This window comes from Cavia porcellus, unplaced genomic scaffold (assembly GCF_034190915.1).
Source record: "Cavia porcellus strain 051 isolate PalLab524CR breed Dunkin Hartley unplaced genomic scaffold, mCavPor4.1 scaffold_36, whole genome shotgun sequence".
Classification (NCBI taxonomy): domain Eukaryota; kingdom Metazoa; phylum Chordata; class Mammalia; order Rodentia; family Caviidae; genus Cavia; species Cavia porcellus.
In genome coordinates, this window is record NW_026947519.1 from 3,289,394 (window position 1) to 3,433,572 (window position 144,179).

The following is a 144,179-nucleotide window of genomic DNA, read 5'->3' on the forward strand; positions in this document are numbered from 1 at the left end:
AGCTCTGGAATCCCTAGACTCACAATCTCAGGGACTGTCAAAACAATATTACAAAGAACCTGGCAAGTAACGTTCTGATTTGTGGATCCATGACACAATAGAAATGCTCTAGGCTTGATACGTGTTACAATCCCCAAAAGTGCTGTTTTTGGGTGGCTTAATTCTGTCCTATTGTGTCTTCCAATAGGGTCACTTGATGATCTCCTGCCTTGTGAACCACTGACCAAGGAAGGATACTGCACTTGTGGCAACGAACATGAGAATTTCACTTCAATATCCTGATCAAATCATCATGAAAGTTTAGCTCCTCTTTCATTCTCATATACTTTTCCATCAGCTTGACTGGCTTTCCCTCTTACTATATTCTCTCCTTGGTATTTCCTGTATTCTATGCTGATTTGTTCTGTTCAGGGTACTGATATCCAATCTCCTGCATATGCCCATACAGATTCACATATTCAACATGATGAAAACATGCTCAGGTGTAAGTTTCATTGTTTTTGGATGGCTGCCCTTAAATTCAGCTTCATCCACAGTCACTGACTTCAAATATCATTTGATTGTAGCAATTTTGTTGCTGAGAAATTTCACAGCCAGTTGTTCTACTGGGTGAAGATGAGGCCAGCAAGTCTTCACTGAATTAGATTATGGAAGAGGACTGAATCAAATGACAGAAATCTAAAGTGCCAAACACATCCTCAAGGAAAGGGTCATTGCAGTGATCCCCTGCCAGGTCCTGGGATTTCTCAAGTCCCATCAGCACTGTATCAATGGGTAGTTTTGCGGGCATTCCCATCTAAAAACTTTCAGCAATGAAGCCATCTCTCTTTGGAAAAACTGTTCTCTACTATTTGGTATGCATTTTTTTTATTTGTGAGGTCAACCTGCACATGGTATCAGGGAAATGTCTACTTTCTTCACCGTGTTTGAAAACTCACCTTGTATCAGTTGGCTTGCCTTCCCAGTAGAACACTGAGAAGGGCACACTAACATATTCTCCCTGCTTGAACTTCAGAAAATTAACCTTGCAATAACACTGACAAACTATGAGGGAAGTTTGCTGTCTCTTGACAACAGAAAAACTAGGCAAACCCCTAGTTACTCAAAACCTTAGAAAAGGTTAAAGTGAGAAAATGGCAATGGGTCTATCCACAATGGAATTGGGGCACTTCCAAATCGGTGCTTTGGAGAAACAGGAATTACCATGGAGGGTAGAACACCCCCAATGGAGTTGAAATTTCCATTGTCCAGCTCAGAAAGACATTGGCTGCAGGCCTTAACATATGATTAAAGAGCAAAAATTAGCATAGATAACAGGGAACCAAAATTTTCTATTTAGAAAGATATTTGCCAAGGAGCTCAGAGTAGTGGTAAACAGTATTAGGTATCAAGGTGTTCAAAACTTCCCTTCAGGAGAAAACGCTATTCTGCAGGATCATTGACTGGAAAAGATAAAAAAATAAAACATTCCAAAAGTTTGATAAAAGTTGTTTAGTTCCACACCGTGCTCAGATTAAAAATGTTGACATTTGGGAGCCTTTCAGGTTTTAATGGGAGAAAAATTATTATCATAAATTATATCACCTAGAGTGATTCCTTCGGAGCTGTAGGAAAATACCACCATAAATGGTGGTATGGACTTGCCTGCCTCACAAAGTTAAAATGAGAAAACCATAAACATTTAGAACAACAAACAACCACAAAGCAAAATGTGAAAGTCAAAAAGGTTTACTGTTTCTAAATCACTTTGACTTTCCGCTTCATTCTTAATTTTTTTTTTTTAACAGAAGATTGACTGTCTCACCATGTTTCCTATGTTCTTTACTTGTTCTTTCCAATTTTTTCTTGTTGTTTAGTTCTGTTGTTCATCCTGAAATCCAACCTCCTGCATATTCCCACAAATATTCACCTGTTAAACATGCTGGAAACATGCTATGGCTAGTTTCATTGTTTTTTGGACGGCTGCTCTTCAAATTCAGCTTCAACCATAGTCTCAGATTCCAAATACCATTTGCTTATAGCAGTTATACTGCTGTGAAATTTCACAGCCAGTTCATCTACTGAGTGATTGTGAGGTAAACAAGCCTTCATTGAAGAGGTTATGGAAGAGGATTCAGCCAAATGACAGACATATCAAGTGGAAAACACATCCTCAAGTGAGGGTCATTGTAAGAATACCCTGCCAGGTCCTGGGATATCTCATGTCCCATTGGCACTGTATATAAGGGTAGATTTACAGGCGTTTCCATCTACAAACTTTTAGAAAAGAAGATTTCAGAGAAAATCATGTTGTATAGTGAGAAATCTCAAGTTCACTTCAAACACAATCGGCTCTTGAGGAATTATTTCCTACTTACCGATAAAGGGGATCACCAATCACCTAGTTAAAACACTCCTGCCACTGAAAAATATTGTAATGTTCTCTCCTCAGTGATAAAAGGAAAGCAGAAATTCAGTGTCCAATACAGAGCACATAGTTGCCCAGCAGTTCACCTTCATAACTGTTCATGTGGGTGAAGGTGCAGATGATGAATTCTGCAGTGAGAGACTGATACTTTGTGTCCCCCATAGTCACTCAACTCCCATCTTTGTACCCATAAACTCAGGCCTTTGCACTCATTAATCATCCTTTCAGAATGACTCAGTGTACTTGGGACATTGTTCACCTGTGGCATACTCATCCCATGACACACTCTAGGAAGCCAAGCCACATGCTGGCCTGTGGGCCTTTTATCTCACCCCAAGAGAAATGGAGAGCCCTGTTTAAGGGCAGGTGGATAAAACAGGGGCATATGACTAAACCTGATGCCCAAACATTGCTGAATGAGCAGTTGTGGCTTTTCACATGTCTTGAAGTATATCTGGGCATAGGCCATTGGGATAACTTCATGAGTTGTGGACACAAATATTGCATACCTCCAAGACATATCTGCAGCATTGAGACTAAGGGGTATTGGATCTGATTTCTAAGGATTTCACTTGTACCTGGATACATTTGTAGTATGAGAAAATTTGATAGTCAGGTACTCTCTGGGATGTTGCTGGTTTGTGTATTGAGTCAAGTCCTCATGGCTAGTGTGTGCAGTGTTCTGCTGACACACCTGCAGGCCTCCTCTAAATTGGGGGGTCCAAATTGTGAATAACAAGAAACCAGGGAAGATGAATATGTGATTCCAAATATTCATGCAACTCCTTGGATATTTTTGCCTAGAGAATTCTTCAGAAGTTGGTGGCTTTCAGGGACATCTGACACTACCATGGAGGCAATAGTCCAAAACAGAATATGTATAGGGCTTTCAGGCTTACAATCCAAGCCATCAATAACAGAGCCAAAGCCGAGTTACTGTGGGATTTCCATTCTTCCTTATGAAATTTTTGTTCTTCATAGGTCAGAAAAAAATGAGTGTAATTGTGGGAGTCAATTTTGGGCCATTTAAACATCAAGACAGGGCAAGAAGTCTCAACTATTTTCCTCTACTTCACAAAATATGTAAAGTTCTTTTGATCAGGACAAGTGGAAAGAAAATTCAGACACAACATAGGGAGATTAGGGAAAATATTGCAATACAGGAATTCCTGTGGTTGTATGAGTTGGAAAGCAGCAGATTTTGGTCCCAAATATGAAGACAAATCAGGAGGCTGTAGTTTCCTGGAAACCACACTGGGTGGTGATTGGCTGAGCAGCATTGTGAGCTAGAACCCATGTAATTAAGTACATGTTTGCAGGAGGAGCCCTGAGTCAGAATGCTGAGAATTGCCATGGAGATCTTAGTTGCACAGCGGAACATGCAGTGCAAGTTTTCAGAAGGCTGGGTTTTTCAGAGGCCTGGTATCCAATAGAGTTTTCTCTGAAAGCTTCCTTGCTGAAAGTTTGATGACTTTCAGCCTGCAAATCTGCCCATGCATACAGTGTGATTGGGACATAGGATATCTCAGAAACTGGCACGGGATCTCTGCAATGACTTTCCCTTGAGGATCTGTTTTCCAATTGAGTTGTGTGTCATTTGGCTGAGTCCTCTTCCAGGACCACTTCAGTAAAATCTTGTTGGGCTAATGACTACAAAATAGAAGAACTGTCCATTAAATATCCCAGCAGCAAGCAAATGGTATTTGAAATCAGAGACTGTGGATGAAGCTGAATTTCAAGAGCAGGAATGAGAAAAAAAAAAAAAAAAAAAAAAAAAAAAGAACCTAACCCGATCACGTTTTCAGCATGTTTAAAAGGTGAATATGTTCGGGAACATGAAACTTGTGGGGTAGCAGAACTCTAACTGGAACCAATCAACATGGAAGAGAGGAAAGGCCAAGGAAAATAACATAGGAAACAGGGAGAGCAAGACAGTCTGATGAAAAAATCTTTGAGGATAAAAGGGAAATTAAAATATGATGATTTGATCAGGTTATTGAAGTAAATTCTCATGTTTTTGTCACATGAGTAGTCACCTGCCTTAGCCAGTGGAGCACAAGGCAGGATATCATCATGTAATTCTATTGGAAGACACAATACCACTGGATAAAACCACCCAAATATTAGTGTATTGAAATCTTTAGACAGCACTTTTGGGGACTGCACCATGTATCAAACCTAGAGCATTTGTATTATGTCATGGTACCACAAATCAGAATGTTACTTGACAGTTCTTTGGAATATTGTTTTTGCAGTCCCTGACATAGACAGTCTTGGGATGGCAGAGTTCAGAATAAAAATCTTTTCTTGATATTATTTTCAGGTGTTTTTTGGAAAGGGTCAAACATTTTAGTTTTCACTTTTGGACTTGGTTGGTTTGCTTTTATAATTGCTTCTAATATTCTAAACTAACTTTGTGAGACAAACAAATCCACACTCCTATTTACTGGGTATTCTCCTACAGTTCTGAAGGAATCAATCTTGGTGATATAATACATTATAACAGTTTTTTTTACCATTAAAACCGGAAAGGTGTCCAGATGGTGATACATTTAGCTTAGCATGATTTTGAGCTAATCATCATTTTTTCTAACTTTTGTGATGTTTTCTCTTTTATCTTTCCAGTCAATGAACATGCAGGATGGTATTTTCTTATGAAGGGAAGATTTGACCAGCTTTAAACCAAATACTGTATGACTACTCTGATTAACTGGGAAGTTACCTTTGTCCCTACAAAACTTTTGGTTTACTGTGATCTGTGTTCACCTATTACACATTTAATCACATCTTCAGCCTACAGTACATGTCTCTATGTGCTGGAAAATGAAATATCAACTTCATGGGAGGTGTTCAATTCTTTCATGTAATTCTTTTTTTTCCCCAAAGCTCTGATTCAGAAGTGACACAATTCCATTGTGGAGAGACACATTGGCATTTATTCACTTTCAGGTTTTCTAAAGTCTTGTGAAACTAGAGGTTTTAACATCCTTGATATTGTCAAGAGATAGCACAGTTCCCTTGGAGTTTCTCATTGTTACTCCAGCATGGGTGCTCTGAATTTTAAGCAGTGAGAAAATGTTTCTGTGGACTTCTTAATGTTGTACTGGGAAGGCAAGCCAACTGACACAGGGTGCAATTTCAAGCAAGTTGAGGAATGTAGAGATTTCCATGATGACATGTCCAGGTTAACATCACACAGTAACAGAAATTCCTACCAAATAGTAGAGAAAAGCTTTCCCAAAGAGAGATGGATTTGAAAAATCTCAAAATCTTATCAGTTTGCTTGAAATTCCATGGGTTTTTGAGAATTTTTGTCTTACAATCTATCAAAGAGCCACCTATCTCCTATGGAAGACACTCCTGCAACTGAAAAAGGTTGTAATGTTTTATCTTCTATGAGATAAGGAAAGCTGAAACATAGATTTGTGCGATGCAGAGAAGACTGTTTGCAAGCAGACCAATGTCAAAAGTGTTCCAGTGGGTGTAGGTGCAGATGCTGCATTCTCCAGCCTTGACCCTGATACTTTTTGTCAACCATAGGCACTCAGCTACATTCTATGTCTCCATGAACTCAGGCTCCTGAACGCCTAAATTGCACTGTGACCCAGTGTCTTTGGATATATTTCACCTGGAGCATAGTCATCCCTTGACAAACCCTTGGGAGCCTAGACACACCCTTGGCTCTGGGACTTGTATTTCATCCCAAGAGATATAAAGAGCCCTGGGAAAAGCCAGCCTAGACAAAATATTGGAATATGAGTAAACCTGATGCCCACACACTGATGAGTGATGAGTTTTGTCATTTCACATGTCTTCTAGAAATATTTGGGCATAGGCCACTGGCATCCCTTCATGAGGTGTGGGGAAAAATATTGCATACTTGAAAGACATATCAGAGACATTGAGAGAAAGAGGTATTTGGATTGAATTTCTAAGAATTTCTCTTCAACCCAGATACATTTCATGATGATGGCTTATATACTGAGCCAGGATCTCATGGATTGTGTGTGTCATACCTGCAAATCTCCTTTAAATTGGGCTCTGTGAAATGAGAACCACAAGAAACCAGGAAAGATGAAGCAGGCACTCCAAATATTCATGCAGTGCCGGGGTTCCCCTTCACTTGGGGACTTCTCCCACGGTTGCTGGATTTCAGGGCCAATTGAGACTACCATGAAGTCAATTCTCCAGGACAGCCTGTGTGAAGGGCTTTCAGCTTTACAGTGTAAGCCCTCAAAATCAAGTCCAAACCAAGTCTCTTTGGGAGTTCCATTCTTCCTCATGAAAGTTTTTCTCTCCATCAGTTGAAAGATATCAGTAGACTGAGGGGGTCACTATTTTGCCACTTACATGTCTGAATAGAGAAATAATTTTCCTCCACTTCACAAAATACGTCAAGTTCTCTTGATCAGGACAACTGGAAAGAAAATGCGGACACTAGCTATGGAGATTTAAAAAAGTATTGCATGGAATAAATGGCTGTGGTTTTTTGAGGTAAAAAGCTGCACAATTAGGTCTCAAATCTGGACATAAATAAAGAGGCATGTGGTTGCCTGGCAACTACACTGGACAGTGATTAGCTGAGCAGCATTGTGAGCTAGACCCTATGTTCTGGGCTACATATTTTCAGTGGGAGACTGGAGTAAGAAAGCTGGGCTTTGCCATGGACATCTTAATGCACAGAGAAATATGCAGGGAAAGATTTCTAAATGATGGATTTTCACAGTCCTGTTTTCTAACAGGATTTTCTCTCCAGATTTAATGGCTGAAAATTTGTAGATGGAAATGCCTGCAAATCTGCCCGTGAATACAGTGCCAACGGGACATGAGATATCCCAGGACCTTGCAGGGTATCTCGGCAGTGAATTTCCTTGAGGATCTGTTTTTCACTTAAGATGTCTATCATTTGACTGAGTACTCCTCTATAGCCTCTTCCATGAATCCTTCTTGCCCTCATCACCACACAGTAGAACAACTGGCTGTGAAATTTCTCTGCAGCAACACTGTTGCAAGCAAATAGTATTTGAAACCAGAGAAAGTGGGTGAAGCTGAATTTCAAGGGCAGCCATAAAACAATTAAACTAACCCCTTAGCATGTTTTCAGCCTGTTTACAAGATGAATATGTGTGGGAATATGGAGGAGGTTTGATATCAGTACTCAGATCAGAATTAATCAACATGGAACAAAGGAAAGACCAAGAAAAAAACAGAGGAAAGGAGGAGAGCCAGTCTATTTAATGTAAATATCTTTGAGGATGAAAGGGAAATTAAAATTTCCTAATTATTTGATTGTGGTATTGAAGTGAAATTTTCATACTTGTTGTGACAGGTGTAGGCCCCTGCCTTGGTGAGTGGAGCACAAGGCAAAGTGAACATCAAGTAACCATATTGGAAGACAAAATAACAAAAGAAGAAAAGCAACCCAAATCAAGTGTATCTAAATCCTTACACAGCATTTTTTGGGATTGTAATAGGTATCAAGCCTATAGCATCTCTATTGTGTCATGTTTCCAGGAATCACAAGGTTATTGGACAGGTTCTTTGGAATATTTGACAGTCCCTGAGATAGAGGGTCTGAGGATGTCAGAGCTGAGAATCAAAATCTTTCCTAGATATTAATACCAAGTGTTTTTAGAATATTAGTGAAATAATTTAGTTTTCACTTTTTGGACTTTGTTGGTTTCTTTTTGTAATTTCTTCTGATTTTCTAACTTTAACATTGTGAGACAGACAAGTCCACACTCCAATTTATTGGGCATTCTCCTACAGCTCTGAAGAAATCAATCAAGCTGATATAATATATGACAGTAGTTTTTCTCTCGTAAAAAATTAAAAGTCTACCAGATATTGACACGTTTAATCTGGGCAAGGTGTGGAGCTAAGATCTTTTTTTCAAATCTGTGAAATATTTTATCTTTCCAGTCGAACTTGCTGAAAGTTGCTTTCTTGTGAGGGAAAGTTTTGACCACCCTGACTGTGAATACTCTTTGTGACTACTCTGAGCTCCTGGGAAAATACCTTTTCCCTATAAAATATTTGGTTCCCTGTGATCTGTGGTAACCTCCTGCAAATTAATCACATCTTCAAGCTTGCAGGAAATGTCTCTCTGGGCTGGACAATGGAAATTTCAACTTCATTGGGAGTGTTCAATCCTCCCTTACCATTCGTTTATCTCTAAAGCTCTTCTTCAGAGGTGACCCAATTCCATTGTGGATAGACCTATTGCCTTTGTCACAATTTCAGCTTTTGAAAGGTTTGGGTAACTAGAGGTTTGCCCAGCCTTCTTGTTGTCAAGGGATAGCACACTTCATTGGAGCTTTTCATTGTTACACCAATATGTGTCCTCTAAATTTTAGCGGTGAGAAAATATTGATTTCTCTTCTTGTGGCTCTACTGGGGAAGGCAAGACAACTCACACAGGGTGTGGTTTCAAGCAGGGTGACGAAAATGGGGATTTCTCTCCTCCCCTGTGCAGCTTGGCCTCACAAATGACAGAAATTCTTATCAAATACTAGAAAAAGCTTTCCCAACAAGAGATGGATGTAAAGAATCTCAAGATCTCAAGGTCATGTCCTTTTGCTTCAAACTCCATGAGGAATTTTTGGGTTCTAACCTTCAAGGGTACAACCTACCTGCTAGGAAAGACACCTCTGCCACAGAAAAATGTTGTAATGTTTTCTCCTCCATTACAAAAGGAAAGCAGAAACACAGAGCTGAGTCCAATTCACAGCACACAATTGCCCAGTAGGCAACTGGCAAAACTGTTCAAGTGGATGCAGATGAAGATTCTGTATTCTGCAGCCTACAGCCTGATGCTTTGTGTCCCCCATAGCCACTCATTTATCTTCTATGTCCTTATTAGTTCAGGCTCCTGAACACTTTCCTCATCCTGTCTATCAGACCCAGTGTCCTTGGACATTTTTCACCTAAGTCATAATCATCCCAGTACACCACCTAGGAATCCAAGCCACATGCTTTCCTCTCAGACTTGTATCTCATTCCAAGAGAAATGGAGAACCCTGGGCAAAGGCAACCAAGATAAAACATGAGCATATGACTTAACCTGATGCACAAACATTTCTGGATGATCAGTTGTGTCATTTGGCTAGTCTTCTGAGAACATCTGGACATAGGCTTTTGAGATACCTTCATCAGTTGTGGTGACAAAACATTGCATACCTCAAAGATGTATCTGGCCCACTGAGAGGAATGGGGATTTGAATCCCATTTCTAAGGCTTTCTTTTCCCCAAGAATACATTTGAAGTTTGAGAAAACCTGATGATCATGGGCTCTCTGGCATACTACCGGATTATGTATTGAGCCAGGACCTCATGGCTAGTGTGTGTGGTATTCTGCAGGCATAATTTCAGTCCTCCTCTTAATTGGGCTCTGCAAAATGTGAACCACAAGAAACCAGGAAAGATAAAGCTGGTACTCCAAATATTCATGCAATGCACGCTTCTCAGTCACTTAGGGACCTCTCCAGGGGTTGTTGGCTTTCAGGGCTAACTGATACTGCAATGGTCACAATAGTCCACTATAGATTGTTTGGAGGGTTTCCCAGCTTACAGTCCAGGCCCTCAAAAAACTGATCCAAAACCCAGTAACTGTGAGATTTCCTTTATTCCTCATGAAAGTTTCACTCTCTATCAGTTTAAAGGAGATCAGTGGGAGTAAACCTTAGGCCCCGTGGGCATCGAGATACAGCAAGAAAGCCTCCAGTAATTTTCATTCACTTCACAAAATATGTCTAATTCATCTTTTAATCAGGACAACTGGAAAGAAAATTTGGACCCAAGTTAGGAAGATTAAAAAAAATTGTTTCAATGGAATGTCTTTGTTTGTGTGAAGTGGAAAGCTGCAGATTTCAGTCCCAACTTTGGACACAAAACAGGATGCTTGCATTGCCTGACAATTGTACTTGGCCATGATTAGCTGAGCAACATTGTGAGATAGAACCATGATACTAGGATACATGTTTCAAAGAGGAGACCTGAGTCAGGATGCTGGGCATTACCAAGGAGATCTAAGTTGCAAAGAGAAACTTTCAGGACAAGATTTCAAAAGGTGAATTTTCAGAGGCCTGGTACCCAACAAGATTTTCTCTTAAAGCTTTATTGCTGAAAGTTTGTAAATGGAAGTTTCTGCAAATCTGCCCATGGATACAGTGCCAAAGGGACATGAAATATCCCAGGACCTGGCAGGAGGTCTCAGCAATACTTCCCTTGAGGATCTGTTGTCCACTTGAGATGTCTGTCATTTGACTGAGTCCTCTTCCATAACCTCTTCAGTGAAGACTTGTTGGCCTCATATGCATGCAGTAGAAGAACTGACTTTGAAATTTCTTAGCAGCAAAACCATGCAAGCAAATCATATCTGAAATCAGAGACTGTTAAGGAAGCTGCATTTCAAGGACAACCATCTGAAAGCAATGAAACTACCACTGAGCTTGTTTTCAGCATGTTTACCAGGTGAAAATGTATATTCAGGAGGTTGAATATCAGCTCTCAGAATATAATTACTCAACACCAAGAGAGAAAAGTCCAAGGAAATAATGTTGGAAAGGAGGAGAGCAAGTCAAACTGATGTAAAATATTTGAAGATGAAAGGGAAATTAAAATTTCAGGAAGATTTGATCAAGGTATTAAAGAGAACTTTTCATGTTTTTTTGTCATATGTTTAGTCTCCTGCTTTGGCCAGTGTAGCCCAAGGCAGGAGATCATCAATTAACCCTACTTAAGACATGATACAATTAACCCTACATAGCACATGATATAACTACTGGAAAACTAATATGTCCAAATACTTGGAATTTTGGGGGTTTGTACCAAGTATCAATCCTAGAGCATTTCTATTGTGCCATGGTTCCACAAATCGCAATGTTAATTGACCAGTTCTTAGGAATACTTTTTTGACAGTCCCTGAGATAGAGGCTTTGGGGATGGTAGAGCTCAGAATAAAAATGTTTCCAAATATTAATTCTAGGAGTCTTCAGAAAGGCAGTAAAACCTTTTGGTTTTCATATTTTGGACTTTGAAGTTTGGTTTGTTTTTTAATTGCTTCTGGTTTACTAACTTTAACAAACACGTCCATACTCCCATTTTTGCATGTAATTTCCTACAGTTCTGAAAAAATGAATCCAGATGATATAATACATGATAATAGATTTTTTTCATTTTTAAAAATTTTATTGCAGTAGAAAGTGAAAAAAAACAGAAAATGTCTCAAGTTATAAAGAAAATCAAAAAAATTAAACAGTAGGAAGTCACAAGTTAATAGATTACATATTGTCAGATTAGAAAATGTTGTTCATGTTACAAAATTAAAGCATGTAAAGTGGATATTCAAACTCTGAGACTGCAAGCATTTCTGTTCAATGAGCAAGCAAAAACTCTGTAATGTATTTATGTATCTTACACACTTAAATATATATGCAGTTATAGCCTCAGCCCTATTTTTCTTCTCTTTTTTCAATGACAAATACACATTTTGCATTTTAGTTCTCTGACAGTTCTTATTACTTTTTAAAGAGAATAAAACCAAATGTGACATAACAAAACAGAGTGAGTCAAATCAAAAGAATGGACATAGTGAATGACAGAAAAACAGAATACAGGGTGATCAACTATGGTTACCATTATGCCTCTTGCTATTTTAAAAAGAATTGCCTATATCATCAGTTATATCAAAACTGAACAAAACTGTAAAGAATAAAACCAATAAAAGCAAAACATTGGAGACATTACAGGACTTCAAACAAGACTGTTTAGAAGTGACTATTAAGTCTAACCAGAAAGGGAATCATAGTGAATCTTATTTTCTTCACACTTATTGCCTATACAATCAAACTTGGTACTATCAAACAAAACAGAATACAGTAAAATGAGTCAAAATAAGATGGTGAACACAATACAGGGATTCAAATCAAGTGAATAGGCAATCAAAGTGGGTTACTGTAATATATCCTGCTATTTTTAAATTTATATATCCCTTAATTAGAAAGATAAAAAATGAAAAATAAAATAGGAGATTGAGATAAAAGAGGACATAACAGAGCAGCACAGGTCAGAACATAACCACTTAAGCAAAATAGTATTTCACCACAATATATCCTGATGTAACAGTATATACCATGGTGTTACTTTCCTTGAAATTTTGAGTATATCTTTATATACTGTAGCATCAAACATATCACGACAATGTAAAACCATTCAAGAGAATGACAATTTTACAGGGTATTAGGAACCAACCCCCAGAAAAAGAACAATTGTTTCTCTTTTATCTCCTTATCTATAAATTTATTATTTGTGTTATCAAATATAATAAAATCCAATAAGATACAACATGTTAAGACTGGTGGAGACAGAAGAAAAAAAGCTTGAATGGACTTCAAAGAAGATGCTATTAAATCAGAACTAGATATTATGATGTCTTGTTTTCTTCAAAGTAGCCATTTATACCATCCAACCTTCTCTGCCACATTTCTGTTGAGCTCTTTTTCTGTCATTAGTTATCAGTTTGTCTTCTTCATTTCCCTTTCTGCTCTATTCATTGTGGCCTCTCTGCCACAGTTTCTGTAATCTTGGTATTTTTATTTTTTCAAATGTCTGCAGTGTTCTCTGTAGAGTTGAATTGGTGGTTGCAAATTCCCCTAGTTGCTCTTTATCCTGGAAACACCATTTTTCTTCAATAATTACTAGGCAGAATTGTGCAGGATATATCAACCTTGGCTGGAGGTTATTGCCTTTCTAACCTTGAATTATTTTGTCACATGTTCTTTGTGATTTGATGATTTGTGCTGAGAGAGTGTTCCCTTTAAAGTGATCTGTTTTTTGTCTCTGATAGCTTTTAACATTCTGTTCTTATATTGGATTTCTAGAATTATGATTATTATATGCCTGGGTGTAGTTCTGTTTGGGTTGAAGTGGCTGGGTTCCTGTATGCCTAATTGATCTGAGTATCTTTAACTTTTCCCATATTAGGGAAGTTCTCCTTGATTATTTCTGTGAATAGCCTTAGCAATTCATTTGTTTGTATCCCTGCTTCTTCCTTTACATCTCAATTCTTAAGTTATAGATCATTTTATCATCTTCTAGCCTTTGTATTGTGACTGCTTGTTTCCTTGTTATTTTAATGAAGTTTCTTCTTTCATGCTCCCACATTACAAACCTGTCCTCCAGTTCAGATAATCTATCTTTGGCTTCTTTCCAACTGATATGCCAGCTTTCTATAGAGTTTTTATTTTCCTATTTATCTCTTAGTATCTGCCTTATGTATTCTACATTTTCTCTAATTTCACCATCAAACAACTTTCCTCATTTTTCTGTTCCTCCATTCCAAATCTGTTTTCTCTTGGGAGGTGCTTAGCATTTCTTATCTGTTCTACTTATATCTTTATGCTTCAATTTTGAATGTATCTATGAGTTCCCAGAGATATCACTTTATATCTATTGGTGCCATACCTAATATTGCATGTTTTCTTTTTGCATTGTCCTTTGCATTTACTTTTCCTTTATCTGTGTTCTCAGGATTGAAGGCTGAGGACCGTTTCTTTTTTCTTTTTTTTTTATTGGTACCGGGGATCCAACTCACAATGCCTGCATGCAAAGCAGGTGCTTATGCTGCTGCACTAAAGCCCCAGCCCTTAGAGGACCCTTTCTTGTTTCTTCCTCTTCCTATACTTTTCATTCCTTCCATACAAGCATATATAGGAGGCCCAGTTTCTTTCTTTGCCAGTTACATTTTGTTCAAACCATGACTGCTAGGTGTTAACACCCACCACAGTTTACTAGGGAGACACACCTGGGCAGCCTATGGTAGGCCTGCCCCTCCTGGTCAGTCAACCTGCTGAATTTACTGCATTAGGGTACACTGTGAGGTGCAGGGACCCGGTTTGGGCTAGCCTACTGGGTCTTCGTCAGCAGCATCACTCAGAGCAAGCACTCCCCACCAATCTTCCTTGAGAGGGCAATATGTGACTGAAATCACTGCAGAGTCCTGTTCTTACTAGTTTGCCCATTGCTAGAATGCCCTCTGTTGGAGTATCCTACTCTATGGAACTCCTAGTCCCTGTTCCTCTCACTCACCCCAGGTCGATGGAGGGCTCCCTTCCAGCTCTGCTCTCAATTCAGAAATCCAGCTCATAGAGCATTCTCATCTCTATCCCTAGTGTGTCCATGCAGATGCAGCAGCAGCAGCAGGAAATTCAAACTGCAGTTTCCAGAGCCACGAGTTCTAGCTTTGGCACTGAAAATTTCACTGCTCAAGATGAAGCACTGGGATTTTATTTCAAGTTTGTTTCTCTCAGCTTTTGTTCCCAGGTCAGCAGGGTATATCTTCTCCTGCTTAGGACTCAACACAATGCACCAATCCTGGAATCTAAGCAGGTAATCTTAGAGAGACTCCCTTGTGGCTGTTTATCTATCACACATATTCTCTCACCATGATAATAGATTTTCTCCAATGAAAACCTGAAAAGCTGCCAGATGTTGACACTCACAAAGTAACACAAATCCTAGATAATTGTAGAGAAAGTTTCCTCAAGAGAGATGGACACGAAAAATCTCCAGGTCAGAGTCACTTTGCTGCAAACTCCATGAGTTGTTGAGGAATTTTTGGTTTCTAACCTATCAAGGGGACAACCTATCTCCAAGTCCAGATGCTCCTGCCCTGAAAAGCATTTTAATATTCACTCCTCCATGAGAAAAGAAATCAGTATTGTCTCCTATATAAAACCTATCATAAGTCTCTGGGAGACAAGAGAAAAATCAAAGGTAACTCTAAGAGCAGAACTGGATGTCTTCCTTGGCTAATCATTCTTGTTTGTGGGATAAATCTCTTGTTTGCTTGATAAATCTCTTGCTTGCTGGGTAACTTGTTGATTGCAGGATGTGCCTTCCCCAGAGAATGTTTGCCTAATCTGAATTTGCTTGTTAGTGCCTTTTTTACCTGAAATTGCTCTCCCTGAGAAATGTAACCTCTGAGTTACTGTTCTGTAGTGTGCCATAAAAAATCCCCCTGAATCGTGAGCCCAGGAGATGTTTACAGTTTTACACAATAAAATCACTATCCTTTAGCTGTTAGGCATGCAGTCTTCCATATTGGCTACTGAAAGTTGCATGAGCAGTCCAGTGCTTTAATAAATATTTTTTTCTCTCCAAATGATTTTCTCTGGCTACTCCATATCTCTGGAAGTGGACCACCTCTTTTGGGGGCTAATCCAGGAGGCAATAACAGCCCACAGCCTCAATTCCTGAGGACTGATTCAATAAGAGTAAGTCCTAGAAGCTTTAATTTGATTAAAAGTGGCCCCACAAAGTCTTAGTTTTGTTTAGAAGGGGAAGCCATCCTTCTTGGGAGGTCAGATCCTTGGTAGGAATTCTAGATCATTCATTTTGGAGTCTATTGACTCATTTGGGTCTTGGATACCAGCAGGACTGCCCTCCAATTTGAGATCAGAATTTCAAGGGATGTCTCCAACCTAAATTCATTTATTTTGCCAGAGAAAGGTTGTTTTAATTTTTACCAGTACTGGTGGTTTTATTTTTGTGTTATGTCTTTGGGTAGTCCTGGCTTGTCTCTTGTTATTTGTTCTAACTTTTTCCTTCCTGGACTCTTGGACCTGAGAGGTCACATATTCCCTTGGACCAATTGCCATCCATTTGGTTACTCTGGGGGTGCAGATGGTTTTCTTTTAAACCCCAGAAGACCCTCGTACCAACAAATAAAATCCTGGGTTTTGTGATTATTTTCATAATGTTCTGTTTCTTCTTGTATTTGCTGCCCTTTTCTCTTTATTTCTTCCTCTCACAGAGAACCACAGCAGGCAACAATGGGTCACTCTGATGTGAAAACTTGTCCCACACCCCTTAGTCTTGTCATGGATCCTTTTAAAGAATTTAAGAAATGAGATGAGAGTTACAGGGAGCCTGTTTTCAGAGGAATGCTAATGGTTTTTGCTTCACAGGTGTGGCCAATAAGGACAAATGGCCTCTGGTAACCCAACTGGATCCTTTGATATGGGCAATGTGTAGCCTTTCCACCACTATGTGTTTGGGCCCTCTTCTCAACCAGATCAAATGGTTTACATTCAGATGTGGATAGGTCTCATGTATAATTTTCCATCCTGGATTAACCATTTCCCATGGGCTGAGATGGTGGCAACATGGAAAAGGAAACCAAAATTGCCTGCGCCCAACTCCCAATCCTTTTTGCCAGTTTTACATCAGTGGAGGGCCCCTTGGGAGATGTCCTCTTTCCTCCCCCGTATTCCCCTTACCCAACAGCTCACCCACCCTCCCAGTCTGATCTGGACCTGAAGCAGACCATGGCCAAATTCTCATGATTCCACCATGGTGGAGTCAGCACTCTGCATCTTTCAGGAGGTTCCTGACTCCCAGGAGCCAGGGGGCTTGATTTTTGTCTGTACTCCTTTTGCCATTTCTGACCTATATACTTGAAAGGGCCAAAACCCCTCATTTTCCAAGGATCCCAAAACCTTATTAGTCTAATTAAATCTATTTTTTCCTCCCATCATCCCTATTGCTACAAAGGTCAGCAGATATTAAAAGTCCTGTTCACCTCTGAAGAATGACTTTGCATCCATGCTTTAGTTCAAAAATGCATCTTGGCCCTGGTACCGATAAAAATGAAAAAGACAAAAAAAATGCATCTTGGACCTGGGCAGGAACCCCATGGCTTATGCAGAATGACTAGAGTGCTCCCTTCTTTTATCCCACCCTGATTGGAAGCTCAACACATCTAGAGGTACGGAGGCTATGACCCAAAATCGCCAACTGTTTTTGGGGGCAAAGCACAAGGCAGCTAAGAATCCCACGAACATGTCCAAAGTATCAGAGGTACGGCAATTGGCTGTTGAGTCCCGTTCTGCATTCTTGGAGTGCCTCCTAGAGGTCTATAGACACTATACTTGAATTGATCTGCTCACGAGTGAGAATGCAAAGGCTATTAATATTGCCTTTGTATCTCAGTAAGCACCAGATATAAGAAAAAATGACAGAAATTAGAGGGATTCAAGGGGATGCCTCTATTTCAGTTAATAGAAAGAGCATATATGGTGTTAAGCAATACAGAGAGCTGGAAAAAGGCAAACAATAAGAAGGTCACAAAGGCATTAGAGCTGTTGTGTGAAAAAGAAACTAAGCAGAAACAGAAACAAAAGAGAGATGAGAAAGTAAAAAGTATCACTGTCTCGAATACAACCAATGCACTTATTGTAAAGAAATGGGGCACTGGTAAAGGACTGCCCCAAATTAAGGGCGAAAATGGAAAAGGATGTCAAAATTTTGTGGAGCAAACAATGAGAGCATCAGGGCTAAAATGAACACCCTGAACCCCCAATAGCCTTTCAAGTGAGGGTAAAACCAGTAAATTTCCTGGTAAACATGACCCCAACTTATTCTTTTCTAACTCAAACATTGAGAACTCTGACTGATAACAAAGTAAAAGTAGTCAGCTCCACTGAAAGGTGGAAATGATACCCAAATTTGGGTCCCAGTTAGTCTCCTGGGGCAAAAGATCACTAAGCATAAATTTCTATGGGTTCTGGAATACCCAATTCCACTGCTAGGAAGAGACCTTTTTCATAAGTTAAAAGGCCAATTGAGTTTTCAAGCAGAGACCCCACAACTGATTCTGGGAACAACATCTTGGGAACAAATCAAGGTACTTGCCTTTCATTCTGAAGCGGACAATCATCTCCTGCTGGGAGATGATTCCACTTCAGAGACTGACATAGATCTCCTGAAGGCTTGGCAACCAAGATACTAGGAATCTTGGCTAAAAATAATCCCACTGGTCTGGCAATAAATGAAGTTCCTCTGTTAATAGTGTTTTTGCCCCAGGTATCTGCCATCCACCTTAGAAAATATCCAATAAGTTTAGAGGCCCTTCAAAAAGTTGAAAAACATATCACTATATTAAAAGATAATAAGAATCTTGAACCTTGTATCTCTCCCTGGAACACACCATTGATCACAGTCCAAAAGCAGGGGACTCAAGATTCCTGGCCAGTGCACAACCTTCAGTAAGTCAACAGTCATGGGTCTGCTTCCTACGCCTCCTTATCCCTACACCTAGCTGACCATTTTGAACCTAGAGTACATGTGATACTCAGTCTTGGACTAACAGATGATTTCTTCACCATCCCATAGGCTCCAGTAAGCCAATCCCTTTTTTGCTTTTGAATGGAATGCTGCAGGAATGGGCATAAGTGAACTCTTGACTTGGGCATGTTTATCACAAGGTTTTAAAAATCCTCACACTTTATTTGATGAGGGTTTAGCTAGGGACCCAATGGGGTACTGAGAAAATCACCCACAGGTCATACTTTTGTAATATTTTTATGATCTATTAGTGGCTGCTAAACATTTTGAGGATGGCAAGAATGCAACCAAGACCCTGTTAATGACTTTAAATGATTTGGGCTATGGGGTTTCAGCAAAGAAGACACAGATATGCCAGCAGACAGTTACTTACCTGGGATATCAATTACAAGGCAGAAGGAGGACACTTTCAAATAAAAGAATTCAAGCCATCCTACATATACAGGCACCAAAAACCAAAAAGCAAGTTCCTGAATGTATTGGTGCAGTTGGATATTGTAGGCTCTGCATATTAAACTTTGCTAAGGTAGACCATGCACTATATGACTCTTTGAAAGGGCAAACACAGGACCCACTGGAATAGACAGACATGCAAGAGACAGCCTTCCAAAAATCAGGAAGGCCCTAATGGATGCCCTCACACTAGGAGTCCCTAATATAAACATGCCATTGTTCTTGTATGTGGATGAACTGAAAAGAATTACAGAGGGTGTAATAATCCAGGAACTGTGGCCCTGGCAGAGACTAATAGCCTATATCTCCAAGAGGCTGGACATGTTGGCCAACAATCGGCCTCTATGTTTAAGGATCATTACTGCTGTGGGTGTGTAAAGGAAATTAAAATGTTCACGTTTGGTCAGAAGCTCACTGTAGTAAACTCTTACTGCCTTGAGACTTCTATCTTGACCCCTCCAGATCGATGGCTATTGAATGCAAGGGTTATGCATTACCTAGCACTGCTTTTAGATACTGACCCTGTTGTTTTCAGTTCCTTGGCAACCATGAGTCCAGCAACACTTCTGCCCGATGAGGATCCATGAGCCCCATAACATGAATGCTCCACCTTGATTCACAGCTACCAAAGACTTTGATCTGACCTGACCCACAAACCTCTGGAATGGGAACAATCATTCTTCTCAGGTGTTACAAGCTACCAAGGTAAATGTCTTGCAGGTGCATCCTTGACCTCTGAGATCCAGATTTTGTGAGCACACAGGCTGTACTCAAGCACTTCTGCTCAGCCAGGTGAAGTCATCTCTTTGACAGAATCTTTAAAACTGGCTGAAGTAAGCAGGTTAACATCTACATTGATGGCAGATATACTTATGCTACCACTCAGGTACATGAGGAAGTTTACGAGGAGAGAGGATTACTGACTTAAGCAGGAGATAAAATAAAAAATGCACCCCAAATATTAGATCTGCTGGCAAGTGATTTGGTGATCTGAGAAATTGGCCATCATACATTGCAAGAAACACCACAAAGGAGGTGATCCCATGACCAGGGAAATAATTTGGATGATATGGCAGGCAAAGAAACTGCCATAAAATCAGTGGGGTCTAAAGAAAGGAATATAGAGGAAAGCACTCCTACTCTCTTGATGATGCTTCCAACGTTATCAGAACCTTGTACACTCAAAAGGGCCTCCACTTGGCCGCCCAGCTCCAGATGAAGCCTGACATTCAAATTACTGGATAAGAGAATCTTGTTTGCTGAAGGCCTTGCTCATTGAGCAAGCATAAGAGGATGAAAACTAGCCGAGCTCTTTTTGGACCAATCCTTTATACCCAGCTGTCCAAACTGACAGTAGCTGCAAGGTCAAGATTAGCTCAATGTCAATTTTTTAATCAAAAATGAGAGCTCCACATAAAAATTCCTTGTTTTTGGGAATTTCCCCAGGAGAAACTTGGGAAATAGGCTTTACTGAAATGAAGAAGCCTGGTCTCCAGGGACACACATACCTGCTAGTGATGGTGGATATCTTCATTGGGTGGGTAGGGGCTTTTCCCACCATGTCAGAATCGGCTCTCACAGTGGATAAAAATTTGTTATATGAGATCATTCCTCGTTTTGGCCTACCCGTATATATGGGGTCTGTCAATGGCCCAGGTTTCATACCCCAGATAACTCAAAAACTACTCCAGGCCTTACAGATTGATTGGAAACTTCATTGTGTGTGAAGATCTCAAAGCCCAAGGCAAGTATAGAGGATGAATCAGATACTAAAAAATATGATTGCAAAGCTGTCTCTGGAAACTGGCAATAATTGGGTAAACCTCCTTCCTTTTGCCCTCCTGCAGACCCAATGTACTCTTATGTTTCTGGCATATCCACTTTTGAAGCAATGTACAGGAGATGCCCTCCTCTCATTCCAAAATCTCTGTGAATAAATTGGCAAAATTGACTAACCAAGATCTCATTACATACCTGCAGGCTCGTTAGTCCATCTTGAGCTCCATATCTTGGTTTTACAGGCTGAGGCATCCTCCCGTTGACTCTCACTCTGAGTCCAGTGTGTTGGTGGAACCTGGTACTCTGATCCCAGTCAAGCACCACCAAGGAAACACCCATGAGCCTCACTGGGAGGATCTTGCACTGTGGTTCTCATTACTCCAGCTGTAATAAATGTGGCTGGCAAGACTCCATGTATTCACCACTCCCACATTAAAGTCCTGGACACCCATTAAAAGTAATTTCTCGAAACTATTGGACACTGCAACCAACTGGTAACCCTCTAAAGTTAAAGTTCTCTAGCTGCTCTTGAGTGTAATAGACATATATCCCTTCACTGCACTTCTTTTATGTAACTTGATAGTTTCTGCTCCTTCTAAGCCTGTGCATGGACACAATTGGGGAACGGACTATATATGATAAAATTTCTCCATAATATGGTAGAAAATTTTGAAACTAATCTGGCTACAATTGCCTTAGATTTATGCAAATTTCTCGTATATCCAGCTGAGAGACAGAATGTTATACTTTCATGGGACACCCCTATAACAATTGTTGACTAGGTATCTACTCGGCTAAATGACTCAAGGGCATTTAGATATACTTATGCCATTAGGACCAATCTGATATTTCCAACTTGGCCTGCTGTAGGTATAATTACTATAAGGGAATGTATTGTTATGCTTGATCCTTTGTAACATGGGAAGTAGGATACCAATCTATGAAATAACACAAAATAATCAAAGGGTATAACCCCTACTGCTCTACGAGTAATGCTTGTAACCCAGGCCCCTTAGTTTTCCAAAATACCATGAGTCTTAAATGGAAATCAGGATTAAATTATAGGATCTGCCTATATGTATCATGTACAGACCAAGGAAACCCCTTTAAAACCCAATTCTCACCCACACCCATCCTAAGGTCACCCCACCACATAAGACAATACAGGAAAGTCTAGCAAAAAAAGAGGCAACAGAGACAAATCCAACCTCCTGTCTTGAAATACCTCTTCCTCCCACTCTGTCTTAACTGAAGTCAGACCTGTTTTCACCACTCGAGATAGCCTACCAACTCCTAATGAAACCCATAAGATTGGGAACCTCATCCCTTGCTGGCTTTGCTTATCCCCAGGTCTTCCCTACCTAGAAGAACATGTTAAGACCAATGGAACTGTAAAGGAGTCAAACTCTTCTGACTGCAACTGCTAGGGGACTCAACCAATGTTTTGTTGAGGGGCCTTTTCCTCACAGGAGAAAATGGAACTCACACATATAATGAATCCTCTTTGTAACTCATCAACATTAATCTCCATCAATAGCAGCCACCATAACCAAATCAATTGGCACGTGAGCACCCCTGAGAGCCACTGGTGTGCCTGTACTTCTGGATTAACTTCCTGTGCCTATAAAGCTGTCTTCAAGGAACACTTTCAAGAAATAGGTGTTCTTGTCCAAGATTCCCTCTAGTTCATTAGTACCCAGAAACTGAATTTATCACCATCCTTTCTCATGAGCATGAAATAGCCAAAAGGAGCCCCCTTCTTCCAGTAGTGTCAGAAGTTAGCATAATAACTGCCATTGGACTAGGGACAGCCTCACTAGTATTGAGCCTATCACACACTGACCTTCTTGCTAGACAATGGACTCGGGTCTACAACAGCTTCACAATGCGTTGCTTCACTAGAAATGTCCATTGATTTTCTCAAAGAGGTGGACTTACAAAACTGCAGAGAATTAGACCTGTTGCTGGCTAATCAAGGGGGACTCTGCATGGCTTTGGGAGAACAATGTTGTCTCTATGATAATAAGCCTGGGATTGTTAGGCAGAATTTAGAAGAATTACAACAAAGGTTCTTACAGTGAGAAAAATCTAGAAAAGGAGCTCCACCATCACTAGGTGGAGCAAATTTTCAATTTCTCACCATTGCTAACTAGCTTAGTTGCAACCCTGGCAGGACCCCTTATGCAGATTTTATTAATAGTAACTAAAAGTCCCTGCATAGTCAATATATTAACATCCTTATGCATCAGAAAGTACAGGCATTAAACTGATGATGCCACGCCAACAGGAATTAGAAATAGTACTGACCCACTATGCAGAACAAATTTAAGAAATTCCCCCCAAAATTGGGTAATGGCATAAACTCAGTGGTGAATTTTGTAACCTATATAAACCACCCCATAGTCTCCCTGGAGGTAAGAGAAAAATCAAAGTTCACTCTAAGAGCCAAAACAGGATGTCTTCTTTATCTAAATATGATTATTTGAAGGATAAGTTGCTTATTTGCAGGATAACTTGCTCGTTTGCAAATGTGCATTCCTCAGAGGATGTTATCTAATCCTAACTTGCTTGTTAACTCAAAACTTGCTGAATGTTGCTCTATCCAAGAAAAGTAACCGCCATGTCCCTATTCTACAAAAACTTCTCCTGCATTGTGAGACCAGCCACAAAAACTTCTCCTGCATTGTGAGACCAGCAGATGGTTGGAGGTTTAAAGGATAAAACCGTGTCATTTAGCAGTTAGGCACCCAGTCTCGCATACTGGCTACTGAAGGCTGCGTTGGCAGGCCTGTGCTTTAATAAATAATATTTTTATTTCCAAATTTCTTTGCAAATCATTTCCAAATTATTTTGGCTGTGTGATGTGGAAAGCTGCAGATTGGGCTACCAACTGTGGACAAAAATCTGGAGGTTTTTTGTTGCCTGGCAACCACACGTGGCTGTGATTGCCTGAGCAGCATTGTGAACAAGACCCCAAGTTCTAGGAAAAAATATTTGCAGGAGGAGACCTGGGTCAGAATTCTGGGCATTGCCAAAGAGATCTTAGTTGCATAGAGGAACTTGAAATACAAGAATACAAAAGAGTGGTTTTCAGAGGCCTGGTATTAAACGGGATTTTCTCTGAAGGTTTCCCTACTGAGAGTTTGTGGACGTAAATGCCAGCAAATATGCCTATGGATTCAGTGCCAATGGGACGTGAGTTATCCCAGGACCAGCAGGGGATCTCAGCAATGACTTTCCATTGAGTATTTGTTTGCCATTTGATATGTCTGTTTTTTGGCTCAGTCTTCTTCCATAACCTCTTCAGTGAAGCCATTTTTGCCTCATGACTATGCAGGAGAATAACTGGCTGTGAAATTTTTCATCAGCAAAACCACTGCAAGAAAATAGTATTTGATCTCATAGATGGTAGATGAAGCTGAATTTCAAGGGTAGCCTTCTGAAAATAAAGAAACTACCTCTGAAAATGTTTTCAGCATCTTTAACAGGTGGGTATGCGAATATGTAGGATCTTGGATATCAGTACTCAGAACAGAACTAATTAACATGAAAGAGAGGAGAGACCAAGGAAAGAACAGAAGAAAGAGGGAATGCCAATTAATTTGATGTAAAAATGTTTGAGGATGAAAGGCAGATGAAAATTTCATGATGATTTGACCATGTTATTGAAGTGAAATTTTCATGATTGTGGTCACATGTGTAGTCTCTTGCCTTGGCCAGTGGAGTACAAGCCAGGAGATCATCAAATATTGCAATTGGAAGACAAAATACTACAGACTAAAAGCACACACACACACACACAAAAACAACTAGTGTATCCATTGACTTAGACAGCACTTTTGGGGATTGTATCAGGGATCAAGCATAGAATATTTGTATTGTATCATGGTTCCACAACTCAGAATATTACTTGACAGGTTACTTTGAATATTCTTTTGATAGTCCCTGAGATAGAGGGTCTGCAAATGGCAGAGCTCAGAATAAAAGTCTTTGCTAGATATTAATACCAAGTATTTTTAGAGAACAATGAAATTTTTTGGTTTTCAATTTTCGAATTTGTTGGTTGGTTTTTCCAATTGCTCTGATTTTGTAACTTTAATTTGTGAAACAGACAAGTCCACACTCCCATTTTTAGGGTTATTGTCCTTTACCTCTGAAGGAAACCTTCAAGGTTGTATAATATATGACAATAGTTTTTCTCCCATTAAATCCTGAAAGGCTACCAGATGGTGACACATGTAATGTCAGAATGGTTTGAGGCTAAACAATGTTTAATCAAAATTTTACACTGGTTTATCTCTTTCCTGCCAATGATCCTACAGGAAGGTGCATTCTTGTGTGGAGAAGCATTGACCACCATGACAGAAATTGGTTTGTGACTACTGTAAGTTCCTGGGCAAATAACTTTGTCCCTACCAAAGTTTTGGTTCCCCGAAATCTGTACTAACCAATTGCTCATTTAATCATATTTTCCAGCCTGCAGAAAATGTCTTTTTGCACTGGAAAATGGAAATTTCAACTCCATTTGGGTTGTCCCAACCTCCTTTGTCATTACTGTTTCTCCAAACTCTGCTACAGTGCTGACCCAATGCCATTGTGGACACACCAACTGCGTTTTCCTCACTTTCAGCTTTTCCAAAGTTTTAAATAACTAGGGTTTTGCCCAGCTTTACCATTTTCAAGAGAAAGCACACTTACCTTGGAGTTTTTCTGTGTTACCGCTACTTGGGTCCTCTGAATTTCAAGCAGTGAGAACATGTTTCTGTCCCCTTTTCAGGGTTCTATTGAGCAATGCCAGCCAACTTACACAGTGTGTGGTTTCAAGGGTGAGGAAAGTAGAAATTTACCTGATGCCACGTGTAGCTTGACCTCACAATGTAACACAAATTGAAGACAAAAGCTTTTCCAAGGAGAGATGGACATAAAAATCTCAAGGTCCTGTTAGTTTGCTTCAAACTCCATGGTCTCTTGAGGCATTCTTGGCTTCTAACTTATCAAGGGGACAATCAATCTCCTTGGTAAGACACAGCTGCCCCTGAAAAAAGTTGCTATGTACTCTCCTCTATGAAAAAAAGAAAGCAGAAACTCACAGCTGATTCCAAATCAGAGCACACAATTGCTCAGAAGGCCATTATCAAAACTATTCAATGGGTGCAGGTGCCAAAGATGCATTTAGCAGCCTAAAGCGTAATACTTTATGTCCTCCTTAGCCACTCAGCTTATGTCCCCATTAACTCAGGTCCCTGCACTCATTCCTCATCCTGTCCATATATCCTAGTATCACTGGGCATTTTACAATTTTGGCATAGTAATCACATGACACACATTAGGAAGCATGCCACATTCCTGTCTTTGGGCCTTGTATCTCAGCCCAAGAGAAATGGAGATCCATAGGGAAAGGCTGCAACATAAAAAGGTGCATATGACTAAATCTGATGCTCACACACTGCTGATGGATCAGTTATGTAATTTCACATGTCTTCTAAGTATATCTGAGCACAGGCCATTGGGATAGATTCAAGAGTTGTGGAGTCAAAATATTGCAATCCACAAAGATATATATGGGGGACTGAGAGGAAGCGGGATTAGGATGTCATTTCTAACGATTTCTATTTTATATGGATACATTTACATTTTGAGAAAACCTGCCGATCATGGGCTCTCAGGAATGTTGGCTGTTGGTCTGTTATAAATGGGCTTTATTATATCAAGGTAAAGAGCATCTATTCAGATTTTCTATAAAGTTGTTACCATCAAATAATTTTGGACCTTATCAAAAGCTTTTTCTGCCTCTATAGAAATGGTCATGTGATTCTTACTTTTGGCTCTATAGATATGTTGGATTACATTTAGTAATTTAGGTATGTTGAACCATCCGTGCATGCCTGGGATGAAACCCACTTGGTCATGGTATAAAATCTTCTTGATGATTTGCTGCATCCTATTTGCCAATATTTTATTGAGGATTTTAGCCTCTGGGTTCATTAGGGAGATTGGCCTATAGTTCTATTTTAGTTGGGTCTCTTTCAGGTTTTGGTACTAGAGTAATATTTGCTTTCAGGAATGACTTAGGAGGGACTGCTTCCCTTTCAATTTCATTGAAGTGTTTGAGGAGGTGCGCATTAGGTCTTCTTTGTATTTTTTGTAGAATTCTGCAGTGAATCCGTCTTGGTCTGAGCTCACCTTTGTATGTAAGGATTTAATTATGTTTTCAATTTCATTAATAGAAATTGGGTTATTCAGCAGTTTTGCATCTTCTTGATCTAGCTTGCTACTTCATATGTTTCTAAAAATCTACCTATTTTTTCTGTGTTGTCAAAATTTTGAGAGTAGAGGTTTTCAAAATAGGTGTTGATGATCTACTGTATTTATATAGGGTCTGTAATGTTTTCTTCTTTTTCATCCATTATTGAATGAATCTGAGATTTTTCTTCCCTTTTTAAAATAAGGTTGACTAGGGGCTTATCAATTTTATTTGTTCTTTCAAAGAACAAACTCTTTGATTCATTGATTCTTTGGATTGTTTTCTTAGTCTCTATTGCATTGATTTCTCCTGTGATTTTTATAAAATTGTCTCTTCTTTTGGCTTTGTTCTTGACTTGCTCTTCTTTTTCTACACTTTCGTGGTGTAGCATTAGGTTTTTTTATTTGTATATGTTCAGTTTTCCTGATGTGGGAACTAAGTGCAACAAATTTTCCTCTGAGAACTGCTTTCATGGCATTCCACACTTCCCAGTATGTTGTGTTCATTTAAATTTGTTTGTAGGTATTGTTTAATTTCTTCTTTAATTTCCTCTGTGACCCCCTGATTACTCAAGAGTGTGTTATTCAGGTTCAATGTTTTTGTGGGATTTTTGAAGAATTTTTATCATTAATTTCTAATTTCATAGTGCTTTGATCTGATAATATGCAAAGGATAATTTCAACTCTTTTGCATTTATTTAAATATGTTCTGTGAGCTAATATATGGTCTATTTAACCAAATGATCCATATTATTGCTGAGAAGTATGTGTATTCTGATATTATTGGATGGAACACTCTGTATATGTCTATCACGTGCATTTGTTTACATGTGTGATTTAGTTCCATTATTTTTTGCTGAATTTCTGTCTGTTTGATCTGTCCCTTGGTGTCAGTGGTATGTTAAGGTCTCCTGTTACAATTGTGTTAATGATAAATTGATTTTTCATTTCTGTTAGTACTTGTTTTATATAACTGGGTGCTCTGGAATTTCGGGCATACATATTTAAGATAGTTATTTCTTCCTCTTGAAGTTTTCCCCTAACAAGTATATAGTGGCCAGCTTTGTCTCTTCTGATAATTATTGGTTTAAAGTTCACATTTTCTGCAAACAGAATGGCTCCTCCTGCTTTTTTGGGGTTTCCTGTTGCGTGAAGTATTGTTTCCCATAGTTTGACTTTCAGTCTGTGAGCATTCTTTTGAGTTAGAAGGGTTTCTTCTAGACAGCATATGGTTTGATTTTGATTCTTGATCCATTCTGCCAGTCAGTATCTTTTAATACTTGCATTGAGACCATTTACCTTAATCATTATAACTGTTATATTTTGGTTTATTTTTACATGTTATTTTCTGCTGCTGCATCTTTATCTTTCTGTTCTGTTTAATTATCTGCTTTGCTTACTTGTTTTTTCCTAACTGTATCTAAACTGTCTTTCAGTATTTTTTACTGGGCTGGCTTGGTGATCATGAAATTCTTCAACTGTTCTTTGTCATGGAAGTATCTAATTTCACCATTGATTCTGAAGGACAGTTTTGTAGGGTACATCATTCTAGATTGGAAATTATATTCCTTTAGATTTGGAATACTTTGCTCCATGCTCTTCTTGACTTTATTGTTTGTGCTGAGAAGTCTCCTGTGATGCTGATAGGTTTTCCATTAGAAGTGATCCGTCTTTTCATCCTGATGACTTTTAATAATCTATTCTTGTGTTAGATTTCTGAGAGGGTGATTATATGTCTAGATGTAGTTTTATTTTGGTTATGACTATTTGGAGTTTTATTTTGGTTATAACTATTTGGAGTTCTATATGCTTCACTGATCCTGATGTCAGTTTCTGATCTCATGTTTGGAAAATTTTCAGGTGCTACTTTTTTAAATATACTCTTGATATCTTTTATGTCATCCCATTCTTTTTCCTTAATCCCTATCAATCTTATGTTGTTTTCCTTTGCATCATTTTTCAGTCATTGTGCTGATTCTGTTATTTTTAAAAATTCTTTTCTTTCCTGTTCACAAGCTGCAATCATTCCTTCAAGGTCTGAAATTCTATCTTCATTTTCATTGAAGCATTTTTTACATTTCTCAGTGTAATTTTTAAATTCCTGATTATCTCTGTGCATATGCTTTAAGTATTCTATTTGTTTCTTATGTTGCTCATCTAAGGATTCTATCTTTTTGTTCAGTTCCTCCAATTGTAATGGTGTTTTCTTTAGATATATTCAGCATCTCTTTCATTTCTTTTAGAATTTCTTCTTTTACCTGGGAGATTATTTCTAGTTTGAATTCCTTTAAAGTTTCCTGGAGTTGCTGGTTTACTTCAATTGATATTATGTTCAATATTTGACATGTATGACATATATTTTCTTCTAAATATGTTACTTCTAAGATTTCTTTGGATGGGATGGAGGTCTGAGATTGTAATTTGGTCTTTAATTTTGTCATCTTCTTAAATTTCTGTGTTTCAAATGTTTCAAGTTTTATTCTAGGGCTTTCTCAGTGTCTGTTGGAAAACCTTTTCTGTGTCCTCAGCTCCTGGGACTCTGGCACCCAGATCACCCAAGCTGCTAGGCCTTGGAACTGGTGGCACTCACCTGCTTGCTTAGAATTCCACAGTCCTCCAAGCACAGCTGGGATTGGGGAGGTAGATGCAGTCACGCCTGACCTGCCAAGCTATACCTGTGCATACTTAAGGCATGAAGGTCCCAAACAAGCTGGATTCTGGGGAAAGTGCACAGTGTACTTATCCCATGCTCCCTGGCCTCTGTAACTATTGGCACTTACCTGATTTCTTAGAACTCCACAGCCCCCCAGCACAGCTTGGATCAAGGAGGTGGATGCAGGCACACCAGACCTGCCTAGTTGTTCAGTGCACCTTGAAGGCCCGAGGGTCACAAAAAAGCTGGACCCAAGGGAAAGTGGTTTCCCACCTGCTTGTTAGAACTCCACAGTCCTCCATGCACAGCTGGATTGAGGAAGCAGATGTAGGCACCCCAGACCCTGACTAGCAGTTCCAATGCACCCTAAAGGTGCAAGGGTCCCAAAAAAGCTGGACTCAGAGGAAAATAGACTCCTGTTTGTTTGCTTAGAACTCCACAGGCCTCAAACCAGTCTCACAAATTTAAACTTAGAAAATCAGAAGCAATTAGAAAAATGAACCAACCAACAAAATCCAAAAAGTGAAAAATAAATGTTTCATTTTTCCTAATAACACTGGATATTAATATCTAGGAAAGATTTTTATTCAGAGCTCTACTGTCCCCAGACTGTGTATCTCAAGCATAGAGGAGAGAAGCTCTTCCAAAGAACCTGTCAACTAACATTCTGATTTGTAGAGCCATGACACAATAGAAATGCTCTTGTCTTGATACCTGATACAAAACTCAAAAATGCTGACTAAGGAAATTGATACTCTAATTTAAAGTCATTTTATTTGGTGAAATTGTGTTTTCTAAAAGGGTGACTTGATGATCTCTTGCCTTATGCTCTACTGGCCAAAGCAGGACACTACAAATGTGACAAGAAACATGAGAATTTCACTTAAATACTGTTATCAAAACAACATGAAATTTTCATTTCCCTTTCATCCTCAAAGATTTTTACATCAGATTTACTTGCTCTCCCTCGTTCCTTGGTTCTTTCCTTGGTCTTCCACTCTTCCATATTGACTAGTTCTTTTTTGAATACTGATATGCAACCATCTGCATATTGCCACACATACTCACATGTAAAGCATACTGAAAACATGCACATGGGTAGTTTCATTGTTTTTGCATGGCTTCCCTTAAAATTCAGATTCAACCATAATCTCTGATTACAAATAATTTTAGCTTGCAGAAGTTTTGCTGCTGAGAAATATCACAGTCAAGTCTCCTACTGTGTGGTAATAAGGCAAGCAAGGCTTCACTGAAGAGGTTATGGAAGAGGATTCAGGCAAATGACAGATATCCCAAGTGGAAAACTGATCCTCAAAGAAAGGTCATTGCAGAGTTCTCCTGACAGGTCCTGGGGTATCTCATGTTACATTGGCAGTGTCTCAAGTGGCAGATTTCCAGGCATTTCTATCACAAACTTTCAGAATTGAAGCGTTCAGAGAAAATCCTTTTGGATACTAGGCCTCAGAAAATCTACTCATTTGAAATCTGATCTGGCAATTTCCTCTGTGCATTAAGATTTGCATGGCAACACTCAGCTTTCTGACTCAGGTGTCCTCAGCATTGGAGTCTAGCTCACAATGCTGCTCAGCCAATCACTGCCCAGTGTGGTTGCCAGGCACCCAAAAACCTCCTGATTTGAGTTCACATTTGGGACCCAAATCTGAAGCTTCCCACCAAACACAACCGCAGCCCTTCAATCAATGCAGTGTTTTCGTGAATCTTCATAGATTGTGTCCTAATATTTTTCCAGTTCTCATGATCAAGAGAACTTGACATGTTTTGTGAAGTGGAGGAATATTAATTGAGATGTTCTTGCTCTCTCCTGATGTTTAAGGAGCAAAATTGTGACTCCCACAGTCCACTGATTTCTTTCAAAATGATGGAGAGCAAAACTTTCATGAGGAAGAATGGAAATCCCACAGTCACTGTTCTTTTCCTCAGTTCTTGAAGACTTGACTGTATAGCTGAACACCCTACACACAGTCGGTGAAGGACTATTGCCTCCATAGTAGTATCAGTAGGCCGTGAAAGCCAGCAACCACTGGAGAAGTGGCTAAGCAAAGGAGATTCACTGCATTGCATGAAGATTTGGAGTCCCTGCTTCAACTTTCATAGTTTCTTGTGCTTCACAATTAACTGAGTTCAGTTTAGAGGAGGTCTGCAGATATGCCAACAGAATATTGTACACAATCCCATGAGGTCCTGGCACAATATATAAGCCAGCAAAATCCCAGAAAGACCATGCTCAGCAAGATTTCTCAAATTTCAAATGTATCCAGGTGGAAGAGAAATACTTAGAGATGGTATCCAAATCCATCTGCCTCTCAATATCCCTAATATGACTTTGAGATATGCAATATTTTGAATACACAACTCACAAAGTTATGCCAATGGCCTATGCCCAGATATTCTTAGAAGACATGTGAAATCACACAACTGATCATTTAGCAGTGTGTGTATGTCTCAGGTTTAGACATATGCCCCTGTTTATCTTGGCTCCTCTTGCTTAGGTCTCTACATTACTTTTGGGATGGCATACAAGACCCGGAAGTAAGGGGGTGGCTTGGCCTCGTAGTGTGTGTCATGGGATGATGATGCCCAAGGTGAAAAATGTCCAAGGAGACTGGGGCATATGAACAGGATGAGGAATGAGTGCCGTGGCCTGAGTTACAGGGGATATAGAAGGGAGCTGAGTGGCTATGGGGAACACAAAGTATCAGGCTCTAGGCTGCAAAATGCAGCATCTTCACCTGCACCAACTTGAAAAGTTCTGACAGTGGCCTCTGCTATAGTGTGCTAAGAATTGGAGTCAGGTGTGCATTTCTTTTTTTTCCCCTTTTCTCATGAAGTAGAGAACAATACAACATTTTTCAGTGGCAGGAGTGTCTTACCTAGAAGATAAGTGGTCCCCTTGATTAGAAGCCAAAAATTTCTCAAGAGCCAATGGAGTTTGAAGCAAACTGACATGAACTTGAGATTTTTCTGTCTATCTTTTTTGGGGAAAACTTTTCTCTACTATTTGGTAGCAATTTCTGTTACTTTGTGAGTTCTACCTGCACATGGCATCAGGGAAATCTGTCCTAATGTCTAAGGGCCCAAACTTGACTTCCACATTCCACTGATTTATTTCAAAATGATGCAAAACAATACTTTGATGAGAAAGAATGGAAATCATACAGTGACTGTTCTTTGAGTCAGTTTTTTGTGGGCTTGGATGTAAGCCTGAAAGTCCTACACACAGTCTGTACTGCACTATTGCCTTCATGGTAGTAGCAGTTAGCCATAAAAGCCAGAAACCACTAGAGAGGTCCTTAAGCAAAAGAGAACCCCAGGTTTGCCTGATTATTTGGAGTTCTGCTTTTCTTTCCTTGTTTCATTTGGTTCACCTGTCACAGGGCTCAATTTAAAGGATGTATGCAGCTATGCCAGCAGATCACAGCACATGGTAACTATGAGGACATGGCTCAACACATAAGCAAAAACATCCCAGAAAGCCCGTGGTCAGCAGGTTTTCTCAAACTTCAAATGTACCCAGGTAAAAGAAAATTACTTAGAACATGGATCCAAATCCACCTTGCTCTCAAGTACCCCAGATATGTCTTTGAAGTATGCAATATTTTGTCTCCACAACTCATGAATGCATTCCAATGGCCTATGACCAAATAATATTTTTTTGAAAACATGTGAAATGGCACCACTGATCAATCTTCAGAGTGTGTGTATCTGGTTTACTCATATGACTGTTTTATTTGGTTGAGGTTACCTGTTGCTCTTCATTTCTGTGGGGGTGAGATACAAGGCCCATAGTTAAGGGTGTCAATTGGCTTCTGAGTGTGTTTCATGGGATGACTATGACCCAGGAGATAATTATCCAAGGATACTGCATCACATGGATAGAATTAGAAATGAGTGCAGGACCTGAGTTAATGCGGACATAAAAAGGGAGCTGAGTGGCTATGAGGGTCTCAAAGTATCAAGCTCTCGGCTGAAGAATGCATCATCTACAATCTGCACCCACTTGAACAGATTTGACAATGGCCTGCTGGGCAACTATGTGCTCTGTATTGAACTCAGCTGTGAGTTTCTGCTTTCCTTTTCTCACAGAGGAGAGAATATTACAAAGTTTTTCAGCACCCGAAGTGTATCTCTTGGGAGATAGGTGGTCCACTTGATAGGTTACAAGTGAAAAATTACTCAAGAGCCCATAGAATTTGAAGCAAACTCACAAGACCTTGAGATTTTTCATGTACGTCTCTTTGGAAGAGCTTATCTCTACTATTTGGTAGGAATTTCTGTTACTTTGTTAGTTGAACCTGCACATGGCATCAGGAAGTCTCTACTTTTCTCACCCTGTTTGAAACCACACGTCTGTCATTTCACTTGCCTTCCACAGTAGAACATTGAGAAGGGGACAGAAACATTTTCTCACTGCTTGAAATTCAGAAGATGCACTCTGGAATAAGACACAGAAACTCCAAGGGAAGTATGCTGTATCATGACAACAGCAAGGCTTGGTAAACCCCCAGTTACACAAAACCTTTGAAAAGCCAAAAGTGAGGAAAAGGCAATGAGTCTCTTCACAATAGGATTAAGTCACCTCTGAAGCAGAGCCTTAGAGAAACAGGACATACAAGGGAGGATTAAGCAAACACAATGCAGTTTAAATTTCAATTGTCTGGCCCAGAGACACATTGGCTGCAGGCCCGAAGATGTGATTAAATGAACAACAGGTTTGCACAGAACACATGAACCAAAAATTTTGTAGGGAGAGATATATTTGCTCTGGAGTTGAGAGTAGTTACAAACAGTATTTGGTTTCAACATGGGCAAAATTTCCCCTCAAAATAAAGCACGTTCCTGCAGGATTATTGACTGAAAAGATAAAACATTCTAAAGGTTTGATAAAAAGGTGTTTAGTTCCAAACCGGGCTCAGGTTAAGTGTCAATATCTGGCAGCCTTGGAGGGGCTGGGCGGATCTGGGGTGTCATCATCCACCTACTCTTGTGTCTGCAGGACTGTGGAAGTCTCAGCAGGCAGGGCAGGGGAGCATCACAGGTTCCAGAGGACCCGCAGCCTGTAGTGAGTGCTCAGCACACTCTGCCCAAAAGCCAGACTATTCAGGACCCTCCAGGGTTCTGGGTGCAGTGAAGTGGAGAAGTGGGTTTGAGGCCTCTGCATCTGCCTCCCCATCCCAGCTGCACTTGGAGAACTGAGGAGCTTCAAACAAGTAGGTGGGTGCATGTCATCCCCAGAGCCCAGCCTGTTTGGGGCTCCCGCACCTTGACATTTGTGTGCAGAGGAAGGGCTGAGCAGATCTGCGGCACCTGCATCAGCCTCCCCGTGTTTCCGGAGAACTGTGGATGTCTCAGCAGGCAGGGGAGCATCACAGGTTCCAGAGGCCCCGCAGCCTGTGGTGAGTGCTCAGCACACTCTGCCCAAAAGCCAGACTGTTCAGGACCCTCCAGGCTTCTGGGTGCAGTGAAGTGGAGAAGTGGGTTTGAGGCCTCTGCATCTGCCTCCCCATCCCAGCTGCACTTGGAGAACTGAGGAGCTTCAAACAAGTAGGTGGGTGCATGTTATCCCCAGAGCCCAGCCTGTTTGGGGCTCCCGCACCTTGACATTTGTGTGCAGAGGAAGGGCTGAGCGGATCTGGGGCACCTGCATCAGCCTCCCCATGTTTCCGGAGGACTGTGGATGTCTCAGCGGGCAGGGGAGCATCACAGGTTCCAGTGGCCCTACAGCCTGTAGTGAGTGCTCAGCACACTCTGCCCAAAGCCCAGACTGTTCAGGTCCCTCCAGGCTTCTGGGTGCAGTGAAGTGAGCAGGTGGGTTTGAGGCATCTACATCCACCTCTGCATCCCGGCTGTGCTTGGAGAGCTGTGGAGATTCCAACAAGCAGGTGGGCACAGAGTGTCCCTGAAGCTCAGATTATCTGGCACTACGGAGTTCTAAACAGGCAGAAGAGGGCCATTGGTTCCGCAGGCCAAGTGGCTTGGGGTAGAGGGGTGCGAGAGTCTCAGGAGCTGCAGGAATTTTCAGCACAAACAATAGTCAAGAAGAGCATGGAATGAAGTATTCCAGATCCTAAAGCAACATGATATCCAACCTAGACTGATGCATCCTGCAAAACTATCATTCAAAATTGATGGTGAAATACGATATTTCCATGACAAAGAACATCTGAAGAACTTCATGAACACCAAGCCAACCCTAAAAAAATTTTTTTGAAAGACAATTTAGATACAACAAAGGAAAAAAAAAAACACTAAGCAAAGCAGATAACTAAACAGAACAGAAATTAAAGATGCAACAGCAGAGAGATAACATGTCAACAATAAACTAGCATTTAACAGTAATAACCATTAATGCAAATGGCCTCAATGCACCAATCAAAAGAAACAGACTAGCAGAATGGATCAAGAAACAAAATCCAACCATATGCTGTTTACAGGAAACCCATCTAACCCAGAAGGATACTCACAGACTGAAAGTCAAAGGATGGAAAACAATACTTCATGCAGCAGGAATCCAAAAAAAAAAAAAAAAAGCAGGAGTAGCCATTCTGTTTGCAGACAACGTGAACTTCAAACCAACAATGAACATAAAGGACAAAAAAGGTCACTACATACTTGTAAGGGGAAAACTGAAAGAGGAAGAGATGACTATCTTAAATATATATGCACCAAACTCCAGAGGACCCAGTTTTATAAAACAACTATTAACAGAAATGAAAACTCAAATTATCAGTACACAATTGTAACAGGAGACCTTAATATGCCAATGACACCAAGGGACACATCAACCAGACAGAAAATGAGCAAAGAAATAACAGAACTGAATCACATCTGTGAACAAATGGATTTGATAGACATACAGAATGTTCCACCCACCAACATCAGAATACACATTCTTCCCAGCAGTACATGGATCATTCTCTAAAGTACACCATATATTAGCTCACAGAACATATTTAAACAAATGCAAAAGAGTTGAAATAATCCCTTGCATGTTATCGGATTATAGTGCATGTTATTGGATTATAATTAGGAATTAATGATAAAAGATACTGCAAAAATCTCGAAAACACATGGAAACTGAATAACACACTCATGAGTAATCAGTGGGTCACAGAAGAAATTAAACAATACCTTAAAGATGCAGATACAACTTACTGGATTTTGGGGCATGCAATGAAAGCTGTCCTCAGGGGAAAATTTATTGCACTGAGTACCCAAATCAGGAAAACAGAACGAATACAAATAAATAACTTGATGCTGCACCTCAAATAGATAGAAAAAAAAGAGCAAGGCAGGCCCAAAGCCAAAAGAAGAAATGAAATTATAAAAATCAAAGCAGAAATCAATGCAATAGAGACTAAGAAAACAATCCAAAGAATCAATGAATCAAAGAGTTGGTTCTATGAAAGAATGAATATAATCAATAAGCGCCAAGGCAATCTTATTTTTAAAAAAGGGAAGAAAAAGCTCAAATTCATGCAAAAAGAAATGAAAAAGTAAAATCACTACAGACCCAATAGAAATACAGAAGATCATCAATACCTATTTCGAAAACCTCTACTCTCAAAAGTTTGGTAACACAGAAGAAATAGAAACATATGATGTACCAAAGCTAGGTCAAGAGGATATAAAACTGTTGAATAACCCAATCTCTGTTATTGAAATTGAAAATGTAATTAAGGCCTTACCTACAAAGAAGAGCCCACACCCAGATGAGTTCATTGCAAAATTCTACAAAAAATACAAAGAAGACCTAATGGCCACACTCCTCAAACTATTCAATGAAATTGAAAGGGAAGCAATCCTTCCTAAGTCATTCCTGGAAGCAAATATTACTCTAGTACCAAAACCTGAAAAGATCCAACTAAAAAAGAGAACTATGGACCAATCTCACTAATGAACACAGATGCAAAAATCCTCGATAAAATATTGGCAAATAGGATGCGGCAAATCATCAAGAAGATTATACACCCTGATAAAGTGGGATTCATTCCAGGAATGCAAGGATGGTTGAACATACGTAAATCAATAAATGTAATCCACCATATCAATAAAGCCAACAGTAAGAATCACATGATCATTTCTTTCCATGGAGAAAAAGCCTTCAATAAGGTCCAACATTTATTCATGATAAGAACTCTACAGAAAATTGTAATAGATGGTCTTTACCTCAATATAATAAAGGACATTTATGGCAAACCAACAGCCAAAATCATACTAAATGACCAAAAATTGAAAGCCTTTACTTTAAAATCAGGCACAAGGCAAGGATGTCTTTTATCACCACTCTTATTTAATATAGTACTGAAAGTACTAGCCAAAGCAATTAGGCAAGAGAGAGAAATAAATGGGTAAAGTAGGAAAAGATTTTAAATTATGCTTGTTTGCAGATGACATGATACTCTACATAGAAGACCCCCTCAACTCCTTTGAAAGACTCTTAGATACAATAAATAAATTCGGTAATGTGGCTGGATACAAAATCAGTACTAAGAAATCAATAGCATTCCTATACATGAACAACAAAGTCACAGAGAGGAAAATAAGAGAAACTACACTCTTCACATTAGCAAACAAAAAAAGAAATATTTAGAATTACTCTTATGAATGAAGTGAAAGACTTATACAGTGAAAATTATAATACACTGAAAAAAGAAATTGAAGATGATCTCAGAAAATGAAAGGATATCCCTTGCTCATGGATAGAAAGAACAAACTTTGTGAAAATGGCCATTCTTTGTTGATCACCTTGTATTATTTTTTTTACATTATCTATTATGTCCACACTTTTGATTTGACTGACTCTGTTCTGTTATGTCACATTTGGTTTTACTCTCTTCCCAAAAAATAAGAAGATAATAAGAACCGTGGGAGCAATGAAACACAAAATGTGTAATAGTTATTGTAGAAAAGAGAGGAAAAGAAAGTGCTCTAAACTATATAACTGCATGTATATTTAAGTGTATAACATAGAAAATGATATTACTGAGTTTTATTGGATCATTGAACGGAACTGTTTGCAGTATCATTGATGGAATGTCCACTTTACAAGCTTTAATTTTGTGACTCGAACAATTATTTCTAAGATGACAATATGTAATCCATTAACTTGTGATTTCCTACTGTTTATTTTTCTTTTCTGTAAATCTGTATAACTTGTACCCTTTCTCTGCTTTTAAATAAAATTAAAAAAAAAAGAAAAAGAAAATGGCCATTCTCCCAAAACTGTGATACAGATTCAATGCAATCCCAATAAAAACACCATCAACATACTTTATACAACTAGAGAAATCACGCCTAAAATTCATCTGGAACCAGGAGAGACCTAGAATAGCAAAGGCAATTCTAAGCAGCAAAGGCAAAGCAGGAGGCATCACAATCCCTTACTTGAAGTTATACTACAAAGCAATAGTAGTAAAATCAACATGGTATTGATATCAAAACAGAGCTGAAAATCAATGGAATAGATTAGAAGATACAACCACAACTACAAACACACTCAACCACCTTCTCTTTGTAAAGGAGCCAAGCAGGTTCACTGGAAGAACAACAGTTTCTTTAATAAATGGTGCTGGAAAACTGTCTCTCCATTTGCTGAAAACTAAAGCTAGACCCATGTCTATCACCATGTACTAAATTAAAATCTAAATGGGTCAAAGATTGGAATATTAAAACAGAAACACTAAATCTATTGGAAGACAAATTGGGTAGAAACATTGAAGATATAGGGATAGGTAGAGAATTCATGAACAGGACTCAAACCACATGGGAAATACTTCCCAGAATCAATAACTGGGACCACTTCTTATTAAAAAGGTTCTGCATGACAAAAGAAATCTCCAGCATAGTGAAAAGAAAACCCACAAACTGGGAAAAGATTTTAGTGAACTCTCTCTCAGACAAGGGGCTCTTGTCTAAAACATATAAAAAATTTAAAAAACTCAGACCCCCAAAATTCAAAGATCCAATCCAAAAATGGGCATCTGAGATGAATACGTATTTCTCAGATGAAGAAAAACAAATGGCAAAGTAATACATGAAAAAATGTTCATCATCATAGGTCATTAGAGAAATGCAAATTAAAACCACACTGAGATACCATCTCACTCCTGAAAGAATGGCCAGGATCAAGAAAACCAACAACAACAAATGCTGGAGAGGCTGTGGGGAAAAAGGAACTCTCCTACACTGTTTGTGGGAGTGTAGACTGGTTCAGCCTTTGTGGAGGTCAGTCTGGAGATTTCTTAAAAAGCTGCACTTGGAATCCCATTTATTCCAGCTATTCCACTTCTAGCCATATTCCCAGAAGACCTGAAAGCATCATACCACAGTGATGTTTGTGCACCTATGTTTATAGCAGCACAATTTGTAATTGCCAGATCTTGGAAACAACCCGTGTCCATCAACTGAGGAATGGATAAAGAACTTGTGGTATTTCTATACAGTGGAATATTATTCAGCTATATAGAAGGATCACATTGAGATATTTATCATTAAATGGGCACAGCTTGAGACCATACTCATAAGTGAAATAAATAAATATGGCATGTGTGAATACCGAATAGTTTCCCTAATATAAGTAATGATTCAAATATATAAAAATTAAGTGGTAATCATGATTCCCCATTATGTGGCCTTGAAGACTATAAAGTTTTCACTTATTAATTGGAAAAGCTTTATTCTTGGCTTCTTGATATGGAAATATTTGAAGCTATAATATTTGAAGTTTTATGCAAATATTTCAAGGAAAAAGACAGACACTATGGTAACTACTATTAAGTTAGGTTATTTGAAGGTGAAGCACTAGGTTGCTGAAACAGTTGCTTTGACCTGTATTGTTACATTGTTGTGTCCTGTTTTGTCTCAATCTCTCCCTTATTCATTAGAAAAATTATTAGTTATTTTTATGGTTTTCTTTAATTAAGGGGAAATTTTTTAAAAAATTAGCAGGATATATAATAGTAACTTTTTTGATTTCCTATTCTTGTTTTGAAGTCCTGTAATAATCCCACTATCTTGTTTTGACTGATTAGACTCTGTTCCATTCTGTATGATATTATCAAGCTTGAGGATATAGGCAACTACCTTGAAGGCAATAAGATTCACTAAGATGTCCATTCTGGTTTGACTATTGTCTCCTTTGGAAGTCCTGTAATGTTTACAATGCTTAAGTTTTATTGGTCTTGTTCTCTACTGTTTTGTTCAACTTCATAAAATCTAATGAGATAGACAATTCTTTTTAAGGAAACAAGAGACATTGTTGATCATCACTGTTGATAACCTTGTACTGTGTTTTACATCATGTGCTATGTCTATCCTTGGTTTTGACTGACAGCTTTGTTTTGCCATATTTGACTTTATTCTCTCCCAAAAAAGTAATAAGAACTAAGGAGTAATAAAACCAAAAACGTGTGAATTTTGTTTTAAAAAACAAATGGAAAAAAGTGCTCTAAAGGATACAACAGCAAGTGTGTTTAAATAGCTGACCATATTAATGTTTTTGGTTGGATCATTGAACACAACTGTTTGCAGTCTCACTGTTTGAATTTCCACTTTGTATGCTTTGATACTGTGATTTGAGCAACTATCTCTAAGATGATAACATTGTATCTATTAACTGGTGATTTCTTACTGTTTTTTTTTTTTTTTGTAGTTCTGTATTACTTGTGTCCTTACACCACTTTCTTATATTTTTTCTCTCTTTTACCTTTTAAATAAAATGAAAACAAAATCTGGCAGCCTTTCAGGTTTTAATGGGAGAAAAATAATTATCATGTACTGTATCACCTTCATTGATTCAATCAGAGCAGTAGGAGAATACCCTCAAACATGTGAGTATACACTTATCTGTCTCATTAAGTTAAACTTAGAAAACCAGAAGCAATTAGAACAACAAATCTACCAACAAAGTCCAAAAAGTGGAAACCAAAAAAATTTTTTTCCTGTTTTCTAAAAACAACTCTTACTAATATTTAGGAACAATTTTTATTCTGAGTGCAGCAGTCACCAGACCCTCTATCTCAGGGACTGCTCAAACAATATTCCAAAGAACCTGTCAAGTATCATAATGTGTGGAACCATGACACAATAGAGATGCTGTAGGCTTGCTACCTGTTACAATCTCCAAAAGTGCTGTCTAAGGATTTGTATAAATTTGTTTTGGGTTGGTTTTATTCTGTGCTATTGTGTCTTCCAGTAGGGTTACGAGCTGATCTCCTTCCTTGTTCTCCACTGACCAAAGCATAAGAGGTTATGGCAGAGGACTCAGCCAAATGACAGACATCTCAAGTGGAAAAATCCTTAAGGGAAGTCGATGCAGAGATCCCCTGCCAGCTACTGTGATATCTCATGTCCAAATGGCACTGTGCCATGGCCATATATGCAGGCATTTCCATCTACAAACTTTCACCAATGAAGTCTTCAGATAAAATCCTGTTGGATACCAGGCCTCTGAAAATCTACGCTTTTTGAATCTTACCCTGCAAGTTCCTCTGTTCAACTTAGTTCTCAATTGCAATGCCCAGCATACTGCCTCGGGTCTCCTACTTCAAAAATTGTATCCTAGATCCTGGTATCTAGAACACAATGCTGATCAGCCAATCACAACCCAGTGTGATTAGCAGGCAATCAAAATGCTCCTGATTTATATACATAGCTGGGACCCAAATCTGCAGCTTTCCAACTCAGGCAACCACAGCCATTCCATCTATGAAATATTTTCCTTAATCTCCCTAGGTTGTGTCCAAATTTCCTTTAAACCTGTCCTAATCAAAAGAAATTGACATATTTTGTGAAATGGAGGAAACTTATTGGAGATTTTCTTGCACTGTCCTGATGTCTAAAGGTCCCAAACTTGATTGCCTCAGTCTACTGTTTTCTTTCAAACCGATGAGGAAGAATAGAAATCCCACAGTAATGGGCTTTGATTTGATTTTTGAGACCTTGGACTGTCGTAAGCCTGAAAGCTTATACACGGTCTGTCTTGGACTATTGCCTCTATATTATTATCAGTTAACCCTGTAAGGCAACAAACACTGGAGAAATCTCCAAGCGAAGGAGAACCATGGCCTTGCCTGAATATTTGGAGCCCCTGGTTCATTTTTCCTGATTTCTTGTGGTTCAAAATTAGTAGAGCACAATTTAGACGAGGTCTGCAGCTATGAAAGCAAAACACTGAACACGCCAGCCATGAGCACCTGGTGCAATACCTAAACCAGCAATATCCCAAAGCATCCATATTCAGCATGTTTACTCAAACTTCAAATGTAGAACAGAAATACTTAGAAATCAGACTCAAATCACCCTATCTCTCAATGCATCAGATATGTCTTTGAGGTGTTCAATATTATGTCTCCACATCTCATGACAAGATCCTAATGGATTATGCTTGAAAATAATCAAAAGACACAGAAAATGACACAAGTGATCAAACAGCAGTGTGTGTTCATCAGAAATACTCATATGATCATGCTTTATCTTGGTTGCCAATGCCCATGGCTCTGCATTTCTCTTGTGATGAGGTATATGGTGCAAAGGCAAGGGTGTTGCTTGGCTTTCTAGGTTGTGTCATGGAATGACTATACCTCAGGTGAAAAATCTCCAAGGAACCAGGGTCATAAGGACCGAATTAGGAATTGGTGCACAGGCCTGAGTTAATGGGGACATAGAAGGGAGCTGATTGGCTGTGGGGGACATGAATTATCAGAGTCTAGGCTGCAGAATGCAGCATCTGCACCTGCACCCAATTGAATAGTTTTGACAGTTGCCTGCTTGGCAACTGTGGGCTCTGAATTTGAGTCAGCTGTGCATTTCTGCTTTCTTTTTTTCATGTAGGAGAGAACATTACAAACTTTTTCAATGGCAGGACTGTCTTACCTAGGGGATAGGTGGTCCCCTTGACAGGATAGAAACCAAAAATTTCTAAAAAGCTCATAGTGTTTGAAGCAAACTGTCATAACCTTGAGGTTATTCATGTTCAACTCTTTGGGAAACTTTTTTTTACTACTTGGTAGAAATTTCTGTTATTTTGTGAGGTCAACCTGTGCATGGCATAAGGGAAATCTCTACTTTCCTTACCCTGCTTGAAACCACACTCTGTGTCATTTGGCTTGCCTTACTCAGGAGAACATTGAGAAAGGGACAGCAACATTTTCTCACTCCTTGAAATTCAGAGGACTCTAGTTGGAGTTACACTGAGAAACTCCAAGAGAAGTGTGCTGTCTCTTGACAACAGCAAGGCTGTGCAAAGCCAAGTTACTAAAAACCTTGGAAAATTTGAAAGTGCGGAAAAGGTAGTGTGTCTGCTCTACAATGGAACTGGGTTACCTCTGAAGCAGAGCATTGGAGAAACAGGAATTAAAAGAGAGGTGTGAACACCGCCAATTGAGATTAAATTTCCATTTTCCAGCCCAAAGAGACATTTGCTACACGTCTCAAGGTGTGGGTAAATGAGCTACAGATTAGCACAGATTACAGGGAACCAAAAATTTTGTTCAGAGAAAGATATTTGCCCAGTAACTCAGAGTAGTCACAAACAGTATTTGGTTTAAAGGTGGCCAAACTTCCCCTCACAAGAAATCACTTACCTAAAGCATCACTGGAAAGATAAAAGATAAAACTGGAAAGATAAAAGATAAAACATTTCAAAACTTTCACAAAAAGTCTTTAGCTCCACATAATGCTCAGATGAAAAGTGTCAACATTTGGCAGCGTTTCAACATTTGCATTAATGGTTGCAAAACAATTGTCATGTATTATATCAGCTTGATTGATTCCTTTAGAGCTATAGGACAATATCTCCATAAATGAGTTGCTCACTTGTCTGTCTAACTACGCAAAATTACAAAACCAGAAGCAATTAGGAAAAACAACAACAACAAAGTCCAAATAGTGAAAGCCAAAGTGTTCCACAGTTTTTAAAATCACCCAGTTTAATATTAAGGAAAGATTTTTATTCTAAATTCAGGAATCCCAAGACATTCTATATTAGGGTCTATCAAAACAAAATTCCAAAGAACCTTTCATATTTTATTCTGATTTTTGGAACCATGGAAAAATAGAAATGCTCTAGGCTTGAAAACTGATACAACCCCAAAAGTGTGTCTAAGCATTTGAATACACTAGTTTGCTGTAGTTGTATTCTGTGCTATTGTGTCTTCAAATAGGGTTAGTTGATGATCTCCTGCCTTGTGTTCCAATGGCCTAAGCAAGAGACTACAAATATGACAACACACATGAAAATTTCACATCAATGCCCTGAACAAATCCTCATGAAATTTTAATTTCCCTTTCCTTCCCAAAGATTTTCACATCAGATAGACTGGATCTCCCTATTTCCTAAGTCTTTACTTAGTATTTCCTCTCTTCCATGTTGATTGGTTCTGCTCTGTGTACTGCTATTCAATCTCTTGCATATTCCCACACATATTCACCTGTTCAACATGCTCAAAACATACTCAGGGGTAGTTTCATTGTTATCGGATGGCTGCCCTTGAAATTCAGCTTCATCCACAGTCTCTGATTTCAAATAAAATTTGCTTGCAGCAGTTTGGCTGTGGAGAAATTTCACAGCCAGTTCTTCTACTGTGTGATGATGAGGCCAACAAAGCTTCAGTGAAGGGGTTCTGGAAGAGGATTCAGTGAAATGACACACAATTTAATTTGAAAACATACTCATAAAAGAAAGTCATTGTAGACATTCCCTGTGAGGTCCTGGGATATCTCAAATCCTATTGGCCCTATATCAATGGGCAGATTTTCAGGCATTTCAATCTACAAATTTTCAGCAATAAAGTCTTCAGAGAAAGCTCTGTTGGATACTAGGGCTCTGAAAATCCTTTTGAAATCGTGTGATGCAAGTTCCACTGTGCATTAAGATCTCCATGGCAATGCCCAGCATTCTGACACAGATCTCCTCAGACAAATATGTATCCTAGAACCTGGTGTATAGCTCACCATTCTGCTCAGCCCATCACCACCTAGTGTGATCGCCAGGGGATCACAAGCTCCTGATTTATGTCCACAGTTGAGACCGAGATCTGAAGCTTTCCAAAGCACACAATCACAGTCATCCCATGAAAGCAATATTTACCTTAATCTCCCTAGATTGTGATAAAAATTTCTTTGCAGTGTCTAAATCAAAAGAACTTGATATATTTTGTGAAGTGGAGGAAAAACATTGGATACTTTCTTGCTTTCTCCTGATATTGAAGGGCCCATTCTTGTCTCCTACAGTCCACTTATTTCGTTCAAACTAATTGAGCCCAAAACTATCATGAGGAAGAATGGAAAGCCCGATGTGACTGGGCATTGGCTCTGTTTCTGAGGGCTTGGACTGTAAGTCTGAGGTCCCTACACAAAATATGTCCTCTACTATTGCCGCCATAGTAGTATCATTTGCCCCTGATAGCCAGCAACTAATGGAGAAGTCCCAAAGCAAAGGAGATCCTCTGTTTTGCATGAATATTTGGAGTCCCTGCTTTATTTTTCCTGGTTCTTTGTGGTTCACATTTTGCAGAGCCCTATTTAGAGAAGTTTTGCAGATATACATACAGAACAGTGCTCACATTAGCCTTAAGGCTTTAGCTCAACACATAAGCAAGCAAAAATCCCAGAAAGAACATGGTCAACAGGTTTTCTAAAACTTCAAATGTATCTGGGGGTAAGCAAAACCCTAAGAAATGGGATCCAAATCCCCTTACTCACAATGTACCAGATACGTCTTTGAGGTATGCAATAACTTCTCTCCACTGCTCATGGAGGTATCCCATTTACCTATGCTCAGATATTCTTAGAAGATATGTGGAGTGACTCAATTGATCCATCAGCAGTGGGTGTGAATCACTTTTAGTCATATGCCCCTGTTTTAACTTCACTCCCCTTACCCAGGGGTCTCCATTTCTCTTGCAATGACATACAAGTCCCAGAATCAAGGGTGTGGCTTAGATTCCTAGGGTGTGTTATGAGATGATTGTTCTCCAGATGAAAAACATCCAAGGACACTCAGTCATGTGGACAGGTTGAAGAATGAGTGCAGGGTTCTGAGATAGTGGACACATAAAAAGGGAACTGAGTGTCCATGGGGGACACAAAATATCAGGCTCTTGGCTCCAGAATGCAGCATCTGTGCCTGCACCAACTTGAACAGTTTTAACCGTGGCGTGCAGGGCAACCGGACGCTCTGACTTTGACTCAGCTATGCATTTCTGCTTTCCTTTTCTCATGGAGGAGAGAACATTACAAAAATTTTCAGTGGCAGGAGTGTCTTACCTAGGAGATAGGTGGTCTCCTTGATAGATTAGAAGCCAAAAATTCTTCAAGAGCAAATAGAGTTTGAAGCAAACTGACATTACCCTGAGATTTTTCAAGTCTATCCCACTTTGTGAAAGCTTTTCTCTACTATTTGGTAGGAATTTCTGTTACTTTTGGAGGTCAACCTGCACATGACATCAGGGAAATCTCTATGTTCCTCACCCTATTTGAAACTACAAACTGTATTAGTTGGCTTGTCTTCCCCAGTAGAACACTGAGAAGGGGACAGCAACATTTTCTCACTGCTTGAAATTTAGAAGACACACGTTGGAGTAACACTGAGAAACTCCAAGAGAAGTGTGCTGCCTCTTGACAACAGCAATGCTGGGCAAATCCCTAGTTTCTCAAAACCTTAGAAAAGCCGAAAATGAGGAAAATTTAATGGGTCTCTCCCCAAAGGAACTGGTTCATCTCTGAAGCAGAGCTTTGGAGAAACTAGAATTTGAAAGGATGGTTGAACACCCCCAAATGTAGTTGAAATTTCCATTGTCCAGACTTGAGAGACATTGGCTGCAGGCTTGAAGATGTGATTACATGAACAACTGGTTAGCAGAGATCACAGGGAATCAAAATTGTTGTAGTGACAAAGGTATTTGCCCAGGAGCTCGGAGTAGTCACAAACAGTATTTGGGGCTAAGGTGGTCAAAACTTTCCCTCACAAAATATCACCTTCCCATCACCACAGGTGCCTGGCTAGAGGAGTGAGTTTGGCAAGGCCATGGTACCACATTCCACCTGGTTGATTGCCCTCTCTCGCTGTGAGGTTACACTGAAGCTGCCCACCTGGAGGAGTGAGTTGGGCTGAGCAGCAGAACTCAATTCTGGACTTACTGATCACCCTCTCTCACCCAGAGTGCACATCGCAGCTGCCCGCCTGCAAGAAAGCATTGGGCTGAGCTACTAGACACCATTCTGGCATTGCTGATCACCCTCTCTCAGCAGGAGGGCACAGCACAGCTGTCCCTCAGACAGAGAGAGATTGGCCTAGCTGCAGGACCCTGCTCCAGGCTTGCTGACTGCTCTGCTCACCAAAAGTACATGGCACCTGCCCTGCCTGCAGGAGGGAACTGGGTCAAGATGAGGGAATCTCCTCTGACCTTGCTTGTGAACTTCTTCCAATGTGGAGAGCACCAGCACTGCCACCCCCTGGAAGAGGAAATAGCCCTGCTGAGGAGGCCTACCTGGATCATAGGGGGATCCTCTATTCGGCTGGAGAGCTTTGCCATCCAAGGAGCTGGATGGTTTACACAACATCCAATACCCAGGAGAATATGAGATACTTGCTCTAGGGGTTTGGGGGACTGCTAGTCTTGCAGCCACACTAGACTGGGTTTAGCAGGAATTTGGGTTGCCTAGACCACACCAGGTGGCCTTCTTTCACTCAGGGAAGCTTTGCTGCCAGAGGGGGGAGCTGTGTAACTTGAGGAGGCTTTAGGTCTACCTGGGTAGAGCCTGGCAACCATTTTATAATCAGGGAGGGAGCTCCCTTCCGAAGAAGTGAGCTACACTACCAGAGGAGTCCAAGGAGCCCAGAACATAAGAGACAATTACCAACACATTCAGGGAAAACTTTGGAACAACACTGAAACAAGGAAATATAGGAAAATGTCAAAACGAAAGATCAAAACGCAATCTCAAACATGCAGTCCATCCCAAGAAAGCCAAGGAGAATTGTACATAGAAGAAAATACATGCAATATGTGTGAATTTCCTGAAATAATAGTAACCAAAATAAAGAACAAGCTCTGGGAAGCTTTAAAGCAATTCAAACTAGAAATAATATCTCAGGTAAAAGAAGAAATGATAAAAGAAATGAAGGAGATGCTGAACATATCTAAAGAAGACACAGTTAAAAATTAGACGAACAAACAAAAAGAATCCCTGGATGAACAATATAAGAAATTAACAGAATATATAAACAAGATGCAAAGAGATACACAGGAAATCAAAAACTCCATTGAAAGTGGTAAAAAACTGCCTCAGTGAATGTGAAGATAGAATTTCAGACCTCAAAGTCAAGATTGCAGCCAGTGAACAGGAAAGGAAAGATCTTTTAAAAATAACAAGGAACCAGGAAATAACAATTCAACACCGGCAAGATGATGAAAGGAAAAGCAATATAACTTTGATAGGCATAAATGAAAAAGAAGGGGACAACATGAAGGATGTCAAGAGAATATTTAGAGAAGTAAAAGCTGAGAATTTCCCAAACATGAAAATGGAAACTGTTATCAAGATCAATGAAGCATATAGAACTCCAAATAGCCATAATCAAAATAAAACTACACCCAGGCATATAATAATCATCATCCCAGAAAATGGATAAGAGAATATTAAAACCTGTCAGAGAGAAAAGAGAGAAAGCCTATAAAGGAAAGCCTATCAGAATCACAGTAAACTTTTCAGCACAAAAAATAAACTCAAGAAGAGCATAGAATGGGGGCTGAGGATTTAGCTCAGTGGCATAATCACCTGCCTTGCAAGCGGGCAGTCATGAGTTCAATCCCTGGTACTGATAAAAAGGAAAAAGACAAAAAAAGCATAGAATGAAGTATTTCAGATTCTAAAAGAAAGTGATTTCCAACCTAGACTGATGTACCCTGAAAAACTGTCCTTCAAAATTGATGGAGAAATAAAATACTACCATGACAATAACAGCTGAAGAAATTCATGATCTACAGGCTAACCATGCAAAGAATAGGGAAAGAGAGTTTAGATACACTTAGGATAAAACCACTAAACAACGCAGACAATTAAACAGAACAGAAAAATAAAGATGCAACAGCAGAAAGATAACATGTCAAAATAACCAACATATAACAGTTATAGCCATTCATGTAAATGGTCTCAAAGCACAAGTTAAAAGAAACAGACTGGTAGAATGGATCAAGAAACAAATTCCAACCATATGCTGTCTATAAGAAACCCATCTAACCCAAAAGGATACTCACAGACTGAAAGGTAACGGATGGAAGACATACTGCATGCAACAGGAACATCCCCCCCAAAATGGGGGGTAGCTATTGTTTGCAGACAATGTGAACTTCAAATCAATAATGATCTGAAGAGATAAAGAAGGTCACTATATACATGTTGGATGAAATCTTCAAGATGAAGAGATAACTACCTTAAATATATATGCACCAAATTCCAGAGCACCAGTTACATAAAACAAGTATTAACAGAAATAAAAAAAACAAATTAGCAGTAATGCAATTATAATAGGAGATCTTAACACGCCATTGACATGAAGGGACAGATCAAAAAGACAAAAAATCAGCAAACAAATAAAAGAACTGAATCGCACCTGTGAACAAATTGACTTGATAGACATACGCAGAGTATTCCACCAAGTCACAATAGAATACACATTCTTCTCAGCCGTACATGGGTCATTCTCTAAAATAGACCATATATTAACTCACATAACATATTTGAATAAATGCAAAAGAGTTGAAATTATCCCTTTCATGTTATCATATCATAGCTCTATGAAATTAGAAATTAATGAAAAAAAGATACTGCAAAAATCCCACAAACACATAGAAACAGAATAACACACTCCTGAGTAATCAGTGGGTCTCAGAAAAAATTAAAGAAGAAATTAAACAGTACCTACAAACAAATGAAAACACAAATATAACTTACCGGAAACTGTAGGATGCAAAGAAAGCTTTCCTCAGAGGAAAATTTATTGCAGTGAGTACCCACATAAGGAAAACAGAATGAATACAAATAAATACCCTGATGTTACACCTCAAACATCTAGAAAAAAAGGGGCAAGTCAAGCCCAAAGCCAAAAGAAGAGACAAAATTATAAAAATCAGAGTAGAAATTAATGCAATAGAGACTAAGAAAACAATCCAAAAGATAAATGAATCAAAGAGTTGGTAATTTTGAAAGAACAATTAAAATTGAAAAACCTCTAGCCAATCTTATTTTAAAAAGGAAACAAAAAGCTAAAATTCATGCAATAAGAAATCAAAAAGGCAAAATCATTACAGACCCTATAGAAATAGAGAAGATCATCAACAACTATTTTGAAAACCACTACTGTACTTGCAAAGGGTTGATAACGCAGAAGAAATACACAGATTCCTAGAAACATATGAAGTATCAAAGCTATGTCAATAAGATGTAAAACTGTTGAATAACCCAATTTCAATTAATGAAATTGAAAACCTAATTAAGTCCTTATATACAAAGAAGAGCCCAGGCCGAGGCGGGATTCACTGCAGAATTCTATAAGAAATACAAGGAAGACCTAATGCCAACACTCCTCAAACTCTTCAATGAATTTGAAAGGGAAGCAATCCTTCCTAAGTTATTCCTGGAAGCAAATATTACTCTAGTACCAAAACCTGAGAAGGACCCAACCAAAAAAGAGAACTACATATCAATCTCCCTAATGAAAAGAGATGCAAAATTTCTCAATAAAATGTGAGCAATTAGGGTGCAGCAAATCTTCAAGAAGATTATACACCATGACCAAGTGGGATTCATCCCAGGCATGTAGGGATGTTTTGATATATGTAAATCAATAAATGTAATCCACCATATCAATAGAGGCAAAAGTAAGAATCACATGATCATAGGTATAGATGCAGAAAAAGCATTTGATAAGGTATAACATTCATTTATGATAAGAACCTTGCAGGAAATGGGAACAGATTATCTTTACCTCAATGTGATATAAGCTGTCTCTGACAAACCAACAGCCAGTATCATACTCAATGGCCAAAAATTGAATGCCTTCATTTTAAAATCATGCACAAGATAAAGATGTCCCTTATCACTGCTCCTGTTTAATATACTACTGGAAATGCTAGACAGAAAAATTAGACAAGAGAGAGAAAAAAGAGGCAAAGATAGGAAAAGAAAAAGTTAAATTATCATTATTTGCAGATGACATGATGCTCTATATAGAAGACCCCCAAAACTCCGTTGAAAGACTCCAAGATATAAGTTCAGCACTGTAGTTGGATACAAAATCAATACTAAAAAATCAATAGCATTCTTCTAAAATAACAGTAAAAAAACAGGGAGAGAAATAACAGGAGCCACATCCTTAACACTAGCCCGTGAAAAAATGAAATATTTAGGAATTACTCTCAAGAAAGAAGTGAAAGACCTATACAGAGAAATTTATAGTACAGTGAAAAAAGAAATTGAAGATGATCTCCGAAAATGGAAAGACATTCGTTGCTCATGGAAATGAAGAATAAATATTGTGAAAATGGCCATTCTTGAAAAACTCGTATACAGATTCAACACAATTCTGATAAAAATGCAATCAACATACCTCATATATCTAGAGAAACCACTCCTAAAATTAATCTGGAGCAATAAGAAACCTAGAACAGCAGAGACAGTTCTAAGCAGCAAAGGAAAGGCCCGAGGCATCACAATCCCTGATTTGAACTTATACCAAAAAGCAATTGTAGTAAAATCAACATGGTGCTGTAATCAAAACAGAACTGAATATCAGTGGAATAGATTAGAAGATACCACCACAACTACAAACACACTCATCCACCTTATCTTTGATATATGGGGCCAACATGTTCAGTGGAAGAAAGATTGTTTCTTTAATAAACGTTGTTGGAAAAACTGGCTCTCCATATTCCAAAACTAAAACAAGACCCATGCCTATCACCATGTACTAAAATAAAATCTAAATGGACAAAGATCTGAATATTAAAAAGGAAACACTAAATCTATTTCAAGAAAAATTTGGAAAAAGCTTGAAGACATAGGAGCAGTAGAGAATTCATGAACAGGACACAAACTGCATAGGACATACTTCCCAGAATCAATAACTGGGATCACCTCTTATTAAAACATTTCTGCATATCAAAAGAAATCTCCAGCATAGTCAAAAGAAAACTTACAAATTGGGAAAATATTCTTAATGAACTGCCCCTCAGACAAAGGACTTCCTTCTAAAAAATATAAGAATTTTTTTTTTTTAAATCAGACCCCAAAATTCAAAGACCCAATCCAAAAATGGGCCTTTGAGATGAATACACACTTCTCAGACGAAGAAATATAAATAGCAAATAAATACATGAAAAAAAGTTCATCATCACTACTCATTAGAAAAATGCAAATTAAAACCACATTGAGATTTCATCTCACTCCTGAACGAATGGCCAAGATCAAGAAAACCACCACCAACAAATCCTGGAGAGACTGTGGAGGAAAAGGAACTCTCCTTCACTGTTGGTGGGAGTGTAGACTGGTGCAAACATTGTGGAGATCAGTCTGGAGATATCTCAGAAATCTGGGTGTGGAAGCCCCATTTGACCCAGCTATTCCACTCCTATGCCTATTCCTAGAAGAATTGAAAGCATCATACCACAGTTTATCAAGTTTATAGCATCACAATTTGTAATAGCCAGATCTTGGGAACATCTAAATGTCCGTCAACTGAGGAATGGATAAAAAGTTGTGGTATTTTTACACAGTGGATTACTACTCAGATTTAAAGAAGGATCACATTGAGATATTTATAAACAAATGCATTTTGAGACCATACTCATAATTGGAATTAATCAAACTCACATCTATAAAAACCGAATAGTTTCCCTAGTGTAAGAAATGATAAGAATACATAAAAGTAAGAGGTAATCATGATTCCCAATTATATTATATTCCCAATTGGAGCCATATAATGTTTTCATTCATTAATTGGAGTGTTATTAATCTGGGTTGTTCAATTTTATTTTTTGTGATAGTACAAGTAGCCATTTTGAAGAAAACAAGACATCATAGTAGCTAGTGATGATTTAATATCATGTTGTTTTAAAGTCCCATCAAGCTGTTATCAATCTTTTCTATTGGTTTTAACATGTTTTATCTTATTATATTTTAATATATATGATAGTATAAACAACATTTTTATAGGCAAAGAGCTAATATAGAAATCATTGTTCATTTTCTGTTTGATGGTTCTAAATACCCTGTAATACTTTCATTCTCTTGAATGATTTCACACTGTCTTGATATGTTTGATGCTATAGTATATGAAGTTATACTCAATTATTTCAGGGAAATAGACACTGTGCTAACTACTATTATATCAGGTTATCTGGTGAGGAAACACTATGATGCTTAAATTGTTCTGTTCTGACCTGTGTTTTTCTGTTGTTATGTCCTCTTTTATATCAACTTTCCCCTTTTTTATTAGAAAATTAACGTATTTTTTTCTTTTTTTAATTAAGGGAAAAATAAACAAAAATAGTGGGATAGTTACATTTTTGTTTTCCTGTTCACCTGATTTGAACCTCTGTTTTGCTCTCTCCATCTTGTTTTGACTGATTTTACTCTATTCAGTTTTGTTTGATAGTATCAAGTTTGAGGGGATAGGCCACCATTCTGAAGGCAATAAAATTTACTATAATGCCCATTATGGTTTGATAACTATCTTCTTGTGAAATCCTGTAAGGTCTCCAATGTTTAGATTTTATTGGTTTTGTTCTGTACTGTTTTGTTAAATTCTATTATACTTGATGATATCGGCAACTCTTTTTATGATAACAAGAAGCATAATGGTAACCATTGTTGATCACCCGTTATACTGTTTTTACATCGTGTACTATGTCCATCTTTCTCTTCTACCTGGCTGTTTTGCTTTGTCTCATTTTTTTTTATTCAAATAAAAGTAATAAGAACTGTGGGAGTAATAAAACCCAAAATGTTTAATTGTTATGGTAAAAAATAGAGGAAAAGAAAGTGACATAAAGGATATGACTGCATGAATATTTAAGTTTGTAAGATAGAAAACCATACTACAAATTTTTTGTATTTTGTTGGATCATTGAACAGAACTGTTTGCTATTTCACTGAAAGTCCACTTTGAAGGCTTTAATTTTGAAATTTTAACAACTATTTCTCAGATGAAAATATTTAATCTATTAACTACTGATTTCTTATCATATATTTTTTCTTGAAATTCTGTATTACATTATATTTTCATTGATTTGGTACTTTCTCTTTAAATAAAAAAATATTTTTAATAAAAGCACCTTCCTGAAGGATCATTGACTGTAAGGATAAAACCTTTCAAATGTTTGATCGCATTTGAATTGAATAAAATTTGCTTGTGGTGATTTTGTTAATGAGAAATTTCACAGCCAGTTCTCCTGAATGGTCATGAGGCCAAAAAGGCTTCATTGAAGGGGTGCTGGAAGAAGACTCAGCCAAATGAAAGACATCTCAAGAGGAAAACAGATTCACATGGGAAGGTCATGGCAGAGATCACCTGCCAGGTCCTGTTATATCTCATGTCATGTTGGCACTGTATCCATGGGCATATTTGCAGGTGTTTCTTTCTACAAACATTAAACAATGAAGCCCTTTAGAGAAAGTCTTGTTGGGTAACAGGTCCCTTAAAACCCATCCTTTAGAAATCTTGTGCTGCACGTTTCTCTTTGCAACTAAAAACTCCATGGTAATGCCCAGCATTCTTCACAGGTCTTCTAAGGCAAAAAAAGTATCCTAGAACCTGGGTTCTAACTCACAATGCTGCTTGGCCAATCACCTCATAATGTGGTGCCCACACAACCACAAGCCTCCTTATTTTTGTACACAGTTGGGACTCAAATCTGCAGCTTTCCATCTCACAGAACCACAGACATTTCATCCATGTAATATTTTCTATAATTTTTTAGGTTGTATCCGAATTTTCTTTCTAGTTTTCCTGATCAAAAGAACTAGACATATTTTGGGAAGTGGAGGAAAATGATTGGAGAATTTCTTGCTCTGTTCTGATATCTAAGGGTTCTGATCTTTTTTTTTTTTTTGTTTGTTTGTTTTTTTTTTTGTCCTTTTCATTTTTATCGGTACCAGGGATCGAACTCACAAACGCCTGCTTGCAAGGCAGGTGCTTATGCCGCTGAGCTAAATCCCAAGCCCCAAGGGGTCTAATCTTCATTCCCACTGTCCACTGATTTCTTTCAAACTTATGGAGAGCAAATCTTTCATGAGGTAAAATGGAAATCCCACTGAGATTGGGCCTTCATTCGGTTTTTCAGGGCTTGGACTGTAAACCTGAAAGTTGTACATACAGTCTGTCTTGGAATATTGCCTTGATGGTAGTACCAGTTGACCCTGAAAGCCAGCAATCCCTGGAGTAGTCAGTAAGCAAAAGAGAACCCTGGCATTGCATAAATATTTGAAGCCTCTTGCTTCATCTTTCCTGTATTGTAGATCACATTTCACAGTCCCAAATATAGAAGAGTTTGAAGTGAAAATAGCAGAACACTGTTTACACTAGCCATGAGGTCCTGTCTCAATACATAAGCCAGCAACATCCCAAAGAGCCCATGATCAGCAATTTTCTAAAAATGCATATGTATCCGGTGCCAGAGAAATTCTTAGAAATGGGATCCAAATCCCCCTACCACTCAATGTATCAGATACATCTTTGAGATATGCAATATTTTATCTCCACAACTCATGAAGGGATCCCAATGGCCTAAGCCTAGATATTCTTAGAAGACATGTGTTGTGATAAGACACAACTGATCATTCATCAGTCTTGTGCATCATGTGTAGTTATATGCACCTGTTTTACCTTAGCTCCTCTTGCCCAGGTCTCTCCATTTCTCTTGGGATGACATACAAGGCCCAGAGGCAAGTATTTGGCTTTGATTCCTAGGGTGTGTCTGGAGAGGACTATGCCAAATGAGAAAAAAGTCCCAAGGATACTGTGTCATAGGGACAGGCTGAGGAATGATTGCAGGGATCTGAGTTAATGGGGATATAGAAGGGAGCTGAGTGGCTTTGGGAGACACAAAGTATCAGGCTGTATGCTGCAGAATGCTGCATCTGCACTTTCACCCACTTGAACAATTGTGACATTGGATTTGGGCAATTGTGTGCTCTAACTTGGAGTGAGAAGTGATTTTCTGTTTTCCTTTCCTCATGTAGAAGAGAACATTACAATGTTTTCAGTGGCAAGAATGTGTTACAAAGGAGATAGGTAGTCCCCTTGATAGGGTAGAAGCCAAAAATTCCTCAAGTACCCATGGAGTTTGAAGCAAACTGAAATGACCTTGAGATTTTTCATGTCCATCTCTCTTTGGGAAAGCATTTCTCTACTATTTGGTAAGAATTTCTGTTAATTTGTGAGGTCAGCATGGGCATATAAACAGGGAAATATCTCCTTTACTTACCCTGCTTGAAAACATAACATAGGTCTGTTGCATTTCTTATCCCAGAAGAACACTGAGAAGGAAATACAATCATTTTTTCAGTGCATGAATTTCAGAGGAGTCACTTTAGAGTAACACTGTGAAACTAAAAGGTAGGTGTGCTGTAACTTTACAACAGCAAGGCTGGTCGAACCACTAGTTACTCAAAAACTTGGTAAAGCTAAAAGTGAGGTGAGGGAAAATTAAAACAGGAATTATATGGGAGGATTGAATAGAAATACTGGAGTTGAAATTTAAATTATTCAGTTCTGAGATGCATTGTCTACATGCCTAAAGAAATGTTTAAATGAGCAACAAGTTAGCATATATCACAGGGAACCAAAAGTTTTGTAGGGAGAAAGACATTTGCCCAGGAACTCAGAGTAGTAACAAATAGTATTTGCTGTCAAGATGGTCAAATCTTCCCCTAACAGGAAAGCACCTTCCTGCAAAACCATTGACTGGAAAGATAAAAGATAAATTATTTCAAAAATTTGATAAAATGTGTTTAGTTACACATCATACTCAGATTAAAAGTGTCAACATCTGTCAGCATTTCAAGTTTTAATGGGAGAAAAATTATTATCATTCATTATATCACCTTCATTGATTCTGTCACTGCTGTAGGAGAATACATTCATAAATAGGAGTATGGAATTGTCTGTCTCCCAAAGGTAAAGTTAAAAAACTGGAAGCAATTAGAAAATTAATCCAACCAACAATGTACAAAATGCAATAAAAATGTTACATTGTTTTCTAAAAACACCATATATATATATATATATATATATATATATATATATATATGAAAGATTTTTATTAATATAAATGAAAGATTTTTATTCTGAGCTCTGCCATCACCAGATACTTTATCTGAGGGACTGTCAAAACAATATTCCAAAGAACCTGTCAAGTAACATTTTGATTTGTGGAACTATGACACAGTAGAGATGCTCTAGGCTTGATACCTGGTACAATCGCCAAAAGTGCTATCTAAGGATTTGGTTACACTATTTTTGGGGTGGTTTTATTCTGTGATATTGTGTCTTCCAATAGGGTTATTTGATGATCTCCTGCATTGTGCTCCACTGGCTAAGGCAGGAGACTACACATGTGACAACAAACATGAGAATTGCACTTCAATACCCTGATCAAATCATTATGAAATTTTAATTTCCCTTGCATCCTAAAAGATTTTTATATTTAATTAACTGGTTCTCCCTTTTTCCTCTGTTCTTTCCTTGGTCTTTCCTGTTTTCTGCATTCATTAATTTTGTTCTGAGTACTGTTATCCCACCTTCTGCAAATTCCCACACATTTTCATTGTTAAAGTTGCTGAAAACAAGCTCAGAGACAGTTTCATTGTTTTGGGGTTGCTTCCCTGGAAATTCAATTTCATCCATAGTCTGTGATTTTAAATACCATTTGCTTGTAGCAGTTTTGCTGCTGAAAATTTGAGAGCCCATTTTTCTAATGCATGGTCATGATTCCAACAAGGCTTCACTGAAGGTATTATGGAAGAGGACTCACTCAAGTGGCTGACATCTCTGGAAACTCACTCAAGTGGCAGACATCAGTGGAAAAAGAGATCCTCAATGGAAGGTCATTGCAGAGATTCCCTGCCAGGTCCTTGGATATCTCATGTCCCATTGATGATGTATTCATGGACAGATTATCAGAAATTTTCATCTACATTCTTTCAGCAATTAAGCCTTGAGAGAAAATTCTGTTGCACACGAGACTGCTGAAAATCCACCCTTTTGTAATCAAGCTCTGCAAGTTCTTCTGTGCAACGAAAATCTCCTTGAAAATACCCAGCATTGTGACTCAGATCTGCTTCTGCAAACACATATCCTAAAACCTGAGGTCTACCTCACAACACTGCTCATCCAATCACTGCCCAGTGTAGTTGCCAAGGAAACACAACCCTCCTAATTTGTGTCCACTATTGGGACCCAAAACTGCGGCTTTCCAACTCACACAAGCAAAATAATTTGGAAAGAAATTTGGAGGGAAAGTAAAATTATTTATTAAAAGTATTTATTAAAGAAAAGGCCTTGTAATGCTGTGTACAGTAGCCAATATGGAAGACTTTGCCTAACATATTAAGGGCAAGGTTTATAGTCTGTAAAACTGCAAACATCTGCTGGTCTAACAATGCAGGGCAATTTTTTGCAGTGTACTTCAGAGCAGAGATAGCGCGGTTATATTCCTTGGTTAGAGCAAGGTTCAGGAAAATATTGAGCACACGGGCAAGGTTAGATTAGGCAAACATCCTTTGTGGAAGGCACATACTGCAAACAAACAAGTTATCCTGCAAAAAAGTGAGTTATCCTGCAAACAATCAAGTTTAGATTATTTAGGCTTTCTATTTGGCTATTAGAGTTACCTTTGATTTTTCTCTTGCCTATGGATAGACTTAAGAGGGTGTTTTATATAATTTACAACATTACCCACTGATTTTATGTCGTTCCCCAATTCTTTGGGGAAGTTCCTATGGTTGCTCAGGGTGGTGGACCTGTTCTATATCATATCTCTGTTGGCATACCACAATCAGTTTTATGCCCTATACTTGAGAATCAACACAGAAGGCCAATCAGGCGACTATGCAGGGTCCTATAGTTACTATTAATAAAATCAGAGTAAGGTTTCCTGCCAGGGTTGCAATTACATGAGTGACCCGTGCTGAGAAGTTGGAAATTTCCTCCATCCACCTTTGAGCTCTTCTTGTTTTTTCTCTTTCTAACACCCTTTGTTGTAATTTTTCAAAGTTCTGTATAACAATTCCAGACTTATTAGCATATAGACAACATTGTTCTCTCAAAGCCAGGCAGAGACTCCCTTGCTTAGCCAGCAAAAGATCTAATCTCTTCGGTTTTGTAGGGCCACCTCTGTCAGAGAACCAATGGATGTTTCTAGTGCAGTGACAGCATTGTGAAACTGCTGTAGATGTGAATCCATTTGTCTAGCTAGAGGGTCAGCCTGATATAGGCTCATCATAATAAGTTGCCCATTTTCTGATGGCAGTTATTATGCTGACTCCAGCCTCTACTGGAAGAAGAGGGCTCTTTCTTTCTTATGTCATGTCCATGAGAAATGATGGTGTTTCTGGGTGCCAATAAACTCAATGAAAACTTGGACAAGAACACATATGTTTTAAGAGTGTTCCTGGAAGACAGTTGCATAGGCACCGGGGGTTTAATCAGAAGTGCAGGCCCACCAGTAGCCCTCAGGAGCATTCACATGCCAATTGATTTGCTTATGGTTGCTGCTATTGATGGAGATTGAGGCTGATAATTTACAATACTTAGGAGGAGTATTGGATTCATTATATATGCAAGTTCCATTTCCTTCTGTCAAGAAAAGTTCCCTCAACAAAATCATTGCTTGAGTCCCCCAGCATTTATAGTCAGATGAGGAGGACCCCTTTAAAGGAAGATTGGTCTTAACATATCCTTCTAGGTAGGGAGGTGCTGGGGATAAGCAAAGCCAGCAAGGGGTGAGGTTCTCAATCATGGGGATTTAATTTAGGTGTTGGTAGGCTATCTTGAGTGATGAAAAGAAGTCTAGATGGAGTGGGAGGAAGCAGGGTTTCAAGAGAGGACCTTGGAGGAGTCTCTGTTGCCCCTTTTTTTGCTGGAATATTCTGTCTTGTTTTAGGGGCTAGGGTGACCCTAGGGGTGCATATGGGTGAGAATTGGACTTTAAAGGTATTAACTGGGATTATACCTCACACATGAATGCAGATCCCATAAGCTAATCCTGATTTCCATTTGGCATTTGAGGAATTTTGGAAAACTAAGGTGATTTGGTTACAGGCATCACTGGTAGAGCAGGAGTTTTTATACCATTTGATTATTTTAAGATCTTTCTCAGATAGGTATCAAACACTCTGTGTTACACAGGACAATATATAACAGTACATTTCCTTAGAGTAATAATACCTACAGTAACCCAAGCTGGAATTATCCGATTGATCTTTAGGTCATAAGTATATCTGGGTATCCTTAAGTAACTTAACGGAGTAAAGATCTCATTAACAATAATTATAGGGGTGCCATGAAATGATCTATTTTCTCTCAGCTCAATATATTAGCAATTTCCTTAAATCTAAGATAATTGTAACCTGATCAGTTTCAATTTTTTCTATCATATTATGAGAAATTTCATCATATATATTCCACAATTGGGTACATGTACAGGCTTCAAAGGAGCAGAAACTATCAAGTTAAATATAAGAAATGCAATGAGGGCATACATTACAGAGAAGAGCACCTGGAGAACTTTAACTTTAGAGGGTTACCAGTTAGATGTAGAGTCCAACTGTCTTGAGATAGGTTTTTTTGGTGCCCAGGACTGTAATATAGGAGTGGTGAATTCATAGAGTCTTGCAAGATACTTTTACTGCAGGGGGAGAACTGCTAGGGTCCCTCCCAGCGAGGCTAAAGTGTGTCTCATTGGTGGCACATGACTAGGACCAGAGTACTGGGTTCCACCAGCGTTCTGGACTCTGAGTGACGGTCTACGGAAGGATGCTATAAGCTAAATAACTGATATATAGAGGTCAAGATTGGCTTAAGAGCCTGCAGGGACTTAATGAGATCTTGGTTAGTCAATTCCACAAATTTTTCCACGGAGAGTTTTGGAAAGAGAGAAGGGGACCTCCCGTACATTTCTTCAAAATGGGATATATCAGAACCATCAGGAATACATCAGGTCTGCAGGAGGGGAAAAGGAAGCAGGCTTACTCAATTATCACTGGTTTCAAGAGACAGCTTTGTAATCATATTTTTAATGCATGATTCATCCTCTGTAGTTGCCTTGAGCTTTGAGATTGGTACACACAATGAAGTTTGCACTGAGTCTGTAAGGCCTGGGTTAGTTTTTGAGTTATCAGGGCTATGAAACCTGGGCCATTGTCCTACCTCATAGATAAGGGTAGTCCAAATTCAGGATTGATTTCATATAACAACATTTAACCACTGTGAGAGCAGATTTTGACTTGGTGGGAAATGCTTTATCCACCAGATATAGAGCATTACTAGCAGGTATTTGTGTCTTGGGAGACCCAGTTTCTTCATTTCACTAAAGCCTATTTCCCAGTTTTCTCCTGGAGAAATTCACTGAAAATGAGTACTTTCAATATGGAGCTGCCATTTGGAGTTAACTAATTGACACTGAGGACATCTTGAACTGGAAGCTGCTGTCAATTTGGATAGCTGATGTATAAAGAATTGGTCCCAAAAGAGCTCAGCTAGTTTTGATCCTCCCAAATGAGTGGAATGATGAGCTTGCTGAATGAGCTCTCATCCAAGGAATTCAAGCAGCAAGATTCTCTTATAGGGTAACTGATATCAGTCTCCTAGAATGTCATAACTTGTCTGGAGCTGTACAGCCATGTGGAGGTCCTTTTGTGTATGCACATATTCTGATAACGTTGGAGGCATCATCAAGGTGGTAGGAGTGGTTTCCTTTATATCCCATTCTTGAGACCCCAATGATTTTATGGCAGTTTTTTTTGCTGCCATATCAGTCAGATTGTTTTCCCTTTTAATGCGATCATATATTTTTTTGTGCACCTTGCAATGTATGATGGCCCCTTCCTCAGGTAACCAAATCACTGCCTGCAGGTCTGATATTTGGGGTGCATTTTTATCTTATTTCCTGCTGTGGTCAATAAACCTCTCTGCTGTCAAACTACCCCATGTACATGAGCAGTAGCAAAAGCATATCTGCTATAGGTGTAGATGTTAATCTACTTACCTTTAGCCAGTTTTAAGGCTTCTGTCAAAGAGATGAGTTCAGCTCACTGTGCCAGAGTGCAGCCACTGTGCCAACAAAATCTGGATCTCAGAGATCACGGCTGCCCCTGCATCTCTTTCCTTTCCTCCACTGATGGTAAATCTGGTGTGAAAGTATGGGAGTTGCGTTCAGGTGATTTTGGTTTCATTTTCAATGTTGCCACCATCTCCATCCATGGGGAATGAAATCCATGGTGGAGAATCATAGATGAGATCTATCCAAATCTGAATGTAAAAAAAATTGGTCTGGGTGAGAAGGAGGCCCAAACTAATACCAGCAGACAGCCTGGGCATTGCCAATGTCAAAGAACCTGTTCAGGAGCCATATACCATTTGTACATAATGGCCACTCCTGAGGAACAAAAGCCATTTGTATTCCTTTGGAAACAGGCTCCCCATAACCCTCAGCCTATCTTGTAAATCCTTTAAAATTATCCAAGATAAGACGAAGGGATGTGGGGTCAGTTTTTGCACTGTACTGACCCACTTTTGCCTGCTGTGCTTCTCTGAGAGAAGAGGAAATCAAGAGAAAAGGTCTGAAAATACAAGAAGAGACAGAACAATATGGAGAGAATAACAAACATAGGATTTTTTTGTCTGGTCCGAGGGACACCTCGGATTTAAAAGCAAACATTTAGCACCTCAGAGCAACCAAATGGATGGCAATTGGTCCAAGGAAACATGTGACCTCTCAGGCCCAAGTGTCCTGGAAGAGAAAAGTTAGAAAAAAAAAATATGAGATAATAGAGTACTACACAAAACACAAAACAAAAACAAAGCTACTAGTAATGGAAAAGATTAAAACAACATTTCTCTGGCAAAATAAATGAATTTATACTGGAGGCTTTCCTTCATTCCAGTATCAAATTGGAGGGGAGCCCTGCTGTTGTCCAAGATCCAAATGAGTCAAGAGACTCTATTGCGAATGATATAGGATTTGTAACAAGGATCCGCCCTCCCAAGGATGAGGGCATCTCCTCCTAAACAAAATTAAGACTTCATGATACTGCTTTGAATCAAAAAGGAGTCTACAGTACTTACTCTTAGTGAATCAGTCCTCAGGAATTGAGTCAGTGTGCTGTTATTCCTTCCCAAAAGAGCCTCCAAAAGAGGTGGTCCACTTCCCAAGTTATGAAAGAGCCAGAGAAAATAATTTGGAAAGAAAAATATAATTATTTATTAAAGCACAATCCTGGCAATGCAGCTTTCATAGCCAATATGGAAGACTGCATGCCTAAAAGCTAAAGGGCAGGTCTTTATCCTGTAAAACTGCAAATATCTGCTGGTCTCACAATGCTGAATGAGTTTCATCACACACTACAGAACAGGAACAAGGCGGTTATATTTCTCCTGTAGAGTAAGGTTCAGGTAAGAATTGGGCTAATAAGCAAGTTTAGATAGGCCAACATCGTCTGGGGAAGGCATGAACAATCAAGCTATTCTGCAAACAAATAATTATCCTTACACAAGCAATATTAGATTAGGAGGACACTCTGTTCTGGTCTTATAGTTACCCTTGATTTTTCTCTTGCCTCCCAGAGACCTATCAGAGAGTTTTATGTAAGTGACAATACTGCTTTCATTTTCTCATGGAGGAGAGAATATTACAATGATTTTCAGGGGCAGGAGTGTCTGACCTTGGAAATAGGTGGTCCCCTTGATAGGTGAGAAGTCAAAAATTCCAAAAGCATACCTGGAATTTGCAGCAAACTGACCTGATCTGGAGATTTTTCATGTACATCTCTCTTGGGAAAAGCTTCTCTCTACAATTAGGTAGGAATTCGTGTTACATTGTGAGGTCAGCCTGCATGTTGCATAAGTGAAATCTCTCCTTTCTTCACCCTGCTTGAAACCACACCCTGGGTCAATTGCTAGCCTTATTCAGTAGAACACTGAGAAGGTGACAATAACATTTTCTCAGGTCTTGAAGTTTAGAAGGACCCACACTGGATTAATACTTTGAAACTTGAGGAAGTGTGCTGTGTCTTGAAAACAGCAAGTCTGGGCAAACCCCTAATTCCTCAAAACCTTAGAAAAGTGGAAAGTGAAGAAAAGGCAATGGGTCTCTCCACAATGGAATAGGTCGCCTCAGAAGCAAAGCTTTAAGCAAACAAGAATTATAAAGGACATTTGAACACCACAAATGAAATTGAAATTTCCATTATTCAGAATAGAGAGACATTGCCTGCAAGTCTGAGGATGTGATTGAATGAGTAACAGTTTAGCACAGATCACAGAGAACCAAAAACTTTGAAGGGAGAAAGATATTTATGCAGAAGCTCCGAGTAATCAGAAACAGTATTTGGTGTCAAGGTGGGCAAAAGTTACCCTCACAAAAAAGCACCTTTCCACAGGACAATTAATGGAAAGATAAATGATAAAATGTTCCAAAACTTTGATAAAAATTTGCTTAGCTCAACACCGCACTTAGATAAAAATTGTCAGAATTTGGCAGTCATTCAGATTTTAATGGAATAAAAACTATTATGATGTATTGTATCACGTTAATTGATTCCTTCAAAGCTGTGGTAGAATTCCTGCATTAATGGGAGTGTGTCTGTCTCACAAGTTAAGTTAGAAAGCCAGAAGTTTTAGGGGAAAAAAAAACCAACAAAGTCCAAAAATTAAACAAAAAATGGTTTCACTGCTTTTCTAAAAAACAACTGTATTCATATTTAGGAAAGGTATTTATTCTAAACTTGGCCTTTCCCAGAGCCTCCAAATCAAGGCCTGTCAAAACAAAATTCCAAAGAACCTGTTAAGGAATAATCTGACTTGTGGGTTCATGACACAATAAAATTGCTCTAGGCTTGATACCTGATACAATCCCCAAAGGGCTGTCTAAGAAATTGAATACTGTAGATTTTGTTCGGTTTTGTTCTGTGATATCGTGTCTTCCAATTGGGTTACTTGAGGATCTCCCACTTGTGCTCCAATGGCCAATGCAGTTACAACAAACACAAGAGTATAGCTAAAATACCCTAAACAAATCAAGAAATTTTAATTTCCTTTCATCCTCCAAGGTTACATCAGATGAACTGGCTCTCCCTGTTTCCTATGTTCTTTTCTCTCTTCCACATTGATTGTTTCACTTCTGAGTACTGATATACAAACTCCTGCATAATCTCAACTGTATTTACCTGGTAAACATGCTAAAAAATTCTCAATCATAGATTCATTGTTTTAGGATGACTGCCCTTGAAGTAGAATTTCATTCATATTCTCTGAATTCAAATCCCATGTGCTTCCAGCAGCTTTGCTGCTGAGAAATTTCACAGCCAGTTCTTCTACTGTGTGTGAATGAGGCCAGGAAAGCTTCATTCAGGAGGATATGGATCAGGACTTAGTCAAATGGCAGTTATCTTAAGAGGAAAAAAGATCTTCAAGGCAAGGACATTGTAGAGATCCAATGCCAGATCCTGGGCTATCTCATGTCCCATTGTCACTATATCCATGGGCAGATTTACAGGCTTTTACATCTACAAACTTACAGCAATGAAGTCTTCAGAGAAAATACTGTTGGATACCAGGCCTCTGAAAACCCACTGTTTTGAAATATTGAATAGCAAGTTCCTTTGTGCAACTGAGATCTCCCTGGCTACCTCCAGCTTTCTGGCTCAGGTATTCTTCTGAAAAACATGTATCCTTGAACCTACTGTCTAGCTCACCATGCTATTCAGCCAGTAACTAATCAGTGTGGTTGCAAGGCAATAACAAGCTCCCTGATTTGGACAGTTTGGACCCAAATCTGCAGGCTTTAAAATTCACACAACCACAACCATTCCATCCATGTAATATTTTCCTAAATCTCCTAAGGTTGTGTCCAAATTTTCTTTCCAGTTGTTTTGTTCAAATATCTTAACATATTTTTTGAAGTTGAGAAAAGTTATCGAAGACTTTTTTGTACTATTCTGATGTCCCACAGTGCACTGATTTCTTTCAAACTGATGGAGAGCAAAACTTTCAAGAGGAAGAATAGAAATCACATTGTTACTGCAATTAGGCTCAGTTTTCGATACTTGGACTCTAAGCTTTTCATACCACCTAACTTTCTCTGCCTCATTTCAGTTGAGATCTTTTTCTGTCATTAGTTGTTAGTTTGTCTTCTTCATTTCCCTTTCTGCTCCATTCATTGTGGCCTCTCTGCCAGTTTCTGGAATCGTGGTATTTTTATTTTTTAGAATGTTTGCAGTATTCTCTTTAGAGTTGAATGGTGGTTATAAATTCCCCTAGTTACTTTTTATCCTGGAAGCACCTTGTTTCTCCATTAATTTCTAGAGACAGTTGTGCAGGATATGTCAATCTTGGCTGGAGGTTATTGTCTTTCAATCTTGAATTATTTCACTCCATGCTCTTCATAATTTGATGGTTTGTGCCAACAAGTCTGCTGTAATTCTGATGAGTGTTGCCTTGTAAGTGATCTGCTTCTTATTTCTAGCAGCTTTTAATATTTTGTTCTTATATTGGCTTGCTGGAATTTTCATTATTATATGCCCAGGTGTAATTCTATTTGGGTTGTAGTTGGCTGTGGTCCTGTGTGCCTCATAGATCTGAGTATCTTTGCCTTTTCCCATATTAGAAAAGTTCTCCTTCTTTATTTCTGTGAATAGCCTTTTCACTACTTTTTTTAAACCCTGACTCTTCTACATTCTTAATTCTTACATTATAGATCACCTTACAATCTTCTAGCCTTTGTATTGTGATTACTTTTTTCCTTGTTATTTTTAGGAAATTTTTCCTTTCATGCTCCCACATTATAAATCTGTCCTTCAGTTCAGATAATCTATCCTTAGTTTTTTTCAACTGTTATGCCTGCTTTGTATAGAGATTTTAGTTTCCTGGTAATCTCTTTGAACCTAATTCGTGTATTCTACCATTTCTCTATTTTCTCCATCTAACAGTTCTCCTTTTTTTTTTTTTCTGTTCTTCCATTCCACCATCTTTATTTCTTGGGAGGTGCTTAGCATTGCTTTAACTATTCTACTCATATCTTGCTTTATGTGGTTAAATACTTCACATTTGAACTCATCTATGAGGTCCTGAAGATATCGCTTTATGTCTGATGCTGTGCTTGATATTACATGTTTTCTGTACTCATTTTCCTTTGTATTTACCTTTCCTGTATCAGTGTTCTCTGGATTGGGGGCTGAGGAGAATTTCTTGTTTCCTCCTTCTTCTCATACTTTTTATTCCTTCCACACAAGCATATTATAGGAGGCCAAGTGTCTTTCTTTGTCAGTTACAGTTTGTTTGAATCGTGTAGGCTAGATATTCCTGCCCACTGTGGTGTACTAGGGAGACCCAATCCTGGGCAGCCTATTCTGTGCCTGCCCCTCCTGCTCAGTCAACGTGCTGAAGGCTTCACTGCAATGGGGTGCACTGTCAGGTGCAGGGACCTGGTTTGGCCTAGCCTACTGTTTCTTAGTCAGCAGCAACACCCAGGTCAAGCACTCCCTACCAATCCTGCTTTAGAGTGGAAAATGTGACTGAAGCCATTGTAATGTCCTTTTCTGACTAGTATGCCCCCAGAGTGCTCTCTGTGGGACCCTCCTAGTTTATGGAACTCATAGTCCTTGTTTTTCTTACTCACCACAGGTCGATGCAAATGTGCCAGCTCTGCTCTCAATCCAGTTCACGCATTCCCACTCTGAGAAAAGTCATGTCTCTATCTCTGCTGTGCCAATTCAGATGCTGCAGCAGCAGCACAAAATTCAAACCATGCTTTGCAGAGGCACAGATTCCAGCTTCAGCACTAAGAATTTTTCTGTTCAAACCATAGCACTGGGATTGCATTTCCAGTTGGTTTCTCTCACCTTAGTTCATTCCTGGGGTGGCAGTGTACATCTTCCCCTGCTTAGGACTCACCACACCACACCATTCCTGGAATCTAAGCTGTCAATCTCAAAGAGATTCGGTAGCTACTGTTATCTACCCGCCATGTTCTCTCACCATCATAATAATATTTCCCCCATTACATCTTGAAAGGCTGTCTGATGTTGACACTCACAAAGTAACACAAAATCCTAGCTAATTGTAGAGAAAAGCTTTCCACAAGAGAGATGGGCATGAAAAACCTCCAGGTTGCTATCAGTTTACTGCAAACCTCATGTGTTGTTGAGGAATGTTTAGTTTCTAACCTATCAAATGGACCAGTGATCTCCGAGGTCAGATATTCCTGGCCCTGGAAAACATTGTAATATTCTCTCCTCCATGAGAAAAGAAATCAGTGTTCTCTCCTATATACAACACCCTCATAAGTCTCTCAGAGGCAAGGTAACTATCAGCCAGAACATGATGTCTTCCTGCTATATTTTTTCTTGTTTAAGGAATACCTCACTTGTTTGCTGGATAACTTGCTTGTTTGCAGTATATACCTTTCCCAGAGGATGTTTGACTAATCTAAACTTGCTCATTAACCCAAACCTTACCTGAATCTTCTCTACCAAGAAATGTTACCGCAGTGTTACTGTTCTGTACTGCACCACAAAAACTCCCCTGCATTGTGAGACCAGCAGAGGTTGTGGTTTTACACAATAAAAACCCTACCCTTTAGCTATTAAGCATGCAGTCTTCCCTATTGGCTACTGGAGGCTGCATTGCCAGGCCTATGATTTAATAAATATGTATTTTTTTTTTTTGTTTCCAAATTATACTCTCTGCCTCTTTCATATCTTGGGAAGTGGACCACCATTATTGCGGGCTCATCCAGGGTGGAATGACAGCCCACTGCCTCAATTCTTGAGGACTAGTTCTTGGACTCCAGGAAGGTTGCCCTTCAATTTGACATTGGAATTTGAAGGGAAGCCACCAGCCTAAATTCATTTATTTTGCCAGAGGAAAGGTTGTTTTAATTTTTACCAGTACTGGTGGTTTTGTTTTTGTTTTGTGTCTCTGTGTGGTCCTGTCTTGTCTCGTGTTTTTTTGTCCTTTTTCCCTCCAGAACACTTGTGCTAGAGAGGTTACATGTTCCCTTGGACCAATTGCCATCCTTTGGTGGCTCTGAGGGTAAGGACATTTTTTTCTTTTAAACCCCAGATTATCCTTGGACCAGACAAAGAAAACCTTAGGTTTTGGAATTCTCTCCATATTGTTCTGTCTCTTCATGTATTTGTTGACCTTTTCTCTTGATTTTCTCATCTTGCAGAGAACCACAGCAGACAACAATGGATCAGTCCAGAGTGAATACTTGTCCCATGTCTCTTTGATTATCTTGGATCATTTTAAAGAATATAAGAGATGGGCTGACCTTTGTGGGGAGCATGTTTCCAAAGGAATACTAATGGTTTTTGCTTCTCAGGAGTGGCCAACAGGGACAAATGGCATCTGACACCCAATTGGATACTTTTACATGGACAATGCCTAGGCTATCCACTGGTATATGATTGGCCCCCCTTCTCACCCAGACCAAATTGTTTACACTCAGATTTGTATAAATATCATTTGTGATTATCCACCATGGATTAATCTTTCCCCATTGGTAGGTGTTGACAACATTGAAAAGGAAACCAATCAAATCACCTGTGCCCAAATCCCAATCATCCATGCCATTTTTACATCAGCATAGGACTGCCTGGAAGTCATTCTCCTCCTTCATCCTTAACCCCTACAGAGCCCCCTCATTCAACACCTCCCCCCACCTTCCCAGTCCAATCTGGAATCACTGTATTACACAGCCAAATTCTCCTGATTCACCACAGTGAAGTTTGCACTTTATCCCATTCAGGAGGTTCTGGACACCAAGACCTGATATTTGTCAATACTCCTTTTGCCACTTGTGACCAGTATAACTGGAAGGTCCAAAACCCCCATTCTGCAAGGATCCTAAAAAACCTTATTAGTCTAACTGAATCCATTATTCCACCCATTGTTCCATCTCTGACAATTTTCAGCAGATTTTAAGAGTCTGCTTCACCTCTGAAGAACAAACTCACATCCATGCTCTAGGGCAAAAAGGGATCAGGACACAGACAGAACCCCCATGGCTGATCCCAAACGAATAGAGTGCTAGTTTCCTTTATCCTGATCTGACCAGATCCCCAAAACATCTGGCAGTAGGGAGCCTTACCTAAAATCACCAAATATTTCTACTGATGCTCCAAGGGGCAGCTAACAATCCCACAAATATGTCCAATAATTAGATGTATGGAATTGGCTGATGAGTCCCCTTCTGAATTCCTGAAGTGCCTCAAGAGGCCTATAGACACTATACTCAAATTGATCTGCTCATGACTGAGAATGCAAGGGCTATTAATATTGCCTTTGCATCTCAGTTAGCCCCAGATATAAGAAAAATTACAGAAATTAGAGGGATTTAATGGTATTCCCTTAATTCAGTTAATAGAGAGAGCACATAAGGTGTTAGACAATAGAGAGAGCTGGAAAGATGCAAACAATAACAGGGTCACAAAGGTGTTAGAGCTGTTGTGTGCAAAAGAAACTGTGCAGAAACAGAAAGAAACAATGGGGAAAGCCAAAATCATCCCCCACTTGAAAATGACCAATGCACTTATTGTAAAGAAATAGGGTACTAGCCAAAGGACTGCCCCAAATTAAAGGCCAAAATAGAAAGGGATGTCAAGATTTTGTTGAGCCAACAACGATGGCTGTAGGGCTCAGATGCTCACCCACCAGCCCAAGATATTCTTGCATGTGGCAGGAATAAAAGTAAATTTCCTGGTGGACACAGGTGCAACTTATTCTAGTCAAAGTCAACCTTTGCGGAATCTGACTGATAACCAAAGTAAATATGGTCAGCACCACTGGAGGGCAAAAATCATACCCTAATGTAGTGGTGCAGTTAACTTGCCCTGGGAAAAAGACCACTATGCGTTAATTTCTGTGGGTTCTGGAATGCCACAATCCACTGGTAGGAAGAAACCTTCTTTGTAAGTTAAAATGCCAGCAGAGTTTTCAAGCAGAGACCCCAAAACTGATTCTGAGAAAACACCTGAGTAACAATTCAAGGCAGTTGCCTTCCTTTCTGAAGGGGAGAATCATCTCCTGCTGGAAGACGGTCAACTCAGTGACTGACAGATATTTCCTGTAGGTTTGGCCAGAAAAGATAACAGTAGTCTATGCCAAAAATAATTCCGCTGGTCTGGCGATAAATCAAGTTCCTCTGGTAATCCTGTTTTTGTCCCAGGTATCTGTCATCCACCTTAGACAATACCTAACAAATTTACAGGCCCCTCAAGAAAATGCAAAACACATTGCTATAGTAAAAGATAATAAGATTCTTGTATCTTGCATCTCTCCCTGGAATTAACTAACTGTTGCTCCCTGTCCAGAAGTCAGCCACCCAAGATTACTGGCTAGTGTAATCCTTCAGGAAATCAATAGGCAAGTGGTTACTCTTCATCCTACTTAGTCTCATTTCTACACCCCGCTGAGCGTTTTGAACCCAGAGTAGGTCTGGTATTCAGTTTTGGATCAAAAGATGCTTTCTTCACCCTACCAATGGCTCTGGTAAGTCATTTTTGCTTTTGAATGGACTGATCCAAGGACTGGAGTAACTGAACTATTGCCCCGGATGCATTTACCACAAGGTTTTAAAAATGCTCTGACTTTATTTGATAAGGGCTTAGCTAGGAACTTGATTGGGTATCAAGAAGATCACCCAGAATTCATAGGTTTGCAATGTGTTGATGACCTATTAGTGGCTGCTAAAGCCTTTGAGGATTGTAAGGAAGCAACCAAGACCTTGTTAAAGACTTTAAATTATTTCAGCTACAAGGTTTCAGTAAAAAACACAGATAGGTCAGCAGAGAGTGACTTACCTGGGATATCAATTACAATGCAGAAAATGGATCCTTTTCAATAAAAGGGTTCAAGCCATCAAACTGTCACTGGTAAAAAAAAAAAAAAAAAAAAAAAAAAAAGCAAGTTCCTAAGTTCCTTGATGCAGTTGGACATTTTACGCTCTGCATATTAAACTTTGCTGAGATAGCCAAGCAACTGTATGACTCATTAAAAAGGTAAACACAAGGCCCACTGGAATAGACAGACCTGCAAGAGAAAGCCTCCCAACAATTGAGGTAGGCCCTAGTGGATATCTAGTACATAGATTCCCTACATAAACAAGCCATTTTTCTTGTATGTGCATGAGCTGAGAGGGATTGCAAAGGGACTAATAACCAAGGAACTGGGGCCCTGGCAGAGACTAATAGCCTATCTCTCCAAGAAGCTGAACATGGTGGCCACCAGTGTGCCATCATGCTTAAGGATCATTGCTGCAGTGGGTGTGTTGATAAAGGAAACTAAAAAGCTCCCCTTTGGCCAGAAGGTCACTGTGGCACACACTCATTGGCTTGAGACTCTTATCTAGGCCCCTCCAGATTGATGGCTATCCAATGCAATGACAATGCATTACCAAGCACTGCTCTTAGATCCTGACTCTGTTGTTTTCAATTCCTCAACAGCCCCAAATCCAGCCACACTTCTGCTGGATGAGGATCTATCAGCCCCATACAATGAATACCCCATCATAATTGACAGCAACCAGAGCCTTCAATCCGACCTGACCCATGAACCTCTAAAATGGGAACAATATTTCTTCTCAGATGATAGCAGATATTTTTAGAAATCAGTGAAATGTTTCAATTTTCACTTTTTAGACTTTGTTGGTTTGTTTTTCTAATTGCTTTTGATTTTCTAACTTTAAATTGTGAGACCAACAAATTTACACTCTGATTTTTGAAGGTATTCTGCTACAACTCTGGTGGAACCAATCATGGTGATATGATAAATGATAATATTTTTTCTCTCATTAATACTTGAAAGGCTGCCAGATGTTAAAGCTTTAATCTGAGCATGGTGTGGATCTAAGCAACTTTTAGAATGTTTTGTCTTTTATCTTTCGAGTCAATGATCCTGCTGGAAGATTCTTTCTTATGAGCTGAAGTTTTGGCCACCTTGACACCACATAATGTTAGTTATGTTGAGCTCCTGGGCAAAAAATTTGTCCCTACAAAAGTTTTGATTCACTATGATCTGTGCTAACATGTTTCTGATTTAATCACACATTCAGATCTGCAGGTAATATTTCTCTGGGGTAGAAAATGAAAGATTCAACTCCAATGGGGGTGCTCAATCATCCCATGTAATTCCTGTTTCATCAAAGCTGTGCTTCAGAGGTGAGCAAATTCTGTTGCCTTTTCCTCACTTTCAGATTTTCTAAGGTTTTGACTAACTAGGGGTTTTTCCATCCTTGCTATTGTCAAGAGACTGTGCATTTCCTTTGCACTTTCTCAGTGTTACACCAACTCAGGGCTGCTGAATTTGAAGGAGTCAGAAAATGTTGCTGTCCCCTTCTCAGTGTTCTATTGTGGAAGGTAAGCAAATGGACACAGGGTGTGGTTTCAACCAAAGTGCAGAAAGTACAGTATTCCCTAATGCCATGTGCAGGATGACCTCACAAAGTAATAGAAATTCCTACCAAATAATAAATAAAAGCTTTCCCAAAGAGATGGGTATGAAAAATCTTAAGGTCATGTCAGTTTGCTTCAAACTCTATGGGTTCTTGAGAAATTTTTGGCTTCTATCCTTCCAGGGGGGCCACCTATCTCCTAGGGTAGACACTCCAGCCACTGAAAAACTTTGGGACTTTCTCACCTCCATGAGAAAAGGACAGCAGAAATGCACAGTTGAGTCCAATTCAGAGCACAAAATTATCCAGCTGACCACTGTAAAAACTGTTCACGAGGGTGCAGGTGAAGATGGTGCAATCTGCCAGCTAGAGCTGATACTTTGTGACTCCATAGGCACTCAGTTCCCTTCTATGTTCCAATTAACTCAGGCCCCTGCACTCATTTCACAGCATGTCCATATAACCTAGTGTCTCTGGACATTTTTCACCTTGGGCATACTCATCACATGACACGCCCTAATAAGCCAAGACACATCCTTGACTCTGGGGTTTTTATCACATTCCCAGAGAAACGGAAAGACCTGGGCAAGGGATGCCAAGATTAAATGGGAGCATATGACTAATGCACACACACTACTGATTGATCCATTGTGTCATTTCACTTGTCTTCTAAGTATGTCTTGCATAGGCAATTAGGATCACTTCATGGGTTGTAGAGACAAAATACTTCACACCTTAACAACACATCTGGGACATTGAGTGGAAGGTGAATTTTGATCCCATCCCATATTTAAGGTTCTCTCTTCCAACTGGATATATTTGAAGTTCGAGAAAACCTGCTGATCATGCATTCTCTGGGATTTTGCTGGGTAATATATTGAGCCAGGACCTCATGGCTAGTGTGTGCAGTTTCTGCTGGCATAGCTGTAGACCTGCTGTAGAAAATTGGGCTCTGTGAAAATCAAACAGAAGAAACAAGGAACAATGAACGAGGAACTCCAAATATTCATGTAATGTCAGGTTTCTACATTCCCTTAAGGACTTCTTCAGTGGTTGCTGGCTTTCAGGGCCAACTCGTACCCCCATGGAAGCAATAGTTCAGGACAGATAGTGTTTAGGACCCTTAGGCTTACAGTACAAGCCCTCAAAAACTGTAACAATGTGCATTCATGGTGGAATTTTCATTTTTCCTCATAAAAGTTTTGCGGTCCATCATTTAGAAAGAGATCAGTGGACTGTCTGAGTCAACTATGGGCCCCTTAGACATCAGGACAGTGCAAGAAAGTCTCCAATAATTTCCTTCCACCTCACAAAATATGTCAAGTTCTTTTGATCAGGACAACTGGAAAGAAATTTCGGACACACACTAGGGGGATTAAGGAAAATGTGCCATGAATGGCATGGCTATGGTTGTGTATGGTGGAAAGCTGCAGATTTGGGTCCCAACTGTGAACACAAATCAGGAGGCTCATGATTGCCTGTAAACCAAACTGGGTGGTGATTTGCTGACAGCATTGTGAGCTAGATCCCAGGCTCTAGGATACAGGTTTACAGGAGAGACCTGAGTCAGAATGCCGGATGTTGCCCTGGAGATTTTAATGAACAAAGGAACTTACAGGGTAAGATTTCAAAAGTTTGTATTTTCAGAGACCTGATATCCAACAGGATATTGTCTAAAGGCTTCATTGCTGAAAGGTTGTAGATGGAAATTGCTGTAAATCTGCCTATGAATACAGTGCCAATGGGACCTGAGATATCCCAGGACATGGCAGGGGATTGCTGCAATGCTCTTCTTTGTGGATCTGCTTTCCACTTGAGATATCCATCATTTGGCTGTGTCCTCTTCCAGAAGCTCTTCAGTGAGCACTTTTCAACCTCATGACAGCACATTAAAGAACTGGCTGTGTCACCACTGGGAACTGGAAGGTGCACATCCAGCTGAGCTGAGGCCAGCCCTGCTGCTGCCTCTCCTGCCCAGGGCCCAACGACCACCACTGGGGATCAGAAGGTGAGCACCCAGCTGAGTTGTGGCCGGCTCTGCTACCACCTTTCCCACCCAGGGCTCATACTACCACCACTGCGGACTGGAAGGTGTGCATCCACCTGAGTGGAGGCAGGCCCTGCTACCACCTCTCCTGCTCAGGACCCATACTGCCACCGCTGGGGACTGGAAGGTGCACATACAGCTGAGCAGAGGCTGGCCCTGCTGCTTCCTCTCCCACCCAGTGCCCACACTACCACTGCTGGGGCCTGGAATGTGCGCATCCAGCTGAGCAGAGCCGGGCTATGCTGCCGCCTCTCCTGCCCAGGGCCCCACAACCACCACTGGGGCCTGGAAGGTGTGAATCCAGCTGAGCGGAGGCTGGCCCTGCTGCTGCCTCTCCTGCCCTGGGCCCATAACTCCCAACTCTGGGGAGCGGAAGGTGCGCATCCAGCTGAGCGGAGGTGACTCCAGTCTGGCCCTGAAACTGTGCAAATTGAGGAAGCTTTAGGTCTACAGGAGAGTAGCCGGGCAAGTCTCTTTTAATCCAGGGGCTCTGCTACCCAAGGAGGGAGCTACTACAAGAAAAGTTCCAAGAGGCCAGGACATAAGAGTCAATTTACCACACAACCAGGGGAAACTCTGAAACAACACTTGAAACACAGTAATATAGGAAAATGACAAAACAAAAGACCAAAACGCAATCTCAAACATCCAACCCATCCCAAGAAAGCCTAGGAGCCATGTACATAAAAGAAAATACATGCCATATATGTGAAATACCTAAAATAATCGTAACAGAAATAAAGAAGCAGCTCCGGGAAGTCAAAGAATGGAAAACAATATTTCATGCAACAGGGACCCAAGGAAAAAAAAAACAAAAAACAAAAAGCTGGGGTAGCTATTCTGTTTGCAGAAAATCTGAACTTCTAACAAATAATAATCAGAAGAGACAAAGCAGGTCATTACATACTGGTTACGGGAAAACTTCAAGAGGAAGAGATAACTATCTTCAATATATATGCACCAAATTCCAAAGCACCCAGTTATATAAAACAAGTAATATCAGAAATGAAAAACCAAATTAGCAGTAATACAATTATAATAGGAGATTTTAACACACAATTGACACCAATGGACAGATCAACAGGACAGAAAATCATCAAAGAGATAAAAGAACTGAATCACACCTGTGAACAAATGGAATTGATAGACATATACAGAGTAATTAAGTCATTACCTACAAAGAAGAGCCCAGGCCCTGATGGATTCACTCCAGAATTCTACAAGAAATACAAAGAGGACCTAATGCCGACACTCCTCAAACTATTCAATGAAATTGAAAGGGAAGCAATCCTTCCTAAGTCATTCCCGGAAGCAAATATTACTCTAATACCAAAACCTGAGAAAGACCCAACTGAAAAAGAGAACTACAGACCAATCTTCCTAATGAACAGAGATGCAAAGATCATCAATAAAATACTGCGAAATAGGATGCAGAAGTCATCAAGAAGCTTATACACCATGACAAACTGGAATTCATTCCACATATGCAGGGATGATTCACTATACATAAATCAATAAATGTAATCCACCATATCAATAGAGTCAAAAGTAAGAATCACATGATGATTTCTATAGATGTAGAAAAAGCTTTTGATAAGGTACAGCATTCATTTATGATAAGAGCCTTACAGAAAATTGGAACAGATTGTCTTTACCTCAACATAATAAAGTCCATCTATGACAAACCAACAGCCAGTATCATACTAAATGGCCAATAATTGAAGGCCTTTACTTTAAAATCAGGCACAAGACAAGGATGTCCCCTGTCACCACTCCTATTTAATATAGTACTGGAAATACTAGCCAGAGCAATTAGACATGAAAGAAAAATAGAAAGCATAAAGATAGGAAAAGAAGAAGTTAAATTATCATTATATGCAGATGATATGATACTCTACATAGAAGACTCCCAGAACTATATTGAAAGACTCTTAGATATAATAAATAAATCTATCAATGTGGCTGGATACAAAATCAATACTCAAAAATCAATAGCATTTTTATATACTAACAACAAAGTCACAGGGAGAGAAATAAGAGTAGCCACACCCATCACAATAGCAACAAAGAAAATGAAATATTTAGGAATTACTCTCATGAAAGAAGTGAAAGACCTATACAGGGAAAATTATAATACATTGAAAAATGAAATTGAACATGATCTCAGGAAATGGAAAGACGTCCCTTGCTAATGGATAGAAGAATAAATATTGTGAAAATGGCCATTCTCCCAAAACTGTTATACAGATTCAATGCAATCCCAATAAAAATACCATCAAAATACTTCATAGATCTCGAGAAATCAATCCTAAAATTCATCTGGAACCACAAGATACCTAGAATAGCAAGGACAGTTCTAAGCAGCAAAGGCAAGGCAGGAGGCATCACAATCCCTGACTTGAAGTTATACTACAAAGCAACTGTAAGAAAATCAACATGGTACTGGAATCAAAACAGAATCAAAGGCCAATGAAGTAGATTACAAGATACAACCACATTTACAAACACACTCAACCACCTCATCTTTAAAAAAGGGTCCAAACAAGTTCCCTGGGATAATGACAGTCTCTTTAATAAATGGTGTTGGAAAAACTGGTTCTCCATATGCAGAAAACTAAAACTAGCCCCATGCCCATCACCATATACTAAAATAGAATCTAAATGGATCAAATATCTAAATATTAAAACAGAAACACTAAATCTACTGGATGACAAATTGAGTAAAAACCTTGAAGATATAGGGGTAGGTAGAGGATTCATGAACCAGACTCAAACCACACGGGAAATACTTCCCAGAGCCAAAACTGGGATCACATCTTATTAAAAAGTTTCTGTACATCAAAAGAAATCTCTAACATAGTGAAAAGAAAACCCAGAAACTGGGAAAAAATCATAGTGAACTGTCCCTCAGACAAAGGACTTCTGTCTAAAATATACAAAGAATTAAACAAAAAAACAGACACCCCAAATTAAAAGACCCCATCCAAAAATGGGCATCTGAGATGAATAAACAATTTTCAGATGAAGAAATACAAATGGCAAATAAATATATGAAAAAATGTTCATCATCACTAGTCATTAGAGAAATGCAAATTAAAACCACGCTGAGATTTTATCTCACTCCTGAAAGAATGACCAAGATCAAGAAAACTACCAATAACAAATGCTGGAGAGACCGTGGGGAAAAAGGAACTCTCTTGCACTGTTGGTGTGAGTGTAGATTGGTGCAACCATTGTGGAGGTCAGTCTGGAGATTTCTCAGAAAGCTGGGACTGGAAGCACCATTTGACCCAGTTATTCCTCTCCTAGGCATACTCCCAGAAGAACTGAAAGCATCATACCACAGTGATATATGTGCACTCATGTTTATAGCAGCACAATTTGTAATAGCCAGATCTTGGAAACAACCTAAGTGTCCGTCAACTGAGGAATGGATAAAATAGTTGTGTTATTTTTATACAATGGAGTACTACTCAGCTATAAAGAATGATCACATTGAGACATTTATAAATACATGGATGCAGCTCAAGACCATACTTAAAAGTGAAATACATCAAACTCAACTGTATAAATACTGAATAGTTTCCCTAGTGTATGAAATGATAAAAATATATGGAAGTTTGTGGTAGTTATGATTCCCAGTCACACTGGTTTGAAGCCATATAATGTTTTCACTCATTACTTGGAATGGTTTTAATATGGGTGTTTTTATTTTATTGTCTGTGATACTACAAATAACTCTTTTGAAGAGAATAAGAGTGTAGTAGCTAGTGCTGATTTAATATCATCCTGTTTTGAAGCCACATCAAGTTTTTGTTCATTTGTTTCCATTAGTCCTAACATGTCGTACCTTATTATATCTTAATGTATGCTATGGTATAAGCAAAACTTTTATAGACAAAAAGATAATATAGAAATTGATGTTTGGTTTCTGCTAGCTGGTTCTAAATACCCTGCAATAATTTCATTCTCTTGAATGGTCTCACACTGTCTTGATAAATTTGATGCTATAGTATACAAAGTTAGACTCAAATATTTCAAGGGAAGAGTCACTATGGTAACTACTATTAATGTCAAGCTATCTGGGGGTGAAACACAATGATGGTTAAATTTTTCGATTCTGACCAGTGTTGTTATATTGATACATTCTTTTTTAATCTCAGTCTCCCCCTTTTTCTTTCCTTTTAAAAAAATTAATTTATTTCTTAGTATCTTTTAACTAAGGGAAAACTAAATTAAAAATAGTGCATAGATTATACTATTTTTTTGTTTCCCTATTAACCTGATTTGAACCCCTGTAGTGTTCTCCATATCTGGTTCTGACTAATTTTATTATACTCTGTTTCACTTAATACTATCAAGTTTGAGGGTATAGGCAACCATTTGGAAGGTAACCAGATATTCTATGATACCTGTTATTATTTGAGTATTATCCTCTTTGGAATCCTGTAAGCTCTCCAATGTGGTTTTATTGGTCTTACATACAGTTTTGTTCAATTCTTTTATACTAGCTGATATAGGCTACTCTTTTTAGGATAACAAGAGGCATAATGGTAACCATTGTTGATCACCTAGTAATCCTCCCTTTATTTCTTTTATTTATTTTTTTTTTCATTTTATGCTATGTCCATCCTCCTGATCTAAATGACTGTTTTGCTTTGACACCTTGGGTTTTTTTGGTCCGTCTTGTTTTGTTTTGTGATTTTTGACCTTTTTTTTCCAATATTTTTTCTTTTCCTCTTCAAAGAAAAAGTTAAAAAAAAAAAACTGGAAGTAATGGAAAGAAAATGCATGATTGTTAGTGTAAAAAAGAGAGGAAGGAATGTGATCTCAAGGATATAACTGCAAGTTTATTTAAATGTATAGGAAGGAGAACCATATTGCTGAGTTTTTCTTGGATCATTGAACTGAACTGACTGCAATCCCACTGTATTAATCTCCACTTTGTATGTTTTAATTTTGTTATCTGGACAGGTGTTTGTAAGTTGACAATGTGTGATCTATTAACTGGTGACCTCTTACTGTATGTTTTTTCTCTTGAAATTCTGTGTTGCTTCTAGCCTTTTACTGTCTTGCTTCATTTAGTTGTTTTTCTCTTTAAATAAAAAAAAAAAAAAAGAAGAACTGGCTGTGAAATTTATCAGCAGCAAAACCAACGCATGCATATGGTGTTATAAAGCAGACTGTGTATGAAGGTGAATTTCAAAGGCCCCAAACCAAAAACAATGAAACTGCCACTGAGCATGTTTTCAGCATGTTTAACAAGTGAATATGGGAGCTAAACACCTTTTTACCAAACTTCAAAACTTTTTACCTATTATCATTCCAGTCAATGATCCTGAGGTAAGGTTTTTTTCTTATGAGGGAAAGTTTTGACCACCTCGACACCAAATGCTGTTTGTGAGTACTCTGAGATTCTGGGCAAATAGTTTCTCCCTACAAAAATTTGGCTCCCTGTGATCTGTGCTAAACTTTTGCTCATTTAATCACATCTTCAGGCCTGCAGGCAATGGTTCTCTGAGCTGGACAATTTCAACTCCCTTGGGTGTGTTCAAACCTCCTTTTTAATTCCTGTTTCTCTGAAAGCTCTGCTTCAGAGGTAACCCAATTCCATTGTGGAGAGACCCATTGTCTTTCCTCATGTTCAGCTTTTCCAGTGTTTTGAGTAAATAGGGGTTTTCTCCGCCTTGATGTTGTCAAGAAAAAGCACACTTCACTTGGAGGTCCTCACTGTTATACCAACGTGGGTTTTCTGAATTTGAAGCAGTGAGAAAATGTTGCGGTCCCCTTCTCAGTGTTCTAATGGGGAAGGAAGCCAACTGACACAGGCTATGGTTTCACGGAGAGTGAGGAAAGTAGAGATTTCCATGATGCCATGTGCATGTTGACCTCATAAAGTAACAGAAATTCTTACCATATAGGAAAATAAAAGATAAAAAGTAGATAAAACCTTTCTTAAAGATACATTGACATGAAAAATACCAAGTGCCAGTCAGTTTGCTTCATAATACATGGGCTCTTTAGGAATTTATGACTTCTAACCTATCACAGAAACTACCTATTCCCTAGATAAGACACTCCTGCCACTTAAAAACATTGTAATGTTCTTTTCTCCATAAGAAAAGGAAAGCAGAAATGCACAGCTATGTCCAATTCAGAGCACACAGTTGTCCCCACAGGCCACTTGTAAAACTGTGATTGTGCATTCTGCAGCCTAGAGCCTGATACCTTTTGTCCCCTATTGCTAATCAGCTTCCTTCTATGTCCCCATTAACTCAGGTCCCTGCACTCATTCCTATTGCTGTCCTTATGACCCTGTGCCCATGGATATTTTTCATGTGTGGCATAGTCATCTCATGACAAAACCTAACAAGCCAAGCCACATCTTGCCTCTGGACCTTGAGTCTCATCCCAGGGGAAAAGGAGTGCCATAGCCAAGCGAGAAGGGGTAAAAGAGATGCTTCTGAACAAAGGTGATGCACACACACTGCTGATTGATCAGTAGTGTCATTTGACAGGTCTTCTAAGAATATCTAGCCATAGGCCTTTGGGATCTATTTATGAGTTGTGGAGACAAAACATTGCATACCATATAGACATATTTGAGGCATTGATATTATGGGGAATTTTGATTTCATTTCTAAGGATTTGTCTTCCACCCAGACACGTTTGAGGTTTGAGAACCCCCCACCCTATTTTTTTGCTCTTTCAATGTTCTTTTTAATGTAGTTTTTTCACCTTATGATCTCAAGTAAACACCTTTTGTTGAGTTATGGAAAACTTTCATCCCTGACCACTATTAACTTTTATTTTACTTTATCCCTTTTCATTCAGCTCATAATCTTCTCATCTCTCCCTTTGTTAACTATCTATGAAAGGTATTGAATTCATGTCTCTATATTTTACCTTTCAACTTAGGCAGATATATATTTATCCTGGAGATATATATATATAATCACCAATGGATATATATAACATTATACAACACACACACACACACACACACACACACACACACACACACACACACATATATATATATATATATATATATATATATATATATATATTATCACCAATATTTTTCACATTCAAGATACTGTTAAGCATTCATCAGCATTTACCCATTGAGTCCTTAAAACAGCCTCATGAAGCAGATATTCTTATTCATGTTGGTAGCTTGCCAGGGGCTTTCTGGGATTTTGCTGTCTTATTTATTGAGCCAGATCCTCATGGCTAGTGTGTACAGTGTTCTACAGGCATATGTGCAGACCTCCTCTAAATAGGTCTCTGCAAAATGTGAACCACCAGCAATCAGGAAAGATGAACCAGGGATTACAAATCATTCAATGCTATGGTTCTCCTTTATTTAGGGACTTCTCCAGTGTTTCCTGGGTTTCAGGGCCAACTGTTATTACCATGGAGCCAATAGTCCAGGACACACTGTGGGTTAGGCTTTTAGGCTTATAGTCCAAACACTTAAAATCCAAGTCAAACCCCAGTCATTTTGGAATTTTTCAATCATCCTCATGAAAGATTTAGCCTGTATCAGTGTAAGGAATCAGTGGACTTTGGAGGTCAAGATTGGGCCCCTTAGATAACAGAACAGACCAAGAAAGTCCCCAATGACTTTCCTCTACATTGCAAAATATTTCACAGTCTTTTGTTCGGGACAAAGGGAAAGAAAATTGGGACATATCCAAGGGAGATTAAGGAAAATGTTTCATGTATGAAATGGCTATGGTTGTGTGATGCGGAAAGCTGAAGATTTGGGTTCCATCTGTAGATGCGAATCAAGAGGCTTGTGGTTGCCAGGAAACTGCACTGAGCACTGATTGGCTCAGCATCATTTTGAGCTAGTCTGAAGAGTATAGGATAAATGTTTGCAGGAGGAGACCTGAGTCAGAATTCTCAGTGTTGCATAGAGATCTTATTTTGATAGTTAAACTTGCAATGCAAGATTACAAACGGATGGATTTTCAAAGGCCTGTTATCTGACCAGGATTTTCTCGGAAGGCTTCATTGCTGTAAGTTTGCTGATGGAAATGCCTGCAAATCTGCCCATAAATACCATGCAATTGTGACATGAGACATCCTAGGACTTGGCCAGGGATCTCTACAATGACCTGTTCTTGAGGATCTGTTTTCCACTTGAGATGTCTGCCATTTGACAGAATCCTATCCCATAAACTCTTCAGTGAAGCCTTGTTGCCCTCATGACCATGCAGTGAAATCTTGCCTGTAAAATTTCTCAGCAGAAAAAAATGCTGCAAGCAGAGTCTACTTGAAATAAGAGACTGTGGATGAGGATGAATTTCAAGGTCAGTCATCCAAAACAATGAAACCGCACCTGTGAATGATTTTATCATGTTTAATAGATCAATATGTATGGGCCCAGGGATTTTGATGTCAGGAAACACAACAGAACTAATGATGTATGAAAAATAGGAAAGGCCAAGGAAAGCACACAGGAAAGAGGGAGAGGAAGACAATTTGATGTAAAAATCCTTGAGGATGAAAGGGAAACTAAAATTTCATGATTCTTTGATTAGAGCAAGTAAAATTCTTATGTTTGTTGTAACATGTGTAGTATCCTGCCTTGGCCTGTGGAACACAGGGAAGGAGATCTTCAAGTAATCCAATTGGGAGACACAATAGCACAGAATAAAATCAATTGAGACTAGTGTATCCATTTCCTTAGAATTTAGGGGATGGTACCAGGTATGAAGCCTAGAGAATTTCTAATTTGCCAAGGTTCCACAGATCATAATGTTACTTGACAGGTTCTTTGGAATATTGTTTTGATAGTCCGTGAGAGAGAGGGTCTCGGGAAAGCTGAGTTCAGAATAAAAATGTTTCCTAGACGTTAAAAACTGGTGTTTTAAAAGCAGTGAAACATTTTGGTTTTACTTGGTTGGTTTGTTTTCCTAATTGCTTCCAGTTTTATAACTTCATGACATGCAAGAGGAAAGTCCACCCTCCCATTTATGGGGGAATTCTCCTATAAACCTTAGGGAATCAATCAATATGATATAATATATTATAACAGTTTTTCTCCCCCAAAAACCTGAAAGTCTGCCAGATGTTGACACTTTCAATCTGACCATGGTGTTGAGCTAAACACCATATTATGAAACCTTTAAAATATTAAGTTTAAATTTCCTTGTCCAGCCTGGACTGACTTTTACTGCAGGCCTGAAGATATGATTAATAGAGCGACAAGTTAGCACAAAACAAAGGAAACTAAAAACATTATAGGGAGAAAGGTAATTGCCAAGGAGCTCAGCATAAGCATAAACATTTATTGGTGTCAAGGTGGCCAAATGTACCCCTCACACGAGAGCAAATACCTGCAGAATCATTGGCTGGAATGATAAAACATAAAACGTTTCAAAGGTTTGACAAAAAGAAGTTTAGCTGAATATTGAGCTCAGATTAAAAGTGTCAACATTGGGCAGCCATTCAGGTTTAAATGGGACAAAAACTATCATCATGAATTATGTCACTAGGATTGATTCCTTCAGAGATGTAGAAAATGCCCCCATGACACAATAGAAATGCACTAGGCTTGATACTTGGAAAACTCCCTAAAAGTGCTGTGTAAGGATTTGGATATACTAGATTATCCATGATATTTTTCTGTGTGATTATGACTTCCAATAGTGTTACTTGATAATCTCTTGCTTGTGCTCCACTGACCTAGGCAGGAGAATACATATGTAACAACCAACATGAGAATTTATCTTCAATAGCCAAATCAAATAATCAAATCAATAATCAAATCAATAATCAGGAGAGTAGGGGCTGGGGATTTAGCTCAGTGGCATAAGCACCTGCCTTGTAAGCAGGCGGTCGTGAGTTCGATCCCTGGTACCGGTAAAAATGAAAAAGACAAAAAAAAAAAATAATCAGGAGAGTACATATGTAACAATCAACATGAGAATTTATCTTCAATAAATAAATCAATAATCAAATCATCATGAAAATTTAATTTCCCTTTGATCTTCAAAGATATTTACATCAAATTGATTTGTTCTCCCTTTTTACTATGTTCTATAGACCTGTTCATGGGTATTGTCATTATTTTGAAATGGATGACCTTGAAATTCAGCTTCATTCACAGTCTCTGATTTCAAGTACCAGTTTCTTGCAGTGCTTTTGTAACTGACAAATTTTACAGCCAGTTTATCTACTGCATGATCATAAGCCAAAAAGGCTTCACAACAAGTCTATGGAATGAGTCTATGTCAGCCAAATGACAGACATCTCAAGTGGAAAACAGTTCCTCTAGGGAAGGTCTTTGCAGAGATCCACTGAAGTTCCTGGAATATGTCAAGTCCCATTTACACTGTTTCACTAAGCAGATTTTCAGACATTTCCATCTACAATCTTTCAACAATGAAGCCTTCAGAGAAGATCTTGTTGTGTATCAGGCCTCTAAAAATCTACTCTTTTGAAATCTTGCCCTGTAAGTTGCTCTGTGCAACTGAGATCTCCATGACAACACTCAGCATTCTGACTCAGATCCCCTCCTGCACACATGTATCCCAGAACATGTGTCTAGCTCACAATGCTGCTCAGCCAATCACCACCCAGTGTGGTTGACAGGCAACCATAAGCTTCCTGTTTTTGGTAAAACCATTGGGACCCAATTCTGCAGTTTTCACCTCATAAAACCACAGCCTTTCCATCCATGCAATATTTTCCTTAAACTCCCTAGGTTGTGTCTGAATATTGTTTCCAGTTTTCTTGATTAAAAAACCACATAATTTGTTCATTTTGAGGAAAATTATTGGAATTTTTTTGCTCTGTCCTCATGTCTAAGGGGCTCAAACTTGACACCCCCAGTCAACTGAATTCTTTCAAACTGATGGAGATCAAATCTTTCATGAGGAAGAATGGAAATTCCACAGTGACTATGCATTGGCTATATTTTTAAGGGCTTGGAATTTAAACCTGCAAGCCCTATGAAGATTGCCCTGCATCATTGCCTCCATAGATTTATCAGTTGGCCATTAAATCCTGTAACCCCTGAAGAAATCAATAAGCAAAGGAGGATGTCAATACTGCATGAATGTTTGGAGTTCCTGCTTCATCTTTTGTGTTTTCCTGTGGTTCACATTACTGTGAGCCCAATTTAGAGGAGGTCTGCTGCTCTGATATCATAACACTGAACACACTAGCCATGAGGTCCTGGCTCTATACACAATCCAGCAACTTCCTAGAGAACCCATGATCAGCAGGTTTTTTTTTTTCAACCTTCAAATGTATCAGGTGGAAGGGTAAACCTTAGAAACAGGATCCAAATCCCCCTTCCTCACAGGGGCCCAGATATGACTTGGAGATATGATATAATTTGTCTCCAAATTCATGAAGGCACCCCAATGGCCATGCCTGGATATTCTTAGAGGAACTGTGAAATTACACAAAGATCATCAGCAGAATGTGTGCATTAGGCTTTAGGCATATCCTCCTTTCTGTGTTGACTCCCTTCCCTCAAGACAGTCTATTTCTCTTGGGAAGGGTTATAATCTCAAGAGGCAAGGTTGTGGCTAGGCTTCCTGATGTGTGTCATGGGATAAATAAGCACCAGCTGATCAAGGTCCAAGGACACTGTGTCATAGGGACAGTATGAGGAATGAGTGCAGTTGCCTGAATTAATGGGCATTTAGAAGGGATCTCAGTGGCTATGGGGGACACAATGTATCAGTCCTTAGGCTGCAGCCTGAAGCCTCTGACCTGGCACCCATTTTAGCAATGATGACACTGGCAGCCAGGAAATTGTGTGCTCTAAATTGGACTCAGCTCTTTGTTTCTGTTTTCAGTTTCTCATGGGAGAGAGTACATTACAACAATTTTCAGGGGTAGGAATGCTGTACCTAGCACATAGATGATACACCTGATAGGTTAGAAACCAAAATTTACTGAATAGCCCATAGAGTTTGAAGCAAACTGACACAACCTTGAGATTTTTCATGTCCATCTCTGGGAAAGCTTTTTACTAATATTTGGTAGGAATGACTGTTACTTTGTGAGGTCAACATGCACATGGCATAAGGGAAATCTCATTTTTCCTCACCTGGATTGAAACCAAACCTTGGGTCAGTTGGCTTGTTTAATCCAGGAGAACACTGGAAAGTAGACAACAACATTTTCTCACTGCTTGAATTTCAGAGGACACACGCTACAGTAACACTGTGTAACTTAAAGTGAGGTGTGCTGTCTCTTGATTTCAGCAAGGCTGGTCAGTCCCTAGGTTACTGAAAACCTTAGGAAAGCTTAAAGAGATTAAAAAGCAATTGGCCTGTCCACATATAATAGGGTTGCCTCTGAAGCAGAGCTTTGTGAAAACAGTAAATATAAGGGAGGATTGAACACCTCAAATGGAGTAGACATTTTTATTGTCTAGCCAAGAAAAACATTGACTGCAGGCCTGAAGATGGGGTTGAATGAGCAACAGGTTAGTACAGATCACATGCAACCAAAAACTTGGTAGGGAGAAAGATATTTGCCCAGGAGCCGAGAGTAGTCACAATCAGTATTTGATGTCAAGTTGGTCAGAACTTTCCTTTATGAGAAAGCATGTTGCTACAGGGAACTTGACTGAAAAGATAAAATATAAAACATACCCACGGTTTGGTACAAAGTACTTTACCACAAAGCTGTACTTAGATGAACAGTGTCAGCATCTTGCAGCCTTTCAGCTTTTATTAGCAGAAAATCAATTTTCATGTATTACATTACCTTGATTGATTCCTTGAAAGCTGTAGGAGCAGTCCCCCAAAAATTGGAGTTTGGATTTGTATGTCTCACAAAGTTAAAGGTAGAAAAACAAAAACAATTAGCAAAACCAACCAAACAACAAAGTCCAAAAAGTGAAAAACAAAGTGTTTCAATGCTTTTCTAACCAACAGTGGAATTAATATCTATGAAACATTTTTATTCTAAGCCCTGCCATCCCCAGACCCTCTATCTCAGGGACTGTCAAACCCATATTCCAAAGAACATGTGAAAAAATCTTACAGATTCATGGGTCCAAGACAAATGAAATGCTCTAGGTTTGATACAGAGTATAACACCAAGACAGAAAACCAAAATTGCTGTCTAAGTAAATGGATTCACAGGTTTTTGGATGGTTATATTCCCTGCTATTATGACTTCCAATATGGTGACTTGATGAAATCCTGCCTTGGGCTACACTGACCAAGGCAGAAGTTGAGAGATGTGACAACAAACATGACAGTTTCCCTTCAATACCCTGATCAGATCATCATGAAATTTTAATTTAACTTTCATACTCAATGTTTTTAACCTCAGATTGACTTCTCTCCCTCTTTCCTATGTTCTGTCCTTCATCTATCTTCTCTTCCATGTGTTTTAATTCTGTTCTCAGTCTTGACATCCAACTTCCTGCATATTCCCACACATATTCACCTGTGAAACATGCTCAGTGATAGTTTCGTTGTTTTAGGATATCTGCCCATTAAGTTAAATATCAACCACAGTCTCTGATTTCAAATCCCATGTGCTTGAAGTGGGTGTGATTCTGAGAAATTTCATAGCCAGTTTTTCTACTTGTTCTTCTACAGGTCTTCATTGAAGCCATCAAGGCTTCAATGAAGAGGTTAGGGAACAGGATCAGCAAATAGCCAGACATCTCAAGTAGAAAAGAGATCCTCAACAAAAGGTCATAGAATATATCCCCACCAGGTCTGGAATACTCATGTCCCATTGTCACTGGAACCATGGGAAAACTTGCAGGCATTTCCATCCACAAACATTGAGGAATGGAACCTTCAGATACAAAAGTGTTGGATACCAGGCCTCTGAAAATCCACCCTTTTCAAATCTTGCCCTACATGGTTTTGTGTGCAACTAAGATCTTCATGGCCATGTTTACAATTCTGACTCAGGACCCCTACTGCAAACAGGGATGTTAGAACCTGGGGTCTAGGTCACAGTGCTCTTCAGCCAATCACTGCCTAGTGTGGTTTCCTGGCAACCACAAACCTGGATATTGATGTCCACAGTTGGGACCCAACTCTGCAGCTTTCCATCCCACACAACCACAGACATTGCAAAAGTGCAATATGTTCCTCATAATCCCTATGTTGTCCAAATTTTATCTACAGGTGCGTGATTAAAAGAACTTGACACATCTTGTGATCTGGAGGAAAATTATTACATATTTCTTACTCTTTCCTTACATCTAAGGTGCCCAATCTGGACTCCCACAGTCCGTTGATTTTTTCAAAATTATTGAGAGCATAGTTTTCATAAAGAATTAAAGAAAACGCCACTAGGACAAGGCTTTGGCCCAGTTTTTGAGGGCTTGGACTGTAAGCCTGCAACCCTATGCACAGTCAGCATGGGAACATTGCCTCCATAGAAGTATCAGTTGGCCCTCAAAGCCAGAAACCACTGAAGTCACTAAGTGAAGAGCAACCCCTGAACAGCATGCATATTTGGAGTGCCTGCTTCATCTTTCCATCTTTAATATGGTTCACATTTCTATGATCCCAATTTAGAGGAGGTCTGCAACTAGGTCAGCATAACCTGGCTGAATACATAGACCAGGAAAATCCCAGAGAGGCAGAGATCAGCAGGTTTTCTCAAACTTCAAATATATTCAGGTGGAAGAAAAAACCTTGGAAATTGAATCTAAATCCCTCTTCCTCTCAATCCCCAATATATATCTTGGAGGTATGAAATAATTTGTCTCCAGAACTCATGAAGTGATTCAAAAGGCCTATGCCAGGATATTCTTAGAAGACCTGATAAATGACACAATGATCCATCAGGAGAGTGTGTGCATCAGGCTTTACAGATATGCCTCTTTTTGTCTTGGCTCCACTTGGCAGGGTGCACCATTTCTCTTGGTATGGAATGCAAGGACCAAAGACAAGGGTGTGCCTGCCATTCCTAGGGTGGGTCATGGGATGACTAAGCCCCAGATGAACAAGGTTCAATGAAACTTGGTCATGGGGACAGTATGAGGAATGAGTGAAGGGGTCTCAGTTAATTAGGAACATAGAAGGGAGCTGAGTGCCTACAGGGCACACAACACATCAGGCCCTTGGCTGCAGCCTGGCTCTTCTGACCTGGCACCATTTTAACAGCTTTGGCATTGGAAAGCTGGGCAATTGTGTGCTCTAAATTTGACATTTCTGTTCATTTCTGATTTCCTTTTCTCATGGGTATGAGAACATTAAAGCAATTTTCAGGGGCTAGAGTGTCTTGCCTAGGATATCGATGATCCATGTAAAACACAAAAAGCCTAGGTATCCTTAAAAGCCCATGGAGTTTGAAGAAAATGACACAGCCTTGAAATTTTTTGTGCCCATCTGTCTTTGGGAAATTCCTACCAACTCCTATTCTCTAGGAGTTGGTAGGAATTTCTCTTAATTTGAAGTCAACTTGCAAATAGCATTAGAGAAATGTCTCCTTTCTTCATCCTGATTGAAAACTCACCATGGATCAGTTGGCCTACTTAACACAGTAGAACATGGAGAATGGGAGAAAACATTTTCTCCCTACCTGAAATTCAGAGGATCCACGTTAAAGTAACACTGTGAAATGTCAAGAGAAGTGTTCTGTCTCAGGAGAACATCCAAGCTGATCAAACCCCTGGTTAGAGAACCTTAGAAAAGCTCAAAGTGAGGAAAAAACAGTGGTCCTCTTCACAGTTGAATAGGGTAGCCTCTGAAACATCAAATAAAAGGGAGGATTATACACCTAAAATTGAAGTTGAAATTTGATTGTCTAGCCAAGAAAGACATTTGCTGCAGACCTAAATAAGGATTGAATGATCAACAGGTTAGCACAGATCACAGGGAACCAAAAACTTTGTAGGGAGAAAGACAATTGCTGAGGAGTTCAGAGTAGTCAAAAACAGTATTTGGTATCAAGGTGGTCAAAACTCCAGTTCCTAAGAAAGCACCTTCCTGCAGGATCGTTGACTGGGAATATAAAAGATAAAACATTCCAAATGTTTGATAAAAAGTGTTTAACTCCACACTGTGCTCTGATTAAAAGTGTCAACATCTGGCAGACATTCAGGATTAATATAAGAAAAAGTATTATCATGTATTATATAATCTTGATTGATTCCTTCAGACCTGTAGGAGAATACCCCTACCAATGGGAGTGTGGACTTGTCAGTTCACAAAGTTAAAGTTAGAACACCAGGAGCAATTAGAAAAGCAAACCAACAATCAGAGTCCAAAAAAAGAAAACTAAAAGGTTTCACTCTTGTCTGAACACACTTGGTACTAATATCCATGAAAGATTTTTATTCTGAGCTAAGCCATTACAGGAATTTCCATCAGAAAACTTTCAGCTAGGCAGCCTTCAGAGAAAATCCTGTTGGATACCAGGCCTGGGTAAATTCATGCTTTGAAATCAAGGGTTGCCAGTTCCTCTGTGCAATTAAGATCCTATGACAACACCCAGCATTCTGATTCAGGTCTCCTTCTGCAAATATGTGTTCTAGATCCAGAATCCTAGCTTACCATGTTGTTCAGTCAATCACTGCCCAGTGTGTTTGCCCAGAAACCACAATCCTGCTGATTTGTGTCCACAGATTGCACCCAAATTTGAAGCTTTCCTCCTCACACAACCACAGCCTTTCCATCCATGCAATATTTTCCTATATCTCCCTTCTTTGTGTCCAAAATTTCTTTCCAGTTGTCCAGATCAAAAGAACATGACATATTTTGTGAAGTGGAGAAAAATTATTAGAGCCTTAATTGCTGTCTCATAGGTCTCTGAGGCCCAGACTTGACTCCCACATTCTATTGATTTCTTTCAAAGTCAAGGAGCATAATACTTTCATGAGGGAGAATGGGAATCCCACAGTGACTTCACTTTGTCTCAGTTTTTGAGGGATTTTAGTAAAATCCTTAAAGATCTACACACAGTCTGTCCAGGAGTATTGCCTCCATGGAATTATCAGTTGGCCCTGAAAATGAGCAACCACTGGAGAATAAGCAAAGAGAACTCCAGAATTTGATGAATTTTTGGAGTCAGTGCTTCCTCATTCCTGATTTCTTCTGTGTCACATGTTGCAGGGCCCAGTTTAGAGGTGGTCTGAAGCTATTCCAGCAGAATACTACACACACTGGCCATGAGGACCTGGTTCAATACATAAGCAAGCAACATCCTAGAGAGACAATGATCATCAGGTTTTCTCAAACTTCAAATGTATCCCGGTAGCAGAGAAACCCTTAGAAATGGGACCCAAATCACTATTCCTCACAATTATCAAGATATATCTTACAGGAATGCAATATTTTGTTTCATAACTCATGGAGAAATGCCAAAGGCCAATGTCCAGATATTCTTATAGGAAAGTCAAATGAAACAACTGATCACTCAGTAGTGTCTGTGCATCAGGGTAGTTACACGCCCCATTTTTGTCTTGGACTTCCTTGCCCAGGACACTCCATTTTTCATGGGATGAAATACAAGACCCAGAGTCAAGGGTGTGGCTTGGGATCCTAGTGTGTGTCATGGGATGACTATGCCCCATGTGAAAAATGTCCAAGGACTCAGAGTCATATAGACAGAAAGAGGAATGAGTGCAGTGGCCTGAGTTAATTTGGACAAAGAAGGGAGCTGAGTGGCTATGGGTGCACAAAGTATCAGGCTGTAGTGTGCAGAATGCAGCAATTGCCCCTTCACCAACTTGAACAATTTTGACAGTGTGCTGCTGGGCAATCATGTGCTCTGAGTTGGACTCAGCTGTGCATTTCTTCTTTAATTTTCTCATGGAGAAGATAACATTGCAATGTTTTTCAGTGGCAGGAGGGTCTTACCATGTTGAAGTAACACTGAGAAACACCAAATGTAAGTATAACATCTCTTGACAACAGCAAGTCTGGACAAACTCCTTATTACTCAACACCTTGGAAAAGCTAAAATCGAGAAAAAGGCAATGGGCCTCTCCATATTGGAATTGAGTCATCTCTGAAGCAGTGATTCGGAGAAAAAGGAATTACAATGGAGGATTGAACGCCTTCAGTCGAGTAGAAATTATATTATCCAGCCCAGAGAGACATTGCCTGAAGGCCTGAAGATGTGATTAAATGAGCAACAGTTTAGCACAGATTACAGGGAACCAACAATATTCTAGGCAGAAAGATATTTTCCCAGGATCTCAAAGTAGTCACAAATAGTATTTAGGGTCAAGGTGGTCAAAACTTCCCTTCTTAAGAAAGCAAATTCCTGCAGGATCATTGACTGGAAAAATAAAAGATAAAGCATTCCAAATGTTTCATAAAATGGTGTTGAACCCCACACCATGCTCAGTTAAAAAGTTTCAACATCTGGCAGCCTTTCTGCATTTAATGGAACAAAGTTATTATCATGTGTTATGTCACCTTGATTAGTTTCTTCAGAGCTATAGGAGTATAATCCCCAAAATGCCATTGTGGATTGGACTTTCTCATAATTTAAAGTTAGAAAATCAAAAGCCATTAGAAAAACAAACTCATGAATAAAATCCAAAAGGTGAAAAACAAAATGTTTTACTGATTTATGAATCACCTGGTATTAATATCTAGAAAAGACTTTTATTCTAAACTCTGCCATCCCGAGACCCTTTATCTCAGGGAGAATCAAAACATTATTCCAAATAACCTGTCAAGTAACATTATCATATGTGGAACCATGACAGAATAGAAATGCTCTAGTTTTCATACCTTGTACAATCTCCTAAAGTGTTGGCTAAGGATTTTGGTACACTAGTTTTGTGATGGTTATATCATGTGCTATTGTGTCTTCCAATAGAGTTGCTTGATGATCTCCTGCCTTGTGCTCCAATAGGAGACTACACTACTCATGTGAGTAGAAAACAAACATGAGAATTTCACTTCAATACACTGATCATACCATCATGAAATTTTCATTTGCCTTTCATCCTCAAAGATTTTTACATCAGAATGAATGGCTCTCCTTGTATCCTCTGTTCTTTCCTTGGTCTTTCCTCTCTTCATATTGATTTGTTCTTTTCTTCATACTGATATTCAACATCCTACATATTCATCTGTTAATCAAGCTGAATACATGATCAAGGGTAGTTTCATTATTTTGAATGGCTTCCCTTGAAAATTAGCTGAATCCACGGTCTCTGATTTCAAATACAATTTTCTTGCTGAGGATTTGTGTCTGAGAAATTTTGCAGCCAGTTCTACTGCATGGTCATGAAGCCAACAAGGCTACACTGAAGAGTTTATGGAAGAGGACTCAGACACATGACAGGCATCTGAAGAGGAAAACAGATCTTCAATGGAAGGTCATTGCAGAATCCCCTGCCATGTCCTGGGATATCTCATGTTCCATTGGCATTGTATCCATGGGCAGATTGCAGGCATTTCCATCTACAACCTTTCAGAAATGAAGCTTTCAGAGAAAATCCTGTTGAATACCAGGCCTGGGTAAAGCCACCCTTTTGAAATCTTGCCCTGCAAGTTTTCTGAGCAATTAAGATCTCCTTGGCATGGCTCAGCATTCTGATTCAGGTCTCCTCCTGCAAACATGTATCCTAGAATCTGTTATCTAGCTCACAACGTTGCTCAGCCAGTCATGGCCCAGTGTGGTTTTCAGGCAACCATAAGCCTCCTGATTGGAACCAAATCTTCAGCTTTCCCCTTCACACTGCCACAGCCATACCATTTGTGCCAAATTTTCCTTAACCTACCCAGGTTGTGTCAAAATTCCTTTTTATTTGTTCTGATCAAAAGAACTTGAGATATTTTGTGAATTGGAGGAATATTAGAGTATTTCTTGCTCTCTCCTGATGTCTAAGGGGCCCAAGCTTGATTCCCACAGTGCACTGATTGCTTTCAAAATGATGGGGAGCAAAACTTTCATGAGGAATAATGGAAATTCCACAGTGACTGGGCTTCATCTTGGTTATTGAGGGCTTTGTCTGTAAGCCTCAAACTCCTACACACAGCCTGTTGCCTCTATGGTACTATCAGTTCATCCTGAAAAGAAGCAACCACTGGAGGAGTCTCTAAGGGAAGGAGAACCCAGGCATTGCATGAACATTTCAATTCCCTGTTTCAACTTTTTCATTCCATGTGGTTCATGGTTTGCAGAGTCCAACTAAGAGGAGGTCTGCAGCTACGCAAGCAGAACACTGCACACCCTGGCCATGAGGACCTGGCTCTGTACATAAGCAAGCAACATCCCAGAGAGCCCATGATCATCAGGATCTCTAAAACTTCATGTGTATCTGGGTGTAAGAGAAATGGGATCCAAATCCCCCTTGGAAATGGGATCCAAATCCCCCTTTCTCTCAATGGTCTAAATACATCTTTGAGATATGCAATATATTGTCTCCATATCTCATGAAGCAATCCCAATGACCTTTGCCTTGATGTTCTTAGAAATCCTGTGAAATGACACAACTGATCTATCAGCAGTATGTGTGCATCAGGTGTAGTCATATTCTCTTGTTTTCTCTTGGCTGCCCTTTCCCAGATTACTCTTGGGATGAGATACAAGTACCAGAGGCAAGGGTGTGGTTTGTCTTCCTAGGTTGTGTCATGGGATGACTATGCCCCAGGTGAAAAATGAGCAAAAACACTGGATCATATGGACATAATGACAAATGAGTGCAGGGGACTGTGTTATTGTGGACAAAGAAGGGAGCAGAATGGTTATGTGGAACACAAAGCTTCAGGATCTATCCTGTGGAATGCAGCATATATCTACACCCCATTGAACAGTTTTGAAAGTAGCCTGCTGGGACAATTGTGTGCTATCAATTGGACAATGTTGTTTATTTTTGATTTCTATTTTCCATGAAGGAGAGAACTTTATCAGTCTGTTCAGCGACAGAATTGTCTTACATATAAGAGATAGGTGGTCCACTTGACAGGTTAGAAGCCAAAACTTCCTCAAGAGCCCATGGTGTTTGAAGAAAATGACACGACCTTGAGATTTTTCAACTTTGTCTCTCTTTGGGAAAGCTTTTCTCTACAATTTGGTAGGAATTTATGTTAATTTGTGATATTATTTTGCACATGGCATTAGGGAAATCTCAACTTTGCTCACCCTGCTTGAAACCATACCTTGTTAATTGGCTTGACTTGCCCGGTTGAATACTGTGAATGGGAAGCAAAATTTTCTCATTACTTGAACTTAAGAGGACCCACCTTGGAATAACACTGAGAAACTCCAAGGGATGTTTGCTGTCTCTTGACAACAGCAAAGCTGGGAAATCCCCAGTTACTCAAACCTTGGAAAAGCTGAAAGTGAGCAAAAGGCAATGGATCTCTCCATATAGGAATTGGGTCATCTATGAAGCAGAGCTTTGAATTAACAGTAATTAAAATGGGGATTGAACACCTCCACTGTGGTGGAAATTTGCATTCTCCAGTCCAGAGAGACATTGGCTGCAGGCCTGAACATGTGATTAAATGAGGAACAGTGAAGCACTGATCACAAGGAATAGAAAATTTTGTACTAGAAAGATAATTGCCCAGGATCTCAGAGTAGTCACAAACTGTATTTTTATTCAAGGTGGTGGCCCCTCAAAAGGAAGCACTTTCCTTCTTGCAGGATCACTCAATGGGATGCTAAAAGATAAATCATTCAATAGGTTAGATAAAAAGTTGTTTAGTTCCACACTGAGATCATATTGAAAGGGTCAAAGTGTAACAGCATTCAGGTTTTAATGTGAGAAAAACTATTATCATATATCAACTTGATCAATTCCTTCAGAGCTGTAGGATAATACCCCCATAATACACCTATAAAAGTGGACTTGTCTGTATCACAAAGTTAAAGTTAGAAAACTGGAAGCAATTAGAAAAACAAACCATACAACAAAGTCCAAACCGTGGATACCAAAAGGTTTCAGAGTTTTCTAAAAACACCTTGTTTTAGTATCTAACAAGCATTTTGATTCAAAGTGCTGCTATCTGCAGAACCTCTATCATGGTGACTGTAAAAACAAAATTCCAAAAAACATGTCAAGTAACAGAAAAACTCCAAGTGAAGTGTGCTTTCTCTTGAAAATGGTAAAGCTGGGCAAAACCCTAGTTATTTAAAACTTTGGAAAAGCTGAAAGTGAGGAAAAGGCAGTTGGTGTGTCCACAGTGGCATTGGGTCAGCACTGTAGCAGAGTTTGGAGAAACAGTAATGACAAAGGAGGTTGGGACAACCCAAATGGAGTTGAAATTTCCATTTTCCAGTGCAAAAAGACATTTTCTGCAGGCTGGAAAATATGATTAAATGAGCAATTGGTTAGTACAGATTTCAGGGAACCAAAAATTTGGTAGGGACAAAGGTATTTGCCCAGGAACTCACAGTAGTCACAAACTATTTTCTGTCATGGTGCTCAATGCTTCCCCACACAAGAATGCACCTTCCTGCAGGATCATTGGCAGGAAGGACATAAACCAGTGTAAAGTTTTGATTAAAAGTTGTTTAGCCTCAAAACATACTGAGATTACATGTGTCACCATCTGGCAGCCTTTCAGGATTTAATGGGAGAAAAACTATTGTCATATATTATATCACCTTGATGGTTTCCTTCAGAGCTAAAGGACAATAACCCTAAAAATGGGAGTGTGGACTTGTCTGTTTCACAAATTAAAGTTACAAAACCAGAAGCAATTGGAAAAACCAACCAACAAATTCAAAAATTGAAAACCAAAAGATTTCACTGTTCTCTAAAAATACTTGGTATGAATATTTAGCAAAGACTTTTATTCTGAGCTCTGCCATTTCCAGACCCTCTATCTCAGGGACTATAAAAAGAATATTCAAAAGAACCTGTCAAGTAATGTTCTGAGTTGTGGAACCATGACACAATGCAAATATTCTAGGTTTGATCCCTGATACAATCCCCAAAAGTGCTGTTTAAGGAAATGGATATATTAGTTTTATTGTGCTTTTATTCTGTAGTATTTTGTCTTCTAATTGCATTATTTCATGATCTCCTGGCTTGTACTCCACTGGCCAAGGCAAGAGGCTACAGATGTGACCACAACCATGAAAATTTCACTTCAATAACATGGTCAAATCATCATGAAATTTTCATCTGCCTTTCATCCTCAAACATTTTTACATCAAGTTAATTGGCATTCCCTCTTTCTTCTGTTCTTTCCTTGGTCTCTCCTCTCTTTCTTTCTTTTTTTTTATTTTATTTAAGGAGAAAAGAAAAGAAAGAAAAAAACAGTGAAGGGGTACAAGTTATACAGATTTACAGGAGAAAAAATTGCACAGTAGGCAATCACTAGTTAATGGATTACATATTGCCATCTTAGAAATCTTGTTCAAGTCACAAAATTAAAGCTTGTAGAGTGGACATTCCAACAATGATACTGCAAACAGTTCTGTTCAATGATCCAATAAAACTCTGTGATATCATTTTCTATCTTATACATTTAAATATACATGCAGTTATATAGTTTAGAGCACTTTCTTTTCCTCTCTTTTGTACAATGACTGTTACACATTTTGGGTTTCATTGCTCCCATGGTTCTTATTGCTTTTTTGGAAGAGACCAAAACCAAATGTGACATAACAGAACAGAATCGGTCAACTCAAAAGGGTGGACATAATAGATAATATAAAAACATAATACAAGGTGATCAACAATGGTTACCATAATGCCTCCCGCTATTTCTAATAGAATTGCCTATATCATTTGTTGTTATACAATTGAACAAAACCATAAAGAATAAAACCGACAAAACCAAAATATTGGAGATATTGTAGGTCTTCAAAAGTAGATAAAAGTCAACGAGAATGGGCGTTATAATGAATCTCATTATCTTCTCAGCTGATGCCTAAACTTTCGAACCTGATACTATCCAGCAAAACAGAATAGAGGAACCTCAGTCAAAAACAAGATGGTGAGAGTAATACAGGGCTTCAAATCGAGATAATAGAAAGTCAAAATGGGTTACTATATTATATCCTGCTATATTTTTCCCTTTAATTAAATGGATAAAAATAAAAAAGTAAATAATGGAGTGGAGATTGAGAAAAAAGAGGGCATAACAGCGAAACAGGGCAGATCAAAACATAACCATTTAAGCAGAATAGTGTCTCCTCTCTTTCATGTTAATTAGTTCTGTTCTAAGTACTGATATCCAAGATCCTACATATTCCCCATACTCACCTGTTAAAGATGCTGAAAACATTTTCAGAGGTAGTTTCTTTGTTTTCAGATGGCTACCCTTGAAATTCAGCTTCATCTACCATCTATGATATCAAATGCTACTTTCTTGCAGTTGTTTTGCTGGTGAAAAATTTCACAGCCAGTTATTCTACTGCATAGTCATGAGGTAAAAATGGCTTCACTTAAGAGGTTATGGAAGAAGACTACGCCAAAAAAACAGACATATCAAATGGCAAACAAATACTCAATGGAAAGTCATTACTGAGGTCCCCTGCTGGTCCTGGGATAACTCACATCCCATTTGGCATTGAATCCATGGGCATATTTGCTGGCATTTCCATCCACAAACTCTCAGCAGTGAAACCTTCAGAGAAAATCCCATTTGATACCAGGCCTCTGAAAATCCACTCTTTTGTATTCTTGTAATTTAAGTTCCTCTATGCAAATAAGATCTCTTTGGCAATGCCCAGCATTCTGACCCAGGTCTCCTGCAAATATTTTTCCTAGAACTTGGGGTCTTGTTCACAATGCTGCTCAGGCAATCACAGCCAAGTGTGGTTGCCAGGCAACCAAAAGCCTCCAGATTTTTGTCCACAGTTGGTAGCCCAATCTGCAGCTTTCCACATCACACAGCCAAAATAATTTGGAAATGATTTGCAAAGAAATTTGGAAACAAAAATATTATTTATTAAAGCACAGGCCTCGCAATGCAGCCTTAAGTAGCCAGTATGCGAGACTGTGTACCTAACTGCTAAAGGACACGGTTTTTATCCTTTAAACCTCAGCCATCTGCTGGTCTCACAATGCAGGAGAAGTTTTTGTGGCTGGTCTCACAATGCAGGAGAAGTTTTTGTAGAACAGGGACATGGCACTTACTTTTCTCGAGTAGAGCAAAATTCAGCAAGTTTTGAGCTACAAGCAAGTTAAGATTAGATAACATACTCTGAGGAATGCACATTTGCAAACAAGCAAGTCACCCTGCAAATAAGCATCTTATCCTTCAAATAATCAAATTTAGATAAAGAAGACATCCTGTTTTGGCTCTTAGAGTGAACTTTGATTTTTCTCTTACCTCCAGGGAGACTTATGGGTTGGTTTATATAGGTTACAAAATTCCCCACTGAGTTTATGTCCTTACCCAATTTTGGGGGAGGGGGATTTCTTAAATTTACTCAGCATAGTGGGTCAGTACCATTTCCTATCCCTGTTGGCATGGCATCATCAGTTTAATGCTTGTACTTTCTGATGCATATAGGAGGTCAATATATTGACTATGCAGGGACCTTTAGTTACTATTAATAAAATCTGCATAAGGGGTCCTGCCAGGGTTGCAACTAAGCTAGTTAGCAATGGTGAGAAATTGAAAATTTGCTCCACCTAGTGATGGTGGAGCTCCTTTTCTAGATTTTTCTCACTGTAAGAACCTTTGTTGTAATTCTTCTAAATTCTGCCTAACAATCCTAGGCTTATTGTCATAATGACAATATTGTTCTCCCAAAGCCATGCAGAGTCCCCCTTGATTAGCCAGCAACAGGTCTAATTGTCTGCAGTTTTGTAAGTCCACCTCCTTGAGAAAATCAATGGACATTTCTAGTGAAGCACATTGTGAAGCTGTTGTAGACCCGAATCCATTTGTCTAGCAAGAAAGTCAGTGTGATACAGGCTCAATGCTAGTGAGATTGTACCTAGTCCAATGGCAGTTATTATGCTAACTTCTGACCCTACTGGAAGAAGGGGGCTCCTTTTTGCTATTTCATGTTCATGAGAAAGGATGGTGATAAATTCAGTTTCTGGGTACTAATGAACTAGAGGGAATCTTGGACAAGAACACCTATTTCTTGAAAGTGTTCCTTGAAGACAGCTTTATAGGCACAGGAAGTTAATCCAGAAGTACAGGCACACCAGTGGCTCTCAGGGGTGCTCATGTGCCAATTGATTTGGTTATGGTGGCTGCTATTGATGGAGATTAAGGTTGATAAGTTACAAAGAGGATTCATTATATATGTGAGTTCCATTTCCTCCTGTCAGGAAAAGGCCCCTCAACAAAACATTGGTTGAGTCCCCTAGCAGTTAGTCAGAAGAGTTTGACTCCTTTACAGTACCATTGGTCTTAACATGTTCTTTTAGGTAGGGAAGACCTGGGGATAAGCAAAGCCAGCAAGGGATGATGTTCCCAATCTTGTGTGTTTCATTAGGAGTTGGTAGGCTATCTCCAGTGGTGAAAGCAAGTCTGACTTCAGTTAAGACATTGTGGGAGGAAGGAGGATTTCAAGACAGGAGGTTGGATTTGTCTCTGTTGCCTCATTTTGCTAGACTTTCCTGTGTTGTCTTATGTGGTGGGGTGACCTTAGGATGGGTGTGGGTGAGAATTGGGTTTTAAAGGGGTTTCCTTGGTATGTGCATGATACATATAGGCAGATCCTATAACTTAATCCTGATTTCCATTTAAGATCCATGGTATTTTGGAAAACTAAGGTCCCTGGGTTACAAGCATTACTGGTAGAGCAGTAGGAGTTATGACCTTTGATTATTTTGTGATATTTCATAGACTGGTATCCTACTTCCCATGTTACAAAGGATCAAGCATAAAAATACATTTCCTTATATTAATTATACCTACAGCAGGCCAAGTTGGAAATATCAGATTATTCCTAATGACATAAGTATATCTAGGTGACCTTGAGTAATTTAGCCAAGTAGATACCTAGTCCATAATTATTATAGGGGTGTCCCATGAAAGTATAACATTATGTCTCTCAGCTGGATATATGAGCAGTTTGCATAAATCTAAGGCAATTGTACCATATCAGTTTCAAAATTTTCTACCATATTATGAGAAATTTTAACATATATAGTCCGTTCCCCAATTGTGTCCATGCACAGGCTTAGAAGGAGCAGAAACTATCAAGTTACATAAAAGAAGTGCAGTGAAGGGATACATGTCTATTACAGTCAAGAGCAGCTAGAGAACTTTAACTTTAGAGGGTTACCAGTTGATTGCAGTGTCCAATAGTCTTGAGAAATTACTTTTAATGCACATCCAGGACTTTAATGTGGGAGTGGTGAATCCATGGAGTCTTGCCAGCCACATTTATTACAGTTGGAGAAATGAGAACCACAGTGCAAGGTCCTCCCAGCGAGGCTCATGGGTGTTTTGTTGGTGGTGCTTGACTAGGATCAGAGTACCAGGTTCCACCAATACACTGGACTCAGAGTGAGAGTCTACGGGAGGATGCCTCAGCCTGTAAAACCAAGATAAGGAGCTCAAGATGGACTAACAAGCCTGCAGGTATGTAATGAGATCTTTGTTAGTCAATTCTGCCAATTTATTCACAGAAATTTTGGGATGAGAGGAGGGCATCTCCCTTACATTGCTTTAAAAGTGGATATACCAGAAACATAAGAGTCCATTGGGTCTGCAGGAGGGCAAAAGGAAGGAGGCTTACCCAATTATTGCCAGTTTCCAGAGACAGCTTGGAATTATATTTTATAGTGTCTGATTCATCCTCTATACTTGCCCTGAGCTTTGAGATATGCACACACAATGAAGTTTCCAATCAATCTGTAAGGCCTGGAGTAGTTTTTGAGTTATCTGGGGTATGAAACCTGGGCCATTGACAGACCCCATATATACGGGTAGGCCAAAACAAGGAATGATCTCATATAACAAATTTTTATCCACTGTGAGAGCCGATTCTGACATGGTGGGAAAAGCCTCTACCCACCCAATGAAGATATCCACCATCACTAGCAGGTATGTGTGTCCCTGGAGACCAGACTTCTTCATTTCAGTAAAGCCTATTTCCAAGGGTTCTCCTGGGGAAATTTCCAAAAACAAGGAGTTTTATGTGGAGCTGTCATTTTTGATTAAAAAATTAACATTGAGCAAATCTTGACCTTGCAGCCACTGTCAGTTTGGACAGCTGGGTATAAAGAATTGGTCCAAAAAGAGCTCGGTTAGTTTCCATCCTCTTATGCTTGCTGAATGAGCAAGGCCTTCAGCAAACAAGATTCTCTTATCCAGTAATTGATACCAGCCTCCTGGAATATCAGGCTTCATCTGGAGCTGGGCGGCCAAGTGGAGGCCATTTTGTGTGTACAAGGTTCTGATAACGTTGGAAGCATCATCAAGGGGGTAGGAGTGGTTTCCTCTATATTCCTTTCTTTAGACCCCACTCATTTTATGGCAGTTTCTTTGCCTGCCATAACATCCAAATTGTTTCCCTGGTAATGGGATCACCTCCTTTTTGGTGTTTCTTGCAATGTATGATGGCCAATTTCTCAGGTCACCAAATCACTTGCCAGCATATCTAATATTTGGGGTGCATTTTTATTTTATCTCCTGCTGAAGTCAATAGTCCTCTCTCCTGGTAAACTTTCTCATGTACCTGAGTGGTAGCATAAGTATATCTGCCATCAATGTAGATGTTAACCTGCTTACCTTCAGCCAGTTTTAAGGATTCCGTCAAAGAGATGACTTCAGCTGGCTGAGCAGAAGTGCTTGAGTGCAGCCTCTGTGCTCACAAAATCTGGATCTCAGAGGTCAAGGATGCACCTGCAATACCTTTAACTTGTAGCTTGTAACACCGGAGAAGAATGATCGTTCCCATTCCAGACGTTTGTAGGTCAGGTCGGGTTGAAGTCTTTGGTAGCTGTCAATCAAGGTGGAGCATTCATGTTATGGGACTCATGGATCCTCATCAGGTAGAAGTGTTGCTGGATTCATGGTTGCCAAGGAACTGAAAACAACAGGGTCAGTATCTAAAAGCAGTGCTAGGTAATGCATAACCCTTGCATTCAATAGCCATCGATCTAGAAGGGTCAAGATAGAAGTCTCAAGCCAGTAAGAGTTTACTACAGTGAACTTCTGGCCAAAGATGAACTTTTTAATTTCCTTTATCTACACACCCAAAGCAGTAATGATCCTTAAACATAGTGGCCGACTGTTGGACAACATGTCCAGCCTCTTGGAGATATAGGCTATTAGTCTCTGCCAGGGCCACAGTTCCTGAATTATTACACTCTTTGTAATTCTTCTCAGTTCATCCACATACAAGAACAATGGCTTCTTTATATTAGGGACTCCTAGTGTGAGGGCATCCATTAGGGCCTTCCTGATTTTTGGAAGACTGTCTCTTGCATGTCTGTCTATTCCAGTGTGCCCTGTCTTTGCCCTTTTAAAGAGTCACATAGTGGATGGTCTACCTCAGCAAAGTTTAATATGCAGAGCCTACAATATCCAACTGCACCAATACATTCAGCAACTTGTTTTTTGGTTTTTGGTGCCTGTATATGTAGGATGGCTTGAATTCTTTTATTTGAAAGTGTCCTCCTTCTGCCTTGTAATTGATATCCCAGGTAAGTAACTGTCTGCTGGCATATCTGTGTCTTTTTTGCTGAAACCCCATAGCCCAAATCATTTAAAGTCATTAACAGGGTCTTGGTTGCATTCTTGCAATCCTCAAAATGTTTACCTGCAACTAATAGATCATCAAAATATTGCAAAAGTATGACCTGTGGGTGATTTTCTCAGTACCCAATTAGGTCCCTAGTGAAGCCCTCATCAAATAAAGTGTGAGGATTTTTAAAACCTTGTGATAAACATGCCCAAATCAAGAGTTCACTTATGCCCATTCCTGGAGCATTCCATTCAAAAGCAAAAAGGGATTGACTTACTGGAGCCTCTGGGATGGTGAAGAAATCATCTTTTAGTCCATGACTGAGTGTTAGATGTACTCTAAGTTCAAAATGGTCAGCAGGGTGTAGGATTCAGGAAGCCTAGGATCCAGACCCATGGCTGTTGACTTACTGGAGGTTGTGCACTGGCCAGGAATCTTGGGTCCCCTGCTTTTGGACTGTGATCAATGGTGTATTCCAGGGAGAGATACAAGGTACAAGATTCTTATTATCTTTTAACATAGTGACATGTTTTGCAACTTCTTGAAGGGACTGTAAACTTATTGGATATTTTCTAAGGTGGATGGCAGATACCTGGGGCAAAAACACTATTAACAGAGTAACTTGATTTATTGCCAGACCAGGGGGATTATTTTTGGCCCAGATTCCTAGTTACTTGTTTGCCAAGCCTTCAGGAGATCTCTGTCAGTCTCTGAAGTGGAATCATCTCCCAGCAGAAAATGATTGCCCCCTTCAGAATGAAAGACAAGTACCTTGATTTGTTCCCAAGATGTTGTTCCCAGAATCAGTTGTGGGGTCTCTGCTTGAAAACTCAATTGGCCTTTTAACTTATGAAAAAGGTCTCTTCCTAGCAGTGGAATGGGGTATTCCAGAACCCATAGAAATTTATGCTTAGTGCTTTTTTGCCCCAGGAGATTAACTGGGACCCACCTTTGGGTATCGTTTTCACCCTTCAGTGGAGCTGACTACTTTTACTTTGTTATCAGTCAGAGTTCTCAATGTTTGAGTTAGAAAAGAATAAGTTGTGGCCATGTTTACCAGGAAATTTACTGGTTTTACCCTCACTTGAAAAGCTATTGGGGGTTCAGGGTGTTCATTTTAGTCCTGATGCTCTCATTGTTTGCTCCACAAAATTTTGTCATCCTTTTCCATTTTCACCCTTAATTTGGGGCAGTCCTTTACCAGTGCCCCATTTCTTTACAATAAGTGCATTGGTTGTTTTCGAGACAGTGATAATTTTTTACTTTCTCATCTGTCTTTTGTTTCTGTTTCTGCTTAGTTTCTTTTTCACACAACAGCTCTAATGCCTTTGTGACCTTCTTATTGTTTGCCTTTTGCCAGCTCTCTGTATTGCCTAACACCATATATGCTCTTTCTATTAACTGAAATAGAGGCATCCCCTTGAATCCCTCTAATTTCTGTAACTTTTTCTTATATCTGGTGCTGAGATACTAAGTCAATATTAATAGCCTTTGCATTCTCACTCGTGAGCAGATCAATTCAAGCATAGTGTCTAAAGACCTCTAGGAGGCACTCCAGAAATGCAGAACGGGACTCATCAGCCAATTGCCATACCTCAAATACTTTGGACATGTTCATGGGATTCTTAGCTGGCTTGTGCTTTGCCCCAAGAAACAGTTGGCGATTTTGGGTCATAGCCTCCCTACCTCTAGATGTGTTGAGCTTCCAATCAGGGTGGGATAAAAGAAGGAAGCACTCTAGTCATTCTGGATAAGCCATGGGGTTCCTGCCCAGGTCCAAGATGCATTTTTTTGTCTTTTTCATTTTTTATCGGTACCGGGCCAAGATGCATTTTGAACTAAAGCATGGATGCAAAGTCATTCTTCAGAGGTGAACAGGACTTTTAATATCTGCTGACCTTTGTAGCAAGAGGGATGATGGGTGGAAAAACAGATTTATTTAGACTAATAAGGTTTTGGGATCCTTGGAGAATGAGGGGTTTTGGCCCTTTAAAGTATATAGGTCAGAAATATATAGGGCAAAAGAGTACAGACAAAAATCAAGCCCCCTGGCTCCTGGGAGTCAGGAACCTCCTGAAAGATGCAGAGTGCTGACTCCACCATGGTGGAATCATGAGAATTTGGGTATGGTCTGCTTCAGGTCCAGATCACACCGGGAGGGTGGGTGAGCTGTTGGGTAAGGGGAATAAGGGGGAGGGAAGAGGACATCTCCCAAGGGGTCCTCCACTGATGTAAAACTGACAAAAAGAATTGGGAGTTGGGCGCAGGCAATTTTGGTTTCCTTTTCCATGTTGCTACCACGTCAGCCCATGGGAAATGGTTAATCCAGAATGGAAAATTATACATGAGACCTATCCACATCTGAATGTAAACTATTTGATCTGGTTGAGAAGAGGGCCCAAACACATACTGGTGGACAGGCTAGGCATTGCCCATATCAAAGAACCAGTTGGGGAACCAGAGGCTATTTGTCCTTATTGGCCACATCGGAGAAGCAAAAACCATTAGCATTCCTCTGAAAACAGGCTCCCTGTAACTCTCATCCCATTTCTTCAATTCTTTAAAAGGGTCCAAGACAAGACTAAGGTGTTTGGGACAAGTTTTCACATCACAGTGACCCATTGTTGTCTGCTGTGGTTCTCAGTGAGAGGAGGAAACCAAGAGAAAAGGGCAGCAAATACAAGAAGAAACAGAACAATATGAAAAGAATCACAAAACCTAGGATTTTATTTGTTGGTATGAGGGTCTTCTGGGGTTTAAAAGAAAACCGTCTGCACCCTCAGAGTCGCCAAATGGATGGCAGTTGGTCCAAGGGAATATGTGACCTCTCAGGTCCAAGAGTCCTGGAAGGGAAATATTAGAACAAATAACAAGAGACAAGTCAGGACTACACAAAGACATAAAACAAAAATAAAACCACCAGTACTGGTAAAAATTAAAACAACCTTTCCCTGGCAAAATAAATGAATTTAGGTTGGAGACATCCCTTGAAATTCTGATCTCAAATTGAAGGGCAGTCCTGCTGGGATCCAACACCCAGATGAGTCAATAGACTCCAAAATTAATGATCTAGAATTCCTAATAAGGATCTGACCTCCCAAGGAGGAGGGCTTCCCCTTCTAAACAAAATTAAGACTTTGTGGAACCACTTTTAGTCAAGTTGAAGCTTCTAGGACTTACGCTTACTGAATCAGTCCTCAGGAAATTGAGGCTGTGGGCTGTTATTGCCTCCCGGATTAGCCCCCAAAAGTGGTGGTCCACTTCCACAGGTATGAAGTAGCCAGAGAATATCATTTAGAGAGAAAAAATTATTTATTAAAGCACTGGCCTGCTGATGCAGCTTTCAGTAACCAATATGGAAGACTGCATGCCTAACAGCTAAAGGATAATGATTTTATTGTGTAAAACTGTAAACATCTCCTGGGCTCACGATTCAGGGGGAGTTTTTGTGGCACACTACAGAACAGTAACTCAGAGGTTACATTTCTCAGGTAGAGCAATTTCAGGTAACAAATGCACCAACAAGCAAATTCAGATTAGGCAAACATCCTCTGGGGAAGGCACATCCTGCAAACAAGCAAGTTACCCAGCAAGCAAGAGAGTTATCAAGGAAACAAGAGATTTATCCCACAAACAAGGATGATTAGCCAAGGAAGACATCCTGTTCTGCTCTTAGAGTTACCTTTGATTTTTCTCTTGCCTCCCAGAGATTTATGAGAGGTTTTATATAGGAGACAACACTGATTTCCTTTTCTCATGGAGGAGAGAATATTAAAATGCTTTTCACGGCAGGAGTGTCTGGCCTTGGAGATAGGTTGTCCCATTGATAGTTTAGAAACCAAAAATTCCTCAACAACTCATGGAGTTTGCAGCAAAGTGACTCTGACCTGGAGATTTTTCATGTCCATCTCTCTTGAGGAAACTTTCTCTACAATTATCTAGGATTTGTGTTACTTTGTGAGTGTCAACATCTGGCAGCTTTTCAGGTTTTCATAGGAGAAAATCTATTATCATGGTGAGGGAACATGTGTGATAGATAAACAGCCACAAGGGAGTCTCTCTAAGATTACCTGCTTAGATTCCAGGATTGGTGCATTGTGTTGGGTCCTAAGCTGGAGAAGATATACCCTGCTGACCTGGGAACAAAAGCTGAGTGAAACAAACTGGAAATGCAATCCCAGTGCTGCGACTTGAACAGCGAAAATTTCAGTACCAAAGTTAGAACTCGTGCCTCTGGAAACTGCAGCTTCAATTTCCTGCTGCCGCTGCTGTATCTGAATGGACACACTAGGGATAGAGTTGAAAATGCTCTCAGAGCTGGATTACTGAATTGAGAGCAGAGCTGGAAGGGAGCCCTCCATCGACCTGGGGTGAGTGAGAAGAACAGGGACTAGGAGTTCCATAGAGTAGGATGCTCCAACAGAGGGCATTCTAGCAATGGGCACACAAGTAAGAATAGGACTGTGCAGTTATTTCAATCACATATTGCCCTCTCAAGGAAGAAAAAAGAAAGGGTCCTCTAGGGGCTAGGGATTTAGTTCAGCGGCATAAGCACCTGCCTTGCATGCAGGCATTGTGAGTTAGATCCCCAGTACCAATAAAAAAAAAAAGAAAGAAAGAAAGAAAGAAAGAAAGAAAGAAAGAAAGAAAGAAAGAAAGAAACAGTCCTCCACCTTCAATCCAGAGAACACAGATAAAGAAAAAGTAAATGCGAAGGAAAATGCAAACAGAAAACATGCAATTTTAGGTATGGCACCAATAGACATAAAGCAATATCTCTGGGAACTCATAGATACATTCAAAAGTGAAGTATAAATATATAATTAGACTAGATAAGAAATGCTAAGCCCCTCCCAAGAGAAAACAGATTTGGAATGGAAGAAAAGAAAAATGAGGAAAGTTGTTTGATGGAGAAAGTAGAGAAAATGTAGAATACATAAGGCAGGTTCTAAGAGATAAACAGGAAAAACTAAAAACTCTATAAAAAGCTGGCATAACAGTTGGAAAGAAGCTAAAGATTGATTATCTGAACTGGAGGACAGGTTTGTAATATGGGAGCATGAAAGAAGAAACTTCATAAAAATAACAAGGAAACAAACAGTCACAATACAAAGGCTAGAAGATGATAAAATGATCTATAACTTAAGAATCAAGATGTAAAGGAAGAAGCAGGAATATAAACAAATGAATTGCTAAGGCTATTTACAGAAATAATCAAGGAGAACTTCCCTAATATGGGAAAAGTTAAAGATACTCAGATCAATGAGGCATACAGGAACCCAGCTACTTCAAACAAACAGAACTACACCCAGGCATATAATAATCATAATTCCAGAACTCCAATATAAGAACAGAATGTTAAAAGCTATCAGAGACAAAAAACAGATCACTTTCAAGGGAACGCTCTCTCAGCGCCAATCATCAAATCACAAAGAACATGTGGCAAAATAATTCAAGCTTTGAAAGGCAATAACCTCCAGCCAAGGGTGATATATCCTGAACAATTCTCCCTAGCAATTAATGAAGAAAAACGGTGCTTCCAGGATAAAGAGCAACTAGGAGAATTTGCAACCACCAATTCAACTCTACAGAGAACACTGCAGACATTCTAAAAAATAAAAATACCAAGATTCCAGAAACTGTGGCAGAGAGGCCACAATGAATAGAGCAGAAAGGGAAATGAAGAAGACAAACTGACAACTAATGACAGAAAGAGAGCTCAACAGAAATGTGGCAGAGAAGGTTGGATGGTATGAATGACTACTTTGAAGAAAACAAGATATCATAATATCTAGTTCTGATTTAATATCATCTTGTTTGAAGTCCTATCAAGCTTTTTTTCTTCTGTCTCCACCAGTCTTAACATGTTTTATCTTATTGGATTTTATTATATTTGATAACACAATAATAAATTTATAGATAAGGAGATAAAGAGAAATGATTGTTCTTTTTCTGAGGGTTGGTTCCAAATACCCTGTAAAACTGTCATTCTCTTGAATGGTTTTATATTGTTGTGATATGTTTGATGCTACAGTATACAAAGATATACTCAAAATTACAAGGAAAGTGACACTACCGTATACACTGTTACATCGGGATATATTGTGGTGAAATACTATTTTGCTTAAGTGGTTATGTTCTGACCTGTGCTGTTTTGTTATGTCCTCTTTTATCTCAATCTCCTATTTTATTTTTCATTTTTTTATCTTTTTAATTAAGGAATATATAAATTTAAAAATAGCAGAATATATTACAGTAACCCACTTTGATTGCCTATTCACTTGATTTGAATCCCTGTATGTGTTCACCATCTTATTTTGACTCATTTTACTGCATTCTGTTTTGTTTGATAGTACCAAGTTTGATTGTATAGGCAATAAGTGTGAAGAAAATAAGATTCACTATGATGCCCTTTCTGGTTAGAATTAATAGTCACTTCTAAATAGTCTTCTTGGAGGCCTGTAATGTCTTCAATGTTTTGGTTTTATTGGTTTTATTCTTTACAGTTTTGTTCAATTTTAATATAAATGATGATATAGGCAATTCTTTTTAAGATAGCAAGAGGCATAATGTTAACCATAGTTCATCACCCTGTATTCTGTTTTTCTGTCATTTTCTATGTCCATTCTTTTGATTTGACTCACTCTGTTTTGTTATGTCACATTTGGTTTAATTCTCTTTAAAAAGTAATAAGAACTGACCAAGAACTAAAATGCAAAATGTGTATTTGTCATTGAAAAAAGAGAAGAAAAAAAGTGCTGAGGCTATAACTGCATATATATTTAAGTGTGTAAGATGCATAAATACATTACAGAATTTTTACTTGCTCGTTGAACAGAAATGCTTGCAGTCTCACTGTTTGAATATCCACTTTACATGCTTTAATTTTGTAACATGAACAACTTTTTCTAAGCTGACAATATATAATCGATTAACTTGTGACTCCCTACTGTTTAATTTTTTGATTTTCTTTATAACTTGAGACATTTTCTTTTTTTTCATTTTGTACTGCAAAAAATTTTTAAAAATGAAAAATATCTATTATCATGTATTATATCATCTGGATTCATTTTTTCAGAACTGTAGGAAGAAATTACATGCAAAAATGGGATTATGGACGTGTTTGATAAAGTTAGTAAACCAGAAGCCATTAAAAAGCAAACCAAACTTCAAAGTCCAAAATATGAAAACCAAAATGTTTCACTGCCTTTCTGAAAACTCCTAGTATTAATATTTGGAAACATTTTTATTCTGAGCTTTACCATCCCCAGAACCTCTATCTCAGGGACTGTCAAAAAATATTCCTAAGAACTGGTCAATTAACATTCTGATTTGTGGAACCATGGCACAATAGAAATGCTCTAGGATTGACACTTGGTACAATCCCCAAAATTTCTAAGTATTTGGACATACCAGTTTTCCAGTAGTTATATTATGTGCTAGGTAGGGTTAATTGTATCATGTCTTAAGTAAGGTTAATTGATGATTTCCTGATTTGGGCTACACTGGCCAAAGCAGGAGATTAAACATATGACAAAAAACAAGAAAAGTTCTCTTTAATACCTTGATCAAATCTTCATGAAATTTTAATTTCCCTTTCATCTTCAAATATTTTACATCAGTTTGACTTGCTCTCCTTCTTTCCAACATTCTTTCCTTTGTCTTTTCTCTCTTGTTGTTGAGTAATTCTATTCTGAGAACTGATATCCAACCTCCTGAATATATATTATCACCTGGTAAACATGCTGAAAACAAGCTCAGGGGTAGTTTCATTGCTTTCAGATGGTTGTCCTTGAAATGCAGCTTCTTTAACAGTCTCTGATTTCAGATACCATTTGCTTGCATTGGTTTTGCTGCTAAGAAATTTTAAAGTCAATTCTTCTACTGCATGCATATGAGGCCAACAAGTCTTCACTGAAGAGGTTATGCAGGAGGACTCAGTCAAATGACAGACATCTCAAGTGGACAACAGATCCTCAAAGGAAGTTTTGCTGAGACCTCCTGCCAGGTCCTGGGATATTTCATGTCCCTTTGGCAACGTATCCATGGGCAGATTTGCAGAAACTTCCATTTACAAACTTTCAGCAATAAAGCTTTCAGAGAAAATCTTGTTGGATACCAGGCCTCTGAAAATTCACCTTTTGAAATCTTGTCCTGAAAGTTTCTCTGTGCAACTTAGATCTCCATGGCAAAGCTCAGCATTCTGACTCAGGTCTCCTCTTGGAAACATGTATCCTAGTATCATGGTTCTATCTCACAATGTTGCTCAGCTAATCATGGCCAAGTATGATTGTCAGGCAATGCAAGCATCCTGTTTTGTGTGCAAAGTTGCGACCAAAATCTGCAGCTTTCCACTTCACACAAACAAAGCCATTCCATCGAAACATTTTTTTTTTAATCTTCCTAACTTGGGTCCAAATTTTCTTTCCAGTTGTCCTGATCAAAAGATAAATTAAGACATATTTTGTGAAGTGAAGGAAAATTACTGGAGACTTTCTTGCTGAATCTTGATGTCCATGGGGCCTAAACTTTACTCCCACTAATCTCCTTTAAACTGATGGAGAGTGAAACTTTCATGAGGATTAAAGGAAATCTCACAGTTATTGTGTTTTGGATCAGTTTTTTGAGGGCTTGGACTGTAAGCTGGAAAACCCTCCACACAATCTGTACTGGACTATGGTGTTCATTGCAGTATCAATTAGCCCTGAAAGCCAACAACCCCTGGAGAGGTCCCTAAGTGACTGAGAACCCTGCATTGCATGACTATTTGGAATCTCAGCTTTATCTTTCCTGTTTTCTTGTGGTTCACATTTTGAAGAGCCCAATTAAGAGGAGGACTGCAATTATGCCTGCAGAATACCACACACACTAGCCATGAGGTCCTGGGTCAATACATAATCCGGTAGTATCCCAGAGAGCCCATGATCATCAGGTTTTCTTAAACTTCAAATGTATTCTTGGGGAAAAGAAATCCTTAGAAATGGGATTCAAATCCCCATTCCTCTCAATGGGCCAGATACATCTTTGAGGTATGCAATGTTTTGTCACCACAATTGATGAAGTTATCTCAAAAGCCTATGTCAAGATGTTCTCAGAAGACTAGCAAAATGACACAACTGATCATCCAGAAGTGTGTGTGCATCAGGTTAAGTCATATGCACATGTTTTATCTTGGCTGCCTTTGCCCAGGGCTCTCCATTTCTCTTGGAATGAGATACAAGTCTGAGAGGAAAGTGTGTGGCTTGGCTTCCTAGGTGGTGAACTTGGACAATTATGACTCAGGTGAAAAATGTCCAAGGACACTGGGTCTGATGGACAGGATGAGGAAAGTGTTCAGGGGCCTGAACTAATGAGGACGTAGAAGATAGATGAGTGGCTATGGGGGACACAAAGCATCAGGCTGTAGGCTGCAGAATGCAGAATCTTCATCTGCATCCACTTGAACAGTTTTGCCAGTTGCCTGCTGGGCAACTGTGTGCTGTGAATTAGACTCAGCTCTGTGTTTCTGCTTTCCTTTTGTAATGGAGGAGAAAACATTACAACATTTTTCTGTGGCAGAGGTGTCTTTCCTAGCAGATAGGTTGTACCCTTGAAGGTTACAACCCAAAAATTTCTCATCGAATTTGAAGCAAAAGGACATGACCTTGAGACCTTGAGATTCTTTACATCCATCTCTTGTTGGGAAAGCTTTTTCTAGTATTTGGTAGGAATTTCTGTCATTTGCGAGGCCAAACTGCACAGGGGAGGAGAGAAATCCCCATTTTCGTCACCCTGCTTGAAACCACACCCTGTGTGAGTTGTCTTGCCTTGCCCAGTAGAACCACAAGAAGGGAAATCAATATTTTCTCACTGCTTGAAATTCGGAGGACCCACGTTGGTGTAACAATGAAAAGCTCCAAGGAAAGTGTACTGTCCCTTGACAACAAGAAGGCTGGGCAAGCCTCTAGTTACCCAAAACCTTTCAAAAGCTGAAATTGTGACAAAGGCAATAGGTCTCTCCAAAATGGAATTGGGTCACCTCTGAAGCATAGCTTTAGAGATAAATGAATGTTAAGGGAGAATTGAACACTCCCAATGAAGTTGAAATTTCCATTGTCCAGCCCAGAGAGACATTGACTGCAAGCTTGAAGATGTGATTAATTTAGCAGCAGGTTACCACAGATCACAGGGAACCAAATATTTTATAGGGAAAAGGTATTTTCCCAGGAGCTCAGAGTAGTCACAAAGAGTATTCACAGTCAGGGTGGTCAAAACTTTCCCTCACAAAAAAGCAACTTTCACAAGATCGGCGGGAAAGATAAAATATTACACAGATTTGGAAAAAGACCTTAGCTCCACACCTTGCCCAGATTAAAAGTGTCAATATCTGGTAGACTTTTAATTTTTTACGAGAGAAAAACTACTGTCATATATTATATCAGCTTGATTGATTCCTTCAGAGCTGTAGGAGAATGCCCGATAAATTGGAGTGTGGACTTGTCTGTCTCACAATGCTAAAGTTAGAAAATCAGAAGAAATTACAAAAAGAAACCAACAAAGTCCAAAAAGTGAAAACTAAAATATTTCACTAATATTCTAAAAACTCTTGGTATTAATATCTAGGAAAGATTTTGATTCTCAGCTCTGCCATCCTCAGACCCTCTATCTCAGGGACTGTCAAATATTCCAAAGAACCTGTCAAATAACATTGTGTTTGCTGAAAGCATGACACAATAGAGATGCTATAGGCTTGATGCCTGTTACAATCCCAAAAAATTCTGTGTAAGGATTTAGATACACTTGATTTTGGTTGCTTTTCTTCTTTTGTTATTTTGTCTTCCAATATGTTTACTTGATGTTCACTTTGCCTTGTGCTCCACTCACCAAGGCAGGAGCCTACACCTGTCACAACAAGTATGAAAATTTCACTTCAATACCACAATCAAATAATTAGGAAATTTTAATTTCCCTTTCATCCTCAAAGATATTTACATTAAATAGACTGGCTCTCCTCCTTTCCTCTGTTTTTTTCTTGGTCTTTCCTTTGTTCCATGTTGATTAATTCTGATCTGAGTACTGATATCAAACCTCCTCCATATTCCCACACATATTCATCTTGTAAACAGGCTGAAAACATGCTAAGGGGTTAGTTTAATTGTTTTATGGCTGCCCTTGAAATTCAGCTTCACCCACTTTCTCTGGTTTCAAATACTATTTGCTTGCAACAGTGTTGCTGCAGAGAAATTTCACAGCCAGTTGTTCTACTGTGTGGTGATGAGGGCAAGAAGGATTCATGGAAGAGGCTATAGAGGAGTACTCAGTCAAATGATAGACATCTTAAGTGAAAAACAGATCCTCAAGGAAATTCACTGCCGAGATACCCTGCAAGGTCCTGGGATATCTCATGTCCCGTTGGCACTGTATTCACGGGCAGATTTGCAGGCATTTCCATCTACAAATTTTCAGCCATTAAATCTGGAGAGAAAATCCTGTTAGAAAACAGGACTGTGAAAATCCATCATTTAGAAATCTTTCCCTGCATATTTCTCTGTGCATTAAGATGTCCATGGCAAAGCCCAGCTTTCTTACTCCAGTCTCCCACTGAAAATATGTAGCCCAGAACATAGGGTCTAGCTCACAATGCTGCTCAGCTAATCACTGTCCAGTGTAGTTGCCAGGCAACCACATGCCTCTTTATTTATGTCCAGATTTGAGACCTAATTGTGCAGCTTTTTACCTCAAAAAACCACAGCCATTTATTCCATGCAATACTTTTTTAAATCTCCATAGCTAGTGTCCACATTTTCTTTCCAGTTGTCCTGATCAAGAGAACTTGACGTATTTTGTGAAGTGGAGGAAAATTATTGCTCTATTCAGACATGTAAGAGGCAAAATAGTTACCCCCTCAGTCTACTGATTTCTTTCAAACTGATGGAGAGAAAAACTTACATGAGGAAGAATGGAACTCCCAAAGTGACTGTGTTTGGACTTGATTTTGACGGCTTACACTGTAAAGCTGAAAGCCCTTCACACAGGCTCTCCTGGAGAATTGACTTCATGGTAGTCTCAATTGGCCCTGAAATCCAGCAACCGTGGCAGAAGTCCCCAAGTGAAGGCGAACCCCGGCACTGCATGAATATTTGGAGTGCCTGCTTAATCTTTCCTGGTTTCTTGTGGTTCTCATTTCACAGAGCCCAATTTAAAGGAGATTTGCAGCTGTGGCACACACTATCCATGAGATCCTGGCTCAGTACATAAGCCAGCATCATGAAATGTATCTGAGTTGAAGAGAAATTCTTACAAATTCAATCCTAATACCCCTTTCTCTCAATGTCTCTGATATGTCTTTCAGGTATGCAATATTTTTCCCCACACCTCATGAAGGGATCCCAGTGGCCTATGCCCAAATATTTCTATAAGACATGTGAAATGGCAAAACTCATCACTCATCAGTGTGTGCGCACCAGGTTTACTCATATTCCAATATTTTGTCTAGGCTGGCTTTTCCCAGGGCTCTTTATCTCTTGGGATGAGATACAAGTCCCAGAGCCAAGGGTGTGTCTAGGCTCCCAAGGGTTTGTCATGGGATGACTATGCCCCAGGTGAAAAATACCCAAAGACACTGGGTCACATGCACAGTGTGATTTAGGCGTGCAGGAGCCTGAGTTAATGGAGACATAGAATGTAGCTGAGTGCCTATGGTTGACAAAAAGTATTAGGGTCAAGGCTGGAGAATGCAGCATCTGCACCTACACCCACTGGAACACTTTTGACATTGGTCTGCTTGCAAACAGTCTTCTCTGCATCGGACAAATCTGTATGTTTCAGCTTTCCTTATCTCATAGAAGATAGAACATTACAACCTTTTTTCAGTGGCAGGAGTGTCTTCCATAGGAGATAGGTGGCTCTTTGATAGATTGTAAGACAAAAATTCTCAAAAACCCATGGAATTTGAAGCAAACTGGCAAGATTTTGAGATTTTTCATATCCATCTCTCTTTTGGAAAGCTTTTATCTACTATTTGGTAGGAATTCCTGTTACTGTGTGATGTTAACCTGGACATGTCATCATGGAAATCTCTACTTTCCTCAACTTGCTTGAAATTGCACCCTGTGTCAGTTGACTTGCCTTCCCAGTACAACATTAAGAAGTCCACAGCAACATTTTCTTACTGATTAAAATTCAGATCACCCACGTTGGAGTAACAATGAAAAACTCCAAGGGAACTGTGCTATCTCTTGACAACATCAAGGATGTTAAAACCTCTAGTTTCACAAGACTTTAGAAAACCTGAAAGTGAATAAATGCCAATGTGTCTCTCCACAATGGAATTGTGTCACTTCTGAATCAGAGATTTGGAAAAAAAAAAGGAATTACATGGAAAAATTAAACACCTCCCATGAAGTAGATATTTCATTTTGCAGCACATAGAGACAAAATTGACTCCCACAAGACACTGTAGGCTGAAGATGTGATTAAATGAGTAATAGGTGAACATAGATCACAGTAATCCAAAAGTTTTGTAGGGACAAAGGTAATTTCCCAGTTAATCAGAGTAGTCATACAGTATTTGGTTTAATGCTGGTCAAAACTTCCCTTCAGAAGAAAACACCATCCTGCAGGTTCATTGACTGGAAAAATAAAAGAGAAAACATCACAAAAGTTAGATAAAATGTTGATTAGCTCAATATCATGCTAAGCTAAATGTATCACCATCTCGAACCTTTCAGGTTTAATGGGAAAAAAAAAACTGTTACAATGTATTATATCACCAAGATTGATTCCTTCAGAACTGTAGGAGAATACCCAGTAAATAGGAGTGTGGATTTGTTTGTCTCACAAAGTTAAGTTAGCATATTAGAAGCAATTATAAAAGCAAACCAACCAAGTCCAAAAGTGAAAACTAAAATGTTTGACCCTTTCTTAAAAACAACTGACATTAATATCAAGAAAAGATTTTTATTCTGAGCTCTGCCATCTCAAGACTGTATATGCCAGGGACTGAAAAAACAATATTCCAAAGAACTGTCAAGTAACATTCTGACTTGTGATACCATGACACAATAGAAATGCTCTAGGCTTGATACCTGGTGCAGTCCCCAAAAGTGCTGTCTCAAGATTTTGATACACTAATATTTGGGTGGTTTTATTCAGTGGTATTGTGTCTTCCAATAGAATTACATGATGATCTCCTGCCTTTTGCTCCACTGGCTAAGGCAGGCTACTACTCATGTGACAAAAACATGAGAATTTACTTCAATATCCTGATCAAATCATCATATTTCAATTTCCCTTTTATCCTCAAAGATTTTTTTTTCATCAGACTGTCTTGCTCTCCCTGTTTCCTATGTTATTTTCCTTGGCCTTTCCTCTCTTCCATGTTGATTGGTTCTAGTTAGAGTTCTGATACCCCATAAGCTTCATGTTCCCAAACATAGTCACCTTTTAAACATGCTGAAAACATGATCGGGTTAGGTTCTTTTTTTTTTTTTTTTTTTTCTCATGCCTGCCCTTGAAGTTAAGCTTCATCCTAAGTCTCTGATTTCAAATACCATTTGCTTGCAGCAGTTATGTTGCTGAGATATTTAATGGCCAGTTCTTATATTTTGTAGTCATTAGCCTAACAAGATTTTACTGAAGTGGTTCTGGAAGAGGACTCAGCCAAATGACAGACAACTCAATTGGAAAACAGATCCTCAAGGGAAAGTCATTGCAGAGATCCCGTGCCAGTTTCTGGGATATCTTATGTCCCAATCACACTGTATGTATGGGCAGATTTGCAGGCTGAAAGTCATCAAACTTTCAGCAAGGAAGCTTTCAGAGGAAACGCTATTGGATACCAGGCCTCTGAAAACCCAGCCTTTTAAAAACTTGCCCTGCATGTTCCTCTGTGCAACTAAGATCTCCATGGCAATGCCCTGCAATCTGACTCAGGGCTCCTCCTGCAAACATGTACCTAATTACATGGGTTCTAGCTCACAATGCTGCTCAGCCAATCACCACCCAGAGTGGTTTCCAGGAAACTACAGCCTCCTGATTTGTCTTCATATTTGGGACCAAAATCTGCTGCTTTCCAACTCACACAACCACGAGAATGCCTTTCATGCAATATTTTCCCTAATCTCCCTATGCTGTGTCTGAGTTTTCTTTCCAGTTGTCCCAATCAAAAGAACTTTACATATTTTGTGAAGTAGAGGAAAAATATTTGAGACTTCTTGCCCTGTCCTGATGTCTAAATGGCTCAAAATTGACTCCCACATTTCACTGATTTTTTTCTGACTTATGGAGATCAAAAAGTTCATAAGGAAGAATGGAAATCCCACAGTAACTGGGCTTTGGCTCTGTTATTGATGGCTTGGATTGTAAGCCTGAAAGCCCTATACATATTCTGTTTTGGACTATTGCCTCCATGGTAGTGTCAGATGGCCCTGAAAGCCACCAACCTCTGGAGAATTCTTTAGGCAAAAATAACCTAGGAATTGCATGAATATTTGGAGTCTGTGATTTATCTTTCCTGGTTTCTTGTTATTTACAATTCAGACACCCCAATTTAGAGGAGGCCTGCAGGTATGACAGCAGAACAGTGCACAAACTAGCCATGAGGACTTGACTCAATACACAAACCAGCAACATCCCAGAAAGCACTTGACTGTCAGATTTTCTCATACTACAAATGTATCCAGGTACAAGAGAAATCCTTAGAAATCAGATCCAACACCCCTTAGTCTCAATGCTGCAGATATGTCTTGGAGGTATGCAATATTTGTGTCTACAACTCGTGAAGTTATCCCAATGGCCTATGCCCAGATATACTTCAAGACATGTGAAAAGCCACAACTGCTCATTCAGCAATGTTTGGGCATCATGTTTAGTCTTATGCCCCTGTTTTATCTGCCTGACCTTAAACAGGGCTCTCCATTTCTCTTGGGATGAGATAAAAGGCCCACGGGCCAGCATGTGGCTTGGCTTTCTAGGGTGTGTCATGGGATGAGTATGCCACAGGTGAACAATGTCCCAAGTACACTGAGTCATTTTGAAAGGATGATTAATGAGTGCAAAGGCCTGAGTTTATAGGTACAATGAAGGGATTTGAGTAGCTATGGGAGACACAAAGTATCAGTCTCTCACTGCAGAATGCAGCATCTGCAGCTTCACCCACATGAACAATTATGAAGGTGAACTGCTGGGCAACTATGTGCTCTGTCTTGGACACTGAATTTCTGCTTTGTTTTTATCACTGAGGAGAGAACATTACAATATTTTTCAGTGGCAGGATTGTTTTAACTAGGTGATTGATGATCCCCTTTATCAGTAAGTAGGAAAGAATTCTTCAAGTGCCAGTTGTGTTTGAAGTGAATTTGAAATTTCTCACTATACAACATGATTTTCTCTGAAATCTTCATTTCTAAAAGTTTGTAGATGGAAATGCCTGCAAATCTACAGTTGTGTACCGTGCCAATGGGACATGAGATATCCCAGGACCTGGCAGGGTATCTTTACAATGACCCTCACTTGAGGATGTGTTTCCCACTTGATATGTCTGTCATTTTGCTGAGTCCTCTTCCATAACCTCTTCAATGAAGCCTTGTTGACCTCATGATCACTCAGTAGATGAACTGGCTGTGAAGTTTCACAGCAGTATAACTGCTATAAACAAATGGTATTTGGAATCTGAGACTATGGTTGAAGCTTAATTTGAAGAGCAGCCATCCAAAAACAATGAAACTAGCCATAAGCATGTTTCCAGCATGTTTAACAGGTGAATATTTGTGGGAATATACAGTAGGTTGGATTTGAGAATGAACAACAGAATTAAACAACAAGGAAAAATTGGAAAGAACAAGTAAAGAACATAGGAAACAGGGTGAGACAATCTGCTGTAAAAAAAATTGAGAATGAAACGGAAAGTAAAAGTGATTTAGAAAACAGTAAATCTTTTTGATTTTCACATTTTGATTTGTGGTTGTTTGTTGTTCTAATTGCTTCTGGTTTTCTCATTTTAACTTTGTGAGACAGGCAAGTCCATACCACCATTTATGGTGGTATTTTCCTACATCTCCTAAGAAATTACTCAAGGTGATATAATTTATGATAATAATTTTTCTCCCATTAAAACCTAAAAGGCTCCCAAATGTCAACATTTTTAATCTGAGCACGGTGTGGAACTAAACAACTTTTATCAAACTTTTGGAATGTTTTATTTTTTTTATCTTTTCCAGTCAATGATCCTGCAGAATAGTGTTTTTCCTGCAGGGAAGTTTTGAACACCTTGATACCTAATACTGTTTACCACTACTCTGAGCTTCTTGGCAAATATCTTTCTCCATATAAAATTTTGGTTCCCTGTGATCTATGCTAATTTTTGCTCTTTAATCATATATTAAGTCCTGCAGCCAATGTCTTTCTGAGCTGGACAATGGAAATTTCAACTCCATTGGGGGTGTTCTACCCTCCATGGTAATTCCTGTTTCTCCAAAGAACCAATTCAGAAGTGACCCAATTCCATTGTGGATAGACCCATTGCCATTTTCTGACTTTAACCTTTTCTAAGGCTTTGAGTATCTAGGGGTTTGCCTAGTTTTGCTGTCTTCAAGAGACAGCAAACTTCCCTCATAGTTTGTCAGTGTTATTCCAAGGTTAATTCTCTGAAGTTCAAGCAGGGAGAATATGTTAGTGTGCCCTTCTCAATGTTCTACTGGGAAGGCAAGCCACCTGTAACATGGTGTGCTTTCAAGCATGGTGAGGAAAGTAGACATTTCTCTGATACCATGTGCAGGTTGACCTAACAAACAAAAAAAATTCATACCAAATAGTAGAGAACAATTTTCCCAAAGAGAGATGGCTTCATTGCGGAAAGTTTTTAGATGGGAATGCCCACAAACTACCCATTGATACAGTGCTGATGGGACTTGAGAAATCCCAGGACCTGGCAGGGGATCACTGCAATGACCCTTTCCTTGAGGATGTGTTTGGCACTTTAGATTTCTGTCATTTGATTCAGTCCTCTTCCATAATCTAATTCAGTGAAGACTTGCTGGCCTCATCTTCACCCAGTAGAACAACTGGCTGTGAAATTTCTCAGCAACAAAATTGCTACAATCAAATGATATTTGAAGTCAGTGACTGTGGATGAAGCTGAATTTAAGGGCAGCCATCCAAAAACAATGAAACTACACCTGAGCATGTTTTCATCATGTTGAATAGGTGAATCTGTATGGGCATATACGGGAGATTGGATATCAGTACCCTGAACAGAACTAATCAACATAGAATACAGGAAATACCAAGGAAAGCATATAGTAAGAGGGAAAGCCAGTCGAGGTGATGGAAAAGTATATGAGAATGAAAGAGGAACTAAACTTTCATGATGATTTGATCAGGATATTGAAGTGAAATTCTCATGTTTGTTGCCACAAGTGCAGTCTCCTTCCTTGGTCAGTGGTTCACAAGGCAGGAGATCATCAAGTGACCCTATTGGAAGACACAATAGGACAGAATTAAGCCACCCAAAAACAGCACTTTTGGGGATTGTAACACGTATCAAGCCTAGAGCATTTCTATTGTGTCATGGTTCCACAAATCAGAATGTTACTTGCCAGGTTCTTTGTAATATTGTTTTGACAGTCCCTGAGATTGTGATTCTAGGGATTCCAGAGCTCAGTATAAAAATCTTTCTTAGATAATAATACCAGGTGTTTTTAGAAAACAGTGCAACATTTGGGTTTTCACTTTGTGGACTTTGTTGGTTGGTTTGTTTTTCTAATTGCTTCTGGTTTTCCACATTTAGCTTTGTGAGACAGACACGTCCACTCCCCATTTATGAAGGTATTTTATTACCACTCTGAAGGAAAATGGCACAGTGACATAATGCATGATAATAATTTTTCTCCCATTATAACTTGAGAGGCTGCCAGATGTTGACTTTTTATATCTCAGCATGGCTTAGAGCTAAACATCATTCAATCAAACCTTTGGAATGTTTTAACTTTTATCATTCCAGTCAATGAACTTGCAGAAAAGTGTTTCCTTTTGAGTGGAAATTTTGACCACTTTGACATCAAATATTATTTGTGACTACTCTGAGATCCAGAGCAAATATCTTTCTCCCTACACAAGTATTGGTTCGTTCTCATCTGTGCTAACCTGTTGCTCAACTAATCATGTATACAGGGCTGCAGCCAATGTCTCTCTTTTCTGCACAATGAAAATTTCAACTCCATAGGTAGTGTTCAATCCTTTCTTCTAATTCCTGTTTCTCCCAAGCTCTGTTTCAGAGGTGTCCCAATTCCATTGTAGATCATGTGCCTTATCTTCACTTTCAGATTTTGCATAGTTTGGAGTAACATGTAGTTTTCCCAATTTTGCTGTATTCAAGAGACAGCACACTTCCCTTCGATTTTCTCAGTGTTACTCCAACTTGGGTGCTCTGAATTTCAAGCAGTTAGAAGTTGTTGCTGTACCCTTCTCAGTGTTCTACTGATTAAGGCCAGCCAACCAACCCAGGGTGTGGTTTCAAGGTGGGTGAGGAAAGTAAAGATTGGCATGATGCCTTGTGCAGCTTGACTTCAAAAAGTACCAGAAATCCCTACCAAATAAAAGTGAAAAGGGAGACGGACATGAGCGTACCAAGGTCATGTCAATTTCCTTCAAACTTCATGTGCTCTTGAGGAATGATTGGCTTCTAACCTATCAATAGGACCACATGTATCCTAGGTAAGACACTCCTGCCCCTGAAAAACTGTAATGTTCTCTATTCAGGATAAAAGGAAAGCAGAAACGCAGAGGTGACTCCAAGTCAGAGCACACAATTGCCCAGCAGGCCACAGTCAAAACTGTTCTAGTGGGTGCAGGTGCAGATGCTGCATTCTGCAGCCTAGAGCCTTATATTTCTCATCCCCCACAGGTACTCAGCTTCTTTCTACATTCCCATTAATTCAGGCCCGTGTACTCATTCCTCATTCTTCCCTATGACCAAGTGTCCTTGAAAATTTTGTATCAGGGCCATAGTCACCTCATGACATCCTAGGATGCCTAGCCACACCCTTGGCTCTTGGCCTTTTATTTAATCCCAAGAGAAGTGGAGAGACTTGGGCAAGAGAAGCCAAGATAAAACACGTATATATTAGTAAACTTGGTGCATCCACACAGCTGATGGATCAATTGTGTCATTTCACATGTCTTCTAAGAATATCTGGGCATAGGCCATTGGGATCACTTCATGAGTTGTGGAGACATAATACTGCATACCTCATAGACATATCTGGGTGATTGAGTAAAGGGGGTTGGGATCCTATATTTAATGATTTCTCTTCCACCCTGATACATTTGAAGTCTGATAAACCCTGCTGATCATGGAATATCTGCAATTTTGATAGCTCATATATTGATATAGGACATTATGGCTACTCTGTTCAGTGTTCTGCTGGCATAGCTGCAGATCTCTTCTAAATTGGGCTCTGCTAATTGTGAACCACATGAAACCAGGAAAGTTGAAGCAAGGACTCCAAATATTCATGGAATTCCAGGGTTCTCCTTCACTTAGGGACATCTCCAGTGATTGCTGATTATCAGAGAAAACACATACTTCCATGGAGGCAATGTTCCAGGACACACTATGTGTAGGGCTTTTATACATACATACAAACCCTCAAAAATTGAGCCAATGCTGTGTCACTATGGGATTTCTATTTTCCTCTTGAAAATTTTGCACTCAGTCAGATTGAAAGATATGAGTGGGAATAACATTTTTGCCCCTTAGGCATCAAGACAGAGCAAAAATCTCCAATAATTTTCCTCTATTTCACAAAATATATCAAGTTCTTTCTATCAGGACAACTGGAAAGAAATTTTGCACAAAACGTATGGAGATTAAGGAAAATATTTCATGGATGGATCAGGTGTTGACTTGTGAAGTGAATAGCTGCAGATTTGGGTCCCAAATGTGGACACAAATAATGAGGCTTGTGGTTTCCTGGCAACCACACTGGGCAGTGATTGACAGCAGCATTTTGAGCTTATCCCCAGATTCTAGGATACATGTTTGCAATAAGAGACCTGAGTCACAATGCTGGACATTGCCATGGAATTCTTAGTTGCACAGAAGAACTTGGAGAACAAGAATTCAACTGTGTGGATTTTCAGAGGCCTGGTATTCAACAGGATTTTCTCTGAAGATTTTATTGCTGAAAGTTTGTAGATGGAAATGCCTGCAAATATGCCAGTGCATGAAGTGCCAATGGAACATGAAATAACACAAGACCTGGCAGGGAATCTCTGCAATGACTTTCCCTTGAGGATTTGTTTTGCAGTATAGATATCTGTCAAGGTCGGAGTCCTTTTTCCTAATCACTTCAATGAAAATTTGTTGGCCTCATGACAATGCAGTAGAAGAATACTTTGAAATTTCTCAGCAGAAAAACGCTACAATCAAATGGTGTTTGAAGTCACATACTGCAGATGAAGATGAATTTCAAGGGCAGTAATTTGAACATAATGAAAATACAGTTCACCATGTTTAACAGGTAAATATTTGTGGGAATATGCAGGAAGTTGAATGACAGGATGCAGAACAGAATGAATCAACAAGGAAAAAGAGGAAAGATAAAGAAAAAACATGTGAAACAGTGAGAGCCAGTCAAACTGATGTAAAAATCTTGGAGAATGAAAGGAAAACTAAAATTTCATGATGAGTTGAGCAGAGTATTGAAATGAAATTGTCATGTTTGTTGTCACATGTGTAGTCTCCTGATTGGGCAGAGGAGCACAAGGCGGGAGATCATCATGTATCCCTATTGGAAGACACAATAGCACAGAATGAAACCATCTAAAAAACTACTGTATCCAAATCCTTAGAAATGAGTTTGGGGTTTGCACCGGGTATCAGGCCTAGAGCATTTCGAATGTGTCATGTTTCCAAAAATCAGAATGTTACTTGACAAGTTCTTAGGAAAATTATTTTGACAGTCATTGAGATAAATGGCCTAGGGATGGCAGAGTTCAGAATAAAATTTTTTCATAGATATTAAGATCAGGTGAATTTAGAAAACAGTGAAAGCTTTTGGATTTCACTTGTTAGATTTTGTTGTTTGACATGTTTTTCTAATTGCTTCTGGTTTTCTATCTTTAACTCTGTGAGACAGAAAAGTCCACACTCCTATTTTTGGGGGTATTCCACTGCTGCTCTAAAGGAATCAATCAAGCTGATATAATACATTATAATAGTTTTCTCCCATTAAAACTTGAGAGGCAGTCAGATGTTGACACTTCTAATCAGAGAACAGTGTGGAGCTAAACATCTTTTTATCAAACCTTTGTAATGATTTATTTTTTTGTCTTTCCAGTCAATAATCATGTGGGAAGGTGCTTTTGTGTGAAGGGAAGATTTGAACACCTTGACACCAAATACCATTTTTTACTACTCTGAGTTCTGGGCAATATCTTTCTACATACAAAATTTTTGTTTCCTTATGTGATGTGCTAACCTCTTCCTCAATTAATCACATTTTCAGGCCTTCACCCTATGTCTCTATGGGTTGGAAAATGAAAATTTCAACTCCACTGGGGGTGTTCAATCCTCCCTTGTAGTTCCTGTTTCTCCCAAGCTCTGTTACAGAGGTGTCCCAATTCCATTGTGGAGGGACCCATTGCCTTTTCCTCACTTTCAGACTTTCCTAGGTTGTGAGTAACGAGGGGTTCACCCAGACTTTTTGATGTCAAAAGACAGCACACTTCCCTTGTAGTTTCTCAGTGTTACTCCACTGTAGGTTTTCTGAATTTCAAGCAGTGAGATAATGTTCTGTCCCTTTCTCAGTGTTCTACCCAGGAATGGCAATCAAACTGACACAGGGTGTGAGTTAAACCAGGGTGAGGAAGTAGAGTTTTCCTTGATGCCATGTGAAGCTTGACATTACAAAGTACAACAATTCCTATCAAATAGTAGAAAAAAGGTTTCCCAAAGAGAGATGGACATGAAAAATCTAAACTTCATGTCAGTTTGCTTCAAATTCCATGGGCTCTTGAGGAATTTTTGTCTTCTAATCTAGCAAGGGAACCACCTATCTCAGGGTAAAACACTCCATCCACTTAAAAACCTTGTAACTTTCTCTGCTCCGTGATAAAAGGAAAGAAACATTGCACAGCTGAGTGTGATTCAGAGCACACAATTGCCCAACAGAGCATTATCAAAACTGTTCAAGTTGGTGCAGGTGCAGATGATGCATTCTGAATTCTAGAGCCTGATACTTTGTGTCCTTCTTGCCAATCAGCCCCTTTTAATGTCCCCATTTATGCCCCTGTTCTCATTCCTCATACTATTTTTATAATCCAGTGCCTTTGGACGATTTTCACCTGGGGCTTAGTCATCCCATAAAAAACACCATGAAGCAATGCCACACACTTGCCTCTGGCACTTTTATCTCCTCCCAAGAGTAATGGAGAGCCCTGGGAAAAGCCAGCCAAGATAAAACAGTGACATAGGACTAAAACTTATGCACATACTCTTGATTGATCATGTGTCCCATTTCAAGTGTCTTCTAAGAATATCTGGGCATTATTTTTAAGGAAGCAAGAGGCACTATGAGAACCATTGTCAATAACCATGTATTCTGTTTTTACATCATGTGCCATGTCTAATCTTTGTTTTCACTGACTGCTTTGTTTTTCATATTTGATTTTATTCTCTTCCCAAAAATTATAAGAACTATGAGAGTAATAAAACCCAAAATGTGTAAATTTTGTTGTAAAATAGGAAACATGTGCTCTAAATGATACAATGGCAAGTGTGTTTAGTTGTGTTAAGATAGATGCCATATTAGTGAGCTTCTGTTAGATCATTGAACACAACTGTTTGCTGTCTCACTGTTTGAATGTTCACTTTGTATGCTTTAATCCTGTAACTTGAACAACTATTTCTAAGACGAATATGTAATCTAGCAACCGGTTATTTCTTACCTCTTTTTTGTGATTCTGTATTACTTGTATCCTTACACTGTTTTGTTTTTTCTTCTTTAAATAAAAACAGAATATTTTGGCATAGGCAATTGGGATCCCTTCATGAACTGTGAGGACAAATATTGCATACCTCAAAGAAATATCTGTGTTATTGATAGTTATGGGGATTTGGATCCCATTTTTAAGGATTTCTTTTCCATCTAGATTCATTTGTAGTTTCAGAAAACCTGCTGATCATGGGCTCTCTAGGATTTTGCTGGCGTGTATATTGAGCCAGGACTTCATGGCTAGTGTGTGCATTGTTCTGCTGGCATAGCTGCAGACTTCCAAATTGGTTTCTGTGAAATGTGAACCACATGAAACCAGGAAAGATGAAGCACAGACTTCAAATATTCATGCAATGCCAGGCTTTTCCTTGGCTTAAGGACTTCTCCAGTCATTGCTAGTTTTAAGGTCCAACTGATATTACCATGGACCAATAGTCCAGGAAAGACTGTTTGTAGGGATTTCACGCTAACAGTACAAGCCCTTAAAAACAGAACCAAAGCCCAGTCACTGTGGGATTTCCATTTTTTTTCTCATGAAAGATTTGCTCTACATCAGTTTGAAAGAAATCAGTGTACTGTTGGATTCAAGTTTGGGCCCTTTTGACATCAGGACAGAGCAAGAATGTCATCACACTTCACAATATATGTCAGGTTCCTTTGATCAGGAAAACTGGGATTAAATTCAAAAACAGCCTAGGATTGTTAAGGAAAATATGGCATGGATCAAATGGCTGTGATTGAGTGAGGTGGTAAGCTGCAAATTTATGTCTCAACTCTGGACACAACTCAGGACAGTTATGGTTGCCTAGCAACCATGCTGAGTAGTGATTGGCTGCACAGCATGGTGAGCTAGGCACCATGAACTAGGATACATGATTACAGGAAAAGACCTGAGTCACAATGCTGGGCATTGCCATAGAGATCTTAGTTGCACAGAGGAACATGCAGGGATAGATTTAAAAAGGGTGGATTTTTGGAGGCATGGTATCCAACAGGATTTTCTCTGAAGTTTCATTGCTGAAAGTTTGTAGGTGGAAATTTTACAAAGCTAGCCATGGGTACAGTGCCAATGGAGCATGAGACATCCCAGGACCTGACAGGGATCTCTTCAATGACCTTCCTTGAGGGTCTGTTTTCCACTTGAAGTGTCTTTAATTTGGCTGAGTCCTTGTTATACTAAGAAACTGAAAAATTAAAATAATTGATTAAAAGCTAATTAGCAAAAATATTTCATTAAAAAGATAATTATTAGCAGTATTGTCATCCTGTACTGAGCATGTTACTTTAGTATTCAAGCCCCAACCACATAGTTATATATTAACTGACCACAATTTTATGCTGTTCTGTATGCATTGCCCCCCTAAGTAACCTGTGTGCTCTGTCAACTTTTATTCCCCTTGTTAGAGACAAATTGTTCTGTGTCACACATTGTTCTCATTATAAAAGAAAAATGTTCCTGGAATTGGCAGACCAAGGGCTATGAATTGGTTAAAAACCCACTTAAAAACGCCTCTGGCCTCAGGCAAAGTGAAATGAAGACCCACTTTGTTTCTGTTTCTCACCACTATGTACTTAATGATCAATGAACTAATCATAAATGAACTATAAAAATCAGTCAAAATTCTAACTCAGTTGCATAGCTTTGCAAATTTCACTTGCACTGTGTCACTGGGCCAGCTAAAATAAATGCACTTGTTTTAAAAATGATGTCTTGACCTGTTTATCATCTTGGGTATCTTGTCAAATTTTCATCATGGGACCTTGTTGTTTGGGTGGATTACAACATTTTAGGGCTCTCTGGGATTACATGGCGACTCTTCCCCATATTTTTGACCAATCAGTGGGCTTGAAACATCTGTATTTATTTAGGTTTTTGTTCTTTGTAATTTGAGTGTGTGTGTACATTTAAAGTTTCAGAGGAACTTGGCTGGCTCCTTCTTCACCAGAGCAGAACACTCTCTGGGAAATGTCTTCTAGCCTTTTTGTGATTTTGGATTTTTTATCCATTTGGCTTTAAGCTTTGTATACTTTTATTGTGGAACTATGTGTTCATTTGAATCTGTTGTACTAACACTCAGATTTCCTTTTTCTCTTAATCTATTGAAGGTTCCATACGACTTATTGAACTTATAAAATATATTTTCATAATGAAAATATATTTCCCTTTAGGTCACCAAACCACAGACCGAAAAACCTTTGCTTGTGTCTTTAATGTTGGTCTTGTTTTTTGTGGTGTGTATTTTAATGTTTTAGTCCTCAACTGATTATGTACAACCTTGGAAGGCCTGTAAAAGTATTTTCTTTCTAGTTAAAATGTATATATATATATATATATTATTTAAAAGGAAAAAGAATAAAGAGAACAAACCAAAACAGTGTAAGAGTACATGTAATACAGAACTACAAAAACCAAAAAATCTGTAAGATATCACCAGTTAATAAATTAAACAATTTCTTCTTAGAAACAGTGATTCCGATCCCAGGATCAAAGCTTACAAAGTGAACATTCAATCAGTGAGACTGCAAATAGTTTTGTTCAAAGATCCAATCAAAAATATTAATATGGTCATCTATGTAACACACGCTCTTGTATCATTTAGGGCACTTCTTTTTTCCTCTCTTTATTATAACAAAATTTACACATTTTGTGTTTTATTGCTCCCTTAGATCTTATTATTTTTCTTGTAAGAGAATACAAAAAACAAAGCAGTCAGTCAAAACCAAGAATAGACAAAGCACATGATGTAAAAACAGAGTACAAGGTTATCAACAATGGTTACCATAATAACTCTTGTTTCCTTAAGGAAAAATGTCTATTTCATTAGGTATTATAAATTTAACAAAACAATAGAGAACGAGACCAATAAAACCCTAACATTATAAACATTACAGAACTTCAAAAGAGGATAATACTCAAACCAGAATGGGCATCATAGTGAATCTTATTGCCTTCAAAGTAGTTGCTTATACTCTTATACTAGATAGTATCAAACAGAGCAGAACACAGTCTAATCAGCCAAAACAAGATAGAAGGAGTATTACAGGACTTCAAATGAAATTAATAGGAAATCAAAAAAGTTATTATAATATATCCTGATTTTTTTTAATTTTCCCCTTATTTTGAAAAACAAATAAAAAATAATTAATTATTCACACTTTTCAATTATTAGGTTGGATGCTTTGCTATTGTCTATATTACATATCTAGCTATAATCTGTCAAAATTTGCTCTACAACATCCCCTATATATATGGCTTAGTTGCAGTTTGTTTTTCAAGACTAATTACATCAAGGTCAGTTGTCCAAGAATCCAAGAAGATATTTTGGAGTCAAAAAAATATTTTAAGCTTTTGAAAAAAAAAGATGCATTGCAGCCTTGGGTATCATTAGATCCAAATAGAGAACAGGGATATATATTATATATGTCAGATATACGTATATATCTCATATCATACTTATATAATATAAATACACACACACACACACACACACACACATATATATATATATATATATATATATATATATATATATATATATATATATATATATGATAGGCTATCCTTAGTACTTTATAGATGGATGTCTTATAAATTCACACATGTGAGAGAAAACTCATGAAGTACTTAATCAAATTTTCCATGTCATTGTTAATCAAAATACATGAAAATGACACATGAAATTTTTCTCATAAACAAAACATAATATATTTTAAAACAGAAAAAGAATAGTTTTTTTTTATTTTATTTCTGATGGTCATATGAATGTAATAATTTCTTGGCAACTTATAAGAAAACACTAAATTATAAAAATTATTTATGTTAGTGATATCTTGTACGTAGAGAAAATCAATACCCAAACTTTCCCAAATATATATCAAATATATCATAAAGTAAGAACTTGTTTTCTATTGAGGAAAGGATTTTATGAACTTACGATGTACAACTAAATTACATTTGAAATCATTGTCTCTTAGATTGAAAATTTTGTTCTTGCCACTTGTATGGTTTCACCAATGAGATTCAGCAATTTATCTTCTAAGTCAAGCTGTAACAAGTCCATATGTGAGCAAGCACATGTTCCACAGGATATGTTGCAGTGATCACATTATTTAGTAAACATCCTTAAAATACACAAAAGCAGCAATGCCTGTAACTTTGGAAGAATTTTCAAGATATCCTAAAATGCAAAAATCTGTATCAATATTTATACTCGCATATTCCTTGTTGAATTATAGGAAGAATCTCTAAATTTGAAATATAACCAGTATGAAAAATGTTTCCTTCAGAAAGGAACTTTCTGTGTTTTGATGTTTATCATTATGAAGAATCAGTTTTACCTTTGAGGCATTCTATGCCTTATTTTATTTTCTTTTCTAGATTTGGTTTTCATTTTTTCTTTTCATTTTCTTAGCTTTCTTTCTCCTTGTATTTTATGTAGTGGGTATTGAATTCATGACTGAGCACTTGCAAAGTAAGTGCTTAGCTATTGAGCTACATGTGCACCCCCATCTATGTCAAATATGAATCACTTGTTTCACTTAATAATTTAATACAGATATCATTTTAGAAAAACTGTAGAAATCAGAAATATATCTACAATAGCCAGATAAAAATGTGAGATATTTAGAAACATCATACTTTATCTGAATTATAAGAGATATGAACATTACTTGCAGCAAAACAAAAATTGGTAAAGTTGATTCTAATAACTGCATTTCATGAGTGATTAAGAGCAATGGACTGAAATATTGTTTTAATTCAGTCATTTTGATTAATTGGTGGATTGGTGGATTGGTACCTTCCATTTCACATATTTCTTTGTTAACATACATGGATTAACTCATTGTGTTTATAGTAATGATTAACTACAAAGTATGGGTCTTTCCTTAATGAAGAAGTATATTATTGATACATAGAGCATTGGAATGATATTCTTGTTTATGGAAAATCCATGAAATGCCATATGATATAGTCATTGGAGAAGTATTTCCAAAGCACAAGATCTAATTGAGATGTGTTAAAATATACATGTATGAACTCTCTTCCTGACAGGGGGACCAGGTGGGTTCCCTACTGGACCAGTGAGTGGAGCAGCAGTGGCTAGGAATCCCGCCTACCCTGAGGGATCTGTTTTCCTCACCTGGGGATTAGGTGGGATACCTACCACACTGGTGAGTGGAGCAGCAGCCACTGAGAATCCTGTACAGCCTGAGGGAACTTTCTTCATGGCCTGGGGACCAGGCTGTTCTTTGCCAGACTGGTGAGTGGAGCAAAGGTGTCTTGGAATCCCACCTAGTTTGAGGGAACACACTCCTGGCCTGAGGACCAGGCCATGGTTCCCTACTTGGCCTGATGGGTGGGGCCACCGAACAAACCCATCCCAGGTTGGCAGAACTATGTCCCACACCTGGAACAACAGTTTAATTTCCAAAATACAGGAAAATGACAAAACAAAAACCAAAATGCAATCTCAAACTTCCAGCCCAACCCAAGAGAGCCTAGGAGTCATGTATAGAGAAGAAAACACATGCCATATAACTGAAATACCTGAAAAAATAGTAACTGAAACACAGAAGCAACGTTGGGAAGCCTTAAAGGAATTGAAACTAGAAATAATCTCTCAGGTAAAAGAAGAAATGATAAGAGTAGTGAAGCAGATGCTAAATATAGCTAAAGAAGATACAGTTAAGAAATTGGAGGAACTAAAAAAAAAGGATAGAATCCCTGGATGAACAATATAAGAAACAAACAGAATACCTCCAACAGATGCCAAGAGATATAGAGGAAATCAAAAACTCCATTGAAGGTTGTAAAAACTGCCTCAATCAATGTGAAGATAGAATCTTACACCTCGAAAATAAGATTGCAGCCAGTAAGCAGGAAACAAAAGACCTTTTAAAAATAACAAGAAATCAGGAAATAACAATTCAACCCCTGCAAGACGATGCAAAGTGAAACAACATGAGGTTGATAGGGATAAATGAAAAAGAAGGGGACAACACAAAGGTAGTCAAGGGGATATTTAGAGAAGTAATAGCTGAAAATTTCCCAAACACGAGATTGGAAATTGATATCAAGATCAATGAAGCTTATAGAACTCCAAATAGTCATAAGCAAAATAAACCGACACCCAGACATATAATAATGAACAACCCAGAAAATTGAACAAAACAAAAGAGGATTAAAGCCTGTCAGAGATAAGACTGATGCCCTATAAAGGAAAAACAATCAGAACCACAGCAAACTTCTCAGCACTGAAAATAAAGTCAAGAAGATCAAGGAGTAAATTATTTCAGATCTTAAGGAAAATGATTTCCAAACTAGGCAGATGTACCCTGCAAAACTGTACTTGAAAATCAATGGAAAAATAAGCTACTTCCATGACAAAGATCAGCTGAAAAACTTCATGATCACCAAGCCAACCCTGCAAAGAATACTGAAAGACAGCCTAGATATATTTAGGACAAAGCCACTAAACAAAGCAGACAAACAGAGCAGAAAGATAAAGATGCAACAGAAGAAAGATAACATGTCAACAATAAATCAATATATAACAGTTCTCACTATTAATGTAAATGGTCTCAATACATCAAATAAATGAAACAGACTGCCAAAATGGATCAAGAAACAAAATCCAACCATATGCTGTTTACAAGAAACCCATCTAATCGAAAAGGATACTCACAGACTGAAAGTCAAAGGATGGGAAACAATACTTCATGCAACAGGAACCCCAAAAAAGTCGAGGTAGCTATACTTTTGGCAGACAAAGTGAACTTCAAGCCAATAATGATCATAAGGGATAAAGAAGGTCACTACTTACTGATTAGGGGAAACTCCAAGAGGAAGAGATAACTCTCTTAAATATATATGCATCAAACTCCAGATAATCCAGTTATATAAAACAAGTACTAACAGAAATGTAAAACAAAATCAGCAGTAACACAATTCTAACAGAAGATTTTAACACACCATTGACACAAATGGACCAATCAACCAGACAGAAAATCAAAAAAGAAATAAAAGAACTGATTCACACTTGTGAACAAATGGACTTAATAGACATACAGAGAACTCCCCCAACAACAACAGAATACACATTCTTCTCATCTGGACATGTAACATTTTCTAAAATAGACCATATATTAACTCATATAACATATTTAAATCAATGCAAAATAATTGAAATTATCCCTTGCATGCTATTGGAACCATAGTGCTATGTAATTAGAAATTAACAATAAAAGAGAGTGCAAAAATCCCACAAAAGGAGACTAGGGATTTAGCTCAGCGGCATAAAGGCCTGACTTGGAAGCAGGCATAGTTTTTGATGCCCGGTACCAATAAAAAGACAAAAAAAATCTCACAAACACATGTATCACAGAGGAAATTAAAAAAGTAAATAAGCAATACCTACAAGAAAACGAAAATATGGAGACAACTTACTGGAATCTGTGGTACGCAATGAAAGCCATCCTCAGAGGAAAATTTATTGCACTGAGTTCCCACATCAGGAATAGAGAACGAATAAAATAAACGACTTGATGATACACATCAAACAGTTAGAAAAAGAAGAGCAAATCAAGCCCAAAGCAAAAAGAAGAGAGGAAATTATTAAAATATGAGCAGAAATCAGTGCAATAAAGACTAAGAAAACAAGCCAAAGAATCAACGAATCAAAAATTGTTTCTTTGAAAGAATAAATAAAGTCGATAAGCCCCTAGTAAACCTTATTTTAAAAAGGGAAAAAGAGCTCAAATTCATGCAATAAGAAATGAAAAATGGGAAATTACTACAGAATCTATAGAAAAACAGATCATCAAAACCCATTTTGAAAACCTCTACTTTCAAATGTTTGATAACACAGAAGGAATAGACAGATGCTTAGAAACATATGAAGTACCAAAGACAGATCAACAGCATATAAAACTGTGGAATAACCCAATCTCTATCCATCATTTTGAACATGTAATTAAGTCCTTTCTACACAGAAGAGCCCTTGCCCGGATGGATTCACTTCAGAAATCTACAAGAAATACAAAGAAGACATAATGCCAACACTCCTAGAAGTCTTCAATGAAACAGAATGGGAAGTAATGCTTCCCAAGATATTGCTGGCAGAAAATATTACTCTACTACCAAAACCTGAGAAAGACCCAACTGATAAAGAGAACTACAGACCAATCTCCCTAATGAACACTTATGCAAAAATCCTCAATAAAACCGTGGCAAATAGGATGCAGCAAATCATCAAGAAGATTATACACCATGACCAAGTGGGATTCATCCCAGGAATGCACAGGTATTTTAACATATGTAAATCAATAAATGTAATCCACCATATCAATAAAGCCAAAAGTAATCACGCGATCATTTCTATAGATGCAGAAAAAGCCTTTGATAAGTTCCAACATTCATTCATGATAAGAACTTTACAGAAAATTGGAATAGATTGTCTTTACCTCAATGTAATAAAGGCCAACTATGACAAAACCTAGAGCCAGTATCATACTAAATGGCCAAAAACTGAAAGCCTTTACCTTAAAATAAAGCACAAGACAAGGGTGTTCTTTATGAAAACTCCTATTTAATATAGTACTGGAAGTACTAGGCAAAGCAATTAGGCAAGAGAGAAAAATAACGGGGTATAGATAGGAAAAGAAGAAGTTAACTTGCCATTGTTTGCAGCTGACATGGTTCTTTACATAGAAGACACCGTAAACTCCATTGAAAGACTCTTAGATATAAATAAATTCAGTAATGTGGCTGGAAAAAAAATCAATACTCAAAAATCAATAGCATTCCTATACAGCAACAACAAAATCACAGAGAGAGAAATGAGATACACACTCTTCACACTAGCAAGCAACAAAAAAAGAAAATTTAAGAATTACTCTTATGAAAGAAGTGAAAGACCTATACAGAGAAAATTTTATACATTGAAAGAGGAAATTGAAGATGATCTCAGAAATGCAAAAATTATGCATAGGAAGTACAAACATTATGAAAAGGTGATTCTCCCAAAACTATTATACAGATTCAATGCAATGCCAATAAAAATACCATCAACATAACTTATAGATCTAGAGAAATCACTCCTAAAAGGCATCTGGAATAGAACTAGAATACCAAAGGCAATTTTAAGCAGCAAAGGCAAGGGAGGAGGCATGACAATCCCTGACTTGAAGTTGTACTACAAAGCAACAGTACTAAAATCAACATGGTACTGGAAAAAAAAAATAAAACCGAGACGCTGATCAATGGAATAGATTAGAAGATACACCCACAAAAAAAAAAAAAAAAAAAAAAAAAAAAAAAAAAAAAAGAAAGAAAGAAAAAAAAAGAAAAACCACTAAACTACCTTATCTTTGATAAAGGAGCCAAACAGGTTCCCTAGAATAAGGACACTCTCCTTAATAAATGGTATTGGAAAAACTGGCTCTCCTTTTGCCAAAAACTAAAACTAGACCCAAGCCTATCACCATGTACTAAATTAAAATCTAACTGGGTCAAAGATCTGAACATTAAAACAGAAACACTAAATCTATTGAAAGAAAAGTTGGCAGTAAGATTGAAGACATGGGGGTACATAGAGAATTCATGAACACAAATCAAACGGCATGGGAAATACTAGCAAGAATCAATAACTGGGATGACCTCTTATTAAAAAGTTTCTGGGAACTCCTTTGATTAAAAAGTTTCTGCAGTCAAATTAATTATCCAGCATAGTGTTAAGAAATGCCACAACCTGGGACATGATTTTACTGAACTCCCCCTTAGACTAGGGACATTTGTCTAAAACATGTAAGGAATTAAAAAAAAAAAAAAACTCAGACCCCCATAGTTCACAGACCCTATCCAAAAAATGGGCATCTGAGATGAATATATATTTCTCAGATGAGCAAATACAAATATCAAATAAACACATTACAAAAGTTCTTCATCATTGATCATTAGGGAAATGAAAGTTAAAACCACAATGAGATTCCTTCTGACACCTGAAAGAATGGCTAGGATCAAGAAAACCAAAGGCAACAAATGCTGCAGAGTCTGTGTGGTTAAAGGAACTCTCCTACACTGTTGGTGTGAGTGTAGACTGGTACAACCTTTGTGAAGGTCAGTCTGGAGATTTCTCAAAAACCTGGGATTGGAAATCCTATTTATTCCAGCTATTCCACTTCGAGGTATATTCCCAGAAGAATTGAAAGCATCATACCACAGTGATATATGTCCACCTATGTTTATAGCAGCACATTTTATAATCGCCTGATCTTGGAAACAACCCAAGTGTCCATCAACTAAGGAATGGATAAAAAACCTGTGGTATTTTTGTACAAGGAGTACTACTCAAATATAAAGAAAGATCACATTGAGATATTAATAAATAACTGGATGCATCTTGAGACCATACTCATAAGTGCAATAAATCAATCTCACATATGTGAATACCGAATAGTTTCCCTAGTGTAAGAAATCGTTCAAATATATAAAAGTATGTGCTAATCATGATTCCGTATTATGTGGCCTTGAAGCCTTATAAAGTTTTCCCTTATTAATTGGAAACGATTTATTTGGGGCTGCTTGATATTATTGCATTGTGATGAAATGAACAGCTATTTTGAAAAAAAACAAGGCATCTTAAAAGCTAGTGGTGATTTAATATCATTTTTTTTGAAGGCCCACCAAACTATGGCGCTTCTCTCTCCTTTGGACTTATCATGTTGTATCTTTCTGGAATGTATTATATGTGATAGTATAAACAAGTTGTTATAAGCAATATGATAATATAGAAACCATTGTTCTTTTTCTGTTAGCTGGTTCTACATACCCTACAATACTTTCATCCACTTAAATGGTGTTACACTACCTTGAAAAGTGAGATGCTACAGTATATAAAGATATATTCAAATATTTCAAGGCAAAGGGCCCTATGGTAGCTACTATTAAGAAGAGTTATTTGGTGGTGAAGCACTGGGTTGCTGAAATTGTCATGCTTTGACCTGTATTCCTATGGTATTATGTTGTCATTTATCTAAATCTCTCCCTCATTCATTAAAAAAATTAGTTATGTTTTTATTAATTAAGGGGAAACATAAAAAATTGACAGGATATATTATAGAAACTTTATTGGTTTCCTGTTAACTTGATTTGAAATCCTGAATTACTCCAACTATCTTGTTTTGACTGATCTAGACTCTGTTCCATTCTGTTTATTAGTATCAATTTTGATGGAATAGGCAACTACTTTGAGGGCAGTAAGATTCAATTTGATGCCATTCTGGTTTGACTCTAATCTTCTTTTGAAGTCATGTAATATTTATGATGTTTAGATTTTATTGGTCTTGTTCTGCACTGTTTTGTTTAACATTATAATATTTAATTATATAGGCATTTCTAAGAAAATTCAGAAGCAATATGGTAACCATTTTTGATAACCTTGTACTGTGTTTTTAAATCAGGTGCTATGTATTTCCTTAGTTTGGACTGCCAGCTTATTTTATCATATTTGGTTTTATTCTCTTCCAAAAAAAAGTAATAAGAACTATGGGAGTAATACAACCAAAAATGCATAAATTTTGATGTAAAAAAGAGATTGAAAAGTGCTCTGAACAATACAACAGAAAGTGTGTTTAGGTGTGTTAAGATAGGTAACCACGTTAATGTTTGTGGTTGGACCACTGAACATAACTGTTTGGAGGCACACTGTTGAATGTTGAATGCTTTGATTCTGTGACTTGAGAAAGCATCTCTAAGATGATAATTGTAATCTATTAACGGATTTTTCTTACTATATTTCTTTGTAGTTCTGTATTACTTGTTCACTTACACTACTTTGTTTTGGTTTTTCTCTTTTTTCTTTTAATGAAAATAAAAAAGAAATGCCAAATACATTGAAATATAATTATAAGTTTAATACTGTAGAAATATTGTTATAAGATTAGTTGCTCTGCATCACAGGTAGACACTGATACATGACACAGAATGAGAGGATCCAATAGTTAAAAATCAGTAGAATTTTTTGATACACTAAACACGTCCACTGCTTTTCAATGCTTTCTTCTTTTTGAACATCAAGATATTTCTGTCAAACTAATCTTTTTCACAGTAATGGACAGGTGGCCCTTGCAGATATTTCTCTTCTGCCTTCTTGAATTCCAGGCCTTCCACACTAGCAATAGAGTAAATCATGGCTTCAGGAAGAAGAACCTCTGTTACAAATTTGACCCCATCCACTTGACACAGTGTTGCTCTGGTTTTACACGCCTTCTTGAAGACATCCTTCAAGTGGCATCCTACACTGTATATCTGGTCTTCATCTTCAAGGTATGTGTCAACACAAATCATGTTTCTCTTGGCTTTCAAGAAAGAAGTCAGCCAAACTGATTGCTTCTTGTCCATCATAATATCCATTAGATGGATATCAGCTCCTTGCTTCTTCACAATGAAGTCAACCAACTTCTGGTTTACTCTGTCCCTATCAGCCTTCATTTGATCAGATAGTAGTTTCTTGAAGGATCTCTTCCTAGTCATTGGGACCTCTTGCTCAAGAACATCTCTATCAGGGCTCTGATCCTTGTAAAATTCCATGCCTTCTTCTCACACTCAGGTTATCATCTAAATTAATTGTTTGGGGTTTTCAGCCAGTGACAGACAGTGACACTGAAAAATATAAAATATAGCCTATTAAGGCATTTTAGACTGTTCTCACCACTACAGACATGATATCTGATTGATAGTGAGGAAAATCCAGTGAATCAGAAATTGAACATTTTCTGGTCTTTGAAACCGTGTACTTATGGAACAATTCTGTAAACAAGAGAGAAAAATTGTGATGTGTCATAGAATTATCTAATCCAGAAAGCTGGCAACTTACATCACATAATAGAGGAAACTGCCGAAAATGCCCCAGAGTTAAAAACAAAACATTTAAAAACCAAAATGAATGACATTCTCATCACACAAACACACGCACATTTTATTTTCATACAAATGATTTATGCAACAAAATTGATTCTAAAATTACGACATGATATGACATAAAATGTTAGATAATTCTATTTATTCTTTTCAGGCAGAGCATTTCAGAAAACCTACCTATCCATTTCTTGAACAAACAGAACAGTATTTTGCAGGCACTTTAAAACCTAAAGTTTTGTGAAGCATGGGATCAGGAAATGATTATTGTTATTTGTCTCTTTATAGATGATGTGATCTTTGGATTTTCAGGATTTTCATTACTGTTCCAGATAATTACTTTTAAATAATCTTATGGCCCTCAAGTACTGTTCCTGTTTGCTTGCGTGATACACAGAGCCCACTAGACAATTATTTTAAGATGATATCAGAAGCAAGATACCTTGGAATAGCTTTCATATTTACATGTGCAACTTTTCATCATTCAAGTTGTGATCCTGCTCCATGTGAAATGCAATACACCATAGAGTCTACAATTAATTTATTCCAAATGTGTTGCTATTTATTATTTGCATTTTTATTCACTATATGAAAGAATCTGCAAGTAAAGATGTTCTTCTCATAATGAACATAATTTCATCAATTTTGTGAGAACTTTAATATGAATTATGAAAATGAAAACCGAGGCCAATAAAAAGTTTATACAATAAGGTAAAACATACAGTGATTTGAAATATGTCTCTAACAAATGATATCATTCTGTTATGAAGCAAACAAGCTGACTAATGACCACACTGTATTAAAATTTTAATAAGATCAAGGGTAGACAGTGACATGATTATGCCTCAAACTCAATACTGTTTCTTCTCAAATGAAATTCCTGATGAATAATTTACTATAAAGACACTCACTCTTTGGTCTTCCTAGTAACATTTGGGTTAGTCCAGAAAATCAAAACTCCTATGGAACCTGTAAATTCGCATTGCTACCCAATATCATTATAATTTAATTATTTAAATTTTCTCCTATTTTAAACTAACATTAAGTAAAAAATAATCTATGTCGAATGATTTTTGTAATATAGAAACCTGATAGCTTTAATACACCAATGTTCTTTTAGTAGGTTGTGATAGTTACAATGCTGAAAATCTTTGGAACATCTTATATAAAGTTTAAGGTAATCTACTCTTGAATCTTTAACATTTGGTGCTCAAAAATACTTTCAGTTGGTACATAAGTATATATAATTCCTGAAGTAACCTACAGATGCTTTACAGTGTGATCAAGATCACACAATATGTTATGAAAGGCATATACCAAGAAATACCATCATGTCAGCTGAACCTTCCC